Source organism: Taudactylus pleione, unplaced genomic scaffold (assembly GCF_031769625.1).
Source record: "Taudactylus pleione unplaced genomic scaffold, aTauple2 ptg000009l, whole genome shotgun sequence".
Taxonomy (NCBI): domain Eukaryota; kingdom Metazoa; phylum Chordata; class Amphibia; order Anura; family Myobatrachidae; genus Taudactylus; species Taudactylus pleione.
In genome coordinates this window covers 7,429,752-7,573,930 of record NW_028284412.1, presented here as the reverse complement: position 1 = coordinate 7,573,930, position 144,179 = coordinate 7,429,752, and positions in this window count along the sequence as shown.

The following is a 144,179-nucleotide window of genomic DNA, read 5'->3' as shown; positions in this document are numbered from 1 at the left end:
CTACAAAGATGTTCTTGGAACAATTGACCCAAATTCTAAATTTAACATTAACATTTTGAAACTCACATTTACCATTTGCAGTTTGAATCAGATGACGTAGAGTTTCCTAAACTCCTCCATTACAGTCCAGATGTTAAGGATATCTATGTTTGAGTACAAGTGACTTAATTAGTAACTCAGTCGATTTGATTTAACCATCTGGACCCGAGCATGGATATCCTTAAAACCTGGACTGTCACACATGGATATCCTTAAAACATAGACTGTTCCCAGGGCCCGCTCATTCAATGTCTGGCCGGCTCCCCTGCTCTGCAGCTGCCTGGGGCACGCTGTGTGTGGTCCCAGTGGTTTGTTTGTTATTTTTCCGGTGAGTGCCTGTGGTTCCCGTAGGGCTGCAGGGGCCAAAAAGAAATATTCGTAAAGGGCCAGGCGTGCTGGGGATGACTTCACATGGGCACCAAATTCAAGTTCCTGAGGACACTCTGGTGCCAGAGTATAGACTCCCAACCTTACTCTAGCATTACTCTATCCGTGATTATTCCAGCTCATTCCTGACCTTGGCTTGTCCGTAAACTGATTCCGTCTCCTCCCTGGTACTGTGATTAGTATTTCAGCTCTGTTCTTGGCTTTGTTCCTGACCTTGATATTGTCTGATTCCTGGTACCATCTTGTCTGTCTGGTTCTGACCTAGATTGTTGACTACGTTTGCACGTCTCCATTATACACCTCAGTATCCAGAGTATGCCAGCTGCTGTATTAGGAAACCAAGTCTGAGGGCCGTGACCTGCGTGTCGTACACAGCTAAGTCCAAACCTTCGTGAGGGGTCCCTGGTGATTACTACAGGCATGTTAGACTCTATGCCTCAGTACGAGGTCTCGCCAATACCAAAATACAGGCTAGCATCCACTACCTATCCGTGAGTTGTGTCAGACTGTAATTGCGGAGTTTGAGAAACTCTGAGCTGAAGTATTGTGGAACAGCCTCAAACATACTCAAACTGGCAGAAACATGATTGAATCTGATTTATGTTTTTATTTTCTAATGGTCTAAAATGTAATCATTTCTATTACAATTTTGTACCAGTTCGACAATATGTTTTGTGAAATAAACCATGTTTTTAGTCTATTTAACTAATCCACTGAGATGGGTTCTGGCCATAAAAGACACAAGAAAGATTAGTTTGGTTTTCAAGCTTCGTAGATAACAAGTTATTGTGAGGGTGGTAGAAAAGTCAGGTATCCCCAATGGCTAAAGGGCTCCCTTTCCTAACATAGAAATGTGGGTGCTCTAGGTCAGGTGACAGCTAATAACTTTTTTTTATCGATTTGATTGGAGAATTCCCCTGACACATAACTATTGTCATTAATTCATGGGACGGTCTGTTCCACCAGTGTTTGAGCAAGCTTTTTCTCTGTTGAGCTTTCTCTGTTTGAGCTTTTATCTTATAGCTAGTGATACAAGGCCTGATTCATAGATGGACACAAATCCCACCGCCACTGCGTCTTTGTACAAAATGGCTGTGCGAAAATATCCAAATGTCACACCTGCCAGGATTTGTATTGAGATGCCCACCAGCGGCTTCACAAATCCAAGCATTTGCATACAAAGACACAGGTTAGGATGCAGATCAGCCAATTATTGAAGTTCTGAGTCACCCTATGACTGTGCAGAAGCGCTGATTGAACTACGATGCCGGAGCCTTAACAGCTGCGTATGGGATCGCAGTGCGCAGGCTTTGACATGCAGCTGAAGGGGTTGCAACACTCCCACATTTGAGTCACCACCCCTGTTACCTCCCACAAATGATCCCTGTCTGTCAATCACTTTGCAAATAAATTCTCACTGCAACTGCCATTTCAAGATCATCACGGCATATGCACTGTGCGACTTTGATGCATGTGCAGTAGAAAAAACATTGGTCATTTGTGTAAACATCTGCATTCCCTCCATCTTTGAATCAGGCCCATAGTTCCTCAAGGCTTTGTGGATGGATAGGTTGCAGTTATGTTATGCACAGGGGCGCGGAGAGGGTGGGGGGGAGCAGGTACAATTTACCCAGGCCCGGGCTTCCAGAAGGGATCGTGCCCCCCTGGCTTTGCGCCAGGCTGAGGGGCTCACAGTGCCCCCACCCCAGCGTGCTGCACCGTTACACGGCGCTGCAACAGTGTGTTTTTTTCCTCTTCTCAAGGGGGCGTGGCCACACCTCCCATGATTAGGCCACTCCCCCACTTTACCTGGGCCCGGCGGCGCTCTCTACAGCCCTGGTTATGCATTCCAGTTACCAACAATATTTCACTGCAAGTACTCATCTGTTAAAGTGAGAGAACAGGCATGGGACATCCCCTTATCTTTGAAGGGTGGGTGTATCATGTCCAGTCGGTTACTGGTAAAACTCAGGTCATTTCAGGTTACTAGTAGCACATATTTTAGCAACATTCTTCATTAATGTACTATTGTCTCTTTTATTTGAATTTTTGTGTGAAAAGAAATGTGCAGTTGTTGTTTTATGTACAATTTTTCACAAACCTGTTTTATTACTTATCTGTCCAGTTCCTACCGTGAACTACACTTAAATCAGACAGAATAACAATTAGTACCTTACACAATGGGTTGATGCTTAACTGTGCACAGCTCTCCAAGTCAATTATTCCCCAAGCAACGTAAGCAATTATTAAATATCAAAAGAATAATTTGCCATGAACTGTAGAGCTAGTTAATCCATCAAAATAGTCTATTTGCTATATCTACTGTATATTCATTTATTTGCATGACTAGCAATACTCTTATCTATCTATCTATCTATCTATCTATCTATCTATCTATCCATCCATCGATCCATCTATTCATCCATCTACCTGTCTGTCTGTTTTCTAGCTAGCTATCTATAATTCATTGTTTATTTTCCTACTCTTAAATACAGGTTGGGTCTCCCATATCCAAAATGCTTGGGACCAGGGGTATTTTGGATAACGGAATATTCCGTATTTTGGAATATTTGCATACTATAATGAAATACCTTGGGAATAGGACCCAAATATACTCACGGAATGCAATTATGTGTTATATACACCTTATACACACAGCCAGCAGATAATTTTAGACAATATTTTCAATAATTATGTGGCTCAAACAAAGTTTGTGTACAGAAATTAAATTAATTTATGTTCATATACACCTTATAGACACAGTCATTTTATATACGGTAATATTTTTAATAATTTGTGCCTTAGACAAAGTTTGTGTACATTGAACCATCAAAATCAAAGGTTTCATTATCTCAGTCATAGCAAAAAAAATCTGTATTTCGGAATATTCCATATTTCGGAATACTTGGATATGGAAGACTCAACCTGTATAAATACAGCTATATTTCAAGCTTCAGCTGATATGAAACCATAAGTCACAACATTCTCAAAAAAATGTAAACCACTTATATTATATTTTTAGATAAAGCAACATATTAATGCTTAAAACATTATACAGAATGTTGCATGCATCAAAATACAACCACTCATTATACTATACTAATCATATTGCAAGAAAATGTCATTGTTACTTTCTAGTAGTATTCAAAAGGTTAATGTGTTTTTTTATCACATTGTAGTTTTTCAGAATTAAATTATTCTTGGAAATAAACATTTTCCTGTTTCTGATGAATTAAACATAATACTCTTAGTAAAAAAGAGAGGCTAGCACTGTATTAATTAAATTCAATCCTAACAATATAATCAAAGGTAAAGCTGGTAGAATCGTTATAGAAAAAGAAGAAGCTTGCATTTATCAAAGAATGGAAAATATTTTTAAAAAATTGTACTTTTAAACCAACTAAGGAATACAGTAGTCTATAAAAGTAATTTATTTAATTACTTTGAAATTATTATATTTCAATAAACAGTTTGAATATTTATATATAAATATATTTCTGCTTTTAGAGTACCTTCTTCATTTGCCTAACAATAGATTAAGAGCCTGATTCAGAGTTGGGAATAGAGTGAGATATTTAAATGTGGGGTAAATACTGGCTGATTTTGCATGTAGTCCACAAATACTGCACAGCTTTATTATTACTCTACAATTTAGATGTCAGTTTGGACATCTCCCTCCCAAATCTAAATCTCTCAGCACATTTTAAATCGGCCCCACCTGCAGTGCAGCATGGTTTCACCAAGATGATCAGTTGAGAGAGATATCTCACTCTATTCCCAAGTCTGAATCAGGCCCTAAATTCTTATTAAACCATTGGGAAGACCCATAGTTTCAGGGATTATTTTGTACTATTTATCTAAATATTTACGTTTACCATTTTTTGTGAAACTATAATTGGAACCTTAGTAAGTCAGGACATAGAATAATTATACACCATTATTAGCCATAAACACAAATTCTCTGCAGGTTTGTATTTTCTTTATCCAAAACACAAGGTCTATTTGATAAACAAAATTTTGTAGTGGAAGGTATTGCCCATTATTTTATCACACACTTATCTTAAATACTGTATGATACTGGATATACTGGAAAAGGATCAGCATTGCTACAGGAACCATTGTAGGTCTCATTCAGAGTTGGATGTAAACACAAGTTGCATTCTTTTTTGGCTGCAGCTTGCACTTTTTTTAGTATGCATGCACACCTTTTTGCAATGGTGACCTGACCTCCCTACACTCTTGGGGCTGGGACTGGGGTTTGAGGGGTTGTGTAGATGTGGATAATTTAAGGAAATGTATTGAAGAGAAATGTACCCAAGATGGTTAACTCAAAGGAACAAATGTGCCTGTTTGCAGGGACATGACTTGGGTACTCAAACCCTGGTGCAAGTTGTGAGATGTCCAGCCTTTGTTTATGGAGATCAGTACTCCAATCGCCTGCAACAAAAAGGAAAGTTCTTCCATTCAGCTGTCTTATATGGGTATTGAAATTGATACTTTAATAAACTGCTGTCACCTTCCATCCAACAAGGTTAGAAAGCTGCATGTTGCTATTGTGTTTGTTTGGGAGGCCAGCAAGGTCTACTTGCAGCAGGTACAATCTTTGCTGTGCTTCCTCAACTTTGCGTGTCAAATTATTATTATTAATCTGTAGAAAACTACAGCAAGCAGTGTTTGCAAGCTACATCATTTTAATTGCTTGTCTGAGGGACCTCTTGGTTTGGAATGCATTCTTCCAGCAATTTAATGGAGTCCTTGCTTGGATTCCTCCAGCAGTGGTTAATGTCCACCTACACCTCTATACTGACATGATTCCACAGACTTTGTGGCATATTTGAAGGGTAGTTGGTGTGCTGCCATGTGGACTCTGGATTGGCTATGGAATGGTTTCATTCAGACTCTTCTCCTGCTTGGGTTATTCCCTATCAAAGTAGAACTGTGGAAAGAGCATACTTTTCTGCTGGTGAGTCACTTGCTGGTACAAATCTATCTTCAACATTTTTTTTAGTGCCCAACATGCTCCGGGGTTAAACTATTCCATTGCAGACATGCTCTCTTGATTTTATTGTATTAGGTTTAGGGAGTTAGCTCCAGATGTTGCACTAGTTGGTGAGCCTTGACCATCTTATGTTTAGCAGGTCATCACACCAGTATGGAGTTCTCTGGGTTTCAATATTTTAAAATAGGTGAGGCCACATCTGCTGCAGTGGTTTCTCTAATTTAGAGATAAAGATGCTTGGTCTGTGCAAGTCTAATGTTTAAAAATGTTATATTAGATTTCACTAGTTTCATTGACAGTAAAATGCCTGCATATTTTAACTTCAGTCTATGGCCAGTCATGAGCTGTCAGATAGGGGCCTCAAGGGAATTTGCCATTTTCCCTCACCAGGCACCATATTGGGCCAGTGTCTGAGAAGGTTTTCTGTTTTTACCTCAGGCCAACTAACCCCATGAAATTACAATGACAATTTAAACCTACATGAAATGATTAAATTACAATAAGTTAAATAAAATACATAAAACATTTGTAGGCATTTATTCCGTTGTTTTAAGGTTAGTCAGTGGCTGACAACATTTATTATTCCTATTTATGTTGGCAAATTTGATTTAACTTTATTTGATATTCAGCCAATTTTTCTACTAGTTTTTTAATTTTTTTGTTTCACAATAAAGTTATGAGTTTTAATTGTTTTGACTGAAGGTTTCGTTGATGTGGAAGATCATGTTATGTATACCCTTTACCCTAATATAGAGATGTCTATCTTTTAGTGCAGATGGTGTGTATATGATGGAGAAGGGTTATTCTTTTGCAGTAAACAGCCAGTGGTCATTTTGATTTAGTAGATCTTGAAATGCTCTCCCATCCATGATATTGGTTAGGCTGAATTCTTTCTACTGGGGTCAGAAAGAAAAAGCTTCACTATTCATTAGAACTCAGCTTCAAATGAGAAGATCATATTTTAAATTTTTTTATGGGGGAAATTCAATTCTCTAGTGGTGTGCTGCCATGATATTCATCATACTGTACCCCAGCAATGCTAATTTTTCCTGTACACTGGTATGGGCTATGAGGGAAAATGAACACTGTTGCTGGCTATGAAGTGCCTCTTAGCCAAACTTTCCAAATTCACTTTGTAGCCATGGAATCTTTCACTATTTATAGAAATATAAACTTTCTAATTTGGTATAGAACCAGGACTTATAGTGACTTAATTCATGGATAATTTATTTTGGAATATAAATTCAGAAACAACATGATTCTTCTGAAATGGCAATGTCCATTTTGAAAAATAACAGTGGTAGGGATACTTGGGTACAATGGAGGCAGGTGTACAGCAGAACACAGTATACATTACAGAAAAAATAGTAGAGAAGATATAAAGTGTATAATATTCCAAAGAAAAAAGTAAGAGGACTTTAGAAGGAAATCATTACCATGTCTAAATAAAAGCTAGTGTCTTATGTGGGAGTCTAGTGTTTTATGGGAGGTGTGCAGAAACATAATTAAAATATGTTGAGTCAGAAAGGATAAATCATAATTTTTATCAAATTGTTTATACTTTTAATATTTCTCAATGTTTTTCACAGTTTAATAATATTAATAATAATAATAATAATATGGTTATGTATATATTAATTCCTATTCTATTATAAATTGATAATTGTTAAAAAAAAGTCCAAGAATCTTCTTTATGTAATATAGTTCATGACATACTGTATATAATGTAAAATGGACTCCAAACAGAGCAACTTCTACAAAAAGGCAATGTCTATGTCTAGATACACACAGATTTGCAGTGCACTGACAACAATTGTCTCACTGTTTTATATACAGATCTGCCCAGCTATTTTGTTGCTCATGGCGTGGCGTGAGTCGCGCCATGGACTTATGGTGTGGCATGCAGGCCTCTGAGTCGCGCCATGGACTTGTGGAATACCATGGTATTCTTCAACGAAGGATATGCTACGGCATGTAATACTTAACCGCTGAGTGGCGAGTGCTCCACTTTTGTAATTGCATGTAATACAGTGCTTAACCGCTGGGTGGCGAGTGCTCCACTTTTGTAATTTGTACTGAATGCCTTGTATTGAATGCCATACTGTTAAACTTACAGTAAATTGGATGGATATCACATTCACAACATTTGCATGTTCGCACAACCAATACTGTATTTTTAATGTCACATAATGTACATACAGTACAGTACTGTACCGTACAGTAAGATCTTATAACAATACTGCACATACAGTATTGTACATACGGTACGGTGCAGTAACTGAACAGTAGAGAAGTTGCCCGAGTTGTTGTCACGGTATAACCGATACTGTAGATTAATGAGATGCATGCACAGCTTTCACTGAGATGGGATGAATTACAGTATGACAATTTTTTTTTAAATTAAAAACAGCAGCAGGAGGAGGATGAGGCCGCTCTGTGCAGTTCACTGTAGCTGTCGTGTGGGCTAGTGGTTAGAATTATGGTCCCAGGTTCGATCCCTGGAAAAGAATATACCGTACCGTATACTGTATATTTTTTTTTATTGTCACTGTCTGCTCTGGACACTATAGTGAAACTACTTTAGTAGTGTTGTACTGTACTGTAATACTGTAGTGTTGTTGTTTTAAACGACTGCTTAAAAGTAAGACATTACAAACTGATTGTGTGTTTAAATAGTGCAAAACTTTCGTCAATGTCTGCGCTGTGGTGGCTGTCTGCTTCAAGGGGTTGCAATGGGATTTCATGTGCATGCCCAGTGGAGGGGTTACAATGGGATCTGTAGCGCCAAGAGAGGGCTCTGTATTTCAAACAGTGTGCCTAAACCGCAAAACGCAAACATGCGACAACGCAGATGTGGTCTCGGCAATGGTGACGCTCTTCCAACCTTGCACACTAAGTACGGTAGTAGTGGGATCTGTATGAGAGAGAGCTCTCTCTATTACACGGTTGGCGCTATGGTGGCTGTCAGCCATCTGCGATGGATTAGAAATGGAGGGGGTACCTGTACAATGGGATCTGTGGCGCCAAGCCATACGCCATGTAGCGCTATGCCATGGCGTATGGATGATCATCACTGAGCATGCGCAGTTAGTTGGCTATATTATTGCAGTCGGTATGCTGTTGAATTTCCATCTCTGGCGGGCGCATGCCCAGTAGTAGGGTTGCGATGGGATTTCATGCGCATGCCCAATGGAGGTGATTCAATGGGATCTGTAGCGCCAAGAGAGGGCTCTGTATTTCAAACTGTGCTCCTAAACCGCAAAACGCAAACATGCGACAACGCAGATGCGGTCTCGGCCCTACACACTATACCAACGTCTCTTGGACTGTGTCTGAGAGTGGTTTCTGACTGCGAGAGAGCTCTCTGTGTTCAAAGCTGACTGCGTTTGAAACGCAAAATAGCGTTGCATCGCAAACTTCTGACAATGGTGATGCTCTTCCAACCTTGCACACTAAGTACGGTAGTAGTGGGATCTGTATGAGAGAGAGCTCTCTCTATTACATGGTTGGCGCTATGGTGGCTGTCAGCCATCTGTGATGGATTAGAAATGGAGGGGGTACCTGTACAATGGGATCTGTGGCGCCAAGCCATACGCCATGTAGCGCTATGCCATGGCGTATGGATGATCATCACTGAGCATGCGCAGTTAGTTGGCTATATTACTGCAGTTAGTATGCTGTTGAATTTCCATCTCTGGCGGGCGCATGCCCAGTAGGAGGGTTGCGATGGGATTTCTGGAGCATGCCCAGTGGGGCGAGAGCCATACACAGTACATCAGATCCCTTCCCCCAAAGCAAGAAAGAGCCTCTCATTACCATAATAAAGGACGCTTTGTTAATCCATTTACTGTAAGCAGTCAGCTCTGCCCTAGTGTCCTGAAAAATGCTACGAATATTGACCATTGCCAAGGACACCATCCCCCGTCTGCTAGGACAACTAGTGTGCCGCTATGAATGTGCCTGTACTGTATATTAAAAACTGACGGTGCCGTTGAATTTTGAACCACACAATAGTGATTTCATAACTGCAGAAACTGGTAGTGAATGGACTGTATAGAATGAGAGACAGGGCTCTGTAAAACGCAAAACGCAAACATGCGACAATGCAGATGCGGTCTCGGCCTTACACACTATACCGACGTCTCTTGGACTGTGTCTGAGAGTGGTTTCTGTCTGTGACCTTGCCACTACGGTTATGACTACATTACAGTGCACCACAGACGCCTGCCGTAACGAGTGAATTAGTGTCGTCGTGCCCCATGCACCATACGTTATGCGCTGTGCGATGTACGACGTGCATCACTGGCTATTGAAAATGGCTGCTACTGGGGCGCGACGGTTTTCGTCCGGCGAGCTCTTTGTCTTGGTGAAGTGGAGGGACCAAGCCTTCGCAACAAACCAAGACAAAGAGCTCGCATACAGAAGTGCGAGCCGAGAAATTCACAGGCTCTACGGCCTGCGCCGCAACGTCAGGTCACTGCAGCGCAGGTGGTCTGACCTGCTGAGGAGGGACAGGCCTCGCCTAGAGCACATCCAGAGGCGTATAAGGCGAAGTAAGTACAGTATTGCTGTATAATCACATGAATTACAGTATACTGTACAATAACGAATACAGTACAATGCACAACTCTGACATATAGTACTCTACATTACTGTACACTGCACTGCAGGGTGTTGGATACTACAGTATCTGACGATGACTGACAGTTGTTACCACATACTGACATGACTGGCAGACATTTGATTGACAGGCTGATTAAATCTACAGTACTGTAGTGTACATGGACTAAAGGGTGACACACTAATGGTCGACATGGCTTGTTTGATTAATAAACCTACAGTAACAAAAGGCAAGTTGATTGATCCACCATTCTACTGTCTGTCGACCAAATCTATGTTAACCTACAGTACTGTACACACTATTTTTCTGTGCTGGGCCTGCCCCCTTTAAGTCTGACATTATTACTGTACGTCACGGACAGATTCAGGGGTCTCCAATCAGCTCCCAACTGTCATCTCACAGGCTGTGTTTGAAAAATGAAATTTGGGAGCTGATTGGCTGGTATCTTATCACTTCTCACTCTGTGCCCCATTTACAAACGAAGGGAAATACCAGGGGGAATTTTCATTTAGTATCACTGTGTATTCCACTGGTACTGTATTTATTAATACCGTACTTACCCCTCCGCAAAGGTCCCGCAAAGTCCTCAGCGAGGTCCTCCGCTGGAAAGGCACTGCCGGGTCTCCATTGCCGGCAATGGGGCCCACATCACTCTCGCCATCTTTTGTGCCATCTTTTACAGCTCGTGGGGTGGCGACAGTGCCACCCACAGAGCCTCTGTGTGAGGTTGCACCACTTGGTCATACAGTACTTTACTGGACTGTATATTTTTTTATATACAGTACAGTACCATACTCTTTTATGTTGGGCCTAATGCCAGCTTCACAGACTACAGTAGTTTTTGTACTACAGTATACTGTATTGGTTTGTATTTTAATCAATAGCTAATTTCCTAAGGCCATCTACAGTACTGTACCGTAATCCCTCTCCAATTTGGAATAGAGGTCAGAACTCTTGTTTTCAAATGCTCCTTAATGACGACATGTATTTTTCCCCACAGGGCAAGAAGCACCCCCTGCCCCGGCAGCGCCACCACCACCGCCTCCATCACCACCACCACCAGCAGCCGGGCCCAGTGAGCTGAATTGTCGGAGTAAGTACAGTACACATTACTGTACACTGTTCTCTCTCTCTCTCTCATTTGTGTGTTTGTTTTTGGTGTTATGGAGACTCTGGTCAAGATTTGTACAGTTTATTTGTTTCAAAATGGTTTTGTGGGAAACTGACAGTACAGTGTTCTTTTTCCACAGTCCTACCTCCACGACCACCACCACCACCACCACCTTCTGCAGCCTCCTCCTCAAATGACAGTGGTAATATGATTACAACAGTTACAGTATGGACACAATAGTGTAATGCTACTGCCTTTTTGATTTTTTGTATAATAGATTTTTTCTTATACTGTACACACAGACAGACTCGTCATTGATGAGGAGGCTGCAGGTACTATAAGCCCCATGCCATGTAAGTACAGTACACCACATTGTTTTCTACAGCACTGTATATCTCTCCTTTTCTTCCCTTGTCAGTCTCTCTCTACCTACGGTATCTCTTTCTCTCTCTCTCTCTTTATCTCTCTCTCTCTTTCTCAGTGTCTCTCTTTTCTGTACTTGTGTAATAGTAACATTATTTTTTTTCAACAGTATCACCAAGTGAAAGGTATATCCCCGGGCCCAGTGGCCTCATCTGGCCGTGTAAGTACACTACACCACATTTTTTTCTACAGTACTATATCTCTTTCTTTCTCTCTCTCTCTCTCTTTCTCTCTCTCTTTTTCTCTGTTTAGCTCTCTCTCTCTTTCTCTCTCCCTCTGTTTTTCTCTCTCCCTCTGTTTCTCTCTCTCTCTCTCTCTCTTTATCTTTCTCGCTCTTTAATTTTCCTCTCTCTCTCTCTCTTTTTCGCTCAACAGTCAAGGTTACACTTTTTATTTTTAATATTATTATTACACAGTCAGTGTGTAATATGGAGATCCCAATTTCACTGTGTGTGAATCATGACCCGTTACTGTATGATCTTCCATACTGTACACCATGGCATACTGTAGCGCTACAAGGGTATGGCTATGGCGCAGCACCACTGGCAATACATTGCAACCCCACCACTAGGCACGCGCCAGAGATCCTATTTGTACCGTAACCCCTCAGAACTGGCTATAAGTCACCACAGCGCCAACTGTGCTGACATTGACGCAATTTTGCGGTTTAAATGCAGAGTCAGTTTGTAGTGCAGGGACTTCTCTCTCAAACAGAGTCAACTATCAGTTACTGAACACTTTAAATCACTAAAGTTTCCAAGTCTGGGACAGCATTGCCATTGACGCAAGTTTGCGCTCTAGAGCACAGTTAGTTTGTAATACAGAGACTTCCCTCCAAACAAATTCCACTACTGTAGCACTTTATGAAGTCATGAATTTACTATTGTGTATACTGTAAGTCTCGGACAGTGCAGAATGGCACAAGTGTGAAAATTCAGCTGTACTGTAGCAATACAGACAACTGGGCATGCGCCATGGCATAGCACTACTTGGTTTATGGCTTGGCTCCACTGGACATGCGGCACACATTCCATTGTCATTGCAACCCGTCCACTGGGCATGCGCTGACATTGACGCAATTTTGCGGTTTAAACGCACAGTCAGTTTGTTATACAGAGACCACTCTGGTCATAACAAATCACTATAATGTCCAAGTCTGGGTCAGCGCCGGCATTGACGCAAGTTTGCGTTCTAAGGTACAGTACTGTATGTACAATAATAAAAATCCTATTTTTGCTGTTTGACTCCCGAAGCACTGGGCATGCGCTCCACATGTACTGTATTGAATACTGAATATTTTAAGTGAAGATTTTAAAAATAATTAAATTAAAAAAAACATATTTTCAAGGTCTCGAACCCACGGAACAAGAAGAGGGGAGAAGCAGTGAGACTAGGCATTAGACCGCTAGGCCACAAGCTTCACCCATTACTAGAGTTCTGTAGTTTGTAAAGTAATGAAACCTCTACTATGTCTAAGTCTGGGACAGTGCCGACAGTATTTACATTTGCGCAAACACAGTATGATTTCAACCGCACAGTCAGTGGGTAATACAGAGCTTAATGATTTCAAACTGTATTAGACATTCTTTTACCGCTTTATTATACCGTACATTCCTGATTCCATGTGGAAAACACTGTAATACAGAACATACCATACGGTACATTGGAAATCACACGCATGCGCTATGTAGTTTAGGAAAAGTGACACCTGGTGGGAAAAATGTTGTATTACACGTAATGAAATCAGATGCATGTGCTATGTAGTTTAGGAAAAGTGACATCAGGTGGGCAAAATGTTGTATTACACGTAATGAAATCAGACGCATGCGCTATGTAGTTTAGGAAAAGTGACATCTGGTGGGCAAAAAGTTGTATTACACGTAATGACTTTTTTAATTACTAAACTTTCTTTGTGGCGCGACTCATGGCGTGGTGTGTGGCGTGCCATGCGTGGCATGAGAGATAACGCTGTGATGCCATGTTATAGCTGGGCACATCAGTACATATAGGGCATTAATATTGCTACATTGTTGGTACCAAGTACTATATGTGTAAAATTGATAGCTCGCATATTTATTTTTCAGTTTTGTTTCAACATTTTGCCTTGCTTCCAATCAAGGCTTTGTAAGGCCTAGTTGGCTCACAAGCCAGCTCTTACCCTCTGTACCTGAGAAGTCAGTGCATTTAGCTGCAATTTAATGGTGTGTTGGGCATATATGCTTATGATGGAAAGTGTTCTTAAATCCCTTAATTAAGCTTTATATTTTTAAATATATTTTTATTTATTCACCAGCCCTGTACTTTCTGCCATCCATCTCCCCCTCCTGTTCTTTCTACCATCCAGCTCCCTTCCTGTCATCTTTGCATTCCATCTCCTACCTCCTCTCCATTCTGCTATCCATCTCCCCCTCCTGTACTCTTTGTCATCAACTCCCCCTGTCCTCTCTGCCATCCATATTCCACCTCCTATTATCTGTTATCCATCTCCCACCCCCTGTCCTGCCTGCTGTCCACCTTCCCCCTTCTCTCCATTTCGCCATTCATCTCCTCCCTCCTTTCTTTTATGCTATACATCTCCTCCTCCACTTCTCTCTGCCATCTTTCTTTCTTCTCTTCTGTCCTCTATGGCTATCCAACCCAACCTGTGACCTGATATCCTTTTCCCCTGCTATTCTTCTCCCCCTTTCCACCTGCTATCGCTCTCCCTCCCCCCCACCTCCCCCCTCACTTACATTAATCACATAGTGGTGCTCACAAGGGACTTCATTTGTTGGCTGGAACGTTGTCTGGTCCTTTCCCAGGCCTAGCTGCAGTAGAAGAACTGGAGTGCTTTGATGCAGCTGATCTCAGTCACTACTTGGCTGGGAACGAGCCAGTCAGTGCCAGCTACCAGCCTATAAGTGAACTGAGAGTACTGTATAATGGGACTCCATCTATTTTACATGCAGCTAGGAAAGCCTGGAAGGACTGGACAACATGACTGAAACTCAGAAGTATCTTCCCACTGCCCCTGGTCCAATCCACAGTGCGTTTTGATTCTTGTAATACACAGGATTTACTGATTATAATCCCATTTATTTTTGGCACTCAAAAACATCCAGGATCTTGAAATTTAGGATTCTGAGATTGGAATGAAAAACTGGAGTTCTTGGTAATGACTTTTGTACATGGGAGTAAAAAAAATGTTCAACTGTCTAGATACGGGATGATAGAGTTGCTAGTACTGTACCTTGGTCCTCTATCTTGCTGCCACTCCTATTTAAACTACAGTATTTAGTAATAACTTAAAAGAATATAGCACATCTTTGAAAGTGCATCTTCTAACAAGCATACACAAGCACCTGTTTGCACTGGTTTGCAGTTGCTTGTAATACACCTTTCACACTGCATTGCTGGGTCACATCCAGGATTTTGTACATGGGTCAATCCCTGGTGAGAAGCATCTGAGATCCCTTTCAGACTGGTGGCTTGACCCAGCTTATTGCAGGGTCAATGGAGCACCCAGGTTATTTCAACTGGGCACTTTCACACTGAGCAATATCCCGAGTTGCTGCGTGCTCACATGAAATAAGGCGGGTTATTGCTAGCAGTGTAGATGGGGTATTAGTGTCTGCACCAAACTTACACAGTGACAAGGATACTCTATGGTGTGCACACAATAGGAGGCATTGTGGCAAGTCAGGGAGTAACCAGATATTCTGATGCACTCAACCATACAGAGTCCTGTTCCCTTCTGCTTGAATGCTGCACATTACAATGGCAATGGAATTTACTCCCCAACACACTGGCGAATATGGACAATATAGTCCCAGCCAGCGATGTGGGAGAGAGGGCTCAAATTGGAACTGTCCTACCTAAATCAGGACAGCAGTATGTGCTTAGAATCTGGCATGGCATAGAATGAGCATTCATAAAGTAAGGTCTGCCTGCTCTTACACCTTTTAACTATTTTCTATTTAGTGACTATTGTTCTAAACTTTCAGCCACTATAAGAGAAATGTTCCAGATTATTAAAATAGTATTGTTTGATTGATGTCTATGTAGATTCATTAATCCATGATTGTATATTTCCCTACTGTAGTTAGTTGTCTTAACAGGGCAGTATATTTTTATTTTTATGTTTACTGTAAAACTGCATGTTTGCTATTTGCCTTTCTTTAATGACTTGTACTACTTCAGTGAGTAGGCCTTTGTGTTAAAAGTGTTGGAAGGCAGTAAGATAAATTACAATTCAATTACCTGTCAATTACCTGTCCAACGTGCAATGTGTAATGTGATTTAGATATGGATGATGTATGGGGATTTCCTGCATATTGAGGATTACGTTTTCAGGAATTAGAAATAGATGACTCATTTTATTACGTTGTTAAATGTGATTAAGCTTGTCCATGGATGCATTCACTTTAGACTTACAGTGCAGTAATTGTAATTGTCATCACAAATAGTATGTTATTTGGGAAATCTTGTATTGGTCTCATATGATCTAATTATTTACTAATTCAATAATAATGATACTGTCATCTTTCTTAGTCATCTTCTACTGCTATCACATGAAATAAATGATAAACCAGGTGGTAGGAAAAGAGTATAATGTTGACTAAGTCCTAAAAAGTAGGAATCATTCTGCCACATCACTCAAAAACTAGTCGGTAGTAATAGTAACTGTAAAAAAATGACTTGAGCAAACTATTGAATATGTACACTGTATGTGTGTGTGTGTTGCCAGCTGGTGTCCCTAAGGGCAAATAAAAAAAAATAATATACATATATATTTAAGTTTTAAAATGTAGGAATAATTGAAGGCAAAGTAATTAACTTTATCTTTATGTTAATGGTTGTTATGTTGTTACAATTAGTCTATTGATACCTTTTAAATATGTATTACATTTTATACTGCCTTATTGTATATCATTATTAATGTTATATATATATATATATATATATATATATATATACTATATATATATATATATATATATTATCCAGTATACACTGTATATATATATATATATATATATATATATATATATATACATATGTTGGGTACGGGATGCCCATGCTATGGATTCCGGTGGTCAGAATCCCAATGTCAGCATCCCAACAGGGTTAGGATACTAAAACTTGTTGGTTGGTATGCTAGACCTCCCACTCTACCTACACTATCCCTCCCTTCAAGGTGCCTAAACCTAACCTCCCCCTAGTTCCTAAACCCCTAACCTCCCCCTCCCCACAACCTAAGCTTAACCCCTTCCCCTTAGTGCCAAACCCTAACCCTCCACCTAGTGCCTAACCCTCCCCCCCAACCTTTCTACTTACCTTTGGTTTCCTGGCAGTACTGAAGTACTGAAAAAAATGCATAATATTGGCCCTGATAGTGATGTACACAATATATAAAAAAATACTGAAAAAATGCATAATATTGGCCCTGATATAGTAATACCACATTATAAGTGTCAATGATATATCACACCTCTGATATTGATAACAGTAATATATAGTGCCCCCGACTATTGATGTCAGTAGTATATACAGTAGTGTCCGGTTATTCATGTCAGTAATATAAAGTGACCCTTTGTACAAATAATTTTGCTGTCTTCATTAAGATGTATCACTATCAATCCTGCCGCGACCAAACTCCAGATCTTTTCAATGTTACTGTACACATGCAACTTAGCAGATGTGATAAGTAATGAGTTGTTGACTCACGGGAAATATTTCAGAATAATCCATCAAATAAAAGATAGACCTGCCCACAGGCTATTTCCCTTCTGTGTGGCTGTAGACATAGCGGTGATAGTTTTAATGCCCATGAGCTATATATTAGTGGGCTCATCACTATGAGGTAGGAACAGCAGAGGAGGAGGATGCAAGAACAACACCAGAAACAAGATCCACTTAAGGATTTGAACTATAAATGTACATATAGATCATGGCCCTGGACTTTCTCTCAGATCAGCAGGTAGTGCGGATTTTTCAAATGAAACACACAAATCTCCTGAATCTTCTGAATGAGCAGATGAGAGATGATTTAGAACCTTTCTCTGGCAGTAGCTATGTAGTGTCTAGGCTGCATAAATTATTGTGTGTCTTGCACCTATGGCACTCTATGATCACAGGCTATTTCAATCTGTGAGCGCTAGGGTGTTAGGGATTACACAGGCAACTACTTCAAAGCACTTAAACCAAGTGTTAAGTGCCTTCCAGAAAATATATCTCCTTTCCCAGTCATGAGTCAGAGTGGCAGGACCTAATGGCTTTCATTTATAGGCTTTCCTAATATCCTAGAAGCCACTGAGTATACTCATATTGCACTGAGAACACCTCACTTGGGGCCATAAATGTATGCGAATAGCAACACATATCCACTAGGAATGTGATTAAACACACCATGTGGCCTATTGAAGAGCAATCCGGGTGTCTAGACAAATTTGGTAGTGTACTCCTTTATGATTCCTATGCAAATGCATGTTGTATGCTTCATAATATTGCCCTACAGCAAGGTAAGGGGAATCTGAGCAATACAGAGACACACAGTTATGAGCATAGAGTCCCTTAACATCTGAATATGTGGTGAATAAAGACAATATGCATGGCCCTTAGATGTCATGTACATCCAGTGAATGAGATGAAAGTTAGTTAATCACATTCATGTGTTTGAATGGGTGGTTCTCTAGATAGCACTCCATGAATAATAGCATACCCGACAACCAATTAATGTAGGACGTGAAGTCCTCCTCACCAAAACTGCCTGACCCTCTGTTTGGTGTCAGAACCTTATTAGTTTCCTCTGTTAAGTTGAACACATCAAGATACTTCCCTTATCAAATCTTCTCCTGGACACTTGCCCATGAACCCTAAACCACAGCCATTAGTCACAATGTACTATGGAAGCCTCACCTTAAGAACTTTCTAGGCTTCGCCATTGCATTCAACTGCCTCAAAAACAATAATGCATAATCTTATACTGCTTAGTAGGTGAACTATTGGACTCACTGCCAGAAATAGATGAGGTAGAGTTATGTAAATAGACATGATATGTCATACACACCGGAAGAAGCACCAGAAACCATGGGATCTTCCTCGGAAGGAACTGCAGGTGTGGAACTTGGAAACCTGGGATTGCTGGGTGGCATAGGAGGGGGATAGAGGGTAGCAAAAGGATTAGAAATGAGCTGGCAGATCCAGGGGCAAGAAAAGGCAGAAGTAGAAGGAGGCAAGGCAGGCATGAAGGGTGGTGAGGGGAAGGTGAAGGGAGGATAAAGGAGGATGAAAAACAGTGGGAGGTGGGTGTGGAATTAAAAGGTTGTGAAACACTGTAATGAAGAAGGAGGAGGATATAGGGATGGACTTTAGGTTATCTGCTGGGGATGTAGATGGTAGCTGGGAAGGTCATGCAGATGAGGAAGGGGATAAGCACGGATCAGGGAAGTGAACTGTGAAGAGGGGCAAGCATGTAAGATGGGGAATAAAGGGAATTGTTTTGGGGGGGGGCAGAGGAGGCCAAAGTGTAAGAGCATCAAAAGGGCATTGAGTGGGCCTGCAGGAGCTGAGAATCAGCAGGGGTGTTGACCATCAGCCATGACTGGACTTGAACATACTTACACTTAATTGGCCTTGGCTAACTCTTATCACTATTTTGTATGGAAACATCTGATGCACCTCTATTTTTTAAACAGAGATTTGCTACAATCAAACACAAATTTCAAAGTGCATGACAATGGGGATGATTCAGAGGTAAATGTTAGGAAACCATCGGGCGCAAGTGTCTGATAGTTTCCCTTTGCACATGTGACCGGACCGCATGGTGCATGCTGCGTGATGATTATTGCACAGAGATGCAGATCAAAATTGCACAGATATACATTAAATTTTGATGGGTGTAATTGAGGGGTGGGTTCCAGTTGCTGGCCTGTTCTTGTCAGTGTCTGCATCTATAGCAACCACAGTCAGTCGGACATTCTGTGCCTGTCACAGGCAGGTGCAATATCCGATGGTCCAACCGATGGTGCACTGATGGTCTGCCGATAGTGTGTATTTGTATGCACATGAGAGGAATCACACCACAGCTGGTGGGTGTCTCAATAGGATGCCATCAGCCACTCATTAACATGACAATGCAATAATGGCTGTGCCAACTCTGAATCACCCCAAAATAAGACTTTCTAAGTAACTGTTAAGTGACTACATTTATAACCTTCTAAAATCTGTGCATCACCAAAGCTATTATGATATTTGTACGTTCACATCCCTTTTAACTGAAATGTATTGAAAGGATGCTTCTATATATTGTTGTTTCGAAATTCCCTTTTCATAGAATGTTACTTTATATAACACTTTCGGGCAGTGTTTCCCAACTCCAGTCCTCATTGACCCTTAATGGTGCATGTTTTACAGATCTCCTAGTTGGTTCAGGTGTGGATCAAAATATTGACAGTAAAAAGGTCGACAACCAATAGGTTGACACCAACTGGTCCATAGTTAATAGATTGACATGGAAAAAAAGTTGATAGGTACAAAAGGTCAACACACAAAAGGTCAACATGGATGGAGGTCAACAGGTACAAAAGGTTGACGGAGTCAAATGGTCGACAAGGGAAGTGTCAAGACAAAAAATTTTTTTTGTCCTCTAACTCTAATCTTTGCCTGAATCCTAACTGTCCCTCTCAGTGCCAATTCTAATCTTATGGGTAAGTGCCTAACACCAACCCTTCCTCCTGGAGCCTAACCCTAACCATCCGGTAGGTGCCTAACCTTAACCCTAGAAAAAAGAAAAAAAATGTGTTGACCATTCCCTTGTCAACCATTTATATATGTTGAACTTTGAACACATCAACTTACATCCATGTTGACCTTTTGTGTGTTGACATTTTGAAACTGTCTACCTTTTGTCCCTACTAACCTATTGACTGTTGACCGTCTGGTGTCAACCTATTGCTTGTCTACCTTTTTACTGTCAATCTTTCATCTTCCAACCATTGGTGCACAGGTGTATTCATTAATGGCTAACACTTTTTAAAAGCTCAACAGGTGGAGCTAATAATTTCAATTGTGGTACTGAGGAGATATGTAAAACATGCACTGTTAAGGAATGCCCTGAAGACTGTAGTCATAAAACCCTGCTCTAGGTCATTAGTTTGTAACATTGATCAATTACTCATATGTGTCACTTTACATTTTAAAACTACTCAATGGCTGTTTTCCTATGTTCCTGTGTTGGTTGCCGACATCTGGTGTTTGCCTTCTTTCTGGGTAGTCCAGCTGTGGAAAATATCAAGCCATTATTAAAGTACAAGACTGGACCGGAATCAGTATGATTCAAATGTTTCAAATCCCGACAATGGAAGCCCGGCAGGGGTGAAGAGCCTGACATCTAATTTAGGTAAGTAATGCTAACCTAACCCCCCCTTAAACCTAACCCTCCCTTAGGGGTGCCTAACCCTAATCTCGCCCCAAGTGCCTAACCCTAACCCCCCTCTAAGTGCCTAAACCTACCCCCCTTCCCCACAGCCTAAACCTAAGTCTCCTGGAGGGGTGCCTAACCTAACCTTCCCCTGGGGGTGCCTAACCCTAACCCTCCTGGGGGGCAACCTAACCCTAAGTCCCCCATGGGAGCCTCGAACCTAACCCCCCTGCGGCTGTCCACACCCGGTGCTCGGCTTACCTTCGATCGGTATGCCGGGCCTCGGGCTCTCGGCATAGGTAAAATGACAGGCGTCGGGATTTCGACACCTGTCATTAGAACCCTTGCCGGGATGCCGACGGTCGGAATTTAGACCGTCAACATCCCGACTGCATACCGACTGGATCTTATTATAACCTTTAAGAGCAAACATCATGATACTTACCATACTCCAGGCAAATAACACTGGCAAAATTATTATGAGGATTGTCCTACAGTACCACATGGCTAGTGGATTTTTACACCTACCCTCAAATAACCACAATCATGGATGATTGTTGTAGATTATTGCTGAGGTTAATACAATTTATACTGTTACATTATTACAAGGGGCACTGTTGATACTAAAACAATTGTTTATTGATACTGGAAAAAAAAAAATATATATATATATATATATCAGTCAGGTGCATAAATATTGGGACATTGGCCACCACAATGGCTTTGAAATGAAACAAACAAGATGTGCTTTAACTGCAGACTTTCAGATTTAATTTGAGGGTAAGTACATCCAAATCAGGTGAACGGTTTCGGAATTACAACGGTTTCTATATGTGCCTCCCACTTTTTAAGGGGCCAAAAGTAATGGGACAAACTAAACAATCCTAAATCTTACTTTCACTTTTTAATACTTTGCTGCAAATCCTTTGCAGGCAATTACAGCCTGAAGTCTGGAACGCATAGACATCACCAGATGCTGGGTTTCATCCTTGGTGATGCTCTGCCTTCTCTGTTCTTGGGGCATTTTCCCTTCAGTTTTGTCTTCATCAAGTGAAATGCATGCTCAAACGGATTCAGGTCAGGGAATTGACTTGGCCATTGCATAACATTCCACTTTATAGCCTTTAAAAAACTCTTTGGTTGCTTTTGCAGTATGCTTCGGGTCATTGTCCATCTGCACTATGAAGCGCCATCAAATGAGTTCTGAAGCATTTGACAGAATAAGAGCATATAATATTGTCCGAAACACTTCAGAATTCATTCTGCTGATTTGACAGCATCACATCATCAATAAATACAAGGGAACCAATTCCATTGGCAGCCATACATGCCCAAGCCATGACACTACCACCACCATGCTTCACTGATGAGGTGGTATGTTTTGGATCATGAGCAGTTCCTTTCCTTCTCCATACTCTTCTCTTCCCATCACTCTGGTACAAGTTGATCTTTGTCTCATCTGTCCATAGGATGTTGTTCCAGAACTGTAATGGCTTTTTTAGATGTTGTTTGGCAAACTGTAATCTGGTCTTCCTGTTTTTGTGGCTTATCAATGGTTTACCTCTTGTGGTGAACCCTCTATATTCACTCTTGTGAAGTCTTCTCTTGATTGTTGACTTTGACACATATACACCTACCTCCTGGAGAGTGTTCTAGATATGGCCAACTGTTGTGAAGGGGTTTTTCTTCACCAGGGAAATAATTCTTCTGTCATCCACCAGTTGTTTTCCGTGGTCTTCTGGGTCTTTGGGTGTTGCTGAGCTCTCCAGTGCGTTCTTTCTTTTTAAGAATGTTCCAAACAGTTGATTTGGCCACACCTAATGTTTTTGCTATCTCTCTGATGGGTTTGTTTTGATTTTTCAGCCTAATGATGGCTTGCTTCACTGATAGTGACAGCTCTTTGGATCTCATATTGAGAGTCGACAGCAACTGATTCCAAATGTAAAATGTCACACCTAGAATCAACTCCAGACCTTTTACCTGCTTAATTGATAATGAAATAACGAGGGAATAGCCCACACCTGTCCATGAAATAGCTTTTGAGTTGATAGTCCCATTACTTTTGGCCCCTTAAAAAGTGGGAGGCACATATAGAAACCGTTGTAATTCCTACACCGTTCACCTGATTTGGATGTAATTACCTTCAAATTAAATCTGAAAGTCTGCAGTTAAAGCACATCTTGTTTGTTTCATTTCAAAGCCATTGTGTGGTGAATAGAGGCCAAAATAAGAAAATTATGTCAATGTCCCAATATTTATGCACCTGACTGTATATATATATATATATATATATATATATATATTTATATTTCTACAGTAATATTAGAATATACAGTATTATAGTAGTATGCTACTAACCAAGGTGTGGCTAAGAGGGTTGCCTATCTATGTCCACCAATGAATGCCAGGCAAGACTTCAGATGCTATGATTTGCCACAGCTACTCCTCATATGCGGTGAAGTCACTGTGCATTGGTGGTACCCTGTCAGTCACTCTTAAAGCTTGGCACTCCACTGTGATCTTCTCTTTTAGCTGCCTTTGATGTTGGAGAAGCACTTCCATCAATTTTCTGCATCACGCTTCAGCGACCCAACTGCATTTTAAGCATCATAGACTGACTGTCAGATTGCCCAGGACTCTATCATACACTGGCACAATGCACACTTCTTTTCAAAACAAAACAGTACATTATGCCCAATTTTAGTTTTATCATGGGCACTCTTAGCTGCCTCAACTTCCTCCTCGACCTCTCCACCTTGCTTCACTGACTCTGGGGTTCCCCTTCCACCTCCCTGTCACTGACCTGACCCTCCAAACTCCTGCCACTCACCAAGCTCCTCACAAAAGACAGGAAACACTTAACACATATGTGTTTCTGCCATGTTGTTCACAGTGCCCCAAAAGCTGCAGCATGATTGACATACTGCTGCCATTTGGGGGGTGGCAACAGCCAGTGTTGAAAATAGGAAATGGGGGCGTGTCCATGGACACAGTTTTACTGGCCCCGGCAGCATGATTTCACCGGACATCCTGAGTACCCGAGGATTACTCAGATGTCCGATGGTCATGCAGATGATCTGATGCTGCATCAGATGTCATTTGCATAATTGTACAAAGTCGCAGCGGCTGTGCCCCAATGACTTAATATTTAGTATGCTACTGAGGAAACATACAATTATGGAGCGAAACTGATGTACTACACACTGAAACCAAATAACTGTAAAATTTATTTCTATATGCATTTGGGATAGAACCTGTAAAATGGCCAAGCTGCACTTACACAATGATTAAGGGTAGAGATGTGCAGTTCTGTTCTCCAGAAATCCGAATCCACACGAATTTCGTGAATCCGGGTAAATCCGAGTCACAGTTCTAATCTCCTGAGGAGATCCAGGTAAATCCGGGATGCAGTTCTGATCTTTTTGCGGTTCAAAATAAGGATTTTAAATCCTAATTTCGGGTTTGGATTGCATAAATTACATGATTTTAGCTGTTTTTAAAACTTTTTATCAATTTTTTATTTAAAAAATCCAAACCCAAAACACTTGAGGGTGGTTTGCAAAACCAAATCCAGATCTAAAACCTTGAAGGAGACACAGATCCAAAACCAATACACGGGGTCAGTGCACATCCCTAATTAAGAGCCTGATTCAGAGTCAGACAGTAATGCATACTCTCACGGATCGCAGTTGCTAAAATATGCTAATGTCTTCCAAAGCACAGCCAAGCACAGAGACCCCCACTGCTGCCTTCTCATTTCCTTCTGATGACGTGCAGCAGCGCAAACATCGGCACCATCAATGCACATCGAGCAGACATCTTGCGATTGTGGCAGGTCTGACTAGTCGCAAAAACACTGCAGATATCCTGACATGCAGAGGGCTCACGTGCTGTGTAGGAGACAGCAATGACTAATTTATGCATGCCCATGAATCAGCGTTTAAACGGTCCGACACACCTGCGTTTTTCTAACCACCCCCCGAAACCTGACCCAAACGCTGACTACCTGTCACTCACTTTGTGAATGGATACTCTGATCTTGTGTACTTGCAAAGCAATCGCTGCTTGTGCGTAGTGCGGCATTCACACATGCGCATGAGAAAATAATCGCTGGATCTGCGTAAAAATCACCATTGCGTCCATCTCTGAATAAGGCCCTAAGCTCATGATGAGAGAAGAGACAGGCAGCTTGGTGGTACTACTAATCCCTGTATGATGAAAACATCTCTATAGGATTGTGTAAAAAATAGACAGTCTCTTTCGTGTTCACTCTCGTTGTTTCATGCCTTGCATACTAATAAGCTTAACAATTGTGCCACACTTATCACTTACAAAGTTGCATTAATTCCATGCTGAAATTATTGTTTCACTTTAGATACACATAAATTAAATAGACTTTTATTTCAATAAATCATTGCATATGAGAAACTGATTCAAAACCATTCAGTAAAACTAATGCATCATTCATTATTTGAAATCCATCTAATGAATATTGTAGTTTGACTGGACATGCTATTAAAATGGATAAATCACTCTTGCAATAATAAAATAGATCTTCATTTATAGTCATTTGGAGAATGTACGACTTCAAGTAGAGACTGTACTTTAATTCGAAATGCTTTCTTTAAACTCATCCAGTAGAACATTGCTATTTAACTCTTGTGGTCTACTTTTATTATAATGTAATACAGTACATATTAATACTTTTTGGAAATTAAATGGTGAAATATTTTTATATTACATTTACAGGTGAGATAGTAAAGTGGATTTGTATTAAATATAAATATATGGAATAGGTGGTATAAACACAGACGGTCCCTATAATATCCGTAACTAGACTTTTTGGTGCCCTGTGCCAGAGAGAGCATTGGTGCCCCCCCAGAAATTTTTAAAAAGGGCCAGGGAACAGCTAAAGAGATAGGGGAGGCCAGGAGATGCTGGGGATAAAAGAAGAGGAAGCTACAAGGGAGAATGATAATAAAAAAGAAAATTGACAGGCCCAAACAGTGCCTCTTGCCCTGCGGTGCCCCGTGCCATGGCACTGGTCGCACTACCCTAGTTACGGCCCTTGTCCCTATGGTAAAGTAAATTCGAGGAACCTCCTAATTCAGCAAGGATCGCTGATGCGACCAAGGCTGCATTCGCACACACAGTTCTGCTGCGAAAGTATACTAATAATTACAATCGCAAAGCACTTGCACGGACAACATGCAGATGCCCACTTCCCCTCTCGTACATTCGTAATACCTTGCAATCCAGATAAAACATCAGTAACATCAAAGTACATTGGAGCCACATGTACATTTAAGGCAGGTCTGACCCTACCGCTAAAATGCTAACTTTCCTGCACGCAGTAAGAGCTCAAGCTGTGTATGCCATCGCAGTGGCTAATTTATACACGCCCCTGCAATGGCATTCCAACGCACTGGCAAGCCTGAGGTTTCTCCGACCACTCCCCCATCTCCACCCGCAAACGGTACTTCCTGTCAATCACTCTGCAATGGGTCTGCATACTCAATTCAATCGCAGTCCCATTTGCAGTTTGCGCACACGCACTTGCGCACGCACACTGCGATGCATACGCATGTGCAGAACACTGCGATGCATACGCATGTGCAGAACGCAACAATTGACCATCTGCGTATGCTTTAGCAATTGCAATCCTTGCTGAATCAAGCCATAAAATAGATGTATTTTGCTCTCAGCAGAATGTGTGTTTGGTGGGCTCCTGCTTCCTTCCTCGCACTCCATAATGCCATTATGCATGAGTAGTGGGAGGAGCAGAGTTGCATTAATTGTGCTACACTGCAGTGCTCTCAAGCCTGCCCATGCCTCCTTCAAGAAAAGGTGGTGGGTGATTGAGCAGAGCATCTCCTCACCATGTCACCCCCACCAAACTAACCGTGTTCCACCCTGTAACAAATGTATCATTCTGAAGTCACCCCCTACATTTTATGTTATGGGGAGCATTCTCTCAACCTGCTCCCCCTTGGCTATGCCACTGCATACAAGATAAACTACAGAGTTAGATATAAAGGTCAGGGAAGCTTATTTTTGTTAGAAAGTTTACAATTTAGTAATGATGAAGACTATTTGGATTTAGATTCTTGCAAAAATTGGGAGCCAGTATAGGGATTTGAAGAGTGATGGAGTATAGATTAAGCAATAAGAGATGGCGATCATGGTATTCAGGACAGTGGAGAGTGAAGGTATCAGACGTCAAAACTTAAGATGATGAGACAATGGATAAAAGTTTTGTCTACATCTTGTGTTAGAAAAGGGCATCATCTGTGACTATTGTAAAGGTGATAATGATTTGATTGCGAGAGAGCTTGGGTGTGAGGGGCAAAAGCATGATAGAATCAAGTGTGACACCAATGTAGTGGACTTGATAGACTGAGGAAATCGAGTTGTTCTTGAAAGTGATGCACATCTGATTGGAGAACAAATTAAAAGCTCTGCTTTGGGCACGATGATGTTTAGATAGTGTTGGAACATCTACATGAACATAACAAATGGAGAATTTAACACATGACATAAAGTAGTAGAGAAGTAAAGAAATCAATGGAGGAGAGGTAGATTTATCATCAGTGGTGGTTGCACTGGAGATCAAATGAGCAAATGACTTCACTAAGAGAAGAGATGTATAATGAGATCAGCAGATAGCTTATAATGTAGCTTTGTAATGGAGGTACTGTAGTAGGAGATGAAGAGAAGATGCGTCAACGATATAAGACATTGAAGTAGCAGTTTGATAGGCAGTTTGGCCAAGATTAAACACGTTGGGCATCACTAAGAATCATGTTTTGCAGAATCATGTTTTTCGATGGTCTATGGAATTGTGTTTGATCGTGTGCACGTTCAGTTGTATTTGGACTGAAATGAATAGAAGTGCCTGTGAGCTGTGTGTTCTGCAGAAGCACTGCACAGTATATCGCTCATGTGCAGTAGCGAATAATCACTCACCTGCACAAACACTGTACTGTATCTTCTCAAATGGTTTTAATTGTGTATTTGAAGTAGATGGCTGTGAGGGATGATATGGGAGACGATGCAGTGTGGACAGAGAAGTGAGTAGAAGGTGGTAAAGAGGTGTTGGGATTAGAAGACTGTGCAGATATTAAATACATGAAGTAGCTGTATTTAGCAAGTAAAAGGGCAGATATGTAAATTGAAAGCAGAGCCATAACTAGACTTTTGGTGCCCTCCCCATGTTTTTCAAATAGGGACATAAGATGCTCACCTGAAAAAGTGGTATCGTCTCATGGAGAAGGGGCATGACAAATCTGATTTGTCCCATATGATAATGAAGGGGTACTAATCTAGTTTTACCACTGTTATCCAGGTGTCACTGCTAAACAGTGTGAATCCAATGGCCGCAGTGATGATAAAACAATTATGCAGTATAACTAACCAGCTGTAGATGTATGAGAGCGCTGGTGATGCTGCAGCAGGATCTGTCTATCAGAACAACCATGCACAAGCCTGGAGCCAGCAGTGTAGATCACAGACAGAGGGTTTAGAAAAAGCGCTACTTGTAGTGTATATGCAGCAAATATCAGCAGCGGGATATCCATTTATGTACCCTGCACCAGGCAGCTGAACTCATTGGCAAAGGTACTCGAGGTGTGTTGTTAACACTCGACTGCTACTAAGAGGTGATAGGTTTGAGTCCCAGATATGATAGTATTTTGAAATGTGTGTATTAAATAAGAGAGGATATGATTGAAGGTGGTTGGGGAGGTGGCCAGATGGAAGGGGAGTTGGCTAGGGAGGAGATAGGGCAGCCAGGAGATGCAAGGGATGAAAGAAAACAGAGCTACAAGTGAGAATGATTATAAACAGAAAAATTTAAAATTGACAGGCCTGAGCAGCGTCCCCTGCCCTGTGGTGCCCTGTGTGGTGGCACCACCCTAGTTACGTTCCTGATTGAAAGGGTGTATCTATAGCAGGCCTAGGGGCAGTACAAGGCCCGCGGAATCATTTGGTCTGGCCCTCTGAGCGTTTTCTGCTAGCCTCATCCGGCTAACAAGGTGACTAGAATGGCACCCTGCAGCCAGAATTTATGCAGCAGTGCTGCCTGGAGCATTCCTTGGATGCTTCAGACGGTCACACCGCTGCCCTTACAGCTCCCCGGAGCATCCTGTAGTCACCGGCGATTGTGGCCCTACCCCCAAGTGAAGTCACACGGAAGGGGCGTGGCCTCCACCAGGCCTGCAAATAATGTTATATATATCAAAATGGCCCTTGGCAGAAAAAATGTTCCCCATGCCTGATCTAAAGTGAAGGAAGTTGGAATTGGAAAGCTTTTGCAGTTATTGGATGTTTATGGTGTTCAATGATTGAGGTTTGTGTCATCAGAAAATGTATGTGGTGGCTGGAGCTGTTTTGTCTAGGGTTCAAGTGAGTATGTGGTTGTATAAAGAGGCAACCAGATCACGAAGGTGGTTTTAGGAGAGAGGAGTAGCTTTAGTGAAGACAAAAAGTAGATTGGACTAACACCTTGTCACAGTATGCTTGCCGATTTAGGTGCAAGGAGGAGACCAAGTAAAGGTGAGGTTGAAGTAAAGAGATGAGATGTTACAAGTTGGATGGATGGCTACTCTGGCACATTGTCTGTTTCTGCACCTGTAAAGGGGCTGACTAAGAGTCCCTTATTGGAAATTGTATCAGGGTATGTAATGTCAGAAAAGGTATGCCAGGTTAAGGGGTTTTCAAATGAATAGATCATGTATGGATGTTAAATGAGACCTTGTGTTCCAGATTGCACCAGAAGTGGATGAGAACGTAGAGGATAGCTATGGATAAGGTTTAGGTAATGGAAATACTGTACAAAGTATGTGGGAATTTATGAGGTGGAAGAGTAGCATGAGTAGATTGTAATGATTACACAGGGTCTGAGGTCGGCTCGATGTCTCTAGCAGACATGAAAAAATAAGAAATGGGGAAGTGATTTGGCTTTGTTTCCGGCTGTGTAGGTCAGCGTGCGAAGTGAAAGCACGGAGCTGCAGAGCTTATGGGAGGGAGGGAGGGAGGGAGGGAGGGAGGAAGGAAGGAAGGAAGGAAGGAAGGAAGGAAGGAAGGAAGGAAGGAAGGAAGGAAGGAAGGAAGGAAGGAAGGAAGGAAGGAAGGAAGGAAGGAAGGAAGGAAGGAAGGAAGGAAGGAAGGAAGGAAGGAAGGAAGGAAGGAAGGAAGGAAGGAAGGAAGGAAGGAAGGAAGGAAGGAAGGAAGGTTGGTTCTTGTTTGCGATAATAAAATGATGTTGTGGGTAAGTCATAGCGCAATTTACAATGATCTCTGTCGCTGGCAAACTGCCAATAAATCAACAAGTTTCATTGCAACATCCATCTTTCTTCTCTGAATTAGTTTACACTTCCATGTACCTATTGTCACATGCCAGCCTATATAAGAATTATTAATTAAGAGCTATAGCACATGGTCAAAAACCTGTGTCTTGTGTGCATATCTCTAGCACAGGTGGGAAACAAAAAAAATAATTAAATTAAAATTAAATTGTGTTTAAATTGATTTTAGTGACACATGAAAGAAAAAGTGAGGAAGGAAAAATACTGATCAACACTAAGCATAGATAACTGTATACATTTTAAATATTAAATACTTCACTTGGAAAAGAATTACTCTCTATTATGAATTGGAACCATTATGGCGTCTATGTACTAAACCTTGAAGACCAACTAATCAGTTCCTAACTGTCACATTACAGACTTTAAGTGTTTGAAAAATGACATTTCGGAGCTGATTGGCTGGTATTTTATCTCCATCCACTTTATCTCTCTCCAAGGCTTAGTACATAGATACCTATGTGATTAAAACTACTATGTAATTAAAACATGCACTATAATGTTTCTTAAAAAAAAAAAAAAACTATAGTATCTCAACAATGCAGATTAAAGGGAGTCTTTATATCAAAGGGAAATAACATACAGTATGAAAACAGACTCATTGTAAAGAGTCTTAAATAGCACAAACACAATAAAAATCTATGAGCGTCATAAAGTAACTGCAGATAAAAGGCAGTAGCTAATTTCAATACTCTGCAACATATATATAGATATTATGATTTGGGGGGAATGATGACAACTGTGATCTTTAATCACCTGTTGAATGACCAGTAGAAACCAGTACATCAAATTAATGAGTTACAATCAGCTCTACTGTCCCTTGAAAAAGTCCGGTTTTTGGATGAAACGCGTTGGTCCACAACCCCTTACATACTTGCATCATGGAACATTTATGTGCTGGACTTTATTTATAGTAAGATATAGCTCTATATACTCTGAATAGAGACTTTTCGTGGACCACTTTTTTAACCAGTAATTTGGGACTCGGTGGCCTATTCATCATAACTAAAATTTCTCTGGAGGTAATTAGGTTTAGAACTCACATGGAGTTCTACCTAATTACAGGAGTAATTCATCATTCCTCCTCTCCATAACTATCTATTTAGAAGGAATCGGTATGAAATACCGCCATCCCTCTGGGCGGCAGTTCGAATCCCGTCTACGGCAGGCCGACAGAAGCAGAGATCCCAGCAGCAGAAGCCCGACATCGCTGGAAATCCTGATCGTCTGTAGGTAAGTAAAAACTAACCTAACCTAACCCCATAACCCTAACCCTCCTTAGGGGTGCCTAACCCTAACCTCCCCCCCAAGTGCCTAAACCTAATCGCCCCTGTAAGTGCCTAACCCTAACCCCCCCTTCCCCGCTGCCTAAACCTAAGTCCCCCAGGGAGATGCCTAACCTTAACCTCCCCCCGGGGGTGCCTAACCCTAACCCTCCATCCCCCTAGCCTAACCCTCCCGGGGGGGAGCCTAGCCCTAAGTCCCCCCGGGTGCCCTAAACCTAACCCTCCTCCCCGTGGCTGTCCACTTGCGGTGCCCGGCATCCCTTCAATCAGGATGCCGGGCCCCTGTCTCCTGGCGTCGGGAAAATGACAGGTGTCTAGATATAGACGCCTGTCATTTAACCCTCACCGGGATAAAGCAGTCGGGAAGCCGGTTGCGGGATTAAGACAGCCGGTTTCCCGATTGCATCCCATTTCGAAAAGCTGCCATTTTTGCGATGACAGCTTTTCAGGAAATAGATAGTTTTCCCTATCTAATCTACCTTACCGCAGCTGGAATCAGTGCTGTGCAGAACTGCCTACAGCTGCGGTAATTCTGTGTCCCCCGCCAACCCCCCCTTACCCCCATTAACCCCCGTCCCAAACTTACCTGCCCGCTGCAGCCGCCTCCGGCTCCGTCTGCTGTTCTGACTCTGTGTTCTCCAGGAAGAACACAGTAAAGTTTAGAAGAAAAAAAAAGGGTTTTTTTATGCTAAACTTTACTGTGTTCTACCTGGAGAACACGTGTCAGAGCAGCCACCGGAGCTAGAGGAAAGACCAGGGAGCGCCGGAGGGAGTGGAGGAGGAGCTGCCCACGCTGACACAGGTAAGTGTCACCTGCTATACACCACTTCACAGTAGTAGATAGTAACTCCATCAAATTCCAAATATACAAAATTTTGGGAATTTGATGAATAGCATTATTTTCATATCCCCATACTAATGTATGGGGAGTGTGGAAATTAATGCAGGTGGACTTAACCAGGAGATATCAGTGATATCTCCTGTGTTAACTGTGTTCATGAATACTAAAATAACGGTAATTAAGGAAAATGCCCTTAAAATTTTTATTTTAGTATTGATGAATAGGCCCCTCAGTGAGCTATTGAGTAATCCAGAGGTTCCCAAACGTGGTCCTCAAGGCTCCCCAACAGTTCAGGTTTTAGAGATATCCATGGCTGAGCAGAGGTGGTTAAATCAAATTAGTACCTCAGTTAAGTCACCTGTGCTCAGCCATGCATATCTGTAAAACCTGAACTTTTGGGGAGCCTTGAGGACTGCGTTTGGAAACCTCTGGACTAATCTATTGTACCAATACATGTGTTGTACTAAACACTGGTGTACATTCGGTTTATATGTAATATACCACTATACATTGTCTGTGAACCGCACACTTCACTACCTGAAGCACTGGGACTGAAAGCACAAGCAGGAGGAATATCACACTATCCGGGTAAGTACATTTTCACTTACCTAAACTGCATCAATAGTGTCCTTATAAGTTCCTGATACTATGCATAATATTGCATTTGAGGTGGAGAGGAAAGGTGAAGAGGGCTGAGACTTAATAAGAACACCCATCCACCAGACCTCGTGAACCAAAGATAAAAGTTACATCAGTTTGTTCTGGGATTTATATGAACGCCCTACCTACAGAGGATATTTAAGGAGTAATTTTCTACTACAGTCAATTTCTGGACTTTATATGGATAATTTGTAGATATATACTGTAACACCTTTGCACAATGATAAAGTAATCAAAGATACCGCACATAGTTAAATCATCAGATAACTTTAAGTGCCCCAGAGTGCACCACGTTATATTTATTCATATAATTTTGGCAGGGATACCTCTGTGTGTGGAGCTGCTAAGGACACTGACAGATTAACCTAGAGCGCTATACCCCCCTTTTTCTATAATCAGCTCTACTGTGTCTACAACCAATGGTGGACAATGGTGGATCATTGTCAAAACTCATTCAGGGCCTGATTTTATTCTGACATTCACGCAAACGGGCAATGTTTTTTTGTCTGCACATGTGTCTGAGTCTCACCATGCATCCTGATTTTGTATGTACAGAGTCACAGTACAGATTTGGATGCACTCTAGCAGAAATGTAATGGTCATTCTTGGATGGTGACTAGGAGGTAACAGGAAGATGCACAGAGATGTTTAGTCTTATGGTAGTGTTGCAGGCATGTTGCGGGTGTCTCACTGAAAATGATTGTTAACAGAGATGATCAACCACTCATATAGGAGGCCATACTCAGATGTAAGGATGCACCAGACGATAATGACGTGTTTGTAATCTCAGTTCTTGTACATTCAGATGCATGGATGTACAACAGGGATGGGCCTTGTACCGTCATTGACATAAAGCCTCAGACAAGACTGCGGAAAGGATGGTTGTGACTGTGTCCAACTCAGAAGCAGGCCCACAATATTGTTGAAAGGTGAATGCATTGTACACATATTCTCAATCCAATATGAGACTACACTTGATACACTGGGCCTGATCCTGAGTTGGATGTATCTTTGAAAAAGGACGTATCGATCTCCTATTTACTGCAGACTACATATGTGCCGGAATCACAAACATGGTGTGTTCATGGGCCGTACTATGGGCCTGATTCAGACCCACTCGCGAGCGGCTGTCCGCTCGCAAGTGGGTCGATGGTCTGCACTGAGCATGCGCACGACGGAGGGAGCTCCGTCGTGCGCATGCGCCAGACGCGACGAGCGAAGGACTTTCCTTCGCTCGTTGTGTCTGATCAAAGGGGGCGTGCTGTCGATGTTGATTGACAGCACGCCCCCTTTGGTGGGCGTGCAGGGGGCATGCCTCCCTGATGGGGGCGTGCCTCCCTGACGGGGGCGTTCCCAAGGGAACGCCTACCATCAGAAGCCGGCCCACTGACATCACTAGTGATGTCAGTGGGAGTGATTTTGGCTCTGATAGAGCCAAAATCACTCCGGGCCTTGCGGTTGAAAACCTCAACCGCAGGCTCCAGCTCGCAGTGGCGATGGTCGCGATGGTCACGACCATCGCGGCCATCAAACTGCACGCTCGTATAGGCTGTGGGTAGTGACCCACAGCTATACGAGCGTCCAGGAGGATGCTCCATAATTATGGAGGGCGGCCCTCATTCAGAGCGTGCGCTCTGCTCAGAGCGTACGGCTCTGAATGAGGGCCTATGTGTCCAAAGTTGCAAGTAGGTGTGGCAATGCTGCATCTTCAGGGGTGCGGGGGGTCACCCGAAAAATTAGGAGCCTACCGCGAAAACCGGTGCAGTGACTGAGATAGTGATTGTTCCAGGGAGCAGGGACTGAAGCTGGCCACACATCTAAAGATTATCTGTCCAACCAGCAAACTAGTTGATTATTTGGAATGAAAATCTGGTAACATATGGGAGTAAATGATTTTCAGCAATTTGCTCCTAAATGCCAGAAAACAGATGAAAATGGCCATTCAGACAAGTTTGTTAAATGTTTAATCTAAACAATTTGTTCAAACAACAGTTTTTGTCTAATTTCCGGCGTTTGGGATCAAATTGCTGATCATTTGCTTTCATTCCTTACCAGATTTTCATTCCAACCAAGAAACTAGTTGGATGGTTGGTAAGTTGGTCTAGTGTGTGGCCAACTTTAAAGGTAACCCTTCAGGAAAAAGCAGGATAGTTACAACGCTGTGTTCAGCTATTTCCCTATTAATCAAAGGGCAAACAAAGTTGTGAAGACTAATAGCAGGAAAGAACTATTCTGCAGAGCAACACAGGCAACAGCCATCCACACAGTGAGCAAAATAAATAGATTGCTGTATCTGAGATTGTAGTAATACAGCCTTACCTATAGAACATAAAAAGTAACTGTGAAAAGGTCCAGATCACAAGACCCTAAGGAAAGATACAATTAATTCTCATTATTATTTCAGTATCACCTTCGCAAAAGAATTTAGTGAGCGAAACTGATATCAGGACTGCTACACACAGGAAAACCTTTCACAGAGTTCGTAAATAACTACAGCTGAGGCTCTTCCTTTTTTTAAATGATCTACTATGTCGAATGTGCATCAATGACAGTAGTTTGGCCTTTAACTGTCGACTCTAAGAGTGAATCCATTGAGTCCGGACTAAAGTTTAATATATATAAGTGTACTAAGGGCCTGATTCAGACCCGCTCACATGCTCCGGGGCTCACTAAAAAACGGGGAGGCTGTCGATGTTGATCGACAGCTAGCCCCGTTTTGTAGGCGGGGAGGGGGGGTTGCTGGACAAACGGAGGCGTTCCCGAAGGAATGCCTGCCGTTTGTGGGTGGCCCTACTGACATTATTTGTGATGTCAGTAGTGAACTTCCTGCTCTATTGGAGCAGGAAGTTCAAACGGGCTTGCGGGAACCGAGACCCTACCACAAGGGTCTTGTCGCAAGCCCGATGGTCGTGATAATCGTGACCATTGCCAGGCAGCTCGCAAAAGCTGTGGGTGGCCACAGTCACATTTAAAAAAAAAAAATCTGCACTGATTCAGAGCGAGCGCTTGCAAATAGCGAACGCCTCTGAATCAGGCCCTATGTTAGATAAATATCAAATTACACATAGGAACAGATAGTTAACAAATGAATTAGACGTAGTGCAAACTGCTTTTGAAAATTGTAATTGTATGGATACAAATTTAATATTACTGTAAATGTTGCATTCGTAAGGTGTTAACCTTTTTTAACTTACAGCTCCAGTTCCGGAGTTCCTGTATAATAAAACATCATGCTGTAAAGTGATTGCTTGACTGTAGATTCATTACTAGAAGTTCATGTTCAGGAAAAAAATTATTATTCTGTGTTAATAAATAAACTCACCTCTCTGCCCAGTAGTAAAAGCCTAACCAAGCCGAAGGAGTATATATACATCCCCGGGTGTGACGTTAAATTGTGTTGGGATTTAGGGAGTGCTCTGATGGGAAAGTCTATAGCCCAGAAGATAACAGGTACATCTTCTTCAGCACCCACACAAAAACCAGAGTGTTACACATATAGTATGCACAAAATATGGGATTTATCAGTGCATGTTTCTTCTGCATCAACCCAACAGTGTATATCAGTCAAAGTATCTGTGGCAAGGGGATACTATCTGTAGCTTTCACTCCACTCACACAATAATTTAGTAATTACCATCTTCCCACAACTTTGCATTACGTTTTGATGAGACACAGGCACCAAAGGAAGGCAGGACACAGATAACAAAATAATTGCTTCCATAAATCACTAAATTTATCACTGGCTATCCTCCTGATAATTAAATAGATAAATGGAAAATGTGATATCTGTGATATCAACACCATGGCTGCCTTATGGTCACAATAATATTATTTATCCCCTGGTCATGAACTTAATTTAATAATAAGGATTCTTTCACATTTTCTAAGACATGGAGAGATGAGTTACATGTACAAGTAAAGATGTGGATCCTTGTTGCAAATGGAAAAATTACACATTTTTGATCTCCATCCAAAGGAATTCAGTGTTTGAGCATTAAGACTGGTAGAAGCTAATTTTGTCATTACGTTGACTGTGAACAAACAACAAGGTAATATTACAACAAGTCAATATTAAATCATTAGTTCTAAAAGATTTAAAACTCTAACAGCTGTTAATAGTAATAGTTTCAAGATAAACTATTGTAGCTGCAGCCATAGCAAAATATATGCTGTATATTTCCTGTGTAAAACAATAGATTTTTGCAGATTTAAACCCCAGAGCCATCTGGTAGTCTCTCAAGGCACAGCTGGTGTGACTAATGTAAATTATAGCTAGGGTTTGTTATTGTTAGCATTGTTTCTCAGCTTGCTCGTGAAATAGTCAGTCTCATTATTTGAAAACTATAGAGGCTTCAACGCTGTTCTTGTTATTGATATATTTTTGTGCGTGTCTCAGGTGAGATATTGGTTCTGCTTGCCACTGGTTAAGTATTGAAGATTGTGTAGCAAAGAAAGCCAGTAGTAGGAAAGATAGGGATGTAGTCAGCATCCCAACGCGCGGAATGCCAACGGTCTGATTGCTGGCACCGAAATCCATCAGGTCAGGATCACAGGACCAGTATTCTGACCGCCGGCATCCCGAAGGTAATTATCGTGGTGTTAGGGGGAGGTTATGTTTAGTTAGCGGGGTTAGGGTTAGGCAGTAGGGGGAGGGTTAGGGTTAGGCACCAGGTAGGGAGTGTTAGGATTATTGTGCGGGGAGGAGGAGGATGGGTTTAGGCACTAGGGGGGGAGGTTAGGGTTAGCCATCGGGGAGGGTGGGTTAAGGTAAGGGTTAGAAAAATACTTACCATGACTTCCTATGTGTGTCGGGATTCTGGCTGTTGGGATGCCACTGTCGGTATTCTGACTAGCAGCATCCCGACAGCCGGGATTTCATACCCAACTTGGAAAGATACTATAGTGATGATGAGCCTAGGGCCGTAAGAAGGAGTGTGCGAGTGGCACCACAACGCATGGTGGAGAGTCCCGGGTGTGACACCATCGCTACCCCACAGCACCTTAATTTGGCCTGCAGGGTCCCTAAGCAGCATCTTTCACCCTGTAGATCTGTTGCAAAGCTGTCCGGCGCGTCCACAGGATACTCAAAGTAGTCAGCGATCCAGAGAGTAGTCAGAATCCAATGCAAAGTGCAGGGCTGACAGAGATCCAGAGGGTAATCTATGGTCCAAACCATGGGTGTATCTATAATGGGTGCAGGGTGTGCGGTGCACATGGGCTTCTGGGTTCAGGGGAACCCAGACTGCATACCCTATTCACTATGCTTACTTACGGTATCCATTGGCTCCACAGATATCATCAGGAATATGGTGCGGACAATGTTTTTGCAGATATAGATATATGCACAGTAGACTCTCACATTGAGCCAGAGTCTATTGGGGACACATGCCAGCAGGAAAGGGGGCCTGCACAGAGACTGTACATGGCCTCCCTCTCTTCAACCACCCTTGGTCTAAACCTAGTATTATGACAGTTGGCAATCCAAAGAGATGCTCAGGTCCAAAGCAAAGAGTAGGCAGCAATCTACAAAGTAGTAAAAGGTATACAAAAGCATAAGTTACAACCAGAATCAGGACAAAATACAGTGAAAGCAGGCATCTCACTGTTACAGCATGGCATAGCAATACTGAGCTCCCTTCACTACAAAGATTACAGAACCTATTAGAAGAATCCAATGAGTGAGGCCCCCTCAAACACTGATTTGGTGCAGTGCAATCACATGGTCACAATGCACTACATTTCTGGCTGCTCTAAGGTATTCATAGCAATCGGGGAGGATGATTCTGATTGGTGCCTTGGTGCTTTCTGCTCATTATGTGCCCTTTAAGTAAAGCCTTCTTCATCACATCATCTCATTACAACTAACTGCTCCCACAAAGCAAAATTAGTTATTTTTTGCATTTAGGTGGATATGTAAGCTCATTTATGCACCTAGACTACAGCCAGTAAGGAGTTATCACAGATGGACCCACAATCTAACATCAACAGGTCTATTTATTAAAAAATGTAAAATGCTCAAAACCTATCATTCCTTATTGCCACGATTCATAGTGATTGCAGAATAGATTTATAGTCTATCATTGCCCCCTACTCACGATACCTTCTTTGAATAGCAGCTGTGTCAGAAAAGTCCAAGTGGAGGGATCTACATGGAAAATGGTGTTTGTTTTCGGAGCTTAAAGAATAGCACAAATGTAATGTCACCATAAACTGTATGTAGGCAGCAATGTGCTCCAATTCTTAATGTAACTTAATTTAGTGGTAATCATGCAGAGACTGATTACCCCAACATAAGGACTTGATAAATAGGCCCCCAGCTAAATTCAAATAGGGGATCCACACCAACTGCCAGTGAGTCCTGTCCGGCGATGTTTGGCAGCATTTGGAGTGGTAGTTGGTGTGGCTCCCCCATGGTAATTTTGGACTGCACTGCAGCCCCAGCTCTGGAGCCTTCACTGTTACTAATACAAATAGATATATCTATGTAAAACTAGATACATTCAATTTTAAAACAACATTTGCCTTGTGCCTTTGTAAATGTACCTTAATGTGGCCAGCTTAATAAAATGTATTGGAAATGAGCCTTTTTATTATATATACAGCAGAAGTATATATTATCAATATAAATAATATAAAGCTTTTAAACTGAAATTATCTGAAATTAAAACATAGTGAGGACATCTAAACAGGATTAAGAAAGAGAATTTGACCTTTTGTTCATGCATTATATTACATATTGATAACTTTGTTTTTACATTGAAGATTGCAGTGCAGCAAATAAATTGAAATTGTAGTCATTAAAGCAGAGAGGCCATCTCATTGATGAGCTGCGGCTATGACTGCAACAAAATGACCTCATCAGCTGGAGTCAGCTATTAGTCATCTCTACACTTAACTGTAATATCATCCCGAGATTTCAATCAGCAGATTTAGAGAACAACACTGTTACACGTTTTCCTTCATCTTGGCTTAATCTCGGTTCAATCCAGCCTGCAAAATGCACTTAGGGCACAAGATTCTGAACACTTACTGTCATAGTGAGAAACTCATAAGGTAACAGACATTATATTAGATCAGTACATTTTGTAATAGGGAGAGACATGTAAGCTTCCCATCTTGATTACGTTTTAAGCTTATTATATTTTGGGAGAACATATGGTATTGTAGACGTATTGTTTTGTAGCCGTTCCATTTATAGAACCTACCTTATCTGAGACTTAACTATCTTCATTCTGTTACTAAAACAGTCAAAAGGGGAGATGTACTAAGCCTTGAAGAATGATACAGTGGAGAGAGATAAAGTACCAACCAATCAGCTCATAACTGCCATTTTTCAAACACAGCCGGTAAAATGACAGTTAGGAGCTGATTGGTTGGTACTTTATCTCTCTTCGCTTTACCACTCTCCAAAGCTTAGTACATCTCCCCCAAAGTCTCTAAATTATATTTTCCGAGCAAATTTACATTTCCAAATGAGTTCTGTTAGTAAACAACTAAAAAAATCAACTTATTAGATTTCTGCATGGAAATATATGGGTGCATAATAAGTAACACAAAAAAGTTAACAGCTGCTTTGAAACAGACATTCATTTTAATATTTAAAAGTAATATAATAATATAGAAAAAATATTTTGTTGCTATAAAACTCATGCTGCTAGTTAAAAATAGTTTCACATAATAACATTTACCTTTCATTTTTAACAGAAAACCAATTGTAATTAAAACTAGAGTAGGGAACAATATTTTATTCACTATAATCTATCCTTTTATGAAGTTAAAGAAAACAACAGTCTATAAAATTGCTACAGTACATACAGCTGTCCTCTTATTTCATTTTTATATCTCACTGCCCTGCATGAAAGCTACACTCTATAATTGTTTCTACTGCTTACACCATCTCTGCAACCATTTTAGAATAATGACCACTAATAAGCCCCATGGCTAACTGAGAGTGCACCTTTAAATGCTATTTCCACTTTCAAACTAGTCATTTTCATTAGCCACTTAACCCTCTGCATCCCTGATGTGTCTGTCATGCTGCCAATCTCTGCTGTTCGGGCAGCACAGCAGGACCCCCCACCCGTCGGCTGCAGAGAGGAGCAGTCACTTGGGAAATGTAAATGTAGCAGCCCTCAGCCCCCCACTGCATACCTGGCAGCTGCTAAGAGGAGCAGCTGCTGGATAAATGCAAAGTCGTGATGGTCAGTTCATGGTTGGTGCAATATATCGATGACTAATATGTAAAAAGTGATATTAATTTTATGTTTCATTTTTGTATAAAATTGGGTTGGATAAGTTATAAATAGATGTTCTTGACTTAATTCAATCATAAAAAATGACAATTTCTGAGTGGTTTTGGAAAAAATATTAGCCAGTTAAGTGGTTAAATCTATTAGGCCCTAATATACTCAAATTAACATAATACTAAGCAATTAATTCTGTAATATCTGGCCTACTGTGTATTAATATTGTATAGTTATGTTGCTTTTGATTACACACAGTGCTACTGTATAGTACATACCCGAGGGATGGGGAACCTCATGCCCAGGGGCCGTATAAGGCCCCCAGAATCATTTGGCCTGGCCCGCTGAGCTTATTTCTGCTAGCCTCATCTGGATAGCAGGAATGGTACCCTAGGGCCAAAATCTATGCAGTAGTGCTGCCTGGAGCATCCTTAGGATGCTTCAGATGGTCACACCGCTGCCCTTACAGCTCCACGAAGCATCCTTAGGATGCTCCAGGCATTGCTGTAATCACTGGTGATTGTGGCCCCGTCCCCATGTGACATCACACAGAGGGGGCTTGGCCTGCACCGGGCCCGAAAATAATGTTATATATATCAAAATGGCCCTCGGCAGAAAAAAGGTTCCCCACCCCTGACATACCCTAAGAACTTTCTCACCTGCCCATTGCCGCTCTGATATACATTTTGAGCAATCTGTTCAGAAGCTGTTAGCCCAGAGTAGTTGTACAATGATGTCACAGGCGATAGGGTACAGAGTTGAATGCAAATCGGATGTAAATTTTACTGCATTGCTTCCATGGTAATAAATGCATATATTTGCCTATATACACAATTGTATGCAACCTTGTGGATTTGAAACACTTCTTCCCTGCCCACTACCACTGTATAGCAGAGCAGTGGCACATCGGGCAGGGAGAGAGAAGAGACTCCTGCAGCAGCTTCACTGGACTTTCCCCTGTCCAACACACAGCAGTGTGTGCTGGACTGGGGAAAGAGCTGCTGCTGCTGCTGAGCAGCTGCAGTCTCTGCTCTTTCCCTACCTGATGTGCTGCTACCAATGTACTGCTATACAGCGGCAAGCAGTAGTGGGTAGTGGAGAAGTGTTACAGGGGAGTAAATGCCCTGATCCCACACCCCCCTGGATACTCCCCTGCTGGTCTTTCAACACCTATTCATACAGTATGCTTTGCTTGCAACTTATCATCATCATAAGTGAGCACATGCACAAGGCTAATAACGCCAATGTCCAACTTTGCAGATCTATCAAAATGCCCTTGCTGAACTTTGCCTATATGAGAATGAGCTATTACAACTCAGTTACACCTCTTCAGTCACAAGTCGAAATACAATTGACATGTGTACCACTTTGCATGGTCCATACTGTCATACTGCAGATCCAATTCTGGAGCATGTGCAGATGAGTCCCAAAAAAGGGCATACGTTAACTTCAACATAAAGCCTCTACTGTTTAGTGCTGTGGCCAGTAGCATAAATTCATCCTAGACGCCCGGAGGCAAGTTATAATTTGGTGCCCCCCCGTCACAGCCGCTGACACTGTAATGTAGCAATTTGATGCAGACAGGCTATAGATAGATGAAGACAGCAGCTGATGGTCTGACATGGAGCTCTTCACTAGTGTATGGTCTCTTCTCAGGTGCCGGGAAGGAGTGCCATGTATTGGACGGCCGTGACGATACACTTCGGGTACATAGTTACATCCCTAAGTGGGGTGAATATGTTGTGGACAATGGAGGAGGTGCCCCTTCAGAGCTGGAGCTCGGCGGCAGGCGCATCCTTTGTCTCCCATAGTTCTGCCCCTGGCTGTGGCGATGCTTGCAAAGTTGCAATGGATGACGGGATGTGCCAATGACTACCATAATCAGTGCATAAAAGCTATAATGTAACTTAATTTAGAATCTAGATAAAGCCAGAAAACTGATTTTGCGATGCTGAGAAGCTGCTCCAGAGACTATTTCTGATGTCACAATAAAAGAAAAAACAGACACATTTATTGGTCAAACATTATTTAGAGATGGAATTATCCTTTAAAGGTTCCATCTACTATAATTGTATCACATTGCACAGCAGCACAAACTGTTTACATTATTATTGGTGCCTGTTATAAATAAATTGAAAGAAAACTTAATAAAAATACTATTAAAGTTTTATTGTAAGCTTGAAAGAAAAAAACAATTCTATTAAGGTTACATAGCAACCTATGTGACATCAATAAGTACATCAGCAATCACAAACACATTACTCACCACAAGTAATAAATTAAATAAAAAATAAATCCCTCATAAATCGTTAAAACTAATGTATTCTTAAGAGATGTTGACTGAAAGAGCGGAATGTTGACAGTTTATAAAATGTATAACTTATGCAAAATGAAAATTAGTGTATACTGCTTACAAATACAATATATAAAGACACCAAAGGTCAAATATATAGGTTAAATAAATGAGAAGCAATATACATATTGTACTGTTATGTAAGCAGAATATAGTATTGGTTTTTGTATATTTACATACAGATTTGTATTTAGCATTATGGGAAAAAGTCTTCTATTTGGTAAAACACCTGCCAATGACAAAGGACAGCAATATGTCTGGTATGAAAACAAAGCTATCAGTATACTGCAGTTTTAACTCTACTTAAGGGTGTATATTTTGTAGTTTTGAAACCACCACTTATCTGGTACAATTTTTATCTCAAGTCTGCTGGTTTAAGATTAACAACTCAAACTGCAACCTGTGCCCGCCAGTTTGAAAACTCTATATTGCATGTGGCTTAGGAGAAACTGACTGGTAAAACAGAATGGGAACCATCTCATTTCACCTATATTGTCTGTCTATGGGTAATCATGTCTGATGATGTGTAAAACAAGTAAATAGGGGTTTATGTACTAAGCCTTGGAGATAAAGAACCAACCAATCAGTGGATGGATATAAAATACCAACCAATCAGCTCCTGTCATTTTTCAACCACAGGCGCTCATTTATTAACAAGTTTTATCATACGCAACAAGTTTTAAAACTCATTACATGTTATAAATGGTGCTCAAGCCAATCAGCTCCCAACTGTCATTTTTCAAACAGATGACAGTTGGAAGCTGATTGGCTTGAGCACCATTTATCATATGAAATGAGTTGTAAATATTATTGTGCATGATAAAACTAGTTGATAAATGGGGCCCAAAGACCATAAATTGACAGGAGCTGATTGGTTGGTACTTTATCTCCATCCACATTATCTCTCTCCAAGGGGTACATAGACCACATAAGCCCTGATTCCTATGTGTAATAAAATATGTTTAACCTCATTCTTTTTGTATAATCCCTTTATTGGTATTTTTTTTGTTTTACAAACAAAATGATTAACTTACAGGATACCATACTGTCAGCTCTATACAATACTGATCTCAGTCATAAGAAAAGCCAAGAAAGTATGTAAAATTCAAATAAACATTTTACAATACAGTGTAAATATGTAAATAGGATATATAATTTTAAAACCAATGTGCAAATAGAGTAATACTCATACAGTATAGTTCTAGAATGATCATATTTGTGTGTTTAAGTTGAGAGCTTCCAAATGGTAGAAAATTACCCAATATATAGTAATTAACAAGTAAATGATGGGGGGATGGGGTAAACAAAGGAAAATCTGTCATAGAGGATAATGGAGCAGATGAAGGTATGTCATGGAACATTGGAGAAGTGGACATAGAGTCTATCAAAATAGAATATCGTGTATAAACGAATCAAATGCAGTCTCCCTGAAAGGTAATCATTATAAAGGATTGATGCTTTCATTCTCCAGATGCAATCATTTTCTTTTTGTGACTTTGAGTGGGTAGATCTAAACTATTAAAGAAAGGGGTCCATTTTGTGAAGAATCATTAGGGCTTGTAAAGTCTTTGAAGAAGTCCTCCTCAAAAAGATGTAGTCTGGCTGGGTATATCAGGGCAAACTTTATCTTTTCTTTTACCAGCTGCGAGCATATTGAGGAAAAAGCTTTATGAGCCCAATTGAGTTTAACAGAAAAGTCTTGAAATAGAAAATGCTATTTTCCCTCCCCAGGAAATAGACCGTTAGTTCCGTGATGCTTTCCAAAACTCAACTTTATGTAGGTAATTTAGGTACCAAAAGAGAACCACTCTAGGAAAAGCTTCAGAGGATTTGGGAGAGGGGCCCACTCTATATACACATTCAATCACTAGATCTTTACAGGCTTCTTCAATGCTCAAAATAGAAGGTAGCGTATTGCGTACATTCTGGAAGACCCACTAATCTTGTATTATTTCTTTGGGATCTATTTTGTTCCAGAGTTGGTAATTCTCCTTTTCCAATCTTTTAATAGTACCATGAGCATCTGCATGTCATTAGCCATAGCTCCTATTCTGTACTCTGTATCAGAGACACTTTGTGTGAGACACTGTAATTGAGTAGTAATGGCTGCCACAGACTGTGATAGTAATGGCCCCATAGTAGAATTAATTGCGTCTACTACATCTCCTTATCGTCAAGGGAACAGCGTACATGCGGAGTGTCTCCATCTTCAGATATCGCTGCAGCCTTTTTTGGAGTCAGAAAGAAAGCCTCCGGCTCCCTGCCTGGTGCCATGTTTGTGTCCTCTCGGCGTTTCTCCTGTCTCAGCGCCAAAGTATTTATCCATGAAAGATCAGGTAGGCTAGTGGTCTCTAATGTGCCCACTCAGGAGGCTATAGTCAGCCTTGATAAGGTATAATTTTCCGTTGTGTAGACGGAGCTACACTCCATGTAACCGGAACCAGAAGTCTCTTTTAACTTCATTATTATAAATACTAAAATAATCATGCCCCGTTGAAATAAAAACAATACCTGCATCTGGAGCATAAATCTTTTTTTTTTGCAATAGAGCACACAACCTATATAACAGTGCCATCTACTGCCTCTTCAGCTTAGCTTCCCAAACATACTCAGCCTATAGCTGTAGCTGTTGGCATTCTCCAATAGAACTTGCTGCATGGAGATATCCACCTGCAACTGCATTGTTAAATGGCTTATTGCCAGGTGAACATTGTGATTTTTGATTAAAATCCCTTTGTAGAAACATAACAATGTTGTAAAATGAAATTGTACAAAGATCGGTTCTTTAAAGTTTATTAGTTAATTCAAAATTGTTTCATATTTTCCCATAACATAATATATATTATAATATATATACATAATATAATACAAAATAGGACACAATATGCATCCATAGCTCAGAATCTGAGAGCTCCTGGAAAGATTTGTGTTTGTTGTCAATAAGTTACACCCAACATTGAGCATCTGAAATACTGTGTGCTATTTATCCAGCCAGGTTTATTTTGGTAGATGAGAATGCAAGGAAACTGTATGGTATTGATGCATCCAGTAGCAAACACAGAATGTCATCCCTGTCTTTAAAATAATGGCTTTTCCATGGGAAAGTTTTAGAAATAATGGTTTAAGTAAGACTGGCTATTAACCAAAAGATCAAGCTAAAAATGTCATCATACTTTTGAAACCCAATGGAACACCTCAGTGCCTAGTCATGCACTTAGTACATAAATAATACAAATTTGATCAAATTGGATGTGATTCCTCTGACAAAAAAAAGTGTAACATTTCAAGAATTCTGAGGAAAATAGATTTTTAAAGTTGAAATATCTTTTTGGATACTGTTAAGTGCAATTGTTTAAGCCCAAATAATGCAGAATAGAAGAAAGAGAAACAGAAAAACTACTGTACTATTAGAAATGTACACAAAAAGAATACCTATTAATACAGATGTGTATGAGAGACCAGCAAAAAAATGTTTTTTAAAAAAAGCAGTGATAACTATACCAGGTTAGAAATCAGAGGTAAAAGGGATAGGAAGGTGGCTGCACCAATTACCAAAGAGCGATGCATTTCAGTGGAGATCCTTAGAGGTGCGCACTCATGGGGATATTCTTGTTGCTCAGGAAGCCACCTCCTCTGCATGCTTAAAAAAATGTGTTCGATGGTTACAATGCAATGTTCATGCTCTGTTGCATTATGTACTACACCTGGGGGTAAATTTACTAAGATTCAAGTTTGGTCAAGATGACAATCTCGGGTGAGATTAGGCATGTTTTTTATCTCGCAAATTTACTAAAGGCAAAGTAGGGTGAGATCACAACTTGAACCATCTCAGCATCGGGCAAACTCGGAAGTACTTTTCATGAAAAAGATGCAGTTTGCAAATTTACTAAGATTCGAGATGTCAATCTCAGGTGAGATTAGAGCAAACTCGCAGATACATTTTTCAAACACTCATCCTCCTGAGCTGCAAATTTGCCAGAAGCATACACAGATCAGTGTGATTTGTGTATATTTCTGCATGTGTAGTTAATGTATAGTGTTTATATAAAAATAAAATGATGTAGGCTCTCCCCCCTCAAAAAGCCTTAAACCCAGTCCTGGTTCCAAAAATGATGGGGAACAAAATGAGTAGGGTTCCCCCATAATTTAATAACTAGCACCTGGCTGCAGGCCCTGTGCTGGTTTTAAATATAGGGGGAAGAATTGCATAGTGGTCCCCCTATATTTAAAACCAGCACCGGACCCAATGGGTGGGGGTAATGACACAGCCAGGAGACCCTATTACCAGGTCTCCATGGCCAAAGCATTCTCACCCCAAGCCAGTCAGGCCAAGCCGGGGATCTCAGGGGAGGTGGGGACCACCACAAGAAGGGGTCCCCCCTCTCCCAAAACCAAGCTTGGTCTGAAGCCCCGGGCTCTTCCCCGCACCCCTGGGCTGTGAGTACGGGGGTAATAAAGTGTAAATTAGTTAATAACTATTGTATTTTACAGTGGGACTACAGGTGCCAGCATGCCTGCCCTTTGGCACTTGTGGAACTACAAGTGCCAGCAGGCGGCCGGCACCCATATCCCCACAGTAAAATAGTTAAAAAAATAAATAGTTAAAAAACCACAGTAAACATACACCGTATCTAGTAAAACTTTATTACATACACCTAACCCACTCACACATACCTGTGCCAGCTGTTCTGTCCTCTTCTCCAGTAGAATTCCAATGAGTACCTGTGAACAAAGATCACCTCCACTGGTTTCTGTAGCATCCCTAGTAAGTCCCAAGCACAGCAAACTGTAGCGGCCTATGTGTTAGCATATAGATGGCTACCTAGCTTCTGATGAGACATCCCATGTGTGAACAGAAGCTGGACCCGCCTGCCAATCAGCAGCCTCTTTACATGTAGCGGCCGCTCATTGGCTGGGATCCACGTGTAACCAGCCAATGAGTGGTCGCTGATTGGCTAGCGGCCTGTGGGAAATAACAGATGATTATGGTCATTTGTCATTTAGTGAGGTGCAAGTTTATGTGACCACATATACTTGCACCTGTTCGTATAGATCGCGTAAATCATTTTATTATTTTTCCAAGTACGTGGATGCTACGGAGACCAGCGCCAGGTTGTAGGTGAGTATGGAATCTTTTTCCAGGTACATCCGAGGAATCTACAAGGAGAAGTGGACAGAACAGCTGGTATGTGTGAGTGGTTTAGGTGTACAGTATGTATTAAAGTTTTACTTGATATGGTGCATTTGTACTGTAGTTTTTTAACTATTTTATTTTATAATGGGGTATGGGTGCAGGCCACCTGCTGGCATTTGTAGTCCCACTGTAAAATACAATAGTTTTCTACTATTTCCCACTTTATTACCCCCGTTCACACAGCAACAGCGTGGAAGAGCCCTGGGCTTCAGACCAAGCCTGGGGTTTCAGGAAAAGTGGGACCCCTTCTTGTGGGGGTCCCGACCTCCCCTGAGATCCCCGGCCTGGCCTGACCTGCTTGGGGTGAGAATGCTTTGGCCATGGAAACCTGGTAATAGGGTCACCTGGGTTTGGCATTACACCCCGGTTGGTTTGGGTCTGGTGCTGGTTTTAAATATACGGGGACCACTACATAATTTGTTCCCCCCCTATATTTAAAATGAGCACAGGCCCTGCAGCCAGGTGCTGGTTCCTAAATTACGGGGGAACCCATAATTTTTGGAACCAGGACTGGCTGACCAGTCCGGAGCTAGTTATGCTTTTGTGGGCGGACCCTACATCATTTTTTAAAAACATGTAACCCGTTTTTTACAGGTACAACACAAAAGCAACCATTACATATCTCACTGATATGTGCAGGCTGCTAGCTCGGGAGAGTTTTACAGAGAGAAAACACTTCAATCTCGGGTGAGTAATCTCATCTAAACTTGCAACTTTTGGGAGATATCTTGATCTGCTTCACCACCGGAAAGCTCACTTTCAGCTAAACTAACTTCTTAGTAAATTTGCGAGATGGAAAAGAGGAAAATCACCTAAGATTTGGCGATGCAAATCGAGATTAAGAAAAAAAAACTTGATCAAACTCAAATCTTAAAAAAATTTACCCCTTGGTATGTGTTTGTGAAAAAATTGTACACTCAATTATGCATCACAAATTATTAGTCATGTTAATTTTTTCCCATTATATTTTCATATTTCAATAAATAACTGTTCATTATAAAATGTTAAATACTGTTATGTTACTACCAACATTTTTATTGTAATTTCGATAAAAATCTGATATTTACAACCAAAAGTTTCTGCTACAGGTCTATTGTATCCAAAACAATGTTTTGTCTTTATTCCAAAAACATTGTCAAGTTTATCAGAGTACACATACAGTGGAGTGCTAACCAGAGGCGGTTATAATGGTGGGGATGAAACACATTCCAAAACTAGCAGAGTGGTGCAGAATAACTCAACCCCTAACTGTGCAATAAACGGTTCTTCGTATTACCAGGAGTTTGCAGGAACATTGACATCACCGGTGGGGATCAGAGGCTTGTCCCTGGTGTACAGCATATGCCTACCCCCTAGACTCCTGTGTCAAATAGCCAGTGGGAGTCTGAGGGGTCGGGTAGTTACACCAGGGAGGCTACTGCATGTTCTGCCTGCGGCTGTGATACAAGCCTCTGATCCTTACCAGTGATATCACCGTTTCTGCAGACACCTGGTAATATGAAGAACCATTTAAAGACACAGAGCCTGATTCAGAGCCGGACGCTATTTGCGGACGGTCATTCCAAAAAAGGGGCCCGCTATTTAAATTGAGAGCTCGCTCTTTGCGGTTTGTTGATGCCTCTATGTCTGAGTGAGCGAACGAAAAATGCGCTCGCTATTTTGTAAAGACGCCCCTTTGCCATTCGCATCACACGTCATCGCCGGTATTTATTGGATTAATCAGGTACATCGAAAGGCATCTGAACTGCTCGCAGTGCTTGTGGTAGGTTTTTCTTACTGCTATAACTGCGAACAGTTCAGGCTAAAAGACAACCAAGTGACGTGGTCGATGACGCTCCTTTACTAATTATGCACTCCCATTAAACGCCCTTTTGACCATTAGGCACGCCTGCGTTCGGATCTTCACTCCCCTGTTTTCAAGCACCTTCCCCTGTTACCACCAACAAACGGTACATTCTGTCAATCAAATTAGCAGCCCCTCGCTGTTGCGAGCACACGATTTCTGACCGCAGTGACTGGTTTGCGCATGCATATTACGACCCATACGCATGCGCAGTTGTGCGAACATCGCTCATAGCGAACGAGCGGCCGCTCGAGCGGCTCTGAATCAGGCCCACAGTTGGGGGCTAGAGTTATCCTGCTCCCCTGTGCTAGTTTTGGACTGTGTTGCAGCCCCACCATTACAACCGCCACTGGTGCTAACTGTTTCTGTTCATCTCTCCTTGTTATAACAATATATACAGCATAGATGTAAATATATAATATTGTTATATACAGAGAGGTGAACAGAAACAATTACACCTCTGATAGGAACATTAAAAAACATACATAACGCACAGAGGGAATAGACTGTGTAACGGAAGTATCTATCTAAAAAATATGAGTAATCCCTATCATTAGTAACTAGTCAGTACCTCAACAATTTAACACCTTCTATAAATAAATGTGAGACTATCTACCTTAGAGTAAATAAGTACAAATGAAGCAGAAGTGAACTATTGTTTTAAATACCATCTATTGTCTTCATGCGCTCCTTTCTTTTTTTGATTATTATATCTCGATACTATGTTATGAATAGGTTGCAAAAACCTTTTATTTTTTTATATTTAATAAAGGTTAGGTTTTAAATAACAGCGGTTTTGTGAAATGGTATATTTCAACTAGGGCTATGAAGTAACAATAATCATAGCACTACAGTAGGTTTCTTCCAGTGCGCTGGTAAATGGATTAATCTTTTTCTGTCTTTAGGGTATATGTAATAGGCTGCAGACTTCAAGCTTTGGCGAGTCTTGTGCGAAACTGCCCGATGTTTTAAATGAGCAGTCATTTAAAAGGCAAAATCAACCTGGTTTTGCCTTTTAATGACTGCTACTGTTTCCCTTCTTAATTTCTGAATGGGGAATGATCCATGAAGATCATGGTAAGATATGAATCCTGGTAGAATTAAATTGCCTTGAGTCTTCTAGCTTTGCTGAGGTTATCTTCATGGACAGTGTAGAAATGGAGTCTGCAAAAGATATCTCTTGGAATTTCACTCTGAAGACCCTTGTGCACTTGATCAAAGACTACACTGCTTGTTACAGATTCTGTAATCTCATTTTCCTAACAACATCAACTATACCCTGTCCCTGGATGTCCTCAGGGATCCCATTAATACAAAGATTAAAATTTTTGGGCATGGTTAGTGACTGTTTCATGGAGTTTAGCTGGAAGTCCCTGTGGTCTTATAATTTTCTTTCAAAGAGGTTAGTTTGTGGGTGACTTGTCAAATTTCTACCTGTAGTGTGACAATTCCATCATAACAAATTCCATGAGATGTATCTCTAATTCAAGAAAGTCTTGTTTAGAAGGAAGATCCTATTGGTAAGACAGTGGAGGGACTATTATCATTCTATCTTGCCGTGAGCTCCAGAGAAATTCATCATTGTTCCAGTGCGGAGACAGCTGATCCAAAAATCATCTGTCTTCACAAATTCTTTCACTACTACTTCTGTAGTAGTAAAAACTTGTGTGAACTACAGTTCACACAGGTGAATAAAGGACCAGCATCTATCATAAAGAGCCGGGCAGTGGTGGAAAGATCCCAATGGTGCGAGAACAAATGCCTTCTGAAGATGGTGAATGTTCCCACATTCAGTCTCCAAAAATACTGTGTTTTTGGAGCTTGATGAATTTAGGTCCCCATACTAGTGTATGGGGACAGCGGGCAAGACCAGGGCTGAAGGATAAGCAGTGGATATCAGTGATATCTTCTGCATTATCTTTATAATGGTTAGCCCCAATACTTAATTTATGCAAAAGAAGGTGAACATGAATAGACCCCTGGTTGAGAAGTTTGTCCAGATTAGCTTTACTCCCAGTCACAGTATTCCTATTTGATAGGTAGGTGAGGACATTGTTGGTGGCAGGTATTTGGGTGGGAGTACAATGTGGTGGCTTATAACAGGTTGGTTTGCATTCCTTTCTTGCGCTTCCCAATTCCAGATGAAGCAGGTACTGGTTTCGGATCTAATGTTTCAATATTAGGATTTTTCTGAATAACAGCCACCACTCCTCCATACTGGTTGGGCAATATTACTAGAGATTTTTGTAGAACCCTGTTTTGGTTTCAGTTTCAGTTCTAAATCATCATTGTGTTTTGCTTTCGGCCACCCTCAAGAGTTTTGGTTTGGTTTTGGATATCTTTAAAAGTTGATAAAAACAGCTAAAATCGTGTAACTTGGACCTGGTTTTGTTCCTGTAGTATTATTAACATCAACAACAATTATTTCCAGTCAATTTTGGCTACATCACAGCACCTGAAATCACAAGTGAAGGACTTAAATGCAATACAATACAAGAAATCCAGCTTTTAGATTTGAGTTCTGAACTTGGCAAGAAACCAGGAGCCGGAACTCTGTTCTACTTGGAACCCCAAAGTGATCCAAGTCTGGACTCGGTTAGACTCGGAACCCATAGTTCATATGTGTTCGGTTTTCAGCAAATCCGAAACGCTCATCTCTAAATTTTACAATAGCTAGAAACTAAAAAATAGCTAAATCTTAATAATTGATGAGAACTGGGTATGTAGCACCATAGAGTATGTAGATTTTGGCAAGATGAGAAAGAGTTTTGCTGAAGAACTGTATGTTTAATTTTTCAAGTGACCAGCAGGTGGAGACATAAATGTAGAAGCTGGGAGGGCTCAGTAATATTGCATATATTGTAGAATAACAGATGTGGACTACAAAAAGATTCTGAGTCAGCTATGGAGTCTTTGCAGAACTTATGGGGCAACACAATGGCAGCCTCTTGGACTGGGATGATGGGCAGCAGAAATCTCACAATCTGATAAGCAGAGCAGAGTTCACAGAAACACACAGGATGTGTCTACGTTAACAAAGGTCTGTAAGGAGAATAGTTTGCACTACAAACAATCAGGGTTGCTACTTCTGTGGGGCAATGGCTTAAATTAGCAGTGGATCCAGCTCCATTGGGAAGGAATGTTCCCAGAGTACCAAACAACAGCTCCACAAGCTGCCCATAATATCTGGATCAGAAGGAGAGTAGTTCAAGGTTACTACCTTGAACTCAGTTTGCTGCAAAGCTGGGATGATATAAGATTTTGGTAGTGTAGACACATAGCAGCTCAAATGCATGTCACAACTTACATTCAGCATCCAAGCCATGCCTACTATTTTTTCTTTTTAAAAGTACTGGCTAGATAACTTTCTAAATTGCTTCAGCAGTTGTGGAAGTACAAAAACTTGTTTTAAGCAAGAACTGCATAATTAACAAGATAATGACAACCAAGGTTCATAGCTCAAGTATGTATGAAGTAAATTGCCTTAATGTGTTTTAAGATCACACTCCACTGGGTTGCGGTAAAATGGCATTATCATAGTTTTTCTGGCATTACAAATTCCCATGCAGGCTGTAGTTATTATTTCCTGAGGAATAACACTAAAGTTTTTCTTTTTTCTTAAACATAGTTCATGTGCTCAGACCACTGAAAAGTTATACATCTTAAAACGTACAGTCAGTTTATAATCCAGAGACCCCTCGTTCACTCAGACCCCACTACTTGTTTCTGAGACATGAATTCACTACAGTATCTAAGTCAGTGCCAACAGTGCAGCAAGTGGGAATCTTAAGTAGCACTGTGATAATGATGGCAGGACATATGTATAATTTGTTTTTCAAAAGTGTACTCAGGACTTGCACACCAAATGATTTATTCATTTATTACACACTTAATTACAGCTCTTGATCGATGACAACTATAGTGTACTGAATAACAGCTTCAGTCAGCCAATGAGTGGGCGGTAATACAGACATTGCAGTGGTTTTTTTTATACATGCACAGTGCAATTTAGGAAAAGTGACATCTAGTGGACAGAAACTTGTACTACACTCTCCGGCTTTTCTAAAGCTTCAGTACGTTATGCTGCAATTTCAAACGTTACAGCATAGCGTGACTTGCATGGTGCGCTACATAGCATATGGAGCAACAAACTAGCTGGGCACATCTGTATGTACTAGAGAAAATCAGTCATCATTCTCTAAATATTATGGTTACCACTATGTCCTCCAGCTTTCAAATCTACCAAGAGATAAGCTCATATACAACTATATAAATGATGCAGATCTAATTTCTGGATTCTTATATGGTGTATGATACACAGGGCCAGAACTAGAGATGTGAAACTGGTGCCACCGCACATAGCCAAGGGCTCTGAGTAATATGTGAGCGATATGTGTGGGGGCAACCCCGAACCTTGATGGCTTATCATTGGTGACGAATGGAACCTTTCTATGGTTAAAAGACATATTTGAAGTGCCTATCTATCAGCATATCAGATGTGAGTTCTATGTATAGGGGGCAACCCCACAAATTAAATGCCTTTCAATGGGTGAAAGCTTTTAAGTTTTAATGAATATTTTAAAAAGACATCTATGTTAAAAGGATTACACAATTGGTTGTGTCTTGTTTTTGTCTTTCATATATTACTCAAAAATCACCCTTGGGAGGAGGACAATTTCATCTACAAAGGGAGTAAAAGTTTGTATATCACCGTATACTATTGGATTTGTATTTCAATGTGCCAGTTGTATTCTGTTACAATTTTTTGTTTGAGTGCAGTGTGATTGCGCATGAGACGATACCTCTTGATATTTGTGTCATTTTGTCTATCACCATTGTGTATCAGTCTAGTGCAGCAACATGTTTCATTTTAGGGAAAATAGGATGTCCCAATTGGAATCTTTATTTAACCGCTCAACAGATACTGTAGTAGTAGATGAGGATCTGGATAACATTATGAACATATTGGAAAAAGATCTCTTGAAGGAGAGTAAATTATGGTGGGAGGTGGCCATATTAGATAAATATTTGGTCCACGAGGAAACTTGTAAGACCCAGTTGGTCTATATTAAATATATATATATATATATATATATATATATATATATATATATATATATATATAAATATATATATCCTGATGAAAATGAATATATTGTTCATGCTTTTTACTTGCTGTTGTTTAGTTTATTGAGTGACCTGAGTGCCGCATGCTGCTGCGTCTAATCCTCCCCTCCAGCAGCTTAACCCTACCACCCCCCTTGTGCCTGACCTTAGCCCTCCCCCTAGTGCCTAACCTTAACCCGTAACCCTAAACTTAACCCTAATATGCACTGTCGGAATCGCAGCCATTGGGATTCTGACCACAGGCATTGTATGTGCTGGGATGCCAACTACATCCCTACTGGAAGCTGTGAGTTCAGTGACTGTTCTATCTATCTATCTATCTATCTATCTATCTATATATATATATATATATATATATATATAATCAAATGTCCTGACTAACTAACTCATCAATGCCCAGCCTAAACCCCTGTGGCTAGAAATATGAAATTTGGGGAGTATATGCCTTTCATGACATAGGCACCTACTAAGCCGGGATTTTACCATATTCGACTCCAAAGGGGGTGAAAAGGGCTAAAATGTTTCCTCACCCTGTGCAATGTCCTGACTTACTGACTCATCATAGCTGCAGCACGGTTCAATATTTAAATAGGGGAGCCAATTCAACTGTCACCCCAATTGCTGCCAAACATTACTGGCAGTTGGTGTGTCTCCCCAATTTGAGTATTGGACTGTGCTGCAGCCCCACATCTAGAGCCGTCACTAGCCGTATGATCCTGACATAGCTTATGAGGCAGACAGCACTGCAAAGGGGTAAAATGTGTATGCACGGATTCTTCAATAGCTCTTAGGCCACAGGTGTGAGGGAAGGAATGTGTTACTACAGAGGTGAGAGAAGAAAATGTGTTACAACAGCAGTGAGAGGGAAATGTGTTGTTATAAGGGGGTGGGAAGGGAATGTGTTACTATAGAGGCGAGGGAAGAGAATAAGTTACTACACAGGTGAGTGAGGGTAATGTGTTACTACAGGTGTGAACGAGGGATTGCATCTCTACACAGATGAAGAAGGGGAATGTGTTTCTACACAGATGAGGGAGGGGAATGTGTTACTACACAGAAGAGTGAAGGAAATGTCAAATGTGTTACTACTGGGTAAAGGGAAGTGTATGTGTTAAAACATGGGTGAGCGGGATTAATTACTACAGAGGTGAGGGGGGAATGTGTTACTACAGAGGTGATGGAAGGGAATAAATTACTACAGGGATGAGGGGGGATTGTATTTCTACACAGACGAGGGAGAGAAATGTTGAACGTGTTAAAACACGGGCAAGGGAGAGAAATGTGCTTCTACAGAGGTGTGGGAGTGGAATGTGTTAGTACACAAGTGATGGAGAATAATGTCCTACTACTGCAGTAAGGGAGGGGATGCATTACTATAGAGGTGAAGGATTAATGTGTTACTGGAGTGGTGAGATGGAAATGGAAATAGTAGATATCTAATGCCTACCCAAGTAAAACTGGGTAAATCAGCTAATTTATTTATATACTGACATAGACAGAATACCAACAACCACAATACCGATATGGACAAAACACAGACACATGAAAATCCTGACGTTCAAAATCCCGGCACATTAAAATCCTGACAATGTATTTACACTCCATATGGGTGGCAATTGTGCAACAAAAGAAAAAAAAACATATTCACACTAATTGGCGCTATCTGATAAAAAGTTGCACACAGAGGGCCAAATGTAATAGGGTGAGAGTTTAGAAAATGTGAGAGAAAACTCTCACATTTTTAAACAGCCAATGTAATAAAGTCACAGAACATGCAAAAGTGTATGTTTTTCAGACTCAATAAACTCTCAAGATTTAAACTCTCATCCAGGTGTTTCCTATATTGAACATACAACTTGATCAATGTATTTGTGTGAGAGTTTTACTGCTAAACTCTCACATTTTCTAAACTCTCATCCTATTACATTTGGCCCTGAGTGTTTAATAGTAACAGGTACTCCCATGCTGGAACTTGTAGTCCCATATTGGTGGCAATTGTGCAACAAACTAAATAAAATTCCGTAAAGATGTGTTCTCATATACCCATATTCACAGTAATTGATACAACAGTATCTGCTATCAAGTTGCACACCCACAGCAATTGACGCTTTCTGCTAAAATATTTGTTTATGAGGACATATTGCAGCTAGTTTTATTTCTTTTGTTGCACAATTGCCAACCATATTTAGTGGAAATACATTGTCAGGATTTAGATATGTCAGGATTTTGTCCTTGCTGGGATTTTGAACTTGTTGGGATTATGTCCATTTTAGTATAGTGACATGTCGATATTTTGATTTTCTGTATTTTGTCCATTTCTAGCTTACAGCATGTCCCTGTCTGTATTTTGACATTGATATGTTGATTATCAGTATTTAGTCAGTGTATGGATTATAGTTGCCGGGATTTAGACCCAGTCAGGATTTGGTGCCAGTAATTTGACTGCCAGGATTTTGACAGTCGGGATATCATACTCAACCCATGTGGAAGTATCTAAATGCATAAAAGCATGCACACATTATGAGGAAGTTCAGTTCTTTTTCAGCTTAAGGGGTCTATGTACCCTGCCTTGTAAAGAGATAAAGTGGACAGAGATAAAGTGCCAACCAATCAGCTCCTGTCACTTTACAGGCTGTGTTTGAAAATTGACAGTTAGGAGCTGATTGATTTGGTGATCTCCTGGGTTTTTCAACTGTCATTAAGGTTTATAGAGAATGGTGCGCAAAATGAAAAAGCAACCAATGAGCAATAGTTCTATGGGTAAAAATGCAGTTTTAAGAGAGCAATCAGACTGGAATCGGTATGTATGAACGGTGGTTGAAATCCCGATGCCAGCAGCCCGATGGGAGAAGATCCCGACAGCAGAGGTAAGTAGGCCTTTCCCCTAACCCTATCCTCATTTAGGGGTGCCTAACCCTAACCTACCCCTAGTGCCTAACCCTAACCTTCTCCCAGAGGTGCCTAAACCTAACCCCTCCTCCATGCACCCTAAACCTAACCCTCCCGGGGGGGTGCATAACCCTAACCCCCCCTTCCCCTAGCCTAACCCTCCCGGGGTGTGGCTTCGTTCAGTATGCTGGGCATCTGGATTTCGGTGGGTGAATAATGATAGGCGTTGGGATTTCAATGCCTATCATTGGTCCCATGCCGGAATTTGATCAATCGGGAAGCCGGCAGTCGACATTTCGACCGCCGGCTTCCTGACTACATACCGTCAGACTGTTTCAAGCTGAAGCCAACAGTAACACAAATTAGCATGTGTTACAACAGTGGTATAGAGAATAGTATTTCTGTACACTCAGTATGAGAAACCATGAAGTGGATGGTCTATAACAGTAGCATATCACATAGGTTGTTAACAGCCAGTGCCCACAGTAGCCTGTGGAACCGAACTGTTGAAGATTGGAATAATTGATAAATGTAAAATGTTCTGTAATGTAATCTTTGCTACTTTCCTGGGATTTCTATGAATTTATTATGATTTTTTTTTTTACTATTGAAATAGTGAGTGCATACCTTATAGTATGTCAATTATTTACTTGGGTTTCTGCAAATAATTTGTATGCTATAATCAATTTGTATTGTTCCACTGGTACTTGCCACAAGATGGCATTGCAGATCTAAAGAGGAATCTGGCTTTGTCAATGTTTGTATGTGTTTGTAATGCTGAATTTCCTACATTTATCCATGTTTTCACTTGTTGACATCTTGAGGAATTTGAGCATGACCGGGAAAATCATTGCTACTGTAGTGCATTATTATATCTAGCAGCACCTGACAAACATGGTTTCACAATTTACTTATTCCCAGTGTCCTGATTTTTAATATTTTTAATTGATTCGAGAGTAATTAAAAGAATTTAGGGGTCTATGTACTAAGCAGTTATAAGAGACAGAGTGAAAAGTGATGTCTGTGATAAGGTGCCAGCCAGTCAGCTCCCAACTGTCATTTTTCAAACACAGCCTGTGAGATGGCAGTTGGGAGCTGATTGGCTGGCACTGAATTATCACTTTTCACTCTGTCTCTTATCACTGCTTAGTACTGTACATAGACCCCTTAGTTACTTATGGACATCTCAATATATAGTCTTTATTCTGTATTGGACATGGTAAGAATCACAATCATAAATAAGATTTTTAATTATGTTTATAATCTGACCAGAGCTTTTTAAAGTAAGACATTATTAAAAGGACTATTAGGGGTATATTTACTAAAGTGGTTCTAGCTATTATCTTCTAGAAGGTGCTATATAAATGTTAAGTAGAATCTGATTGGTTGCTACGGGCAACATCTCCACTTCTAAAAACCCTCTCTTTAGTAAATATACCACATAGTGTTTATAGATGAACCAACTAGAGATGTGCGCCGACCCCCGTGTTTTGGTTTTAGTTTTGGTTTTGGATCTGGATCTCCCCTGCTTTTGGATCTGGATTGGTTTTGCCAAAACCTCACCTCCGTGTTAGTTTTCAGGTTTTGGATCTGGATTTTTTCAGCTAAAATCACATAAAATGGGCCAGTTTTTGTTCCTACAGTATTATTAACCTCAATAACATTTATTTTCAGTCATTTCCAATCAATTTTGACCACATCACAATATTAGTTTTTTCATCTAATTAAGGCCAAAAGGTTGCATCCAGCTAGCTGGCTGACTAAGCTAAGTGACAGTGGGCAGTACTAACATGTGGCAGTTCAGCTTCCAAATTCCAACACGGATACAGTGTGTTATACAGTGTGGGTTGGATACACCAATAGTGCACTTACTGTGACAGCAGTGTTGGGCAGTGCGGGATGCTGGTGGTGTTCTCAATGTGAGAGAGCCAGTGGTGTCCTCAATGTGGAAGGGCCATCAGTGTTGGCAGTGTGATGGTGTTGGCAGAGTGGGGGCCCTGGCAGTGTCCTGCCAGCAGTGTCGGCAGAGCGTGGGTGCCATCGGTGTCCTCAGTGCAGGAGTGCTGACAGTGTCGGCTGTACAGGGATGCCCTCGGTGTGGCAGTAGCGGCAGTGCGGGGTTGCTGATGGAGTCCTCAATACGTGGGGAAGTAGTGCGTGGGTGCTGGCAGTGTCCTTAGTGCAGGGTGCCGGTGGTGTTGGCAAATCAGGGGTGCCAGCGGTGTCCTCAGTGTGGGAGTGTCGGCAGTGTGGGGTCGCTGATGGTGTCCTCAGTACATGGGACAGCAGTGCAGGGGTGCCGGCAGTGTCCTCAGTGTGGGGGTCCTAATGGTGTCGGCAGTGCATGGCTGCTGGTGGTGTCCTCAATGCAGGATGGCAGCGGGAGTGTCGGCAGCGGGGGTGTCGGCAGTGGGGGATGCTGCCAGTGGGGGTCGGCAGCAGGGGGTGTCGGCAGCGGGAGGTGCTGGCGGTGTCAGGCAGAGAGGGATGGGCGGGCGGCAACTTTTTTTCCTTCCTGTGCCTATATTCAATGGTCTTAACGCTGATTGGCTGAGAGCCGTGACAGACGGCTCTCTCAGCCAATCAGCGTTAAGCCCACTCAATTCAAAACATCACAATCCGACAGAGGGATCGCGAGGTTTTGCCTCGGGACAGGGATCTGAGCTTGGCTCAGATAGCCCCGGATCCCCGAAATTTGGGTGGGTTCAGTTCTCTGAGAACCAAACCCGCTCATCTCTAGAACCAACCTATTAGAAATTGACTTGCCTAAAGATTTGGCCAACCAATTAGAACTAAGTTTTGATAGTTTAAAATTTCTATTAATTTCATTAATTCATTGCAGAAAGATGACCAGTTTTTCAGAATGCAGGAATTAATCAACGGGATGAGATGTCATTAGTCTATCTTCCAATACATGTAATTTAATAGTTTGATAAAAAGTAGAGATAGGTAAACTTTATGCTGATTTTATTGACATTTAGTACAATAATATATACAGATGTGCCCAGTTACATTGTGGCTGAATGCGCCACAAAAGTGCGCACGCATAGCGCCATGCAATTCCCCGCACCTGCGTATGCTACGCTACATGATGGTGCACACTGTGATTACATCATGCATTCCTATAGGAGCGCGGTCGCATACGCAGTGAGATGGCGTGAGTGTCGCACTATGCATGATGCGATTCGCTGCTCCAGCGGCAACAATATAGCTGGGCATTTCTGTATGTCTACCCAAATAATAATAATAATAATAATAATAATAATAATAATAAAATGTGCAGGAACACTAAAATGACAGAGGGAATAGTGAAGTAACCATAGTGCAGAGTTGTAAAGCTATTTTGTCTAATGGGAGGCACCTCTACAGAGACAAGTAATTTAATAACATTACACACCTGCCTTTTTATTACTCTGCCTTCATAATTTTTTTCCATAGTATTAGCTATCCATTAAGGGATTTTTATAAAAGGGTACGAAAATCTCCTTTAGTTCCTTCAGTGCTAGGGATGAATGGCACTTGTCCTCTATATGACTCTAAAGGGCTAAGGACCAGTCCTACTTATCCTCTGTATTTAAGAGGTTAAATAAAAGTCCCAAATCAGTCTCTCCACCATGATCTGTGGGTGTTGGAGCAGGGAAACAATTGCAGAACTATGATCAAGTTTCACACATAAGTCTGGGTCACAGGGTGAGTGTGCATGCGCATGTTCAAATAAAAACATTTAGAAGTGCCAGGGTGAAGAGGAGGTTCATTAAGAGGGATGAAGTTGGCATCCCGGCGTGCAGGATACCGACAGTCTGAATACCGGCGCTGAAATCCGGACAGGTCGGGATCCCGGCACCAGTATCCAGACCACCGGCATCCCGAAGGTAAGTATCAATGTGTTAGGGGGAGGTTAGGGTTAGATAGTGGGGTTAGGGTAAGGCATTAGGGGGAGGGTTAGAGTTAGGCACCGAGAAGGAAGTGTTTGGCACTGGGAGGGAGGTTAGAGTTAGGCACCAGGGAGAGTGGGTTAGGGTTAGGGTAGGGGTTAGAAAAATACTTACCATGACTTCCTATGGATGTCAGGATTCTGGTATTCTGAGGAGCGGCATCCCGACAGCCGGGATTTCATACCCAACCACATTTAGAGCTTCTATCTTTCTACCCATGTACCCATGTCACATACAGTATAGAGGTAATGCTATTCTTATTTGAAAGATGAAAGTCCCCTCTATCTAATGATTGCATCCCTTTGTTTGTTGATTGGTGATCATTCTTGGTTAGCAGACAATAAATAATGCTATTATAGGAGAAGGGGAAATTTTCCAAGAGATTAGATTACCAACACAAGCACTTGTTACCAAAAATTGGGGTCATCCTCAGTGCTTTTTTAAAAATCTGATTTTGTCTCCCCTATGATTCCAAAATAGATAAAGACAGCCACATATGAATAAGTGGAACCTCATCTTTCAAACACGGTTATCTCTTTTTATTTAGTGCCTAGTGACCACCAATAAATAAAATGTAATGTAAATAAAAAGTTCAGAGAAAAGACGGACGAAACGTTAAAAAGACTACATACAGAGGTACCATTGTTTGATAGAGTCAGTATGCTATTTAATGAAAGAATATGCTTTACGTACATTATTTATTACTGTGGCTCTTTGGAGCATTCATATGTACAAGGGTGGTTCCATAAATAAGGTAACAAGACCTCTCAAATGTATTCAACTCATACATATGTGTATAATCAATAGTATGACCTTGGTACACATTATTTTTCCACATATTTGTCTAAGCCTGTGTTCCAAAGGTACACCAAAACATCTATCCAGGCATAGAAAAAATAAGCATCAAGTGGCTGAAGCCAGGACATGATGGCTTACTGAACTTCACCGTCGGTTGTGCTTTGCCTTCCACCAGGTGCTTTTTCAAAGGTCTAAAGATATGAAAATCATTCTGTGCCAGGTCGGGCTGTAAAAAGGCTGGTCCAGTACCTCCCAATGGTAGCACCGTAACAATTCATGTGTGCGGTTGGCTAAGTGTGATCTGGCATTATCATGCAGCAATACAATGTCTGTTCAGAGCAACAAAGGTCATTTTAGATGAATTTCCCTCCGCAACTGGCTCAATGTGACACAATAGCGGACAGCATTCACAGTATCTCCCTCATTGAGAAAATCAACAAAAAGCACACTCTTGTGGTACCAAAACATGGTAGCCCTGACCTACTTTGCTGATGGAGTTGTTTTGAATTTGTTTGAAGGTGAGATTGATGCGTGTTTCCATATCATGCTTTGTCTGTGGTGTCACATGCACCCTCATTTCATCGCCTGTAAACATATGCTGCAGAAACTGCACTTCCTTCTCACGGTACCGCATCAGGTGCAGGAGAGACAATCCCACCCTATTGATTTTGCGGACTTCTGTGAGTCGCTTTGGTACCCAGCGTGAACACTATTTTCTGTACCCCATTTGCTCTTGAACGATGTTGTGCACAGTACCCACTGAGATCTTCAGTTCATCAGCAATATCACTAACTCAAATTCATGTGTCATTCTCAATCAGACCTTCAATGCGACAAAAATTGTCATCTGTGGTGGACGTGCTTGGCCAGCCGAATTGCTGCTCATCTTTAACTTCTGCCTACACTGAAACATGACCCCTTCCACCCAATAAAAATTGCTCTGCTCCTGGATTTCTCTCTTAATTAAAATTTGCAGAGACCTGTGTTGAGCTAGCTAAAAGGTGAAGCAGGTGTTTCACCACAGGTCGCTGCAATCATCAATTAAGAAAGAAATCCAGGAGCAGAGCTTTTTGTACCGGGTGGAAGTGGTCATGTTGGAGGGTCTGTTTATGTCCTGCTGTTATAAAAGGCAGTGCACCATACTCAAACCTATTTCCATGACATGATGTTATCTTGACAAGTTTCAATGAATTTCAACTGGTTGTGTGCCTTTAGACGCAGAAATCTGATCCCACTACTCACCTCAATGTTTGACTATGTTTCCACCAGCCCCGCCAATAAACAACTGATGTTGGGACAGTATGACTGATATGAGGCGCACTCTAATGGCTGTGAGGGGAAGCAGAGGTCTATCTGCTCTAGCCTGGTGGAAAATTGGAATGAAATAGAGAACATTACACATGTCACAGTGAATGTAATTGCATTTTTCGTCATGGTACCCCAGTGTTATGTGAACCCATACATATGGGGTACCATTCCACTTCTGATATAGGAATGAGCGGGTTCGGATTTCTGAAATCTGAACCCCCCCCGAGCCCCCCCAATCCAAGTCAGATCCGATTCAGGCTCGAGTTTTCCCACCTGACTCGGATCTGAAATCGAGGCAAAATGTCATCATCCCGTTGTCGGATCTCGTGGGTTTTGGATTATATAAAAGGTCCTCGCATCGGTGCCATTTTTCACTCCGGCTGTGGACAGTGAAGAGGGAGGGTGGGAGTTAGGGCTGGCTGGGCTCTGTTGTGCTGCTGTTGTCCATAGGGGCTGTGTCCACTCAGTCCATAGGGGCTGGCTGAGCTGTGTTGTGCTGATGTTGTCCATAGGGGCTGGCTGGCTGTGTTGTGCTGCTGTTGTCCATAGGGGCTAGCTGCGCTGTGTTGTGCTGCTGTCATAGGGGCTAGCTGGGCTGTGTTGTGCAGTCAGTTGTCCATAGGGGCTGTGTCCACTCCAAAGTCTATAGGGGCTGGCTGGGCTGTGTTGTGCAGTGTCCCATAAAGGCTGTAGTCCTAAAGGGGTGCTGTAGTGTTGTCCAGGGAGTGATCTGTCCATCAGGGGTGCTCCCCCTAGTGCAAAAAAACAAATATTTTTTTCTGTTTGTGAATTGTGTGCGGAGTAGCCACCAAGCGTGCACCTGTGTCATAAATCAATGGCCAGCTGGCTCGTCTGTTAAAGGGTGGTGTAACCCCCAAAGTGCACTCCAAAAAAAATGAAAAATTATTTTTTTCTGTGTTTGTGAATTGTGTGCGCATTAGCCGCACGTGCATCAACAAAGGAGCAGCGCCAAGCATGCGCCTGTGTCATAAGTAAAGGGCCAGCTAGCTCATCTGTTAAAGGGTGGTGTTACCCCCAAGGTGCATGCCAAAAAAAAAATCTTCTTTTCTGTGTTGTGAATTGTGTGCGCTGTAGCCGCAGGTGCATCAACAAAGGAGCAGTGCCATACGTCTGTTAAAGGGTGGTGTAACCCCCAAAGTGCACTCCAAAAAAATTAAAAATTCTTCTTTTCTGTTTTTGTGAATTGTGTGGACTGTAGCTGCACATGCATCAACAAAGGAGCAGCGCCAAGCATGCGCCTGTGTCATAAGTAAAGAGCCGGCTGGCTTATCTCTTAAAGGGTGGTGTAACCCCCAAAGTGCACTCCAAAAAAAATAAAAAATTCTTCTTTTCTTTGTTTGTGTGCGCCTTAGCCACACGTATATATTAATATAACATAAATGGAGGACCAAACATTGCCTGATAAAAATAAAATAGGGCAAGATCAAGAACCACTTCTTGCTAGTGTTGAAGCTGCTGCCACTAGTCATTACAAAGACGATAAAATGCCATTAACGTCATCTGCCAAGGCTGATGCCCAATGTCATAGCAGAGGGCATATAAAATCCCAAATGTCAAAGTTCAGGAAAATGACCGTAAAAAAAAATTAAAATCGTCTGAAGATAAACGTAAACTTGTCAATATGCCATTTACGACACGGAGTGGCAAGGAATGGCTAAAGTAATCCCCTATGTGTATGACTAGTGGTTCAGCTACACATGACGATGGAAGCCCTCCTCCCACTGCAAAAATCAAATGAGTTAAGCTGGCAAAAGCACAGCAAAGAACTGTGCATTCTAAGAAGATATCACAAATCCCCAAGGAGAGTCCAAGTGTGGCGGCGGTTGCGATGCCTGACCTTCCCAGCACTGGATGGGAAGAGGTGGCTCTTTCCACCATTTGCACGCCCTCTGCAAGTGCTGAAAGGAGCACCCACAGTCCACTTGCTGATATGCAAATTGAAGATGTCACTGTTGAAGTACAACAGGATGAGGATACTGGTGTAGCTGGCGCTGAGGAGGAAGTTGGCGAGGAGGATTCTGATGGAGATGTGGTTTGTTTAAATCAAGCTCTGGGGGAGACAGTTGTTGTCCGTGGGATGAAAAAGCCCATCCTGGTCATGTCTGGACAGGAGACCAAACATTCCACCTCTTTGGTCTGGCAATATTTCTATCCAAATCCGGACAACAACTGTCTTGCCGTATGTACCATATGTAAAGGTGAAATAAGTAGGGGTAGGGACATTACCCACCTAGGAACATCCTCCCTTATACGTCACCTGCAGCTCTTTCATAAAAAGTTACTGTCCAGTTCAGAAACTTTGGCTAAGACAGTAAGCAGTCCAGGGACACCTAAATCCTTTTGTCCTGTTGTATCCAAGGAGTGCCTGCAAACAACACTGTCAACTCCCTCCTCATCAATTTCCTCCTTAGTCAGGATCGGAAGTAGTCCTGCAGGCCATGTCACTGGCATGACTGATTCTCCTATCAGGGATTCCTCTGGAGGATCCTACATTGCTACGCCTACTGCTGCCGCTGCTGCTGTTGCTGCTGGGAGTCGTTCATCATCCCAGAGAGGAAGTAGGAACACCACTACTTTTATTAAACAATTGACCCTCCAGTCCTTAGCGAGGAGGATGAAGTACGACAGCAGTCATCCTGAAGCAAAACGGATAACTGAGGCCTTGACTGCTATGTTGGTGTCAGACGTATGTCTGGTATCTGCCATTAGTGCGTTGGGATTTAGACAATTGATGGGGGTAGTGTGTGCCTGGTACCAAATCCCGTCTAGATTCCACTTCACAAGGCAGGCGATACCGAGACTGTACACAGACGTAAGAAAAAGTGTCCTCAGTGTCCTAAAAAATGCAGTTGTACCCAATGTCCACTTAACCACGGACATGTGGACAAGTGGAACAGGGCAGACTAAGGACTATATGACTGCGACAGCCCACTGGGTAGATGTATCACCTTATGCAGCAACAACAGCAGCGTCACCAGTAGCAGCAGCTCAGAAACGCCAGCTCATTCCAAGGCAGGCTACGCTGTGTATCACCAGTTTCAGTAAGAGGCACACCGCCGACAACCTCTTAGAGAAACTGAGGGAAATCATCGCCCAGTGGCTTACCCCACTTAGACTCTCCTGGGGATTTGTGATATCTGACAACGCCACCAATATTGTGCGGGCATTTCATCTGGGCAAATTCCAGCATGTCCCATGTTTTGCTCACACAATAAATTTGGTAGTGCAGACTTTTCTGAAAAACAACATGGGCGTGCAGGAGACTCTTTGGGTGGCCCGAAAAATTTCTGGCCACTTTCGCCCTTTCAGTGACTGCATGCCGAAAACTGGAGAGCCAGCAAACACTCTTGAACCTGCCCCACCATCACCTGAAGCAAGAGGTTGTGACGTGGTGGAACTCAACCCTCTATATGCTTCAGAGGATGGAGGAGCAGCAAAAGGTCATTTAAGCCTATACATCCACCTATGACATAGGCAAAGGAGGGGGTATTCACCTGACTCAAGTGCAGTGGAGAATGATTTCCGTGTTGTGCAAGGTTCTCCAGCCCTTCAAACTTGCCACACGTGAAGTCAGTTCAGACACTGCCAGCGTGAGTCAGGTCATTCCCCTCATCAGACTTTTGCAGAAGCAGCTGGAGAAAGTGAAGGAGGAGCTAAGATGGAGTGATTCCGCTCAGCATGTGGGACTTGTGGATGAAGCCCTTCATTTGGTTTGCCAGGATTCGAGGGTGGTCAATCTGTTGAAATCAGACCACTACATTTTGGCCACCATGCTCGATCCTAGGTTTAAAGCCTATGTGGTGTCTCTCTTTCCGGCGGACACAAGCCTGCAGAGGTGCAATGACCTGCTGGTGAAAACTTTGTCAGCTGAAGGGTTGCATGACACATCAACAACTCCTTCTTAATTTTCTCCCACAGCTGGGGCTGCCAGGAAACAACTTAGGTATCCTAAGCAACCCGCTGGCGGTGATGCAGGGCAGGCAGGACCAAGTTTGGACATCTGGTCTGGACTGAAGGACCTCGCAACAATTTCTTTCATGTCTACTGTCACTGCATATGATACTGATACATATGATACATTGACAGAATGGTGGAGGACTATATTGGTGACAGCATCCAATTAGGCATGTCAGACAGTCCGTACCTGTACTGGCAGGAAAAAGAGGCAATTTGGTGGCCCCTGTACAAACTGGCTCTATTTTACCTAAGTTGCCCCCCCTCCAGTATGTACTCCGAAAGAGTGTTTAGTGCAGCCGGGAACCTTGTCAGCAAAAGGTGTAGGAGGTTGCTTCCACAAAATGTGGAGAAGATGATGTTCATCAAAATTAATTATCAATTCTTCCAGGGAGACCAGCCTCCAGAACGTACAGAGGGACCTGTGGTGGTGGATTCCAGCGGTGACGAATTTATACTGAGGATGAGGATGTACAAAACACTGAAGAGGGTGAGGAATCGGTGGATGAGGATGACATCTTGCCTCCTTAGAGCCAGTTTGTGCAGGGACAGATTAATTGCCAGCTTGTTTTGTGGGGGTCCAAACGAACCAATCATTTCAGCCACAGTCGTGTGGTAGACCCTGGCACTGAAATGATTGGTTTGTTAAAGTGTGCATGTCCTGTTTATACAACATAAAGGTAGGTTGGAGGGCCCAAGGACAATCTTGCACCTCTTTTTTTCTTTGCATTATGTACTCTTTGGGGCCTAGTTTTTCAAACTGCCATCGTGTCTGCCACTGCAGTGTCACTCCTAGATGGGCCACGTGTTTGTGCCGCCCACTTGTGTCGCTTATCATAATCATCCAGCTACCTCGGTGCAACCTTTGGACTTAAAACAATTGTGTGAGGTGTTCAGAATAGACTGGAAATGAGTAGAAATTAATGTTATTGAGGTTAATAATAGCATAGGAGCAAAAAAAAACACAAATTCTGTGATTTTAGCTGTTTTTATACTTTAAAAAAAAAAAAATACAGATCACACAAAACCCAGAACCCAAAACACGGAAGGGTGGTTTTGGCAAAACCAATCCAGATCCAAAACACGAAAAAAGATCCAGAGCCAAAACTCAAAACACAAAAAGTGGCCGGTGCACACCCCTACTTCTGATGCATGAAGCTATTCCTCTAGGTATTGCATTTTATGTTTTTACAACGTTTTCTCAAACATTATTTAGTAAAAATATATTTAGAATGTCTAAATTTTGCTATTTATCCATTTCTGGGAACTACATTCTGGGTTACAAAAGTAGGTTACCCTTCATTTTATGCAGCAGACTATTTAATTCCTCAAATCATATGCCGTCTCCAAATTATTGGGGATCATTTATGTCTGTATTACAATATTAAGGGGGATGTAGGAAATTAATTGCACAAAAGGTAAATTTCACTCCCTATAGCAAGGATAGCAAAAGTCTGTTGTCAAGGACCCCTAACAGTTCATGTTTTCTAGATCACCTGTGCAAGTTAGGAATAAATACAACTGTGCACCAGCTAGAACATGAATTGTTAGTTGCCCTTGAGGAGTGAGTTTGGCCACCCCTACTCTATAGTAGGTCTACCCATACAAATGGTGTTCCATTCTATTTGATACATAAGTAGTCATTTAAAAACTTACTGCATTTCAAGGTTTTTAATATAAATATAAAATAAATATAAATGTAATATAATATGGAAAATGTTTAGTTTTCCACTATTGTGCCACCTTCTGGAATCTAGCGTGTGATTGATAGATATAGCCGATGCTCGGGATCATGGCAGTCAGAATACCGATGCCGCCATCCCGACCAAGTTACAATGGCGATGACTAAAGGTAAGTACTGCTAACCTAACCCCTAAATCGACCCCTAACCCTCCCTCCCCGGTGCCTAAACCTAACCTTACCCCTAGTGCCTAAACTTAACCCTCCCTTCCCGCACCCTACAGCTAACCTCCCCCACAGCTTGACCATAACCCTCCCCATAGTGCCTAACCCTAACCCCTTACCTTAACCCTCCCCCCACAGCTTAACCCTAACCCTAACCCCTTACCTTAACCCCCCACAGCTTAACCCTATCCCTCCCCATAGTGCCTAACCCCTTATCTTAACCCTCCCCCCACAGCTTAACCCTCCCCATAGTGCCTAACCCTAATCCCTTACCTTAGCCCTCCCCCTAGCTTAACCCTAACCCTCCCCATAGTGCCTAACCCTAACCCCTTACCCTAACCCTCCCCATAGTGCCTAACCCTAACCCCTTATCTTAACCCTCCCCCCACAGCTTAACCCTCCCCATAGTGCCTAACCCTAACCCCTTACCTTAGCCCTCCCCCCACAGCTTAACCCTAACCCTCCCCATAGTGCCTAACCCTAACCCCTTACCTTAACCCTCCCCATATCCCCCTGTACTTACCTTCGGGATTCTGGTGGTCGGCTTGCCGGCGTCAGTATTCTGATAGGTGTCGGGATTCCGGCATCAACATTCTGGCCGCCGGAATCCCAGCGGTTGGGACTCCACATCCCATTACAAACAGGTATTCTTATTTTTTATTTCCCCTAGGGGTGTAACAATCAAAAAGGACATTCTCATTAGACTTTTTATTTATACACTACTGCAAGCACCAATTAATGATGTACAAGGCTTTTTTTTATTTTATATGCCTATTTGCAGTAATTTTTCAGTGACTGTGTGATTTTATTTTATCAACACTTTTAACTATGTATATTATGTAATAAACACTTTTTTTAATTCTAAGTTTCAGTGAACTATTCCTATTTGTTTCCTTCCCCCATTCTTGAGCTGCTATTATTTCTAATTTCTGATTGTTTCTTTTGTGATTGGGATGGACTATCCCATACAGCTCTACTGAAATGGGGATTGTGTTTAACTCTTGAGTGCCTGGTCTTTTCTATAATGTCCTATACTGTAAAGTACCAATGATGTTGGTAGGGTTTTAATTATTTAGGAAGGCACACTCCCTTTTTTTTACCTATTTACCCCACATTTTTATATTGACTAAGTGAATATGCATTATTTTCATCTATTATACCACATTCTGAAAACTAATGAGCATTCCAGTTTTGTAAAAATACTGTGAGTGATCTCATTCTGAAAGTATTCCAGATGAACACTGTCTGGAATACTGTCAGAAGTCACCGTCCTTAGGACCGTATTCAAGTAGAAGCGAAAAGTCAGTTTTGGCGATACTTCTTTGCCAATGACGTAATTTTTGCCAATTGCACTTTTCCCCGTATTCAATTTGGCCGACTTTTTGCCAGTGTGAAAAGTCAATGCAACAGACCTGGCGAAAAAGAACAGGTGGCGAGAAAAAGTGCAGAATTGTAGTTTTGGGGTGCAGACTTCCAAAAACCACCCTGCACCCCTTGGACAGTCCCCTAAAGGTAATCTGTGTAATAAAAAAAAAAATTTCCTTAGGACACCCCAAAAAAGTACTTTCGTTTTGGGGGCGAAAAAAAAACAAATTTGGGGGACAAACTTCTAAACTAGCGAAATAGACTCAGGGAAGGTCCCCAAGTATGCCCCAGCTGTTTTTTTTTTATTGCAGGTAGTTGCAGTATGTGGATTATTCACCTTTTTTAAAACCTCATATTAGCAACTTTAAAATATGCTAGTACCCATTTTCCCAAAAATTGTTTGCTAAATGCTATTCTTCACCACTTTACCAAAGACGCTATAAAGTACCTATTGAGACCGTTTAAAGACCCCACATACCCTTAGCAGGGCTTTTCGGGGGTACCCATAGTGATCCCCATGTCAGTGCATCTTTTGGGGGGTGTCAGGCTGATTTCCCCAAAACTGATAGAACTTTTCACCGATTTCAGTTTTGCCGGGTCCCGTTTTCGCTGCTTTGGAATTGAATACGGGGATAAGTGGCACGAGCACGATACTTTTTCGCACCCAAAACCAGCGATGATGGTGAAAAGTCCGGCAACGGACTTTTCACTTCTAATTGAATAGAGGCCTTAGTGGGAATAAGTTTAGTATGCCCAACCACCATGACCAATTGTGGCTCCAAAATGTAAATAGGGGAGCCACACCAACTGCCAGTGAGTCCTGGCAGCATTTGTTTGGTAGCATTTGAAAAGGCAATTGGTGTGGCTCCCCAATTTGAATTTTGGGGGTCTATGTATTAAGCCTTGGAGAGAGAGAAAGTGAATGGAGATAAAGTACCAACCAATAAGCTCCGAACTGTCACTTCTCAAACACAGCCTGTAAAGTGAGAGTTAGGAGCTGACTTGTTGGTACTTTATCTCCATCCACTTTAAATATCTCTAAGGCTTACTACATAGACCCCTTGGACTGCACTGTAGCCCCACCTCTGGAGCCTTCACTGACCATGACTTCTTTCTGATGAAGCAGGCAGTATGCCTGTGAAATGTGTGTTAAAGCATTCCTAAATTAAAACCATTTATTCTCATAGAGGGAGTTTTATAATTTTAGTATTTGCACTGACTCATTTCCTCCTCCCAAAGACTTTTTTTCTGTGACATTGTAAGTTGTTATTACTAATGAATAGAGATGTGCTGTTCGGTTCTCCAGAAATCCAAATCCACCTGAATTTTGTGAATCCGTGTAAATCCGAGTCGCGGTTCTGATCTCCTTAGGAGATCCGGGTTAATCCGGGTCGCGGTTCTGATCTTTTTGCCGTTCGGAATTCGGATTTTAAATCCGAATTTCAGGTTTTGGATTGCATAAATTACATGATTTTAGTTGTTTTTAAAACTATCTATTTTTTTTTTAATCCAGATCCAAATTTGAGGTTTGCTAAACCAAACCCAGATCCAAAACCTTGAAGGAGATACAGATTAAAAATCCAAACACTGGGGTCGGCGCACATCCCTACTAATGAATTTGCCACTGAATGTCAGCAAATCACTAGTTTTATGGAATTGAATTGAAAAGCTTTTACGGCATCGTTGCTGGATGACATTGTTTCCTGGATTGAGTGTTATGCCAACAAAGTTTATTGACAGAAGGATTCTTAACTTTTGACCTACTTGATCTCACATATTAGGTGAGTATCCAGTTGTGTTAACAACAAATGTAAATACAGAGTTCACAATATATTTAATGTAAAACGGGTACTAGAAATGAGGATTCCAGACAGGCAGGTATATTTGGTAAAGCAGTAGTATTTTAATAGCAGCAAACACTGCACCTTACCATACGGGAGTTTAGGCCTGCACACATGCAGGCACATAACATAAAATAAACAAACAAACATAAAAGTCTCAGCACTCCTTGGGCTAATCAGTCAGCAGTGGCTTGCAGCCACAATTTGGGCATGCTCTCCCAGCAAAGCCCTTGGACCCTGGCACTACAACAATGTGTCCCTACATCCAGGCTGCTGCTCAGCATCAGGGCAACGAGCATTTGGTGTGTGAGAGTTTTAAACCCCTCCTGTGCTCCAGTGATTATTCCAGCTGGGTCTATGTAAATGTGAAACCCTGGAATTCCACACCTGCACTGCTAATGCAGAACGCACAGGTTAATTCCAGCCCCCCTTGGAGGGGGCTGATTCCACCAGAATGTGGTTAATTCAGGTGAGAGATAATCCCTCTCACCACATTATCTATATATTCTCAGTACACCTGTGACAAAAGAGAATCTTCACACCGTATTTCCATTGGACTTCTCTCAATCTCGGAATATTCCCTTCCATTTGTTCCATTGTTTTGTTTTGTTTTTTCCTGGGGCTTTAAGTACTCAATGTTAGTGATAATATCACAACTTCCTTGTTGCTAGTCAAGGCTAAAAATCCAAATGGCATCCAGGGAAAGGTGTGACTCTTTTAGGGCAGGGTATATCATGTATTGCATATTACATGTAATACATCCCGCCACTTATCGATTGAAAAATGCAATGGACAGCTCTTCTGATAACAGCTTTCCTTTGTGTTGCAAGGGATTCTGGGTGTATGACCCAGGAGTACTATTGTACATGCGTGGCAGTCGGTCAGTGCATGTATGAGTCACGGGGGCACTGGGGGTTTATGCAAAAAGAAATTCATAGGCTTCTATAGGCAATGCCATCTATAGCTGGCAGTTTTTGGAGGCTTGACCACATTTCAGTACATCCTGTCCTGTATCTGACACCATGTGATGAATCCATTCATCTGAATGTGATCACCTTGTCAAACTTTTGACTCAACATCCAAAAATATGCAATGGGGGAATGTAATAGCCTTTGATTTTGAAAGACTTGTGCCATTCCAGTGATTTTCTGGTGAGTTGCAAGTAATAGAATGCAAATGGATGAAACATTGCGAAAATCCTCCAGAATAAATACAAGTCAGATGCACAAGCCTACACCTTGTCATCCAGGCAGAAATGCTCCAGGACAAGTCCCCCCAAAAATAGATGTAGCTCTGGACAGCAAGATAGCTGGCATGAAATGTTAAGAGAAGATTTGAAAATATACAATTCTATAAAATGTGTAGGGTCACTTCCCAAATTTAAAACCAGTGTACCAGTTAGGGATGGTGCCACTATAGCAGAAGGGAGGGGAACACGGCATAGTATCCCATGCACAATTTTGGAATGCTGGCAATGTTTGGGCTAATAACATGGCACACATCACTGACAACATGGCAAATCAGCCTCCAAATCATTGGCTTGAACTTTAATTTATAAGTCGCAGCAAATTAGTACATTATTACATTCTGCCCTCTGTGTTTGAAACACGAATATATAGATTTTCCAAAATTTGCTCAACTTATTTTCCTATGTCCATATTTCAATTTATTCACTAAAATAATAAGATAAATTGAGAATTTAACCTGAAGTTTTAATCTCAGAACTTGTTGTGCTACAAAAAACAACCAACATGGGCCCCCATATGACAAGTTCTTACAAATAGAGCACTTACACAAAAAACATTTCTATCAGTGAGTGTTATTGCTCTCTTGTCATTTATGTTTGCAATTATTACATCCGAACTGTACAGCCACTGTAAAATGTTATTGTGTTATATAAACAACGTGACATTCAAACTAATTTACTCAGGTGAATACACGGCTCTTATTATTTCCTAATGGGAATGTTTGTTTTCAAACATCGACTTAGTTAACCGTTCATTGCAAGACATACTAAAGTGTATAACTTCTCCACAATAACAGAGATTGAAGGTAATAAGCTGAACAACCATTGCATATGCAACGTGATTTTTTTTTCTACTGTTTATAAAGAACTGCCTCTTGTTTATATCTGGTGCTTGAGTTTGAGAATACATCTGTTTTCTGTAGAACTCGTTATACTGATTCCTTCTGTATAACAAATCTGTTTTGCATCCTCATTTATTAAGATATGAGTCAGTTATAATTACCAAAATCAAAATATATGTTTTAGTTTTTGTGGTTCATAGTTTTTCTGTTAATTTACACAATGTGCTAAGTTTATGTTTTGTTTGCTGTAGAAATGTGAACATCACTTCAGTCATTACTCGGTTTCAGTTGGCCTAAGCAACCTGAGTAAATTGCTGAAGTGTTTTGATACTAGTAATATAATCGTATAGATAAATATTGCGAGACGATTTTCCTTCATTACCAAAGTCAACAATCAGTGTAAGCATTGTAATGTCGAGCAGTGGGGTCACAAGGGGGTGCGGGCCGCACCCGGGTGTCACCCGCCGAGGGGTTACACCAAGGTGCAGGCTTCCCCTCAGTGACAGGAGCCCGGTGCTGCACTGTAGAATTAAGTGCAGCACTCGGCTCCTGTCACAGTGAGAGAGCGTGCAGTGCCCGCACCTCCGACACACCCCACCACTCCAGAGAGATACATGGGCCGGGGACCAGATTTGGTCCACGAGGCCACTCCACCTTTCTGAAGCCACACCTCCTTTTTCAAAGCCATGCCCCCTTTTCGGCATCCCTCCCGGCACCAGGTGTCACCGCAGGGAGAGACACCACTGATGTCGAGTACAGTATGCTGACATGGTCCAAGCATTGTAACTGTGTCGGCACTATAAGTTTGAACATGATTTAAAGTTAGAGTGCTGACCCAGTTATAATGCTTTAACTAACATTAGTACCGAGTCGGCATACTGTGCTCAACATTGCGCTGGCAGGTTCGGTGTGGCAACCGGTCAGACAGGCGCATGAATCCGCCTGGGCTGACATACAGGGTAAGACAGCCCAGCAGAGGGGGGAATGGTACCTGCTGTTCCAGTGGCCCAATCCGCCTCTGCTAGCGTCTGTGCAACCTAAAAACCTGCAGCCTCGGACTACATATTTTCCCCCTCCACTCAATTCATTTTCTCCTATGGGACTATTGTGATCCCAGTACCCACTCCCTATAACTCACCAGGCAGCTGGTACTTTCTTAACCCCTGCACTGCATGGGACTCTGTCAACAAACTGATCGGACAGAGGCGATAATGTCACCGTACTCATCGTACTCACCAACAGGCTGACCCCAGTCCCAGCGAAGAGTGGCGAGCTCTATGAAAAGATTTCACATTCGAGTGTTAAATCTGTATGAATGTCCCAAGAACAGATAGTTGTGGTGCACCAAAAATGAGAGGATATAGGGGGAAATGTCCCCTGAATATAATGTACTTAAACTGATTTTGTATTTTGCACTTTACATTTTGTATGAAAATTATGACCCACGTTTTATTAATATTGGGTACTGTGAATAAGGTTATAGGGTAATGTGACTTTCATATTTATAAATAATAATGTCAATCTGCATCTCTACACTATGCTTTGGCATAAATATACATATTAATTTATGCATGAGATACATCTGATGTAGAAACACTATTATGTTTATCGTTTGACTACCACAATATACTTGTGACTCAAATACACAAAATGTCATAAAATTCTAATTCACAAAGGGTCAATAGAGATTAGCATAAAGAAACTTGGAACATTGGCCCTGATACGTGGAACATTGGCCCTGATACATGGAATATTGGCCCTGATCCAGTATATGGAAGGTCAACATGGTTTTCTTTGTAAGACCGGACAACACAGATGGCAGTTTGTGCACTGCACTTCTAGCATTGTTGTCCTTGCTGATGGTAATGAGTGTGATGTAGATGATTATCATTATGGGAATTAACTTGCACCTGTTTCCAATTCTGTGTATTAAAATATAATAATATTGTAAACTCTCAGTCATATTTAATGTGTGTAATAATTCTATTGAATATTAGAATAGTAGCAAGTAACTACTGTCACCAACCACCACTGATGGATGTGTAAGACAGAGGGAAACAGCAGTGTATTTTAGGTAGGGATTTGCGCTGGCCCACGTGTTTTGGTTTTAGATCTGTATCTCCTTCAAGGTTTTGGATCTGGATTAGATTTTGCAAAACCACCCTCACATGTTTTGGTTTTGGATCTGGATTTTTAAAATAGAAAATAGATAAAAATATTTAAAAACAGCTAAAATCATGTAATTAATGCAATCCAAAACCGAAGATTTGGATTTAAAATTCGAATTCTGAACTGCAAAAAGATCAGAACCATGACCCGGATTTATCCGGATCTCCTCAGGAGATTAGAACCGCAACTCAGATTTACCCGGATTAACAAAATTTGGGTGGATTCGGATTTCTGGAGAACCGAACAGCACATCTCTAATTTTAGGCTTGTTGAATCTGCACGATTTAAGTTTTCATTTTCTGATTGTATTATTGTGGGACCCGCAGGGTTATTCGAGTTCATTCCCATCATTGAAGTCTATGGGGGAAGCATTTTTTGGCTGACAGAGCCGAGGGGCTCACCTCTCTCAGCCAATGAATGGTCACCCAATACATTTCTATGGGAAATGCCATGGCTGACAGGTCAGTCGGGAAGTACTGTCCTTAGAGGATAGCACTGTGACCCCACCTTTTCATTTTTTTTATTTTACCAAGACCCTAGATGCCTATATAGGTCGAAGCGGACCTGAACTAAGGGAAGGTTGATTATGTTTTTCTTGTTTACAGCCATGATCAGGGATTTTACAGGACAAGGGGACAGACCGGTGCAAGGGACAAGGTAAAGATGTAGTGCGAGTTAGTGTGAGTGAGTGATGAGTGAGTGTATGTGTAATAAAATACATAAACATTCAGCGTGTGTGTCATGTCTTTATTGTAATATTTATGTTACAAGAGGACTAGAGACACTAGCGGGACATTAATATCCCACATGCTGGTCTGATCTGTGTATGTTTCTGCTAAACATACTGCACAGGAGGGGTCTATTTATATTTTGGCCCAAGTTTGCTTAATTTGCACTCGTGTTTGCAATTATGATTCTTTGTAAATGTCCGTTTTGTATTCCTGTCTATGGAAAGTACTTGTGAGTTTGGCCGGTGGTGTATTTATTTTTATTTGTGTTTTTACCTGTGTTTTGCAGAGAGAATCATGATTTTACACCCGTGTTTGCCTTCAGAACATTTCCGTGTTTGAAAAAAATGGGCAGAAACACCCATGGTTGCAATCACAGACCAACACGATTCTTAGTAAATTTACCTTATACAATCATATATTTCCTAATTTACACAAAATAAAAATTATTGTCACCACCTGCTAGAGAACTGGGCACAGACAAATTGCACGACCGCACATACATTAATTGCAGTGACCGTTGCGCACTTCATAGTTTGGATAAAGAACTGACAAGCTAAGCAAGTAGAACTGCTTATATTTTGACTGTAGGTTAAACTATATGCAGTTAGCTATATTTTCAATGTCGACAATTTGATTGTGTCTATATTTTGACACGGTCAAAATGTCGACAGTCAAATTGACTACAAGCCTATATTTTGACCATGTCTACATATTAACGGTCAACAGGGCCGTAACTAGGGTTGTACGACCCGTGCCATGTCACGGGGCACCGCAGGGCAGGGGACGCTGTTTGGGCCTGTCAATTTTCCTGTTTATTATCATTCTCTTATTTTATCTCCAGCATTTCCTGGCCTCCTATCTCTTCCCTGGCCCTTCCACATGAGGCCATGGCCCTTTTTTTAGGCGCTTAAAGGATATCGTAGGACACCGCTCACAGATTAATATTGTTGGCTATATCACTAGCTGCTATATTTTAATGGAGTTCTCCCTTACTTCTAGTTGTTAAGTTATTAAATTTTTTGGGGGGTGGGGGAGGGGGAAGTTGAAGGGATATATTATGGGGATATGGACGGGTAAGATTAGGAAAAAAGGGTTGGGGAAAAGCGTTCTGTGATAACCAATATACGTTGATTTGCTAATGGGGATACTATTTCTATTAATATTTATTAATGATTATGTGAATATTATGTTATTAGCTTCTTGTGTGGTTACTGGTTGACAGTCCAGGTGGACAATAACTGTAGGATGATGCTTCAGATAAATTGTTATAGATAATAAGCTTCTAAGTAGGTGCTTATAAAATATAGTCTATATTTAAATGTCTGGTGGGCAAAAACTTTTGGCTGAATCTTCAGTGATTAGAATAATTTTCTATGTTGTAAAGTCTATATGTTGTTATTGTCTTAGTTTCTGGTGGGCAAAAAATTTAGGCAGGTTGTTCTTATAATTTGAGGATGTCCCAATCTGCTGCTCGAGTCACTTTTTTAGGTGCACCATCTTATGTCCTTATTTTGAAAATGGGGAGGAGGGGCAATGCTCTTTCTGGCCCAGGGCACTAAGAGGTCTAGTTACGGTTCTAACGGTCAAAATGTTGACATATAAAAGAAAAACATCTAGGATTCATTATGTGGACATAGCGGCTAATTCAATTACGTGCAATGCTGAATGCAGATTCACAATTATTGGGAATCGTGCTGCGCAGCGCCTGTTCTGGGAATATGCAGAATGGGTCCTGCATGATTGCATGCAGCACGTGCTATGCCTCTGCCTGATTGGGGGCGGGAACGGCCAGCGTTCCCAGAAACGAGGGCGTTGGCCCTGTTTTCTGGGATAGTTAAGGGCAGGTGCTGCATCCTGGCCTCGCAAGCTGGCCAGCCAGAGTGAGCTGGGGCTCACTCAGCTAGCCATTTTAATGGTATGGTCAGATTGTTATTTGATCTTAATCAAATAAAGTAAATATGTATTTCATGTTCCTGGAACCTTCTAACATTACTTTTAAAGCAAACCAAATGATACTTTCTTTTGTGATAGCATACAGTAATTGTTTTGAATTAATTTATATTATTAATAGTAATCAGTATCACTATCAGTGAATGTCATAAACATGTCCTACATAATGTAAAGATGTATATATTACCCGCAGACACAATATAAAAGTTGTCCAGGTGATGTATTTTTTCACTTGTGATAAAGAGGAGGAAATATGGAAAACATGCACTGTTATGCATCTTTTTTGTATTAAAATAATATAAAATGTTTACCCTTATAGTGTTTTTGTATTTATACTAGGTTATGGGTTATCATTTTCGACATTGAACTGCACAATGCACAAAGGGGGTCATTCAGACCCGCTCGTAAGCGGCAGTACGCTCACAAGCGGATCGATGTCCCCCACTGCGCATGCGCACGACGGAGGGAGCTCCGTCGTGCACATGCGCGAGACCCGGAGAGGGACGGGCTCTCCATCACTCCGGGTCTTGCACCAAAGGGGGCGTGCTGTCGATGTTGATTGACAGCACGCCCTCTTAGGTGGGCGTGCCGGGGGCGTGCCTGCCAGACGGAGGTGTTCCCATGGGAACGCCTACCGTCTCAAGCCGGCCCCACTGACATCACTAGTGATGTCAGTGGGAGTGATTTTGGCTCTGATAGAGCCAAAATCACTCCAGGGCTTGCGGCAGCGAAACCCTACCGCAGGGTCTCCGTCGCAAGCCCGATGGTCGCGATGGTCTTGACCATCGTGACCATCATCATGGACGCTCGCATAAGCTGTGGGTGGTAACCCACAGCTATGCGAGCGTCCATGAGGACGCTCCTAAAACAGGTAGGAGGGCCCTAATTCAGAGCGAGCGCTCTGGTCAGAGCGTTCAGCTCTGAATCAGGCCCAAAGTGCACATACAATAGTTTTACCTGCAGTCAAAATATAGGGAGGTTTACATACTTAGCTTGTCAACTATGAAGGGGACTAGCGCTACTGTGAAGGGGTTTAGCACAATGCTCCGTCCCTGCAATTAATGTATGGTGCAGCACATAACAGGCAGACAGTTAGTTTGTATACAGTTCTCTAGCAGGGGGTAACAATGATTTTTATTATGTGACATTTAGGGAAATATGTGGCTGACATAATAGGATGACTGCGCATACAGAGTGCTCTTCCCTCAGTAGTCAAACTGTGGCAGTCCTGCTGCTGTGGAACTACACATGCCAGCATGCCCTGCCATACTTTCAGCATGCCCTAACAGCAAATCTGACATTAGGTCAATCGACATTCTGGTGTTGACCTTATGATTATATTTTCACTGTCTATATTTTGACTACATTCCAAAGTGTAGAGTAGTTTCATCTCAATTAAAGTATAGTGGTGAGACCAGCTCTGTGCTGACATAGAAGTCCTTATGATGGGGAGGGAGAATGGCTGTGCGTCCCACCACAAATCAGGAAACACTTCTGAAAATGCAAAAATTGTGGCACACTCACATAAAAGAAAGCACTGATGTTACTAAAGGGAAATTTCCAGTGGCTCAATAGTTTTGCTCATTGTAAATGTAGCGAAATTTAAAAGAGAGTTCACTTGATATTATTCTTCTTTGGATGTTTACCCTGACCCTCCTGAATTAACTAAGAAACAAAAAAAAATTAAAATTGGTTAAAAGGTTACAAAGAATAAACAGAGACAACACTTTGGTGTATATTTACTGGACTGGCCCACCTTGTGTGCGTAACTGGGTGCATTGGGAGTGGTGGGTAGTAGCACTCCTACCTGACCCTGCGGGGACTACAACTTGGAAGCCACCCATGCAGCTGTGAAGGACGGGACCCACCATACAAGTGATGTCCCAAAGCTCCCAAACTCGCCCTCGTGCCAAACCAGCCACACGGGTACCTCCCCAGGGCCTAACAATGCTCAAAACCAAATCTATCAAAAACAAGGTAATGGGGAACCAGGCCACAACAAGGAAAAAAAGTCCGCAGCCACTACAATTAACTACCAAATAGCCAAACTACCCATCTAAACTCCTCAACACCCCCACTAAATCTCTTGAATAACTCCAAACCTCCCTTAGACAAATGCACACCATCACTGCAGAACAAATGCCTCTCCGAAAATGAGCCCCCTGGGTGACTCGCCACTGCCGCACCTCTGTACAGTGCAACCCTGCCAACAACTGAATTTACCATTTTTCTGGACTGCTCTACTGTCGCAAGGCTCACTGCCCCCCTACAAATCACTCTGGACACAATGTCGGACCTGAACAGCCGGCAAAAGGGCCACCGGTCCATAAGACCTAGCAGATCCCTATGTATGGTCATGCGGAGATCCAAGCACAATCTAGTGGTGATGTAATTTCCTTCCAAATGCACTATCTAGAACCAGGGATACCCAAAACATGCCCCAGAGTCAGTCAACTCAGCCTCCAAATCCTGCCACCTCATGCCTCCCAATCCATCTGACATTAACCAGCTACGTGGACCTCAAAACTACCTCCGAAGTGTCAAGCCAATATACAATATACGTATGAATGCCCAACCACCCAATTATCATCCAGACGACAACCTGGCAGGAAAATTTGAAGAAAGAGGTTAATAAATGTTTTAAATTCAAACGCAGAAAGGACTAGCAGCCAATCAAAATCCTTATTAATGGGGCACATCTACCTAACCAAACCTATTTAATTCTGAAAAACCTGACATGACAGGGAAATGGGCAGGAGGGGAAATCCCATTTTGACCTGAGGCATAAACACAAGACCTCCACCAGCTGGCAAAAGCCTTAGTTAAAACCAGTAATTAAACAAAAATTCCTCAAGACCCCCACCAGAGTGGCGAGTAGCTTATCCCCAAGTTAGGATGAAAAGCAGCCTGAAACCCGATGCTACAGATACGAACACCAGCCTTCTGACCGCCCTGGCGCCTGAAGCTCGGCCATATGCAAAGCAACGCACCAGCAGACACTGCACCAGTGCAAAGCCCCACGGGCCAGATCAGCAGGTCGCCAACCCAGCAAGCACGTACAACATCGCAAAAGCCCCCCAAATTAGCAGCAAAATACAAACCAGCAACTGAAGGTCAGGAAGGCACCAAAGCCACTGCATAAGCCGCCAAAACATACTTGTGACCCCTGCAGTGCTAAAATGCATTCCAATGCCCTAAACCTATAAAGATGGTCAGCCATGAAATGATGCACACTGCCTATTGAGTCCTCGAACACCGAACCGACAGACAGGAAAAGCAACAGTACAGCCAGACCGGTAGCCCTTCCCCAGAAACACCACACGCAACATCAGCAGCAAAGAAAGGCAAGAATAAAGAAACATCACTCTTACCTCTAGCGCCCTCGCTCATGAGAAACCGACTCCACAGCTCCCAAGATGCCAAAAGGACTTGATACTTCCCTGGGCCCAGGGACCGGTGGGCTAAAGCCTCCAGGCTGGATGAATCACCTGCCAGACATAATTGGGGCATAACTCACCAACAGGGTTAGCAAAATTGGCAAATCTCTTATACCTCACCCAATCAAACTGTGAAAACGCATCAGCAACCTCATTATCCACCACGGGAACGTGACACGCACAAAAGGCATGAACTGCAGACAGTGCAAAACAAGTTGTGCAATAACCCGAATGGCAGCGAAAAATTAGGCCCTCTGCCTGTTAATCGCCTGAACCACCCCCAAATTATCGCACCAAAAAATTAAAGAAAATTTTTTTATCTATCACCCCAAAGCTCCAGGGTCACAATAATCGGGAATAGTTCTAAGAGCAGGAGGTTCCTAGTCAAACCCTCTCTAACCCATTTATAAGGCCAAGCCGCAGCACACCAGCTCCCCCAAAACCGGACGATCCCCACATTGGAGATAGGTGAAGGAGGCCAAATACGCACCCCATTAAAAATGGTCTAGAAAACTATCCCATACCAGCAAATCCCTGCCAATTTCTCCCGACAGTTGCAAAAAATGATGAGCTCTCCATGCTTTAAACGACAGTCGCTCCAATTTTCTACAAAAAGCCCTTCCTACCGGCACAACCATGCATGCAATCTTAAATAAGCTTAAAAGTGACTGGGCTTGTCTCAGTGTCAATTTACCCACCTCCAGTGGCAATACAATTTCATTATGCAAACGCTGAACCAGCCCTTCGGGTATGAAAGGTGCTGAATAAAACAGAACTTACCCACTGTCTTTTTAGGGGCCACCCTCACCGGTGCACTCCCCCAACTACCGGGAGCAGAAAACTAATCCCCCCCTCCCCCGCCAATACCCCCAGCCCCAAAACCTTGCATCTGAGCACAATCCTTAATGGGATGCTCTCCTCCACAGCGGATGCAGGAGTGCCGAAAATGGCATTTAGACCCCAAAGCACACTGCCTGTTGTTAAAGGTGAAACACTTACCATGCCCGACCCTAGATGCTGGTGCACTAGACCCAATGCCAGACGATCCCACAAAACCCCCATAGGCACAGCGCGGAGGTGCTGAGTCCTGCTGTAACTGCTGCGGCTGAGTAACATCTACAAAAACCTAGATGCACTCTTCAGTGGACCAGCTTGTCTCTCCATCATAGACCAGGAACAGGCATCTCCTGTGGGTACACAATCAGAAACCTCCAACACAGTTCCAGTTGCACCTTGCCACCCAGAAACAGACCCCATACCACTACCGGAATTACCTTGCATCGCTGCAGCCACAGCCGGAAGCACCGCAGATACATTACTACCAGTTACCACTGATGTATCACCTGCAGGGCAAGTCACTGCCAACACCTCCGGGACCGGAGGAAAGTAATGGCAACAGCGCCAACACTAAGGAGGCACACATCATCGAAACCACGTCATCATCCAACACACCCCCATTTCCCCCCAAACCTGCTACCATCCCAGCACCATTACTGCCAACCACCCCAGTAGGCATTCTCCGCACCACATCCCCCACACCACCTCTGCATAAGTCCTCCGCAACCCTTGAGCAGCAGTCCCAGCAGCGGATCCTGTGTGTGACAGGAAGATTCCCCTCAATGTATCTCCATCTAAGGAATCAGAAAAACTGTCCCCGTCCACCGACGCCATTATACAATCATCCACAAGATGGTGCCCAGTCTCTCCTCCCCCCCCTACGCATTCCCTGCCGGATCAGGCCGCTATGCCCATGGCAAGATCCAGTAGACGTGGTCCACCTAGCCGCCCTGCCAGACTCAACCACATGCTGCACACGACCCTTACCTCAGGCCACCAACTCCGCCGCTCAGACAACTGCGGGGCCAGTGGAGCCGGAAAGGACCCTGACCACTGCCCGAAATCTGCTGCAGCCCCTGCCCCAGACAGACATCTCGGACCCCACCATCCTGCCAATCACATTAACCAAGTAGCCAGGAATGGCAGCGCTCCTACGAGGACGCTCCATCGCTAAGGAGGACAGCAATGAAAACTAAGTAAAGGTAAGAAAAGGAGGAGTAAAAGAATAAGAATAAAAGAACAGCATTAGAGAAAGAGAGCAGAATGAAGATTACGTGAGACAAGTAGACAAAATATATGCAATATACAGCATACGTTCAAACTTTGAAAAAAGAGAGGGCTGCTCTATACCACATTACCCATAAAACCTCCACAGCACCTCCCATTAAAACCAACCCTAAATTGGATATCCAGCCAGAACCTATGACCCATCCCCCTTAACATAACAACCCTTAATGCTCCTGAGTGTGCAGAGTGACAGACTGGAGGTTTATGTCACTCCTGACTTATCAAATGTCCTCTGTGTTCTAGCTCCACAATATTATACTCCCACACAATCAGGAAGATATATTTAAAAAGAAAAAAAAACTTAACCCATACTGCTGAATTGAAGTTGATGATTTGCTTTCAATCTTAAAGGGATAGTAAAATAAATGCTAATGTTTGCAAATAATCCACTAGCGCACACAGGGGGGTTCTGAGTACCCATAAACCTCCCCTGATAGACTGGAGAGCAGACACCATCATCTTAAGCCCCACCCCACAGCATTTATTATTCAACTTTTCTTTAGAATCGCATCAATTGGCTCCACCCCATACCAATTGATCCGCGAATCAAGGCATTTTGTCGGTAGGGGGAGGGGCCTAATGACATGGTGACAGCCTGCCAGGTCCCATCCTTATCAGCACAAATACAAAATATTCCTGGACAGGACCACATGAATTTGATATACGGATTTGATCAAAGAATCATTACAAAAAAACTACTTATAGCAGTACAGTATAGAACTACAGAAAAAGTTAATCTATATGTGTAGGTTGGTGGGGTTAACAGCAGTACAGATATAGACTAAAAATGTTTTTGGTTACAAACAAGAGATTTCCAAACAATAAAAACCCTTGGTGGGGGCACAACTTTAGATGTATGTTCATACATGTAAAGCTGTGCCCCCACCAAGGGTTCTTCCTTTATTGTTTGCAGATCTCTTGTTTGTAAACAAAAACTTTTTAGAACCCATTCTTATCAAGTCTATAACCCGCAGCTGCTGCAAGGTAAATGTGTGTGTGTGAAATGTATGTGTGACATGCAGTAGGTGTGTCTGTGTGTAGGTATGTGTGACATGTATGTGTGTGTAGATATATGTGTGCGTATGTATTATATATATATATATATATATATTATTTTTGGAATACTGCTCCTGTCTTATCTTGTTGTGGATAGTACATTGATGGGGATGCAATCGGGAAACCGGCTGCTTTGTCCCGGCGTGGGTTAAATGACAGGCGTCTATATCTAGACGCCTGTCATTTTCCTGGCGACGGGAGACAGACGCCCAGCATCCCGGTCGAAGGGATGACGGACGCCACGAGCGGACAGCCGCGGGGTGGGGAGGGCTATGTTTAGGGCACCCGGGGGGGACTTAGGGTTAGGCATCCCCCCGGGAGGGTTAGGGTTAGGCTGGGGGGGAGGGAGGGTTAGGGTTAGGCACCCCCCGGGGGACTTAGGTTTAAACAGCGGGGAAGGGGGGGTTAGGGTTAGGCACTTACAGGGGGGATTAGGTTTAGGCACTTGGGGGGGAGGTTAGGGTTAGTCACCCCTAAGGAGGGTTAGGTTTAGTTGGTTAGGTTAGTTTTTACTTACCTACGGACGATCGGGATTTCCAGCGCTGTCGCTCTTCTGCTGCCGGGATCTCTGCTTCTGTCGGCCTGCCGCAGATGGGATTCGAACTGCCGGCAAGAGGGACGGCGGTATTTCATACCGATTCCCATTGATGTGCTTGTGTTTTATCCCTTTTGTTATGGAGAACATTTCTTTCCTGGAGCAGCAGAAGAGAATCTACATTAGTTATATTAACTTGCTGTTTTCTATAGTAATCATTAAGAGGCCATGGTAATTGACTAAAACTTCAAGTTTACTATTATCTACCAGCAATCTATTATCTAAATAATTTGATTTATTATTTTAATAAAGGAATTCAACAGACTTTTGATATTGCAACAATGTCTCTTGAGTGACATTAATCGGCACTATAAGATCCAGAATATTCTCTTAATGTTTAATTATATCAGTCTAAGAGATTGTAAAGTCGAGATTTGTTTTCACTCCAAGTAAAGTTCCTAATTATAGGCAATTTTCTTTTAATAATGTGTGAATCATATATTGAGTGACATATTTTTTAGTTAAACTCAATTCAGTCTCTTCAGGAAGCAAGATTTCAAATTCCTAAGGAGAGATGGATATTACTGGTGCAGCTTTATTATTCCACTATGATATCCTCAGGAGAGGTGAAGATTACTTGTGCATCTTTGTTATTTCATGGTTATATACTCAGAAGAGGTGGAGATAACTAGTGCCGCTTTATTATTCCACTATGGTATCCTCAGAAGAGCTTTATTATTCCACTGTGATTTCCTCAGGAGAGGTGGAGATTACTGGTGCAGCTTTATTATTCCATAGTGATATCCTCAGGAGAGGTAGAGATTACTGGTGCATCTTTATTATTCCACTATGATATCCCCAGGAGAGGTGGAGATTACTTGCGTATCTTTGTTATTCCATGATTATATACTCAGGAGAGGTGGAGATAACTAGTGCCGCTTTATGATGCCACTGTGATATCCTCAGAAGAGGTAGAGATTACTTGGGCATCTTTATTATTCCACTATGATATCCTCAGGTGGGGTGGAAAATACTGGTATAGATTTATTATTCCATAGTGAAATCCTCAGGAGAGGTAGAGATTACTAGTGCATCTTTATTATTCCACAATTATATCCTTAGGAAAGATAGAGATAACTAGTGCCGCTTTATTATCCCACTGTGATATCCTCAGAAGAGGTAGAGATTACTGGTGCATCTTTATGATCCCACTGTGATATCCTCAGAAGAGGTAGAGATTACTGGTGCATCTTTATGATCCCACTGTGATATCCTCAGAAGAGGTAGAGATTACTGGTGCATCTTTATGATCCCACTGTGATATCCTCAGAAGAGGTAGAGATTACTTGGGCATCTTTATTATTCCACTATGATATCCTCAGGTGGGGTGGAAAATACTGGTATAGATTTATTATTCCATAGTGAAATCCTCAGGAGAGGTAGAGATTACTAGTGCAGCTTTATTATTCCACAATTATATCCTTAGGAGAGATCGAGATTACTAGTGCATCTTTATTATTCCACTATGATATCCTCAGAAGAGGTAGAGGTTACTGGTGCATCTTTATTATTCCACTATGGACAGGAGAACCCGGGGGAGATAATGTGCAGAGAGCTGGATATGAAGATCCGTATTTAAATCCTTGATGCATTTCTCTGGGTCAGTCACGCTCCCAGTTTCATCAGAAGGCAAAAAAACTCCTTAAAGGGCTGTCTGTTGCCAATATAAATATTCATATTCTCCTAACAATATATAGATGCACTAAATATTTATCAAAATTCAATACAATTGCTGCTATTTGGTGGTATTCTATACACATAAATATAGATTAAATAGAATTCCATATATTGTGTCTTAAAAAAAAAACATCTAGTCCTTCTACATTTGATAACTTATTTGAAAATAGGACCTCCCTCTTTCTCACCACACCACTATCACTGACATCTGCTCCAAAACACATGCAAGCAATCTGTATCTGATATATTATTTTCTCTAGGTAGCATTATCTTCCTCAATACTGCAAAGCATGAATTTCTTTTCCTCATAGACTGCAATATATATGGACTTTACTCTTAAAACAGACAGGTCTAAAACCAATTCAGATCAACTAATTTACCAACCGAACAGGACCCACCTAATTTTATCCAATTCACTCCTAGAATAAAACCATCCTTCCCTAGCTGAATCCATAGTTTTGATACTTTGCCAAATATAACTAGCAACCAGTGGAGGCTCCAGAGGTGGGGCTGCAGCGCAGTTCAAAATTCAAATAGGGGAGCCACACCAACTGTCATTTCAAACGCTGCCAAACATCGCTGGCCAGAAATCACTGGCAGTTGATGTGGCTCCCCTATTTGAATTTTGGACTGCGCTGCAGCCCCACCCCTGGAGCGGCCACTGCTAGTAACCTAACAATAGAGTATTGTGTTAGTACAGAAGACTGTTATAAAAACAAAAACTTGAGCCTCTAACAGCTCAACTGTCCCTGGTATAGAATCAGCTTGTTAACTTAATCTGATTCAGATTTTTTATTTATTCAGGCTGGATTTTTAAATCACCTTCCCCGACATAACCCATAGCTAATTAAATCCTACTGATTCATGATACCTGACAGAAGAAAACTAAACTAAGTAACCATAGAAACACATGGAATACCTGCTCGAGTTTAGTCAAAATTGACTAATTAGAGACAAAAAACTGCAACTCCTGAAAAACTCTGAAAGGTCATTTATAACTTAATTGACTTTTAGTAATGTGTTGCAATCTGCTTTCTCTTAAGATGAACAATGGATAACTCAAAACAAATTGTTTTTGAACACTGATAAAACAGTATCCAAAGGGTTCACTTGGCCTGTCAAACCTTTAAACACATTTTAGGCAAGTTTCCCATTTATGCATCCAAACTTCTTACCAGTACAGGACACAACACAATCAATAACTTTAGATTAATTTCCAGAAGCTTGGAATTTAATGAACAATCTGATAACTTTACGTTTGCCTACAGTACCAGGCAACTCAAGTCTGAAATAAACTACAAGAGCTTGGCATATCTGAACCCGCCTAAGAGGTTTTAAAATCTTTGTAATTTAATATAATAAATATGTGTGTGTTTCCAATATATAATTGTCTTTTTTGAATCCAGAAAACTAAATACAGTATGAAATATGTAGAACATATGGGAAAATTAAAGGTAGCTTTCAAAGTATTACTCCCTGGTAAAACACTCAAAAAATAAAAATAAACAATCTGATCACTTTACATTTGCCTACCAGGCAGGACAAGTCTTGAATAAACTGCCAGAGTTTGGTGAATGTGAATCAGCCAAAATATTTAAAAACATTTGTAATTTCATATTATAATTATGTGTGTAATTGTAATACATAATTACCTATTCCTGTAACAAGAAAAACTATAAGCTTGAAGTACTCAGAATATACTGGAAAATAGAAGGCTCTCAAAATATTCATCCCAGAAAAAAACATTTATAAATAAAAATAATAATCATTGAATATAGGAGCTTAGAAACGACCTCTGTTTAGTACATGGTTTTTTGTCTAAAGCAGAGGTTCTCAAATGCAGTCCTCAAGGCACCCCAACAGTTCAGGTTTTAGAGATATCCAATGTTGAGCACAGGTGGTTAACTGACTGAGGTACTAATTAAGTCACCTGTGCTCAACCATGGATCTAGAAAACCTGAACTGTTGGGGAGCCTTGAGGACCAGGTTTGGGAACCTCTGGTCAAAAGACACACATAGGTTATTCCTGCCATCATTGCTGAATGGTGTAAGTTTTATTTAGAAAAACACAGTATAATAATAATAATTAAAACAAAAAAATTAAAGTACATGTGTCCACAATCCATATGTAACAGCACTAGGAGGTGTTAAACTCTGGTGAGGGTCCCTAGGGCTTGTAGTGGTAACTGGAGTGATGTGGAAGCTGGCAGGCCTTATTATATTGCTTTTTATGTGGATTTGGAGAAATGGATGAAGTAGTTTATCCACAATGAAAGTTGTACTGGCAATGACTTCTAGCACTAGCCGGTTTACATAGGGCACCTGTTCTGATGATTTAAGGGTCTGTCCATGTGACCAAGATCTGGAAGAACCTTGTTGGCCGGACATCTATATGAAGTCAATCTGACATGGTGCCATCCATGGGACAGAACTGTGGGAACCACTAGAGAGGACGCAAACATACAGGTAAGTTTTGAGGAGACCTGAGAGGTAGTATAAGACACCACCAGACCCAGTAATGGTGTCCTGGGATCCGGTGCATGACACCATATTTTCACACGTACCAAGCTGAAAAATTAATTTCTCTGTACTTTATTGTTAATATGAATCACTAAGATAGTGCAAAGTTAGTGCCTAACTCTAACTTTCCATGCTGCGCCTAAAACTAACCATTGACTTTTTTCACATGGTGACATTTCACATAGCAGCATGGTGCCAGTCATTATGTTGAACCATCTCAACATTATAGCATTGACATTGTGGTTTTACCATTATGAATGTCGACCATGTGACTGGATACTATCATGTCAACATTGACCATGTCGACATTCCGTCTGTCAACATTAATTCTATGATAATGTCGACATTTCATATGTAAACATTTTGTCAATGTTGACATTTATATATTATATTATGTAGACATCTTAACCAGGGGCGTATTTATAACAGGGGGACCCCGCACCACACACCTTGCACCCGTATTATACTTACCTCTCTGGAGTCCCACGTTGGGGCCGGTGTCATTGCTGTAAAAATGCCTGGAAAATGGCCGTCGCAGACATCTTCCCATTATTTTGCACATGCGCAGTACAGGGAAAATTTGCAACCGTGACCATTTTCCCGGTGACCTGGACATGCGCTATAAACTCTGGGTACACTCTAGTGCCCAGAGTCTATCAGTGCGGTGCTGGCCACGCTGCGCTCAGTGAGCTGCCGTCCGCCAGACTGAGAGGAGGGGGCCCATGACGGAGACTGCACACGGGCCCAATCCTCTCTTGAAATGCCCCTGATCTTAACTATGTAAACATCATAAATATTAACATTCTGGTGTCAACATTCTGAATATCGACATTGTCACCTTCAACAATCTGACTGCATACCCTTTGCCTAGTGCATAGGTTTTGTATTTTCAGCTACAGTTGTTTGAATTCATTGATTGATGCTTTAATTCAAGTTCACACACACTGCTGCTTTTGATATTTTTTTTTATAACCTTGACTTATGGTTCCACATGTCTCTGGGATGGCGTCCATCCAGACACTGCACCATGATTTGGGTTGTTATTAGAGATATGCGCCAGCCCCTGTGTTTTGGTTTTGGTTTTGGATCTGGATTCATCTTTGTGCTTTGGTTTTGCAAAACCACCCTCAAGTGATTTGGTTTTGGATACAGATAAAAATCGATTAAAAAATGATAAAAACAGCAGAAATGTCCAAATCCAAAACCTGAGTTCGGTTTTAAAATCCGAGTTCCAAACCGGCAACAGATCTGAATCAGTACTCTGTTCAAACTGGGACACAAAAAAGGGAATCCGAACCGTGACCCGGTTCTACTCTGAACCCATAAATTTGGGTGTGTTCAGATTTCAGAAATTCAGACCCACACATCTCTAGTTGCTATAGAGAAATTTAGTAAGATAATACAGTACATTTTATGCCCAGTTGTATTTTGGGCTAGATACTAAGATTCCAAAGCCAATTAAGGGTTAGCAATGGCAGCATCAAGGTGCGGGACATGATGTATACCCCAGTCTTCATCAAGAACTGCTGCAAATTGGTTAAGTGGGCTTAGCTGCTCGAAGCCTACAGGTCATGGCCCTCTAACTGCCCCCTTTTTGTTACTAGCTGGCACATGGAAGCAAGCTGCTAATTGTAGTTATAACAATTAGAAGGTAAGTTATTCTTACATAGGGCACGCACAGATTTAAATGTATCTATTAAATGGTTACTGCGAGTGTTTTTAATAAAACTTAATTTTTATTGATCTACACTAATGCATAAACAGGTGAAATATAAATAAAATTACTAATAAAGTGAGAAAAAAACTGTGATCAATTAGTCAACTGACACAATGTGAATTCAAATCTTGTACACTGAGGGGGTCATTCAGACCCGCTCGCGAGCAAAGGACGCTCGCAAGCGGGTCGATGTTTGCCGAATGCGCACGACGGAGGGAGCTCCGTCGTGCGCATGCGCGAGACCCGGCGAGCAACGAGGAATACGTCGCTCGGGATCTCGCACCAAAGGGGGCGTGCTGTCGATGGTGACTGACAGCACACCCCCTTTGGTGGGCGTGCCGGGGGCGTGGCTGCCAGATGGAGGCGTTCCCATGGGAACGCCTACCGTCTGAGCCCGGCCCCACTGACATCAGTAATGATGTCAGTGGGTGTGATTTTGGCTCTGATAGAGCCAAAATCACTCATGAGCTTGCGGCAGCGAGACCCTACTGCAGGGTCTCGTCGCAAGCCCGATGGTTGCGATGGTCAAAGACCATCGCGACCATCATCTTGGCCGCTCGCTATAGCTGTGGGTGGTCACCCACAGCTATACAAGAGGCCAGGAGGCCGCTCCATTTTTAGGGAGGAGGGCCCTGATTCAGAGCGAGCGCTCTGGTCAGAGCGTTCGGCTCTGAATCAGGCCCTGAGACCTCTTTCTTTAGGAGGTCTCAGTGACTAGTTGATCACATTTTTGTTTTATTCTAACTTTATTAGTAATTTTATAATGTTTCACCTGTTTAAGTATTAGTGCAGTTAAAAACACTAGTAGGAACCCGTTTAATACAGTAGATAAATCCGTGAATGCTCTACATAAGAATATTTACCATCTATTTGTTGTTTGTCTATCTTATTCTTTAGTGCACCTTCACTTATCAAGCCATGAAATGAATCAACAACCAAGGGGAATAAATTAACATTATTATAAATCCTGTTCAGACATTCTCTTTGTACAGTAGGTTTAAATGTATTACAGAATGTAGAGTTTATAGAAATTTCATCCTAGCCAAATGTCAGCATCATAGGTGTGGTTCTTCAATGGTAAATAGGTACCAGATATGGGGCACAGGTTCTGGTTCCAATAAACCAAGGTCCAGCACACAGAAAGAGCAATGATATTAGAAACACAAGGGACATTAAAGAAACTATTTCATTCTCTGGCACTAGATCAGTCTCAGAGTGAGCTTAAATATGATGGAGATAATTGGAATTTGGTGCCAGGGTGACATCACCCCCCGATGCTTGCCCTTTTAAACTTGTACCAGAGCTATGCTTGTCCTTAGAGTGGTGATGGTACACAGGAGAAAATGAAGGACCAGTGAAGACTGTGCCTGCTAGATTAGACATTGGATGCCAGCCAGACATAATACCCTGCCACAGGACTGTTACGGTTCACGCACGTTTGTGAAAGACCTCTACAGTTAGGGAGAGGATCTTCCACCAATAACAGCCACCCGCTGTTCCCTTAGTGAATTATTTACACACCGGTACTTAGGTGGTCGCCTGGATTTACGCCTCCAGCAGTGGAGGCTTACACAACCGGTGAGAGACTGGAGGACTGCAGACTAGGACAAGACAGGACGGTGATGTGGCAGTCCTTTCACAACTCGCTAACTGGAGTGAGGCTGCAGGTAATGGTATTAAGACAGGCGTAATGGACAGGATACACCAGCAGCGACAGATAATGGGTCTCAGGAATGTCCAGGGACAGTGATGCAGCTGGGAAGTCAGGCAATGAGTGGCACGACAATACTAATTGCTGCAGGGCAGGAGCGACCTGGACTGATATGTAGCAGGATTACAGACAAGTCTGGATTGGATAAGACAAGAATAGACTATGACAAGACTGACAAAAAACAGACAAGAACAAGATGGACACAACAAAATAGACACAAGGTACTAGATGACCTTGAGGCCGTGGGGCAGTTTAGACAGCCGGGATGTGGCTTTGAGACCTGGGTGACACTTAACTGAGTTGTAGCCTTTGGGCTGAGATGCGGCTTTGAGAGCCAGGTAATACTTTGCTAGGAAGCAGCCTGCGGGCTGAGGTGTGGTTATGACAGCTGAGATGAGATGCAGGCTGTGATGTGGCCTTGCGGGCCGTGGTGTGGCTATGACAGCCGAGATGAGATGCAGGCTATGATGCGGCCTAGCGGGCCATGGTGCGGCTATGTCAGCCGAGATGAGATGCAGGCTGAGGTGTGTCTGGAGCAATATGGCAGACAGGTGAACTCTGGCATGACAGGAACACAGGCAGGAAGCAGACTGACACGGCTTGGCTGGACTCTGGAATGAAAGTGCCACAGGCAGCAGCAGGGTATATTCCACAGGTTAATACCAAACAGACAGGTACAGGACACTGGAACTGTGAAACTGGGGGAAACTGGCAAAAGTTCAGACTTCAGAGAGACATGCATACACTGGTTGTTAGACAGTATAGCTGGCATGGAGTGCAAGGCTGGCTGAAACTTAAAGGAAGCAGGGTCCAATCAGAACCAATTCCTGGAGAGAGCACTTCCTAATCAAAGGCATGTGTGCACCTGAGCTCTACACCCAGACAGCTAGTAATTAGTGGAGCACATGATACAAACACACAGACAGCCATGAATGACAGGCTATGATCTAAACACAGACAAGACAGGATTTCCAGCTACCTGCAAAAAGCCAGAACAAGGACAGGACATGAAGCAGTATCCCAGTAACAACTATGACTGGGAACTGCCACCAAGATGATTTGCTAACCGCAAATTCTAACAAAGATCATGAAAGACAGCATTAGCTGCCAATCCGTGACTGTACATCCCACTTAGGGGTGAATTTCCAGAGAAGTTGGAGAGCATGCACATCAAAGACTTTACATAGGAGCACTGTTCTTCACCAACACCCTTCTTATCAATGAGAAAGTAGTAGTTCCTTTGGATATTTTGGATATTTGGTCAAGGACCTTCTTGACTTCATATTCCTTCATATTTCTTTTGCTGTTAGACACTAAATTGAGCAGGAATGGAAAGAGGGGTATTAAAACAATTACTGTACAAACGAATGGTCTAAATAGAAAGATCTGTAAAGAGCTTGAAATTTAAAAGTGGATGGTAATTTTAAGTGGAAAGCCAACATATTGATCTTTTTTTGGTACTTTGAGTCAACAAATAAAGAGCCAAACTTTGGGGGTCATTCAGACCCGCTCGCGAGCAAAGGACGCTCGCAAGCGGGTCGATGTTGCCCCACTGCGCATGCGCACGACGGAGGGAGCTCTGTCGTGCGCATGCGCGAGACCAGGATAGCGACGGTCTCTCCGTCGCTCCGGGTCTCGCACCAATGGGGGCGTACTGTCGATGGGAACGCCTACCGTCTGAAGCCGGCCCCACTGACATCACTAGTGATGTCAGTGGGAGTGATTTTGGCTCTGATAGAGGCAAAATCACTCTGGGGCTTGTGGCAGGGAGATCCTACCGCAGGGTCTCCGTCGCAAGTCCGATGGTCGCGATGGTCAAGACCATCGCGACCATCTTTTTGGACGCTCGTATATGCTGTGGGTGGTGACCCACAGCTATACGAGCGTCCAGGAGGACGCTTCATTTTAATGGAGGAGGGCCCTGATTCAGAGCGAGCGCTCTGGTTAGAGCGTCCGGCTCTGAATCAGGCCCTCTGTCCCATATTGTTAGGATGCAGAGACAGAAAATTAATGCAATGCTTGGCAGGCACACTCCTTTGCACCACTTCTGCACAGTTGCAGAAGATAGAGGCCCTGATTCAGAGCCATACGCTCTGACAGAGCGCTCGCTCTGAATCAGGGCCGTCCCTGCTACTTTTTGGAGTGGCCTCCTGGCCGCTCGCATAGCTGTGGGTGACCACCCACAGCTATAGTGAGCGGCCAAAATGATGGTCGCGATGGTCAAGACCATCGCGACCATCGGGCTTGCGATGAGACCCTTGCGGTAGGGTTTCGCTGCCGCAAGCCCTGGAGTGCTTTTGGCTCTATCACAGCCAAAAGCACTCCCACTGACATCACTAGTGATGTCATTGGGGCCGGCCCCAGACGGTAGGTGTTCCCATGGGAACACCTCCTTCTGGGTAGCCACACCCCCAGCATGCCCACCAAAGGGGGCGTGCTGTCAATCACCATCGACAGCACGCCCCCTTTGGTGCGAGACCCATAACGACGGCTTGGCCGTCGTATGCATGCGCACTTGGGCAACATCGACCTGCTTGCGAGCGCTCAGCGCTCGCGACTGGGTCTGAATTAGGCCCAGAGTGTGTGGGAGAACTCAGGAACATCTGGGCAGGAGTAGCTTGGAGCATCATCTTAAGAGGAGGAGCTGGGAGCAGACTTCTGACAGGAGCAGTCAGAAACGAGAAGAAGTACAGAGAGGGAGATGGGTATTAATTATCAAAGCCATGGCTTGTAGGAGGGGTCTGCTGTGGCTGCCAAAAGTAAATGAAACTTTCTGGCTCATCCTGGGAAAGGTGGGCAAAACATTATTAAATAGATTTCCAGTGTATCTGCTCTCCTTCCAGTGCTTCTATTGCTGTCGCATGGAGGGTCCCATAGATTCTGCACTAAGTCATAAATCTTCTGTACTTCAGCTATGGCTCAGATCTTCCTGCCAAGTTCGGATCTCAGAATGAGGCAAAATGTAATCTTTCATGGACATCTGTGCTGAGATGTCTGTGAAAGATGACATTTTGCCTTTTTCTGTGATCCAAACTTGGCAGGAAGATCCAAGCTAATACCAAACCACTCATCTCTAGTGGAAAGTACTAAAACTGTCAGTGAACCCAATTGTATCCCATCTCATTGTATGCCATCCATAAGATCACACCCCAAAGATATTGGGGCTCATTCAGACCTGGTCGCAAGCGCCGAGCACTCGCAATCGGATCGATGTTTATCCCCTGAGCATGCGCAGTGGCCACACTGCGTGTGCGCAAGCCCCCGGAGTGTGAGAGAAACTATCTTGCTCCGGAGCTCACTACAAAAGGGATGGCTGTCGATGTTGATTGACATCTCACCCTGTTTTGTAGGTGGGGCGGGGGGGTGGTTACACAAACGGTGGCATTCCTGATGGAACGCCTGCCGTTTTGTGGGCAGCCACACTGACATCAGCAGTGATGTCAGTGGGGAGCTTCCTGCTCGATCAGAGCAGGAAGCTCCCTGGGGCTTGCGGCTGCCAAGACCCAACCTTAGGGTCTCGTCGCAAGCCTCGATGGTTGCGATGGTCTTGACCATCGCGACCATCAACCTGGTCGGTCGCTAAAGCTGTGGGTGTTAACCCACAGATTAGCTAGCGACCAGGTGGCCACACTAAAACATACAAATCTGATTGAGGGCCATTGTGTGCTATGAGCATTGGCTTTTCCCAAAGCTGTTCATGCAACCTATGGGGCAGGTGTTTTGTGAGGTCAGCCCAATGGGGGCCCCAGAAATCAGACATATAAGAGCCAGGAATTACTCTTGGCAGCCCTACACATTCCTCTAAATTATATTTCTGTCTTTCAATACTTTATAAAAAAATATCTAACATTTGACTAAATTGATCAGAAATTTTACCAATGGTGAAGCAGGGCTCACATCTGCACTGAACCAACAAAACCCCCTGAACCCATGATGTCACATGAGGAGCTGGGCTGATGGCAATAGAAAGTTGTGAGCTGCCTGGACATTCTACACACTGCAGGGTTCTTGTCTTGAACATTCTTTGGATGTTCCCGGCAGCACTGCAGCAGCACTTCTGGTGGAAGGCTCCCCCTGCTAGCCAGATGCAGGGGCCATGGAGCAGTGATGGTGAATCCATGGCTTAAGGTGGGAGTGAAAAGAAAGTATGGTAAGCAGGCATTGGAAAACATGTTGCTTCAAGAGTTTGGATGCAAATAGGATAAAGGAAATGGGGCAGTAGGTTAAGATGGAGTCATGATCAGTGAGAGCCCTTTTAGAATGGGAGAAATGAGGGCATGTTTAAAGTAGAGATGTGCGGATCGTTTCTACTCAGTTCTTTTCATCAAATTAGTGCAAGTTCGCATTAATCTTATTGGCTATCCAAAAGATGTGAGAACCAGATAGCCTATAAGATGACGTTATTCAAATCTGAATGGAACCGTGTAGAACCGAACCACTCAAAAGGTGGGAAGGAATAGGGTTGAGGAAGCATGTGGAAGGGTAGGAGGAGAATTTTGCCACAGTAGTGGGGAAGATGAAGGAGGGTGTGTGTGGCCAGTATTAAGGAGTGGTGGAGGAGCAGGAGAAGAATTTTGTGAGGAAATGTTCTGAGGGATAGTGGCAATTTTGGAATAAAATGAAGTAGCAAAATCACGATCATGAGGGAGAAGGGGAGCAAAGGAGGGAGAAGAGAGAAAAGAAATGAAAGTTGAAGAAGGGGTGACAACTTGGAGGATTGGGTACAGATAAGAGATTTCAAACAGTACATTTTGGTGAAACAGCAGAGCAGAAAGGGGAGAGCATATACATTTATTATATTCAATTAACTGACTCTGGTGTGGAGAATACATCTGCTCTTTTAAGAGTGCATTTAGCAATAAATAATATCAAGTCTATTGTCTATTAGCAAAAGCTGCAGTATTTTAAAATGATAGATCGTTGAGGAACGAAGAATAACAAACACACTCCCTAAAAATATGGCACTGATATGAGTTTACAGTGAGAAAGTCATTTCTCTTACAGGTGTAATTCCTCTTAGCTGACAAAAAATACTACAATTATGTAAGAGATCCTACAATGTAATTAGTTTCCTTAAAGCACAGATTTGGCTGCCTTAGTTTGTCTGGAATTTACACATGTTTTTCTTTCCAGAAAGGTCTAAAGGGGATGGGGTGGGAGGAAAGTCTGTCACTCAGCTCTCTATCCTTAACCCACCCTATCTGCTAGTGTGAATACAGTGGACAAATGGAAAAAAAAGAAGGAAACCAATTCAATGATTGTGGTAGAAACAACCAGACAGGACTATTTACGGAAACTATTTTCATTTATTTTCTGATTAAGTTACACACTTAGGCTTGACCGGTGATAAAAGTCCTGTTTAAAAAGATTCTAATGTACAGTATTTGCAAGGAGAAACTCCTGCCACCTGAATAGTGCACTGACCAGGTACAATGAGTTATAGACTACAGATTCCAAGATTATATTGCAATATCCATGGACACTTCTATGTGGGGTAAGTGCAACTGTAAGGAGCTGCAATAAGTGTAATGCAGATGTACAACTTTAATATTATAGGTTATCTTCATATTGTTCTGTAATATTTTAAATAGTGCTCTTCAATAAATATGAACGTATATGGTGTACAGGTTCACCTTAATAAATGCTCAGATATTGATAATCACTGTGCATAAAACAATAATGGTAGCTATGCTGGTGCCAGTGAATGCTGAATAGGGACAGACACCCTAGACAGCACACATGGCAGGAGGTATGGTAATGTTCAATTGACTATATAAGTAGAATAATCATGGGCGTAACTACCATAGGTGCAAAGGGTGCAGCTGCTATGGGGCCCAGAGCTAAAGAGGGCCCATCTTCCTCAGGGCCGGATTTGCCACTAGGCAACCAAGGCGCCCGCCTAAGGCCCGATGGGTGCCAAAGGCCCTGTGGATCAGCCGTAGTCCAGCTAGGTTCGGATGATGAGCTGGAAGACATCGTCGGCATCTTCTCCTACTTCTCCCAGAGAAGCACTTGCCTCCAGGTGCCAGCAGGGGGTGCTGAGAGGATTTTTTTCAGATACCTATCCTATACTTAGTGTAGTCCGGACTCCTGGGCAGCTCTCCTATAATAATGCAGAACAGGCAGCATGGGGGGCTTTAACATACTGTGTTACTGCTCTCTGAAGTTGCAAATGACGTTCTACTGCTCTCTGCCACAGTGAACTGAGACAGGTGAGTCACTTGAGTTTTGTATAGGGGGAGAAGGAGGAGGGTTTCTGTGCAAGCTGCCAAGTGGAGTTTGAAAGGCTCTGCTGAGTGATGGGTGTGTGCTGTGAGTGAGTGATGAGGAGTTTGCTCTGAGTGATGCAGTGTGTGCTGTGAGCGAGTGATGCGGTGTCTGCTGAGTGAGTGATAGTGATGCAGTGTGTGCTGAGTGAGTGATAGATGCGGTGTGTGCTGAGTGAGTGATAGATGCGGTGTGTGCTGAGTGAGTAATAGATGCGGTGAGTGCTGAGTGAGTGGTGTGGTGTGTGCTGAGTGAGTGATAGATGCGGTGTGTGCTGAGTGAGTGATGTGGTGTGTGCTGAGCGAGTGATAGATGCGGTGTGTGCTGAGTGAGTAATAGATGCGGTGAGTGCTGAGTGAGTGATGCGGTGTGTGCTGAGTGAGTGATAGATGTGGTGTGTGCTGAGTGATGTGGTGTGTGCTGAGTGATGTGTGTGCTGAGTGAGTGATGCAGTGTGTGCTGAGTGAGTTATAGTGATGCAGTGTGTGCTGAGTGAGCTATAGTAATGCAGTGTGTGCTGAGTGAGTGATAGATGCGGTGTGTGCTGAGTGAGTGATAGATGCGGTGTGTGCTGAGTGAGTGATGCGGTGTGTGCTGAGTGAGTGATGCGGTGTGTGCTGAGTGAGTGATAGATGCGGTGTGTGCTGAGTGAGTAAGTGATGCAGTGCATGCTGAGTGAGAAGTGTGGTGTGTGCTGAGTGAGTGATAGATGTGGTGTGTGCTGAGTGAGTGATGCGGTGTGTACTGTGTGACGCAGTGTATGCTGAGTGAGTGGTGTGGTGTGTGCTGAGTGAGTGATAGTCATACTTGCCTACCCTCCCGATTTGGTCGGGAGCCTCCCGAAAATCGGGTGCCGCTCCCGACCTCCCGGGAAGGCAGGCAATCCTCCCGGCCCCGGCGATGTGTCCGGACCCCCCCACGCTTTTAAATAGAAACCCCGGCAGCAGGGGGGCCGGTGACGCGATTCGCGCTGAATCGCGTCACCGTGGCTCCGCCCCCTGCTGCACAATGCCATTAATCACGCCATTGTAAAGAGGGGGCGGAGCCACGATGACGCGTTCACGCGGTCACGCCCCCATGCTCCGCCCCCAATGCCGCGTCATGGGCCGGGCCCCGCCCCCTTTGGCCGCGTCACGCCCCCAGCCCTGTAAGTCCGACAGCTCCCTCCCGGAAGGAGGGGGCTAAATGTCGGCATGCATGGTGATAGTGGTGCAGTGTGTGCTGAGTGAGTGATAGATGCAGTGTGTGCTGAGTGAGTGATGCGTGTGTGCTGAGTGAGTGATGCGGTGTGTGCTGAGTGAGTGAGTGATGCGGTGTGTGCTGGGTGAGTGATGCGGTGTGTGCTGGGTGAGTGATAGATGCGGTGTGTGCTGAGTGAGTGATGCATTGTGTGTGCTGAGTGAGTGATAGATGCGGTGTGTGCTGAGTGAGTGATGCATTGTGTGTGCTGAGTGAGTGATGTGGTGTGTGCTGAGTGAGTGATAGATGCGGTGTGTGCTGAGTGAGTGATGCTGTGTGTGCTGAGAGAGTGATAGATGAGGTGTGTGCTGCGAAAGTGAGTGATGCGGTGTGTGATGAGAGAGTGAGTAATGCGCTGTGTGCTGAGAGAGTGAGTAATGTGGTGTGTGCTGAGAGAGTGAGTAATGTGGTGTGTGCTGAGAGAGTGAGTGATGCGGTGTGTGCTGAGTGAGTGATGCGGTGTGTGTTGAGTGAGTGATGCAGTGTGTGCTGAGTGAGTTAGAGATGCGGTGTGTGTTGAGTGAGTGATGCGGTGTGTGCTGAGTGAGTAAGAGATGCGGTGTGTGCTGAGAGAGTGATAGATGCGGTGTGTGCTGAGTGAGTGATGCGGTGTGTGCTGAGAGAGTGATAGATGCGGTGTGTGCTGAGTGAGTGATAGATGCGGTGTGTGCTGAGAGAGTGAGTGATGCGGTGTGTGTTGAGTGAGTGATGCGGTGTGTGCTGAGTGAGTGATAGATGCGGTGTGTGCTGAGAGAGTGATAGATGCGGTGTGTGCTGAGTGAGTGGTGCGGTGTGTGCAGAGTGAGTGATGCGGTGTGTGCTGAGTGAGTGATAGATGCGGTGTGTGCTGAGAGAGTGATAGATGCGGTGTGTGCTGAGTGAGTGGTGCGGTGTATGCTGAGTGAGTGATGCGCTGTGTGCTGAGTGAGTGATGCGGTGTGTGCTGAGTGAGTGATGCGGTGTGTGCTGAGTGAGTGAGTGAGTGGTGCGGTGTGTGCTGAGTGAGTGAGTGGTGCGGTGTGTGCTGAGTGAGTGATGGTGGTGCGATGTGTGCTGAGTAAGTGATAGTGGTGCGGTGTGTGCTGAGTGGGTTTTATAGTGATGCAGTGTGTGCTGGTAGTGTAATGTCAGTGATAGTGCTTGTAGTCGTGATGTTTGATCTTTTACCTTATTATCAGGGACATTGTGGGCAACATGAACATCCTTCTTGTCGCCTGGTTCCCTAGCAGAAGCTTTTGCACCTGAGTCTTTGTGCCCCCAGCTCATCATGTGCTTCAACCGCTTAAGGTGCATACACACTAGACGATATGCTCCCTGAGCGATATCGTCTAGTGTGTCCCCGGCAGGCTGTGCTCAATGTCGTTCATGACATTGAGCACAGCCGCTGAACGATATCATTAGCGATATCGTTCAGCGCCGGGCTCTCTCACCCATTCCCTGACATGCAGCAACCTGACGAGGTCGTCAGGTTGGCCTGCATGTCAGCCCGATGAACGAGGATGACGAACGACCCGCGGGAACGCGCGTCGTCGTCATCGTTCATCTTTTTTGTGTTAAACATGGACGATAAAGTGGACGACTGAACGATAACGATATCGTTATCGTTCAATCGTCCACTTTAATCGCCCAGTGTGTACGCACCATTAGACTATGGGTTTAACATGGCAGGATTCAGATCCGTGTGGTAAAATATTAAGAATGTATTTTACATTGATCACTAAAGCTGTTCCTGTATTGTATATACAGTAAGTCCCTAGAATGTTTTCTGTGTTATGGTCCTTTGTGTTTGTCTCTAATATGTGAATGAGTGAGTGATGCGGTGTGTGCTGAGAGAGTGAGTGATGCAGTGTATGCTGAGTGAGTGATAGTGGTGTGTGCTGAATGAGTGATAGATGCGGTGTGTGCTGAGAGAGTGATAGATGCGGTGTGTGCTGAGTGAGTGATGCGGTGTGTGCTGAGAGAGTGAGTGATGCGGTGTGTGCTGAGAGAGTGATGTGGTGTGTGCTGAGAGAGTGAGTGATGCGGTGTGTGCTGAGTCAGTGATGCGGTGTGTGCTGAGTCAGTGATGCGGTGTGTGCTGAGTGAGTGGTGCGGTGTGTGCTGAGTGAGTGATGCGGTGTGTGCAGAGTGAGTGGTGCGGTGTGTCCTGAGTGAGTAATGGTGGTGCGATGTGTGCTGAGTAAGTGATAGTGGTGCGGTGTGTGCTGAGTGAGTGAGTGATGCGGTGTGCGCTGAGTGAGTGAGTGATGCGGTGTGCGCTGAGTGAGTGAGTGATGCGGTGTGTGCTGAGTGAGTGGTGCGGTGTGTGCTGAGTGGGTTTTATAGTGATGCAGTGTGTGCTGGTAGTGTAATGTCAGTGATAGTGTTTGTAGTGGTGATGTTTGATCTTTTACCTTATAAACAGGGACATTGTGGGCAACATGAACATCCTTCTTGTCGCCTGGTTCCCTAGCTGAAGCTTATGCACCTGAGTCTTTGTGCCCCCAGCTCATCATGTGCTTCAACCGCTTAGACCATGGGATTAACATGGCAGGATTCAGATCCATGTGGTAAAATATTAAGAATGTATTGTACATTGATCACTAAAGCTGTTCCTGTATTGTATATACAGTAAGTCCCTAGAATGTTTTCTGTGTTATGGTCCTTTTGTGTTTGTCTCTAATATGTGAATGAGTGAGTGATGCATTGTGTGCTGAGTGAGTGATGCAGTGTATGCTGAGTGAGTGATACAGTGTGTGCTGAGAGAGTGAGTGATGCAGTGTATGCTGAGTGAGTGATAGTGGTGCAGTGTGTGCTGAGTGAGTGATAGATGCGGTGTGTGCTGAGTGAGTGAGTGATGTGGTGTGTGCTGAGTGAGTGACAGATGCGGTGTGTGCTGAGTGAGTGATGCATTGTGTGTGCTGAGTGAGTGATAGATGCGGTGTGTGATGAGTGAGTGATGCGGTGTGAGCTGAGTGAGTGATGCGGTGTGTGCTGAGTGAGTGATGCATTGTGTGTGCTGAGTGAGTGATAGATGCGGTGTGTGATGAGTGAGTGATGCGGTGTGTGATGAGTGAGTGATGCGGTGTGAGCTGAGTGAGTGATGCATTGTGTGTGCTGAGTGAGTGATAGATGCAGTGTGTGCTGAGAGAGTGATGCGGTGTGTGCTGAGTGAGTGATGCGGTGTGTGCTGAGTGAGTGAGTGATGCGGTGTGTGCAGAGTCAATGATGCGGTGTGTGCTGTGAGTGATGCGGTGTGTGCTGAGTGAGTGATGCGGTGTGTGCTGAGAGAGTGAGTGATGCAGTGTATGCTGAGTGAGTGATAGTGGTGCAGTGTGTGCTGAGTGAGTGATAGATGCGGTGTGTGCTGAGTGAGTGAGTGATGCGGTGTGTGCTGAGTGAGTGATAGATGCGGTGTGTGCTGAGTGAGTGATGCATTGTGTGTGCTGAGTGAGTGATAGATGCGGTGTGTGATGAGTGAGTGATGCGGTGTGTGCTGAGTGAGTGATGCATTGTGTGTGCTGAGTTTAGTGATAGATGAGGTGTGTGATGAGTGAGTGATGCGGTGTGAGCTGAGTGAGTGATGCATTGTGTGTGCTGAGTGAGTGATAGATGCGTTGTGTGCTGAGAGAGTGATGCGGTGTGAGCTGAGTGAGTGATGCGGTGTGTGCTGAGTGAGTGATAGATGCGGTGTGTGCTGAGTGAGTGATGCATTGTGTGTGCTGAGTGAGTGATAGATGCGGTGTGTGCTGAGTGAGTGATGTGGTGTGTGCAGAGAGAGTGATGCGGTGTGTGCTGAGTGAGTGATGCGGTGTGTGCTGAGAGAGTGATAGATGTGGTGTGTGCTGAGAGAGTGATAGATGTGGTGTGTGCTGAGAGAGTGAGTGATGCGGTGTGAGCTGAGTGAGTGATGCGGTGTGTGCTGAGTGAGTGATAGATGCGGTGTGTGCTGAGTGAGTGATAGATGCGGTGTGTGCTGAGTGAGTGATGTGGTGTGTGCTGAGAGAGTGATGCGGTGTGTGCTGAGTGAGTGATGCGGTGTGTGCTGAGAGAGTGATAGATGTGGTGTGTGCTGAGAGAGTGATAGATGTGGTGTGTGCTGAGAGAGTGAGTGATGCGGTGTGTGCTGAGAGAGTGATAGATGCGGTGTGTGCTGAGAGAGTGATAGATGTGGTGTGTGCTGAGAGAGTGAGTGATGCAGTGTGTGCTGAGTGAGTGATGCGGTGTGTGCTGAGTGAGTGATGCGGTGTGTGCTGAGTGAGTGATGCGGTGTGTGCTGAGTGAGTGAGTGATACAGTGTGTGCTGAGTGAGTGATGCGGTGTGTGCTGAGTGAGTGATGCGGTATGTGCTGAGAGAGTGAGTGATGCGGTGTGTGCTGAGAGAGTGAGTGATGCGGTGTGTGCTGAGAGAGTGATAGATGCGGTGTGTGCTGAGAGAGTGATAGATGCGGTGTGTGCTGAGAGAGTGATAGATGTGGTGTGTGCTGAGTGAGTGATGCGGTGTGTGCTGAGTGAGTGATGCGGTGTGTGCTGAGTGAGTGAGTGATGCGGTGTGCGCTGAGTGAGTGAGTGATGCGGTGTGTGCTGAGTGAGTGATGCGGTGTGCGCTGAGTGAGTGATGCAGTGTGTGCTGAGTGAGTGAGTGATGCGGTGTGTGCTGAGTGAGTGATGCGGTGTGTGCTGAGTGAGTGATGCGGTGTGTGCTGAGTGTGTGAGTGATGCGGTGTGTGCTGAGTGAGTGAGTGATGCGGTATGTGCTGAGAGAGTGAGTGATGCGGTGTGTGCTGAGAGAGTGAGTGATGTGGTGTGTGCTGAGAGAGTGATAGATGCGGTGTGTGCTGAGAGAGTGATAGATGCGGTGTGTGCTGAGAGAGTGATAGATGTGGTGTGTGCTGAGTGAGTGATGCGGTGTGTGCTGAGTGAGTGATGCGGTGTGTGCTGAGTGAGTGATGCGGTGTGTGCTGAGTGAGTGAGTGATGCGGTGTGCGCTGAGTGAGTGATGCGGTGTGTGCTGAGTGAGTGATGCGGTGTGCGCTGAGTGAGTGATGCGGTGTGTGCTGAGTGAGTGATAGATGCGGTGTGTGCTGAGAGAGTGAGTGATGCGGTGTGTGCTAAGTGAGTGATGCAGTGTGTGCTGAGTGAGTGATGCGGTGTGTGCTGAGTGAGTGAGTGGTGCGATGTGTGCTGAGTGAGTAATGCGGTGTGTGCTGAGTGAGTGATGTGGTGTGTGCTGAGTGAGTGATGCGGTGTGTGCTGAGTGGGTGATGCGGTGTGTGCTGAGTGAGTGAGTGGTGCGGTGTGTGCTGAGTAAGTGATGGTGGTGCGATGTGTGCTGAAGGGTTTTATAGTGATGCAGTGTGTGCTAGTAGTGTAATGTCAGTGATAGTGTTTGTAGTGGTGATGTTTGATCTTTTACCTCATAAACAGGGACATTGTTGGCAACATGAACATCCTTCTTGTCGCCTGGTTCCCTAGCAGAAGCTTATGCACCTGAGTCTTTGTGCGCCCAGCTCATCATGTGCTTCAACCGCTTAGACCATGGGTTTAACATGGCAGGATGATCCGTGTGGTAAAATATTAAGAATGTATTGTACATTGATCACTAAAGCTGTTCCTGTATTGTATATACAGTAAGTCCCTAGAATGTTTTCTGTGTTAAGGTCCTTTTGTGTTTGTCTCTAATATTTAAACATAGATTTTGACGGCAGTTAAAAGCCACTTGGCCCATCTAGTCTACCCTAAACACATGTTCATGTATTTGTTGGGAGCCAGTAAACCTACCAGTATATTTTTTATAGTGTGGGAGGAAAGCTATGCAAGTACTGGGAGAATATACAAACTCCACACAGGACTGTGGTGGAAATCAAACCCATGACCTCAGTGCTGTGAGGCAGTAATGCTAACCAGTCCATTACACCATGTTTGTAACGTTTAAAGTTTTGAAAGTAAGGCGGAAAAATAAATAATCTAAGATACCTGAATCAGGAATGAAAGTATAGTGTTGCTTAAGGGAAAGGGGCCCCAAACTGGTATCTTGCCTAGGGCCCCATGAGGTCGAAATCCGGCTCTGATCTTCCTTGCCAAAGTTACATGTGTTATATGCATTTTTCATTGCTCGGTCGGGCATGCTGGATTGTCCAGCATGCCCGTCCGATGCGATATTTACCCGGGAAACTGTCGGCCGCATCGGGCAGTGTATGCCCAGCGCGGCCGACAGACTGACATTTCCTGTGTTCCTTCCTACGGAAGGAACAGGGAAATGTCTCCTCCCCCGGGGGCGGAGCGCGGATGTCGGGCTATACACTGAGATTTCTCTCACAGTGTATGCCGGCGACTTCTGCGGCTGGCAGGCTGCCAGATAAAATGTCTGTCGGTCTGACAGTCATTTTATCTGGCAGTGTATGCCCAGCATTAGTATTTGTGTAGTCTCTTATTAAGACACAATACAATTATGTAATGTCCATGTGATAGGGAATATGTCACTGGGGCAGGGACTGGTGTGAATATCTATATGTTGTCTCTAAAGTGCTGCGTAATAGGTGCTCTACTGTATTTATATAACTGTTAATAAATTATTATATTAATAATAATAATAATAATACAATTTTATAATATATTGCTCTAGCTTGGGGCCATCAAATATAGCCTGATTATCAGTGTATAGGGAAAGTGCATAGCTGTTCCCCTGGTGTCCTTTTTTTTTTCCATATCTTAGTAGAAAAAAATGTAAATATTTATATACACCATGGGCATCATAAAGGGTTGTACATAAATGCAAGTTGCTCTTTTTTCCTGGTAATTTGCTCTTTTCTTAAGTGTGCATGCAGTTCAATATGCGATGCACATCTTCTGCCCTGGCAGCTCAGCCCCATTTACTGCCGCTTGCCCCTGCGTCAAAGCAGCCGGCCTGGTGGTGGAAGGGGTTTTAGATGGGGCCAAAGCACAGTGTAGTAAAGTCATGTTGATACAAAATGTATGCCATAATGGTCCCCAATCACACACAAATGTGCCTATGTGGATTTTGGAGTGGGATAACTCAACCTGTGTTGCTAATGGTGAGCTCATGACAATGACGGCAATAGGCCACATCTGATTCTCAGAACGCATCTACGACACATCCAATTGTACAAATATAATTTAACTGTTAATCTAATAGCAGCATCACAGTGTACTGAGCACTAGACTTTTAAAAAGGCAAAGTATGTTTCCTACTACAGTAGGTTTTGGAAGGGGAGGACTGTTGATATGTTTATCAGTGTGGATTCTAAATAAATTACATTTTTATATTTGATACTTCTTCTAATTACTACTTTTAACAGGTTACATGTGTCTTGGATACTTTTTAGCTATACTTTCCGGGAACATACTGTAATGTATATGAATTGTGTACTGTCTTTTTCTCCATCTTTTGTGCTTACATTAGGGATGACCGTTGACCATCGATAGTTAGCAATCATCGATGGTTAACTGTCGAAAGCTGATGGTTCTGCCATCGATGGATCCAATGGTTCTCTACCATCAATGGATGAGTGGGAGCCGATAGTTTTTTTTTTCTTGACAGCACGGAGCTTAGCCCCACCACCCAGTGACTGCTAAGTCCGGCCCACATTTTTGATTGGCCTGCAGCCAGCCATGCCCCCAGCAAGGTGGCCATTGAGGGGTGCAAACCATCGATGGTTCACCATAAATGTTTTTTTGTGCCACAAATGGTAATCAGTTTAATCACTACTGGACACACCAATGATAACCATGGCCATCCCTAGCTCACAGTAAAGCTCCACCTCCGGTTATCTAGACATGTTTTCTACCTACTGTATGCACAATATACACTAGGTAGAAAATGCATTTAGATACCAATTTCAGGCAACTCTTTATCAGGCCGTATTTGGATATTAGTTTTTATTTTTCGATCTTTTTAAAATCAGTGGATCCATTGATGCTCCCCACAAAATAAATATAATTTTCTGGGGAGAAAAAAGTAGATCTAATATAACTTAAAATAAATTCATGTTAAATCATGGAAATAAGTAATTTTTATTGCTGCTATAAGTCCCAAAACCCTTTAATATTTTTGATATTACCTATTTTCCTTCTCTCCAGTAAAACACATAGGTTGGACCCTTTTATTCTTTTCTAGTAGTTTTTTTTATGGCCCAAATCTATTTTCTGAATTTATTGTAATTTATTGGTGTCTGTGAGAAAAGGTCTTTTCAGTGACCTCTACAGTGGTAAAATATCCTTCCTTTAACTGCATTAATATACTATTTATCTAATTATTTACTTCACTACTTGCTACAGCATGTCATTAGAAATTAAAACGTATGTTGCTTTTGGCAAAATATTACCATCCATTATGTATTCAGCATCTGGATTATTGCATCCTTTATTCATCATTTTATATGTGAATTCATCTATTTTGCAATCCCTTTCTCCACATCTTTATTTTCTTCAAACCATTACACATCTACAAAAACATGACTCTTACTTAAAGTTAATGCAGAAATGTTGCATTCAGCTTTCTATTTAGGTTTTTTTTCTAATTCATGAGTCACCATCATTTGACAAAAACATGTTTACAAGCTTACATTCTGCATCAAGATAACTAATAGTAAGTGCTTTTACATATTTAGGAACAAAAATAACTCTGAAATTTAGTTAAATCGTGCTTCATCAATGAAAGAAATTGTCTGACTCCTTAACTTATAGATAACAACATGATTTTTGTTATTCTGCTGTCATATAGCGAATCATCATTGTATCCGTACAAAAAATACCCATATGTCCCTCTTACATGCCATCTTAAAATATATGACATTGCGTTTTATTACTGAATAGCTTTATAGATCTTCATGCCCCCCAACAGGATGTAGTTATGAGACCATCTCAATCCCTACACAGGAATCCCGGCAAGGGATTTAACATAGGCATCAAAATACCAATGCCTATGTTAATCCCGAAGCCGGGACACCGAGAGGACGCCGGACCGATCGTCCTCAGCTCGGGATAAGTATACACTTAGCCGGGGATGGGGGGTTAAGTTTAGGGACCTCCGGGGGGACTTAGGGTTAGGAACCCCCCCGGAGAAGGTTAGGGTTAGGCTAGAGGAAGGGTGGGTTAGGTTTAGGCACTAGTGGGGGTTAGGGTTAGGCAACCCCCCAGGAGGGTTAGGTTTATGGTACGGGGAGGGGGGGTCAGGTTTAGGCACTAATGGGGGATGGTTAGGGTTAGGAACTAGGGGGGAGGTTATGGTTAGGCACCCCTAAGAGAGGGTTAGGGGGGGAGGGGTAGGGATAGTATACTTACCTGCACTGTCAGGATTTTGAACCATCGGCCTGCCGGCATCGGGAGTTGAACCGCCGGGCTGTAGTCTGGCGGTCATTCATACTGATTCCCTCCCAACTACTTATGTTTACTACACCCACCTTGTGTCCAGCAAAAAACTATGGGCCAGTTGCAATAGGGAGCAGGATTATGAAAGCACATAAATTAAAATGAACCAGTCCTTACATTAAAGGAAATTCAATTCAAGTCCAGTATCTCTAGTGGATAAAAGCTCTTCTCCATATGCACGGGATTTCTCCAGATAATTCCTTTATCTCAATATGGAAGAGAGACACAGAACATAGTGCAATATAGCCAAAATATAGAACAAGTTTTATTTTGACATCACATTCACATTTCAATAGATAAAAAAGGCATATAACCCCAATGGGTACTGTAGACAAATGCTCCTTTCATCAACAAGTTACCCTCCCACGATGGAATAGGTTATGAGGCTCAGAGTCCCAGAAACCCTTCTCCTCCTGAAGATGATGGCAGCAAATCCACATATACAAGTACCAAAACTTAAAGCTTTTCGGACATCCTTGTCCGTCCTCTGAGGGTTGCACAGGGGAAAAACATGGGTCTGAGCAGGGAAAAGTCTGGATTGTTTATCTGAAAGTGGTATAAGTGGTACTAGAAAAAGAAGCCCAAGGCAGGGTCTGGAAAGTCCACCATGTGCAGGTTAAAAGAAACCCATTGTAAAAGCAGGAAAAGAATTTGTGCAATATGCGGCCTCACATAGTTGCAGGTGGGTCTGGGAAATTCCAGCAAAGACAATGTGTTTCCTTTATAAGACCATTATAATCCACCTAGGTAGGATTCTAGAACTAGGATTTAGGTAATGTAATTGTTATTATTATTATCGTTTATTTATATGGCACCACAAATGGGTTCCGAAACGCCTCACAAAGCACATAAACAAATGAGCAAACAAGAAAACTGCAACTTACAGTATAAAACAATGCAGGACAAGGACATAGGAGCTTATTCAGAGGCGGCAGTGCGGTCGTAGTCGATGTTTTGCCAGTGCGCATGCGCACGAGGGAGCCAGCTCCCTCGTGTGCATGCGTGAGACCCGCTACGACCGACAGCGCTGATCATAGCGGGTCTCTTTCCAAAGGGGGCGAGCTGTCGATGTTGATTGACAGCTCGCCCCGTTTGGAAGGCGGGCCGGGGGGGTGGCAGCCCAAACGGAGGCGTTCCTATGGGAACGCCTGCCGTTTGGGGGAGGCCCCACTGACATCACTAGTGATGTCAGTGGAGAGCTTCCAGCTAAGACAGAGCCAGAAGCTCTCCGGGGCTTACGACAAGTGAGACCCTATCCTAGGGTCTTGTAGTAAGCCACGATGGTCGCGATGGTCTCTGACCATCGCGACCATCACCCGAGCGGTCGTTAGAGCTGTGGGTGTTAACCCACAGCCTAACGACCGCAACAGAGGCGGGCGGTCAGGATGCAAGTGGCCGCCCAGTTTCTGAGCGACCGCTTGCATCCTCCGACCGCCTCTGAATGAGGCCCATAGTTTCTAAACATTGCTGCAATAGCGATCATAACACTAAAAAAAGCAGTAGGGCATCAGCAATCAAGTGTTACATGCCCTAGTGGAGAGTTTGGAGTAGACGATCGCACATGTGGTAAGAGGACCCTGCTTGTGAGAGCTTACATTCTAAAGGGGAGGGGCAGACAGACAGGGGTGACACAGATGGGATAGACATTAAGGAAGAAGCATGGAGCAGCAGGTTAGGATGAGAGCTGTCATAGCTGTATTTTACAATACACCAGTATGTATAACCCCTTAACAGTTTCCACTAGTGTGCCTATAAATAGGGACCTCAGCACCAAACTGGGGGCTAAAAGTTACTAGACTATTTTCTTATCTTGTTTAGCTAAAACTATCCTGCTTATCACAGTACACCATTGTGCTTAAACTTGTCAATAATTATTTTTCCCCAGACCTTTTCAAAGGTCCCTTTTTAAAATATTGATCATAATTTGTTTTTCAGAATATAAGATAAAATGTTTTGCCCATAGTCTTCTTCCGTTCTTCTTTTATACTGTACCTTAGTTTATCACTGGTAACAATATATACAGTACAGTATGTATTCATGTGTAGGGTTGGGTAATATATCCCGGAACTAATAATGCCGGCAGTCAGAATCCCGGCAGCGCAATCCCGACAGTGGAAATCCAGACGGATACCGGTAAGTATTCTGACCCTTCCCTAACCCTACCCCTACTCCTCCCTCTAACCTCAACCCACCTTTCCTACAGCCTGACCCAAAACCTCCCTTCCCGCAGCCTAACACTACTCGTCCTCAGCCCCACAGCCTATCCCTAACCACCCTCTCCTGCAGCCTTACCCTAACCCTCCCCCTAGTGCCTAACTCTAGACCTACCCCTAATACTCACCGTTGGGATTCTGGCACCGTGATTCTGTCCTCCGGCATTGTCTGCACCGGGATGGTGACCTATGTGCATATATGTCACAATACCAGAGTGGAATTGTTTATATCTCTCTGTCTTTCCAAATATTGCACAATAGGCATGCCTATGGAAAGTCATTTATGACTCATCTGCAGCAACTCTAACAATGTATCACGGTTAACATGTCAATTGACTGAAGAGCCATTAGTAAATTTAACACTACTCTTCATAACAAGGCAATTCCAGAAATCATCACAGTAGAACACTTAATAAATTAAAATAATAAAGATGTATCTCCTCCTTATATAAAACAGTAGCTGCAGCCTTTCCCAGATTATTGTGGTGCATAGGCATGTAATACTCTCTCTCCCTTGCTTGACATAGACTCAGTTGACTAGCCCCTATGGTTTTTACACATGGCTAATAAATCACTTTATGTTTTTTTATACCCTTTGTGTACCTCTACATTTTATAAATGTATATAAAAGTTTTCCATAACTCCACCAGTCTAACTTAATAAAACATAGGTGGCAATTTAGTTTTAGATATTAATGAATTGGAGCAAAAAAGCCAAAATACAGATTTCTGCAGCTGCCAAGATGGCACTGTGGCTGCAAGTTACATCCAAGATAAATGCTGTTACCAATGATGTAGCAGGGTGCTCAGAAATGTGATGTCATGACTTCACACAGCAAGGGGGAGTAGCGGGGGAGCAGGAAGGCGCTACCGGGTGCGTCGTAAGGATGCGCCTGTGGCTTTTCTTGTAGTTTGGTACCTCTCCAGGCCCCCTGTAGGTAGAACAGTGTGGCTATGTGTAGTAACCATGCTGCCCCCTAGGCCTTGCGCCCTGGGTAGTGGCAATGGTGAACATCCTTTGTTATAGCCCTGGCTGTTGATCAAAATACTGAAAGCATTGAAGAAAGTAAAAATAATGCCTCGAGAAATATCTACAATGTTTTGCATAAATGTTGTCTAAATTACAGAAAATGGGTGAAACTGCCTGAGACAGCACCCACAACTTCTGCACCCACAGCTGAGCTACCAACCAGTGATGCAGGTCATTAAGTGTTTTCGTTTCATTAAGCTCTCACTAGTACGGCCATATCTCTCCACCTGCCTTTTTAGCCTCTCCTCCTCGCCATTCTGTGTCTTTATATTACACTTTTTCCATGTTCTTTATTGTGCTTTGTGTTTGACCATTGCTTTGCCTATTTATTTGTATTATTTTATATTGTGTATGTGTATTATTTGCTGTTCAGGATTTTCCAATATTGTTATCAGTGAAGCATTTTCATAATGTGAAACTATTAACTACATATTTTACTTCTGTGTGTTAGTGTTACTGGTGTGGTGTTTTTTTGGTGTTTTTGGTAACTTCACCTCCACTCCCAATAAAGCACCCTGTCTAGCATAGCATTGGGGCCCCTGAGGATTCAGAGGCTTTCCTCCAGACCCAGATTAAGGAGGGGCCCCTGACGCTGGGTGATCAGATCACCAGACTCTCCGAGGCACATCTCTCACTGAGCTATGCCGGCTCAGTTTCGGGAAATGGGGGCGTGTCACCTCCATTTTCTGGGAGTGTAGAGATCAGGGTCTGCTTCTTCCAATGCAGACTTCCTGTCACTGGCTACAGAGCGGCGAGGGCCAAACTGAGTAACCTCAGGGTTACTCAAATGGTCGTCGATAGTCTCGTAGATAATCCGATGCTGCATTTAGGATGCAGCGCTCAGATCTGCAATGTTGTTAGGAGGCTTCTTTTTTTCTAAAACGCTTACTGCTGCATTAGCACATGTTTGTCTCGCAAAGCAATGCTAACCTCATCCATCTCTGAATCAGGCCTTTAATGTATTTACATTGGTTGCACAAGTTGCAGGGAATGGGGTGGATGGGCATTGCATTTGGGCCAAGGACCAGACACTGCAGTGGCACAGCTGAGTGAATAAGTAAGTAAAATAGTCACTGTAGCAGTGTTTTTTTTCTCACTTGAGGAGAGGTAACAATGGATGGGTGTCACCACTCTCTAGCACCTGGGTCTGCCACTCGCTAGTTCTGCTCCAACATTATTATAAGGCAAAAACTCATATGCAGAGTTATTACATTATTACAGTTAAATGACCTAGGCAAATAAAAATATAACACTGCTAAAAATTTAACCCTATCAGTAGTATTACTGTCCAGCCATTTGTCATAGGCTCAAGATCACTGAGCACAATCTTTTGAGGTTTCTGGATGATGGGCAATGCTAGCCAGACCCAGACCTGGCATACCACCCAAAGAAGTATAGACGTGGCCTGTATTTATACTCATTGCTCTCCCAGCTGTATCTCCTCCTCTGCTACCACTTACAGCTAAACCACCTGTATAACACATGGACACAAAGATTAAAGCCACTCTGTTATGGGTGAGGATTATGCAGAACAATTTAGATAACAAAACTTGACATTTAATACATTTAAATTGTATACATAAATTAAGTGTAATCCCTTCATGTTTGACATGCTTCATACTTATCACATTATTATTCAACATGTGCAATATAGTTTTAAGCAGTTGCATCCAAACATATATTAAATACGCGTAGAACATCCCTGCAACATATAAGATACATATGTTTGGAAAATCACCTTATATTGCCTTTAGAAATTAAGTTATGAGAATGAATTTTAAAATAAAATAGCCTTGGAGAGAGATAAAGTTGAGAGAGACAAAGGGCCTGATTCAGAGCCGCTCGTAAGCGGGCGCTCGTTCGCTCCAAGCGACGTTTGCCCAACTGCGCATGCGTACGGATCGTAATACGCATGCGCGAACCAGTCAGTGCGGCCGAAAATCGTTTGTTCGCTAAATAGCGAATGCCTGCTAATATGAGTGACAGGAGGAGGCGTATGTGGATGGTAACAGGGGAAGGTGCTTGAAAACGGGGAGTGGAGATCAGAACGCAGGCATGCTTAAAGGTCAAAACGGGCGTTTTATGGGTGTGCATAATTAATACAGCAGCGTCACTGACCACGTCACTGGGTTATTTTATAGCCAGAACTGCTCGCAAATTTGTGGTAGCAAAAACCAACCACAAGAATAGCGAGCAGTTCATACGTTGGTCGATGTACTCGATTAATCTAATAAATAGCAGACATGGCGTAGGATGCGAGCGGCCAGGGGGTGTATTTTTCCAAAAAACGACCGCAAGTTTGGTTCGCTCGTTCAGGCATAGAGGCGTGAACAGACCGCAAAGAGCAAACGGTTCATTTGAATAGCCATCCCTATTTTCTGAACGAGCGAGCGCTAATTGCGTCCGGCTCTGAATCAGGCCCAAAGTACCAACCAATCAGCTCTTAACTGTAAGTTTTCAAACACAGCATGTAAAGTGATAGTTAGGAGCTGAATGGTTGGTACTTTGTTCACTTTATCTCTCTCCAAGGCTTACCCTCACATGAACAGCTTTACCAACACATCAGATAACATACCTATTGCAATGCAGCAACGGTACTGGACATTTTGTGTCAATCTTGAATGTCTCCAAATTTAAGGTGCCATGCTTAGCTCTAGCCATTTATAAACTGTAATATGTGGTAGTCGTATTAGTGTGCAGCATATACTACTTTATTAAATAAAAAAAGGTAAGAGATGTGTGGTTCGGTTTTGGCTTGGACCTTCCCACCAAGTTTGGATCTCTGAACGAGACAACACATCATCTTTCATGGACATTTCAGCACAGATATCCAAGAAACATGACATTTTGTCTATATAAGATGATGTTCTGCCTTCTTCAGAGATCCGAACTTGGCGGGAAGATCTGAACCAAAACTGGACTGCACATCTCTGGAATTAATATGAAAATCAGCATGCCCCACTCCTAAATAAAAAACCAGAATCAGCCTAAGCTGAATACCTCTAAAGCAGGAGTTTGCTGAAAAAAAGCAGCAACTGCAGCCAGGATTTGACAGGCTGGCATTGATGTATTTATAACTGGGAGACCTCCTCCTGTTATAATTTAAAACCAGCCCTAGTTCATTCAGCACTGGACAAATTTCTTTGGGGAAATTGTGTTAAAAATCCATTGTACGGAATCTTTTGGCAAACTAGATTGGTTCTAAATAGCACCTAGAGCGGGATGCAGTCAGGAAGCCGATGGTCAAAATGCCGACTGCCAGCTTCCTGACTGTCAAATCCCAGCAAGGTAAAGGTACTAATGACAGATGTCAAAATCCCGATGCCTGTCATTAGACCTACGCCAGGAGCCCATCGACCTACCAATCAAAGGTAAGCCCGGCACGGACAGCTGCGGGGGGGGGGTTAGGTTTTAGGGCTCCGGGGAGGACTAAGGGTTAGGTTCCCCCCCAGGAGGGTTAGGTTTAGGCTAGGGTAAGGAGGGTTAGGGGTAGGCACCCCCAGGGGGAGGTTAGGGTTAGGCACTACCACGAGAGACTTCGGTTTAGGCTGCGGGGCAGGGGGGGTTAGGTTTAGGCACTTAGAGGGGGTTTAGGGTTAGGCACCCCTAAAGGAGGGTTAGGGTAGAGGGTAGGGTTAGGGGTACTTACCTAAATTAGCAATCAGGATCTTCACCCCTGCCGGGCTTCCTCTGTCGGGATTAGAACCATGCGGGCAGCGGTATTACATACTGATTCCCATAGAGCAGCCATTAAGTACTTCAGCATCCTAGTGTTTTTAGAACCTCAGAACAGCCTGAGCCCTCTCTACAGTAGTTACTGTAGGATAACATTTCTGATTGGCTAAGGGCAGCAGTGGCTCCTATCCTCTTAGATGAGAGAGGCTGCCGTCGCTGAAGACGATAGGGAGGGAGGGTGCAATTACTCACCCACTGCACACGTCCTGGCCGGGTCCCGGTGCCTGCGCAATTGATCTGTCAGAAGATGGGACCGGCGCATGCGTACTAGCGGCGGGGAGCCTCGCATGCGCATGCCTCTGGCATCCAAAGGGCTGCATCATCTGCAGCCCCAAAGAGCCAGTTAGGGCTTGCAGAAAGGCAGAGTAGCGGCTCCATCCTGGAAGCTGCTCTCTGCTAATAGCAGCCCGGACTGACAGTCCCAGGGGGAGGAGAAACCTCCCCCTGAGACTGCTTGTACTGTATATGTGACTGGCAGGTAGCACTTCCAATAGGAAGCCACTGCCAGTCACACAGTGTAGCCAGTGCAGTCACGGACTGTACTGACTACACAGAGGTGGTGGTTTTTACTGGGGGGGCTGCAGCCTCGCAGCCCCTAGGTGAAATCTGCCACTGGCTAAGGGACTGTTGTCTCCTCTGGATCCTTTGAGTGGTTTGAAATGATTGTTTAACAGTTATTCTGTTGACAATCAAAATGTCAACAGCGTAATGTTGATTGCAGCATGCCAACATAGTAGTAATTTTATTTAAAGCATTTTAACTGTGTCAGCATTATAACTTTAAACATGATGCTGTAAATAACATTATTACCCAGTCCATATTCTGCGGTCAACATTTCGCTATTGACAACAGCGTAGTTGTCAACTATCTAATAGAGGTGTGCGGGTTTGGTTTCTTGGAAACTTTGGAGTTCTCAGTGATTCTGAGTCCCGGCTGGGATCTTCCCGCCAAGTTCGGATCCCAAAACAAGTTAAAATGTAATCTTCTGGCATCAGATCTCGTGTGTTTGAGATTGCATATAACAGTCCCTCCTTCGTGATCAGGCACTATTTCACACAGGAGAATGGAAGAAGAGGGTGTGGGATATGGGATTATAGTCTGGAGCACTGTGAGGCACTGTAATTATAAAAATGCCATTAGCAAGCAATCAGGGCACCATTTGGGTGCCATTAGCATTAGGTTAGGAGGAGTTAGGTTTTGGAGTTTAATATATGTAGAGCTGGAGTCAGGAGTAGGTGTCTGAGAACTTTAGTGTGACAGCCAGCATCATTGTCACTTGTCAGTGTATGTGTGTTTGTCACACACACTGCACACTCACAAACTGCAGTGCACACAAACATATTAGCTACTGTCTGTGTTGTTGTTAATTCGTTTTTGTTTCTTAAAGTGAACCTGCACCTTTTTACTGCAGTATACTTATTGTTTATCTGTCCAAAAAATACTTTACTGTGTTGAGGCTGCTGCTCCAAGAACACCCCAATAATACCTCTTAGTTTTGAGATTTATTTTTCTCAGTTATATATATAAAAAAAATTCCAACAAAAAACATATTTTTTTCCTTGCGTAAATTTAAAACAAAAAAACTTGCCATATATTTTAATTGAATTTAAAAATTACATTTTGTATTTCAAGACATATATGTTCATTTCAGATGAGTGACACAGCATATATTACAGTTCTGTGTGCAGTGGCATCACACCCTTAATCTGCACCCCAAAACAATTCTCACAAAGACCTATTCCTCCAAGTGCATACAAACAATTGCCAGTGGGTTTTTTGCTATTAGCGCAAAAACATTTCATAGTGTGATAGCCATCAGTGTAAGTGACGATGTGTGCAGTGGTTTCACCCCATCATCTGTACCCCAAAATAATACTTACAAAGACGACATACGTCTAATGCTTCAGTTTCTCTGTCAAATGCTGCTGCCAGGAAAATAACTGACCTTTCCCAAGAGACCCGCTGGTGAGGAGACTGAATCAACTCAGTGCACTAGAGTGAAACACTACTATGACATCTGTCTTAAAAGAATTTTCCAAATTATTGACACCTCTACCATGACTCAATATGATACAGTAAGCATTAATGGTACGGTGGAGGATTATTTTTAAGGTAATGTACAACACAGTCCCTTTGAATACTGTGAGAAAAAAAGGCAATTTGGAGCCCCTTGTACAAACTACTGTAGTTTTGCTTTACTTAAGCTTTCTTGTTCCAGTGTGTACTTGTTCCATTGTGTTAAACACAGCCGAGAACCTTGCGAGAATGCAGCATACATGGCTACTTCCTAAAAATGTGGAAAAACTGATGTTTTAAAAATAAAATACAAATTCTATACAGAAGACCCTTACTGCCAATTCCAACAAAGTACAGAGACTTCTGTAACAATGGATATCAGTGGGGATGAGCTAATATTTTGTGATGATTATACTAAAAACACTGATGAGGGTAAGGATTAGGATGTTAATGACATATTTAAACTGTAGAGATGATTATAAACATTGTAAGCCACCTTAACCCCATTGCTAGCTTGTTTTGTGAGGGCCCAAACAAACCAAGCACTTCAGCCACAGAAGTGGTAGTCCCTGTTGCTGAAGTGCTTGGTTTGTTAAATTGTTTATGTTCTTTTTAATATACAACATAAGAGTGGATGGGAGGGCTCAAGGACAATTCCATCATGCACCATTTTTCATTATGGGTTATGGGCTTTGCCAAGATTGTGTGTGTTTAACAGGCAGTGTATTTTGCTGAGGGATTCATGTTGTTTGTAGTTTAGCCAGTCAGCTCGCTGCAGCCTTTGGCTAATATGGGTCAAAACAAAATTGTGAGCTCTGAGGTGGTCAAGATTGACTGTTAAATACTGGAAATGAATGTTATTGAGGTTAATAATGGTTTAGGAACAAAACCATGCCCTAATGATATGATTTTATCTGTTTTTATCAATTTGTTAAAAAAAATTTGAGATCAAAACCAGAACAATTGAGCATGGGTTTGGCAAAACACGATGGTGAATTACAGTAGAACCAAGATCAAAACCAAATAATGGGGGTGTGGGCACATCTCTACTATCTAACTACCTTCTTCTTTGAATACATTCATTCTTATTGTAGTTTATTAAGGTTTTTAAATGTGTATGAGTTTATAGATATATTTACTATTTTTTAAATCCCAGCAATTTTTCTGTTGCTTATAAATATTGCCTCATCATAAAAACATTTTTAAGCACAACATAACAATTATTTAATATTGCCCCTTTAATTTAATTAATAAATAATATTACTTTCTTAATAAAATTCAAATCTCCAAATATATTACTATAATGTACTTTGCCAATACCAGTGCAACAATTTTTGAAGATTGTTCATGCATTTTTTCAGAATTTGCTAGGTATAATGTGTGAATTCTCATACTTTATGAATGTACCTATGCAGATTGTGCATCTTATGGTGCATACACACAGTCAGATTTTCCTTCAGAGCTGTACAATAACAATCGTTTATATCTGAAGGAAAATCTGACATATCTGACATGTTTGTCAGATGAAAGATGAATGATGTGCTTTCCCATTTGTCAGATAACGATATCAGACATCTGATGTGTTTGCAGTCAGATTTGGACGATTCCATTAATTTTAATGGAGACAAAAATCGTTCAATCGTTCAAATTGTTCAAATCGTTGTTCAAATTGTTCAAATCATTGGTAAATCATTCAAATCGTTCAATCATTCATCTGACATATCTGACCGTGTGTATGCACTTTATCAGTTTAGTTATTATAGCAAATAATCTTAATAAAATGATTAAGGAGAAAGTACATACAAATACTGTATCTTGAAATGGTTGGGAAACAATCTTATAAATTGAAAAAAAACGCACTGGAAATCTTTTAATCCGGTCAAATCTATTTTTACAAATTAAGCACAAATAAATATGGGATATACTTTATTATTTACGCTGCCTACATCACTTTTGTGTAACAAATGTTTTACAGTACAGTACATCCATCCTATCTTAGGGTATATTTACTAAAAGTCGATTTTGATCAATTTAAAACCAATCAAAATTGATCAACATTGATGTTGAGTTTCACACATTTACAAATACTTAATAACCAAATAAAAAATTGTCTGTTTGTAAATGTGTGATTTAGCCCCATAAACACAACATCGATTCTGACAGATTTTGATTGATTTTTAAATTGATTAAAATCCACCTTAAGTAAATATGTCTCTCACATTCTATAAAACGGTACTTTGAATAATTGCAACACAATTTATAGGTGTCCTTTGCTGCTAAGGAAATTTATGAGTTATGGCCTCTAGGTTGATATAGAACTTCACACTCCCAATATATGCCTGGACCAGTGGACTTATTTTTACATACACAGCATTTAGTTTAAGAACAAAAACTTAATGTTACAAGCAACAGGAAGTACACAAAATAAATACTATGTATCTGGTCAATATTTTTCTCCACTAAACTTCCTGGGACTATACTGTAAATTGGCAATGTCACTGGAAACAAAGAAGAGTTAGAAACTATATAGGTTAAAAAACCAAGGAAGGGATTTAATCACCCGCGGTAATAATGGGAGGTATATTCAGGCTTTAATGCCCATGACTATTCAGTGGCAGTTATCACCCGAAAACTGAACAATTAATGGGGATTTCTTTTTGGAACTCATGAGACCCAAAAAGAAATCCCTGATGAGCCGGGCTAAATTAATATGGACCGTCGATCAATTAGAACCCATTCAGTTAACGGGAAAAATTAAATTCTGCCCTTAGTGAAGTAGAAAGAGCTATACTAGGAAAAGGACCCTTTCACCACTGATAATTTTGTATAGCCAATCTCTGCTGAGTATCTGAGCTAACTGGCAGTCAGGAAGCCGACGGTCAAAATGCCAACCGCCGGCTTCCCAACTGTCTAATACTGGCAGGGTTCTAATGACAGGCATCAAAATCCCAACACCTGTCATTTTACCTACGCTGGGAGCCCAATGCCTGGCATACAGATCGAAGGTAAGCCGGGCGGCGGGCACAGACAGACACGGGGGGAGAGTTAGTTTAGGGGCTCTCATGGGGGACTTAGGGTCAGGCATCCCCCAAGGAGAGTTAGGGTTAGGCTCGGGGAAGGGGGTTTAGCGTTAGGCACCCCTGGGGGAAGGTTAGGGTTAGGCACCCCCCTGGAAGACTTAGGTTTAGGCGGCGGGGAAGGGGGGGTAGGTTTAGACACTTACAAGGGGGGTTAGGGTTAGGCAATTGGGGGGGAGGTTAGGGTTAAGCACCCCTAAGGGAGGGTTAGGGTTGGTAAGGTTAGTGAATTAGTGAATACTTAAAATACTTACCTATCGGGATCTTCACTGCCGGTCTTCCATGCGTCCGGCGGTATTTCATACTGATCCCGAGCAAACTGCCCTCTAGCCTAGTGAGACAAACTCTGCAATTGTAAATTTTCCAGACAGGGCCATTTCCCACCAAACCCAACCATCTAGGAATTGGAAAATGTGGTTAATAAAAATAATCACAGGTGGCCTTTCTTTTAAAGTGTTCACATTGAATACGTAATGTAAAAACGTGAGGAAAATAATTTTTTTTACATGTTAATCAATATATTGTCAATACTTTAATAATCTTTAGTAATGTTAAGCGACAAGGTATTCAGTGGAAGACATTTTTCATATACTGTGGCATGCAGAGTAGCACTGGGTTAAGTAAATTAATCTCAGTGTTGCTTAATAATTCATGTGATAATGGTAACTTCAGCTGTTTAAGGGTTAACATGTGCAACAGAATTAACCCTATGCTTTATTCTATATGTGCATAAAATACAAAGCATTTTTTTCTCAATGACATATATGACCTATATTTCCACATTATTCATTTGCAACCTATTTATATATTTTTTTTTTCTGTTTAATGATATTGAAATTTTCCATCGTGTTTCCCCTCCCTTGTATTTCTAAATTTACATTTTAATCCAGGATAATGTGGTTTTAAAAACTTGCTTGGGGTAGTAGAGAATATAAATCTGATTCTGTCTATTGGTTATTTAGAAGTTTGAACAAGGCAGATGTTCCATAAGCCCAAAGACTTTAGTGTTGGCTGAGAAACTGTAATTAGTTGCACTGCTAGCTATATCATTGACGTATGCTGTATTTGTTATTCCTTTTCTGAACCTCTATGGGCTCATACTAGAATATCAGGTCACATGTTTATGTAAAACCACACACGGCCTGACACGGGGAAAAAAACGTCCTCTTCCTGGAATGCAGCAATGACGTCATCCATGGCTAATTTAAAACCCCCAAATCTTCCTTTTTCCTAGAAGGCTAAGATAACATGTCTGCTGTGACTGCTGCAACGGCTGTGCTGATGTGTAAAAAAATTGTAACTGTATACATAGTCTCTTACAGTATATATTGAACATTTTTTCATCATGCATATTACATGCACATATCTGATACTTTTGTATCTTACAGAGATAAGATGAGGATAACTAAAAACTGGAAAATGCTTTAAAATTTCAGTGATAACTAGATTAGTTCATATACACTTTCTATAAGGTATTATATATAAAAAAATGTATCCCTCTCACTCCTGTGTCTTACAACTACATTTACCATTGTTCATACAGTACTGTATAATTCAGTGGGGAAAAAAACACTTAATAGATACAGGATGTCATTTCCGATAATGCAGTAACACTATATGAGCATTACAACTGGGTGAATTAGAACATGTCTCATGTTTTGAGCACAAAATAAACTTGATGGTTTGGAATTTCTTAAAAAACTATAGGTGTGTGCAGGTGATGCAGCCTGTGGTCCAAAAAAATTCTGGACATTTGCGGCATTCAGCAACAACATGTAAAAGAGTAAAGCAAAGTGACTTTACATTTGATCTCTTATTTACAATTACATTATGGCTAATTTGGATTGTTAAGCATTACTGAAGTTTAGTTTCTGCAGTTTCTAAGCATTTCTGTTGTTTTATTAGGCGATTCCCTTAATTAATCTACTTTAAAAGCAGCTAGAGAAGCTGAAGGAGGAGATAACACAAAGCGATTTTGCTAAGTATATTGGACTTGTAGATCAAGATCTTTATTTGGTTCACCAGGACCAAAGGGTTTGCAAAATCTTGAAACTGGATTTTTGCAACCAAGCTTGATCCTAGCTGTATATAATGTTTTTCTTTCCAACTGACACAGATAAGAGATGCAAAGAGCTCCTTGCAAGCAAGTTGACTAATCAAGTGGTAAGTCTTCTGCTTCAGTTTCTCCTGCAAATGCTGCTGCCGGGAAAAAAAACTGACCTTTTCCAAGAGACCAACTAGTGATGATGATGTGTCAACTCAGCACACCTGAGTGAAGCAACACTATAACATCTTGACAGGCTTAAAGGAATTAATCACAACTATATAATGCATATGCTGAAATCCCCATTAAAATTAAATAGGCAATTCAAATAAAAAGGAAATCTCTTATATTTATGGAAGATAGTAAATAATTTTATTTTATTTTTTTTAAATCACCCAATTTTATCAAACTCTTCTTAGTGTCTGTTAACTTGCAATATATAATAATGTTTGCACAATTAATTCACATTATTTTGGAGAAAGTATGGTCAATTTAAACTTGTGAAATAAAACAATCTTTAGTAACACTTGACAATACTGATTAAATTACACTAACCAGCAGCCATTTTGCATCTGACATAATATATCAATTTCCATGTAATTTTGTGTGTAGAATCCAAATATACCATCAGAAATTTTATATCATATAAGGCATTTGAGATATTTTGTAATATTTAAATTCAAAAATTAAAGTATTTAATCACAGTAAGTGCTTGGTGTCACGGCTACAGACACTTGGGACTCCTGAGGAGAGGCAGGCTTAACAGGCGGTACGAACTGAGGTGGTTTAAGGTATGACCTTCTCATGAAATAGCACCGGCACGCAATGTTAAAAGTAAACAGGATTATTCAAAGACAAAACTGTGTAGAAAAGTTCTAGATATTCAAACATAAAGTCCACATAAAGCAATGTTCGTAATATCACAACAGACAGGGGTTAGCCCCAAGAAGAACTAAAGTTCAAATAACACAAAGTTCATAGCATACACACAAGTAGCAACGGGGTTGAGCCCCGAGATGTGGCTGAAATCCGGTAAGCGGAGATGCAGGGTTGAGCCCCAAGACGTGACTGAAATCCGGTAAGCAGATGTGCGGGGTTGAGCCCCGAAACATGAGTGGAACCCAGTGAGAGGAGGTGCGGGGTTGAGCCCCGGGATGTGACTGAGATCTGGTATGAGGAGGTGCGGGGTTGAGCCCTGGAACATGACTGAGATCCAGTATGAGGAGGTGCGGGATTGAGCCCCGGAACGTGACTGAGGTCTGGTATGAGGAGGTGTGGGGTTGAGCCCTTGAGCATGACTGAGATCCGGTATGAGGAGGTGCGGGGTTGAGCCCCGAGATGTGAGGGAAATCCGGTATGGAGTAACAGCGAGGATCTGGCAGGAGTCCAAGGGAAACCTGAAGGTAACGTTGCACAGACAATAATGCTCAGTTAGTAATAGACTTTTGTACCAAGTGCATGTAATCCATTGGAAGTTCAAAACATGTGACTCAGAAAGAACCAGGTTTGGGATACCAAGTAATCACAGACCCCAGCAAGCTGACGATGCCCAAGGAACAGAAGATCATTTTAACTCTCTGCATACTCCATGCAACAAATGCCAGCAGCCCGGAAGGATACTCCAGCGACCACAATGGAACCTCGACAAGTGTAGTTTATCCTTATACAGAGATAGAGTTTGGGTTCTGACAGTACCCCCCCCCTTTTTGGGTGGTCTCCGAACACCCACCAGGCTTAAGAGGAAATTTAGAATGAAAATTAGATATCAGTCTAGGAGCATGGACGTCAGAAGCTTTTATCCATGACCTCTCCTCTGGGCCATAATCCTTCCAGTCTACAAGATATTGCAATTGATTTTGATGCTTACATGAATCCAGAATCTTATCAATTTCAAATTCCACTCCTCGAGAAGTCGATATAGGAGGTGTTTTAGGCAAGCTGTCATGAAATCGATTAAGGATCAACGGTCTAGGCAGAGACACATGACAGGAATTAGGTACATGCATGGTTGGTGGTAACTGTAACTTACATGCCACTGAATGGCCCAATGTAAAGAGGTGCAAATTTCATGGTAGGCACTTTAAGTCGCAAATTTCTAGTGGACAACCAGACACGATCACCAAAAGAAAATTTAGGAACAGCTGAACATCTTCTGTCAGCAAAAATTTTGTATCTGTGAGACACTCTTTTAAGTGACTTATGTACCTGTTTCCAGATTCCAGAAAAGTGCTGGAGAGTAACCTTAGCTGCTGGAACATCCACTGTAGGAACAGATTGAAGCTTTGGAATCCAAGGGTGCAGGCCGTAATTGGCATAGAATGGGCTTATACCTGCAGCAGAAGAATAATGAAAATTATGAGCAAACTCAGCCCAGGGTAATAGAGATCTATCCAGTCATCTTGAGATGAAGAAAGATACATCCTTATGAAAGTCTCCAAATCCTGGTTCACCCTTTCGGTTTGTCTGTTTGACTGAGGATGATATGCAGAAGAAAATTGAAGTTTAATTTGTAACGATGAACACAGAGCCCTCCAAAAACGAGCGACAAACTGAACACCCCGGTCAGAAACTATTTCAGAGGGAAGTCCACGAAGATGGAATATTTCTTTGACAAAGATTTGTGCCAGCTTAGTGGCTGATGGAATTCGTGCCAAAGGACAAAAATGGGCCATTTTGGTAAACCGATCCACCACTACCCAGATAACCATACATCCCTTGGATTCAGGAAGGTCTGTAATAAAATCCATTGAGAGATGGGTCCATGGCTGAGTAAGATTGGGTAATGGATGGAGAGGACCCACTGGAGAATGACTGGGAGACTTATGTTGCACACACTTGAAGCAAGAACGTATAAACTTTTGAACGTCTTTTTTAATAGAAGGCCACCAATATGACCATTGAAGGAAAATGTACATTTTATGGACCCCCTGGAGGTCCTGAGAAATGAGAATTATGAGCCCAAGAAAGAACTTTACCTCGTAACTCAGGTGCCACCAATGTCCTCCCGGGAGGTGGATCCGGAGAAATGGAAGTTGAAGAAAAGGCCATAGGATTTATTATAGGAATCCTTTGATCTTCAATTTATTCCTTTTCCTCCAACATGGAGCGAGAAAGAGCATCGGCCTTCTTATTCAGCGAATCAGGACCGTACCTAAGAACAAAATCAAAACGAGAGAAAAAAAGTGCCCAACGAGCTTGTTGTGGGTTTAAACAATGAGCTGTTTTTAAATATAACAAGTTTTTATGATCCGTAAAAATGGTCAGTGAATGTTTTGCACCTTCCAGCAAATATCTCCATTCTACTAAAACCAATTTAATGGCTAGTAGCTCCTGATCCCAATGGAATAATTGCTCTCTGCACTAGAAAACTTTCATGAAGAAAACCCACAGGCTACTGTTTTCCCATCAGCAGCCACTTGGGACAATATAGCTCCTACTCCATAAGCAGGCGCATCCACTTCCAAAATAAATGGTTTCTCAACATCTGGTTGAACCAAAATAGGAGTTGCCGTAAATGTATTTTTAAGAGTCTTAAAGGCAGCAAGAGCCTCTGGGGACCACACTGTAGGATTAACACCTTTCTTTGTCATGGCGGTAATTGGGACCACAATAATTGAAAATGCCTTAATAAACTTCCTATAATAATTAGCAAAACCTAAAAATCTCTGAATATACCTTAAGGAAGTAGGCAAGACCGAATCTTGTATGGTTTTAAGCTTCTCAGGGTCCATTTGAAGTTCGATGCCAGAGATAATATACCCTAAAAAGGGTATGACCGGAACCTCAAAAACACATTTGGAGATCATACCATACAGTTTATTGTCCCGGAGATGACTTAGCACTTCCTTAACATGAATACGATGATCAGAAAGACTCCTGGAAAAAATTTAAATGTCATCAAGATACACAATAACAAATTGGTAAAGTATATCCCAAATAATCTCGTTCACAAACACCTGGAACACTGCGGGGGCCTTACTTAAGCTGAAAGGCATAACAAGGTTCTCATAATGACCATCTTGCATATTAAACGCATTTTTCCATTCATCACCATCTTTAATCCTGATCAAGTTATAAGCTCCCCTTAAGTCAAGCTTAGTAAAGAGTCGTGACCCCTTGACCTTATCAAAAAGCTCAGTGATAAGGGGTAAAGGATAATTGTTTTTTACCGTGATCTCATTTAAACCTCAGAAGTCGACACAGGGACAGAGTCCTCCATCTTTTTTTTTACATAGAAGAATCCTGCTCCAGCAGGAGAAGAAGAGTGTCTGATAAACCCCTTAAACAGATTTTCTTATACATACTCCAACATGAGTCTCAGGGACGGAGAGAGGATATACTCGGCCTCTGGGTGGTGTTTTACCCGGAAACAATTCAACGGGACAATCCCAGGGACGATGTGGTGGGAGAACATCCATGGCCTGTTCAGAAAAGACATCAGCAAATTCATGATAGGGCTGTGGAAAAGAAGGTGGAACATCAATTTTAACTTCAGCAAGTCAGACACAGGAGTCAAACTATTTAATTTACATTTAGGACCCCAGGAAAGAATTTGAGAACAAGTCCAGTCGATATGATGGTTATGGAGTGTTAACCACGGAAAACCAAGAACTACATCATACGTAGAAGCAGGAAGCACCAACAACTATAAAGTCTCTTCATGAAGAACTCCAATCCTCAACTTTAACAACTTAGTTTGATGCGTAATGTTTCCATTAGTAATTTTAGTCCCATTCACTGCAGAGAGAGATAGAGGACAAGGCAATTTGATGACAGGAATCTGCAATTGTTGAACTAAGGAAGATTAAATAAAATTGCCAGCCGCTCCTGAATCTATTAAAGCAGAAAACACTTGACACGGAGAACCAAAATCACAAATAAGAACAGAAATTAAACAATCCTTTTTGGAAGAAATTTTACAGAGAGCTCCTAGTTTGCCCACCCTTCCGTCAACTAAGGGTGACCATTTCACGGCCTTACTGGACACTTGACCAAGAAGTGTTCAGGAGACGCACAGTACAAACATAAATTAGAACATCTCCTATGTTGTTTCTCCACCTCGGATAACCTGGACTTATTAATTTGCATAGGTTCATCAGTTATGCCATGAGAGGGGCGGGTCTGTGGAAGAAAAATTTTAGGGTGATCAATACGACTTCTCTGAACCCCTCGTTCACCCAACTGCAAGTCAATTTTAATAGTTAAATAAATTAACTCATCAAGTTTCTCAGGAAGGTCCCGAGTCACCAACTCATCTTTTAGTCTCTCAGAAAGACCATTCCAATATGCTGCGCTTAACACCTCATTGTTTCATTTAAGTTCTGCAGCTATAGTCTTAAAAAACGAACCACATACTGACCAACCGTAAATGTTCCTTGTTTATGTCCACAAATGCGGCCACCGATCTTCTGGGTTCATCAAATATCCTTTTAAAAGTACAAACAAAGGCTTGATAATCAGACATTAAAGCATCATTCTCTCCCACAATGGGGAGACCCATTCAAGAGCAGTACCAGACAATAATGAAATAATATAAGCCACTTTAGTACGAGGCATAGAGAAGTTTTGCGGCAGTAACTCGAAATGGATCTAGCATTGATTGAGAAATCCTCTGCAGGTTTTAGGACTACCATTGAAATGAGTTGTAGTTGGAAGTTGCATATGGGAGATGGAAGTCAAAGGAGTAATTACAGATGCATTCATAGAAGGAATTTGGAGCTTATCCAAATGAGTAGACAGATCCTGTAAACATTGAAAAACTTGGCTTTGAATATTTTTCTGTACCTCAAGACGAGCAGTCAAACCCTGAAGTACCTGTACCACAGAAGCCTGCTCCAGATCCAAGTTCATTTTATGGTCTGTGCAGACTGTCATGGCTACAGACACTTGGGACTCTGAGGTGGTTTAAGGTGTGACATTCTCATGAAATAGCACCAACACGCAATGTTAAAAGTAAACAGGATTATTCAAAGACAAAACTGTGTAGAAAAGTTCTAAATATTCAAATATAAAGTCCACATAAAGCAATGTTCGTAATATCATGACAGACAGGTGCAGGGGTTAGCCCCATGAAGAACTAAAGTTCAAATAACACAAAGTTCATAACATACACACAAGTAGCAATGAGGTTGAGCCCCGAGACGTGGCTGAAATCCAATAAGCGGAGATGCAGGGTTGAGCTCCAAGACATGACTGAAATCTGGTAAGCAGAGGTGTGGGGTTAAGCCCCGAGACATGAGTGGAATCCGGTAAGAGGAGGTGCGGGGCTGAGCCCCAGGATGTGACTGACATCCGGTATGAGGAGGTGCTGGGTTGAGCCCCGGAATGTGACTGAGATCCGGTATGAGGAGGTGCGGGGTTGAGCCCTGAGACGTGAGGGAAATCCGGTATGGAGTTGAGCTTTATGATGCAGTTGACAACTGTTGTTTTAAGATGAAGACGGTGAAGCCATGAATCACTAGTAGAGCTGGGCTACTAGTACAGCGGAGAACTAATAGCAGAGTCAGGCTTGGTAAAACAGCAGAGAGCCAATAGAAGCGCTGGGCTCTGTAGTGCAGGTGAGAAACTGTAGCAGAACTGAACCAGGAAAAAGCCCAAACATTTGGAAAGTCCACAGCATATACCAGGCACAGCGAGGATGTGGCAGGAGTCCAAGAAAAACCTGAAGGTAACATTGCACAGACAATAATGCTCAGTTAGTAACAGACTTTTATACCAAGTGCATGTAATCCATTGGAAGATCAAAACATGTGACTCAGAAAGAACCAAGTTTGGGAGACCAAGTAATCACAGACCCCAGCAAGCTGACGACGCCCAAGGAACAGAAGATCATTTTAACTCTCTGCATACTCCATGCGACAAACGCCAGCAGCCCGGAAGGATACTCCAGCGACCACAATGGAGCCTCAGCAAGTGTAGTTTATCTTTATACAGAGATACAGTTCAGGTTCTGACACTTGGCAAGACTCCCTTCTGTCTGCACTATGGGCTACACATTCTGCTCAGATTCCTCATTCTTCATGTCATCAGAATCCCCCTCCTCATCCTCCTTATTCTCCTTCATGTGCTGGTCCTGAGTCAGAACCCTCCTCTTAGCGCTCAATGCTATGTTGCTTGCTGGCTCCTGTCCCAGCTCCTGGACGGCTGGCAGAGGGAGAAGTAAGCAGGAACAATCTCCCTTCAGTGCCTCTAGCCTATGCAGTGTACATGAAAGGAACTTATGAAAGTATGACTTTGTTGTTGGAGGCAATGACATATAAGCAGGGCTATATTTCTGCAGGAAGTTCATGTGAAAAATTATGTAATATGAAATGGAATTTTGGAACCACAAAATATGTTTTATTTTTACTGTATGCAGCATAGTAAAGTGCAGCTTGAGCTGGGGGAACTAATAGGGTTTGGCTGGCTGCTGCATGTCCCAGATTATAGTGTGACTGACTCAGGTGGTGCCATATTGAGGCATCTGACTGGTTGCTCAGGGTCCTGACAGGAGGTGGTATCTGTCAGGGTACTGAGCAACCATCCAGATGTTGCAAGATGGCCACTACCTGAACAAGTCAACAGCAGCAGTACTGTGGGTTAGATCTCAAGAGGTGTTCCCCCCAGCAGTTCCTGAACCTATTTTTCTAGAATAATAGCACCGAGTATAAGGGGTATATTTGCTAAGGTGAGAGTTTGTAGACGTGGAGATGTTGCCCATAGCAACCAGTCAGATGCTAGTTATTATCTTCTAGAAGGTGCTAGTTAAATGTCAAGAATAATCTGATTGGTTGCTATGGGCAACATCTCCACTTCTAAAAACTCTCACTTTAGTAAATATACCCCTAATATCACAGATGGAATCTTTGTTGTTACTTAAATGTAGTTGCACAGCTGTTAGGTTTGCAAGGTGGATTCACAAAGTACTGCTATTTTCTGTGATTATGGGACAGCAGATACACAAAAAATCACTATATCACAAAAAATTGACCAGAGAGAGAAACCTATGTTGCTGGAGAGAACAGGTCAAGTAAACTCCATTGGTCGAGCCACATAAAATCATTTTACCCTTGATTGACTTGGGCCAAATGAAGAATTTGAAAGTTTCCGAAGTTATACGAAGATAAGCTAAAAGAAGGCATATTAATGCTAAATTGATGGAAAATGAGCCTGTTGCTTGGTCCTCTTTCAAAACTGCTGTATATGGATTCTTAGGGAACAGAAAAGAGGCCAACTATGTGTCCATCATGAATGAACTATTAGACAAGAATATTGGTTGTCCCTTAAAATTCACTTTTTACATTCCCATGTAGACTTTTTCCCTGACAATCTTGTTAGTGTAAGTGATGAACAGGGGGAACGTTTTCACCAAGACATTCTGACAATGGAACATCGCTACCACGGACGCTGAGACCCTGCAATGATGGGGGACTACTGCTAGTTTTTTTTTTTTAGAGAGACCAATGAGACACTGTACAAACGCAAAGCGTTAACATTTTCCTTAAAGCAAAGTGACTTTACATTTGATCTCTTCTACTAAAGCCTTGGATTGTGCACTACTAATTGACTGCTGTGTGACAGTGTACCCATCTGTCCCAGGGGACGGCATCCTTATCCTGATCTTGCCACACTAGTTATTAAATGACATTTAAATTCTAGTTATAAAATGTTTCACATGCTGATCTTCTAATACTATAAGTGCTGGGAAAGAGCTGCTTGTAAAATATGCAAAGTTCCGTACTGAGCTAGGGAAACCATGGGGATGACATCAACAGGGTTCCAGACAAACCTTGATGTGGTTTCTGTACAGTGCAGACCAATCTAGAAATCATTTTGTTTGTGTGTTTAGAAAATGATTGGGTGTCCAGTAGGAAAGTAATATTTATATCTGCATCTACATCAACAAAGTAAAAATCTGTTTCATTTAGGAAAACCGCTCTGTGTCATACAGAATATTTTGGCCTGTTAACATAATTTTCCTTTATAAATCATTATAGTCTGCCCTCAATATGGAAATTCCTATTTGATATCCCATCATTCTAATAGGTAAATTGGTTTAGAAAGTTGCACATAATTGCAGTTTACTCAACAGATTTGTTTGGCCAAACAGCAATACTTGCTGTTTCTACAAATACATCTATAGTAATAGCAAAATCTGTCAATCAGCAGTATTTTCTAAAATGAGAACCAAAGCTGTTTACTTTACCTTAGTAGTACTCAGAGGCATAGCATGGTGCCATGGCACCTGAAGTGTGCCTAGGGAACTGGGCATGACCATGTGGGGGGCAAGGGGAAGGGGAAAGCACAGCTGTGTCAAAGTCAGTCTTAAGCATGAAGGATTTGTGTCTGGAAGCAGAGAGGAGGGCGGGTGGCAGATGAGCTGCTGGGGAACAGGAATCGGCAATGTAGCAGATAGGGTGACAAAGCCATTGGAGAAGCTAGAACAAGTATGGGACACAAGGAGGGCAAAATATATAGTTAAAAAAAAATATAGGGGTCCCTCTCCTTGGTAGATGGACTCCCTCTTTACACACACAGCAGCCGGAGAAACAGGATACAATTCCAGGGTTCTCGTGCAAGTTGGTCGGAGCCAGTCTTTATTGTACTGGACACATAAATGAAACAAAACACAAACAAAAATCCTAACCTGTCTGGGCTCTAACTAGACAGTAAGTTCCCTCACTAACAGAATACTAATATAAGTTCACGTCCACAGTACCTTCTAGTTTGTAGCACACAAGTGTCTCAGTGCAAGCTAACCTGCGGGCCTGCTCTCCCAGGTATGAGACACTCAGCCATATCAAAACCCAGCTTATCTGAGCCACTTTCAGGTGCAAGCCCTAATGGGCCTGCTACCAGGCTGAAAGGCCCAACACCTGGAGTGGCCTGTGCATGGAGCCCTCCCTCTCCTCATCCACACCCCCAGGACCCATTCCGGATTTTCACTAAAGCCAACATTTCTAGTCTGTTCTTCCAAACAGACTTCTCCTTGGGGTTTTAAAACACAGGAATCTGGGACAGACATAGAAGCCATTAAAAACTGTTCCAGTGCTTCTATCACATATCCCTCCCTTTGTTTCGACCTGTGAGGCGGAACAACTGCAGCCCCCAAGCAATGAACGCGTGACAAAGCATCTGCATTGGCCAGCTGGCTTCCTAGCCTGTGTTCTACTGCGAACTTAAAGGTTCATAATGCCAAGAACCACCTAGTTATTCTCACATTGCTGTCTTTGTTCTCCGACATCCACTTCAAAGGGGTATGGTCAGTGATCAATTTGAACTTCCTTCCCACTAAGTAGTACCTGAGAGTTTCTAATGCCCACTTTATGGCCAATGCTTCTTTCTCAGCCATAGCATAGTTTCTCTCATGTACATAAAATTTTTGGCTTAAGAAAAAAATCGGGTGTACCTCACCCTCTTTGCTTTGGGACAGGATCGCTCCTATGCCTACATCTGACGCATCAGTTTGCACAACAAACTCTCTGTCAAAATCAGGGGTCATCAGAGCTGGTTGGGTACATAACACTATTTTTAACGTCTGAAAAGCCTTCTCTGCTTCAGGACTCCATTCAACCATGATTCTCTGTTTGCCTTTGGTAAGGTCAGTCAGTGGGACTGCAATGGTGGCAAAATTGGGTATAAACCTCCTATAATACCCAGTAATCCCTAAGAAGGCTCTCACCTGCTTCTTATTCAGGGGTCGTGGCCAGTTTTGTATTGCCTCAATCTTATTAAGCTGTGGCTTTATCAAACCTCTGCCAATGGTGTATCCAAGATACTTTACTTCTTCCATCCCTAGACAACCCTTTTTTGGGTTGGCTGTCAAACCGGTCTTATAGATGGAGTCCAACAGTGTTTGTACTCTGGGCAAGTGAGACTGCCAATCAGGTCTATGAATTACCACATCATCCAGATAAGCAGCAGCATATTGTCTATGGTGCCTTAGAATCCTATCCATCATCCTTTGAAAGGTAGCAGGTGCCCCATGTAGCCCAAAGGGCAACATCTTGTATTGAAACAATCCCTCCGGTGCCGAAAAAGCTGTCTTTTCTTTGGCATTCTCAGTTAACGGCACTTGCCAATACCCTTTGGTTAACTCAAGAGTGGTTAAATATATGGATGTCCCTAGCTTTTCAATTAGTTCATCCACCCTAGGTATTGGGTAGGAATCTAACTTTGACACACTGTTCAATTTCCGGAAGTCATTGCAGAAACCCACACTCCCGTCGGGCTTTGGAATAAGCACAATGGGACTTCACCACTCACTATGCGATTCTTCAATTACATCCAACTCTAACATTTTTTTAATTTCTTTCGATACTGATTCTCTTTTGGCTTCTGGTAACCTATAGGGCTTTAGGTTAACCTTAACCCCTGGGTCAGTGATTATGTCATGTTTAATGACCATGGCTTTTCCTGGTATGTCAGAAAACAGCACCCTATTTCTGATCAGAAATTCCTTAACTTCCTGCTGTTGAATTGCTGACAGGGTTTTTGCCACTGTCACTTCAGGAACCAAGGGCCCTGGGTTCACTGGATGGGCTCGGACGGCTGACAGGGCTGCTCTATCCTTCCTGGGTTTTATAAGATTTACATGGTATATCTGTTCTGGCTTTCTTTTCCCCGGCTGGTAAACTTTATAATTGACCTGCCCCACTTTTTCTAAAATTTCAAAGGGTCCTTGCTATTTGGCCAAAAGTTTACTTTCTACTGTGGGAACCAACACCTTCTGCTGGCAGTACTGTATGCTACAAATGCTCCCAGTGCATATTGCACCTGCCACACTACAACACCCAGAATACCCCATACTCTCCAGGCTGCAACTGGGAATATCTCTGCAGCCTGTACCTACTAATTAACCCTGTGGCATACGCTACCTGTTTCTACTTGGATAATAAACCAACTCCCTGGTAAAACCATCTGCAGTATGGACTTACCTCCATATGCACGCTTTTTGCGTACTTACTGCACTCTGCATGTTAGTCAAACTCTGCCAATAATAAAGCTGGAGATAACACTTTACTTTTACTCATCACCGGGGCAAGCTTTTATCAGATGGTCCTTAGTAAATTGCCCTGAAAACACATTCAAATCAAAGTTGATTTTGGTAAAATAGGCCCTTAAGAGACTTCATCTGTATGCAGCCTTTATGGGATGCGGTCAATATCCCGACTGCGGGGATTCCAGCGCTCAGAATTTCGGCTCCGGAATCTCAACACTTGTCAAAATCCTGGCGCTGGCATCCTAACCGAAGGTAAAAAGCAGGGTCTGATAGAGCCAAAATCACTCCAGGGCTTGTGACAGCGAGACCCTACTGCAGGGTCTCGTCGCAAGCCCGATGGTCGCGATGGTCTTGACCATCGCGACCATCATCATGTACGCTTGCATAAGCTGTGGGTGGTAACCCACAGCTATGCGAGCATCCAAAAGGCCGCTCCAAATTTAAATAGAACAGCCCTGATTCAGAGCGAGCGCTCTGGTCAGAGCGTCCGGCTCTGAATCAGGGCCTCAGTTCAGGTAACCCCTAAATTCAGTTGTTGTTGGTTCTCTGAGAACTGGACCCGCACATCTCTAATAAATACCCATTGAATTTTTCCTTAAAAGAGGGAAATAAGGAATTCACACAATAAAAATAAAATAAATACAAAATCTAAATAATTAAATACCACAAGTTTCCAGTATAAATGTGCACTTACTAATATATATAACAATTGCTTTAAACCTCAGTCATTGGGAATTCAAACCATAACTCTTCTGATCGTATCTAGATATATTACCATTGTACAGTGAGCCTGATACAGTAAGGATCGCTATTGCGAGCGCAGTTGCGATTACGCACGCAGTATGACTGCGCAAATATGCTAATTATTGCAATCGCAATGCCGTCACAGCCATACATAATGACGCCCACTTTACCTTACACACATCCTTAATACCTTGCAAATCTTCAAAACTATCAGAAACTTCGAGTGCAATTGGAGCCTCACACACACTTGCACAAGGCCTGCCCTTACTCAGGAATTGCTAACCTCATCGCACGCAATGAAAGCCCAAGCTGTGTAAGGCATTGCAATGGCTGTTTTATGCATGCTGCTGTAAGGGCATTCAAAAGCACTGGCACACCTGTGTTTCACCGACCACCCCCCTTGTCACCACCCCCAAACGGTCACTTCCTGTCAATCATGCGATGGGTCTGCGTAGTCACCGCGATCACAGTGGAATCTGGGCCTGATTCAGACCTGCTCGCGAGCACTGATCGCTCGCAGGCGGGTTGATGGTGCCCTAGTGCGCATGCGCATGACGGAGGGAGCTCCGCCGTGCGCATGCGCGAGACCCAGATAGCAACAGCCAAGCTGTCGCTCCGGGTCTCGCACCAAAGGGGGCGTGCTGTCGAGTGACAGCACGCCCCCTTTGGTGGGCGTGCCGGGGGCGTGGCTGCCAGATGGAGGCGTTCCCATGGAAACGCCTACCGTCTGGGTCCGGCCCCACTGACATCACTAGTGATGTCAGTGGGAGTGATTTTGGCCCTGATAGAGCCAAAATCACTCCAGGGCTTGCAGTGACCGAGACCCTACCGCAGGGTCTCGTCGCAAGCCCGATGGTCGCGATGGTCTTAACCATCGCCATCATCATCATGGACGCTCGCATAAGCTGTGGGTGGCAACCCACAGCTATGAGAGCGTCCAGGAGGATGCTCCAAAAAAAAAAAACGCCCTGCTTCAGAGCGGGCGCTCGTTCAGAGCGTCCGGCTCTGAATCAGGCCCTCTGTGCGGACACGCAACGTGATGCATGCACAGAATGCAACAATCGGCCGATTGCGTGTGTAATCACAGTAGCAATTTGGTAATGAATCAGGCCCAATGTTTCCAATGTTACGAATATATGTTCCTGAATCCTCATTTTTTAAGTGATCTTTTTGTGTGTACAATATCCTTCTTACCACAGCCACATTCCAGCAGATATATACCAAATGAAGTTGGATAGGTTATATAACCAAAGAGTTTTCATGTCATAGTGTTATCAGAGTTTGAACACATCTTACTATTCCTATGCCAGTTTATAAACCCATTGCTTTGATTATAAGGTAAACTTACACAAACTTTGTTAAACCAGCTATGGTGTTCTCATTCTTTAAATGACTGAGGGCCTGATTCAGAGCCGGACGCTCTGACCAGAGCGCTCGCTCTGAATCAGTGCCCTCCTACCTAATGCATAGCTGTGGGTGACCACCCACAGCATATGTGAGCGGCCAAAAAGATGGTCACGATGGTCAAGACCATCGCGACCATCGGGCTTGCAACGAGACCCTGCGGTAGGGTCTCGGTGGCCGCAAGCCCTGGAGTGATTTTGGCTCTATCAGAGCCAAAATCACTCCCACTGACATCACTAGTGATGTCAGTGGGGCCGGACCCAGACGGTAGGCGTTCCCATGGGAACGCCTCCGTCTGGCAGCCACGCCCCCGGCACGCCCACCAAAGGGGGCGTGCTGTCAGTCACCATCGACAGCACGCCCCCTTTTGTGCGAGACCCGGAGCGACAGCTTGGCTGTCGCTGTCTGGGCCTCGCGCATGCGCACGATGGAGCTCCCTCCGTCATGCGCATGCGCATTTTGGTAACATCGACCCGCTTGCGAGCGTCCTGCGCTCACGAGCAGGTCTGAATAGCCCCTGAGTGCCAGATAATTTCTAAAAACATTTACCCTATTAAAAACTGTGGTCTGTCCAGTAAATAATCTTTTAAAACCAAATAAATTAAATGTTTACATTCTAAAGCATTAAAATCACTAATAAAAGCCCAGATCTCTGCTTAAACTCAGGTTAAAGAACTTCTTATCTTTATTTGTCAACAGAGTATTCCATTTTATTTTTGCAGTCCTCTAAAAGGTGTTTTGAGAATCACTAAAAAAGCTAAAAAGATTGAATGCAAATATAAAAGAGTGATACAAAGCAGGTTTATTTAACATCAGGAATATAATAGTTTTGACAGATGTGATATATCAGTGGCACATCTATAATGGGTGCAGGGTGGTCACACAGGCCCCTGGGCCCACACTGCACACCCTGTACCAATTTCTTATTTCTTTAATATTAACCTCTCCGGAGTCCACAGCACTGTACAAATCAGCGGCAAAATGGCATTATTTTTTATTTTTCGTTTTATTTATTTATTTTTATTATTTTTTATTTAATATATATATGGTTATATGTTTTTTAATTAGGGGTGAGCGGGTTCGGATTTCTGAAATCCGAACCCCCCCGAACCCCCCCGATCCGAGTCTGATCCGAGTCAGGCTCGACTTTTCCCGCCTGACTCAGATCTGAAATCGAGGCAAAACATCATCATCCCGCCTTCCGAGTCTCGCGGGTTTTGGATCCTATATAAGGTACCCGCGTCGGCGCCATTTTCTCACTCGGCTGTGGACAGTGAAGAGGGAGGGTGGGAGTTAGGGCTGTGTAGTGTAGTGTAGTGTAGTGCTGCTGTTGTCCACTACTTCAAAGTCCATAGGGGCTGGCTGTGTTGTGCTGTGCTGCTGTTGTTAATAGGGGCTGTGTCCACTACTTCAAAGTCCATAGGGGCTGGCTGGACTGTGTTGTGCAGTCAGTTCTCCATAGGGGCTGTGTCCACTCCAAAGTCCTGTGCAGTGTCCCAGTCCTAAAGGAGTGCTGTAGTGTTGTCCAGGGGGTGCTCTGTCCATCAGGGGTGCTCCCCCCAAGTGCTAAAAAAATAATATATTTTCTGTGTTTGTGAATTGTGTGCGCAGTAGCCGCACGTGCATCAACAAAGTAGTGCCAAGCGTGCGCCTGTGTCATAAGTAAAGGGCCGGCTGGCTTGACCGTTAAGGGTGCTGTAACCCCCGAAAGTACACTCCAGTCCAAACCAAAAAAAAAATTATTTTCTGTGTTTGGGAATTGTGTGCGCAGTAGCCGCACGTGCATCAACAAAGTAGTGCCAAGCGTGCGCCTGTGTCATAAGTAAAGGGCCGGCTGGCTTGACCGTTAAGGGTGCTGTAACCCCCGAAAGTACACTCCAGTCCAAACCAAAAAAAAAATTATTTTCTGTGTTTGTGAATTGTGTGCGCAGTAGCCGCACGTGCATCAACAAAGTAGTGCCAAGCGTGCGCCTGTGTCATAAGTAAAGGGCCGGCTGGCTTGACCGTTAAAGGGTGCTGTAACCCCCAAAGTACACTCCAGTCCAAACCAAAAAAAAAATTATTTTCTGTGTTTGTGAATTGTGTGCGCAGTAGCCGCACGTGCATCAACAAAGTAGTGCCAAGCGTGCGCCTGTGTCATAAGTAAAGGGCCGGCTGGCTTGACCGTTAAAGGGTGCTGTAACCCCCGAAAGTACACTCCAGTCCAAACCAAAAAAAAATTATTTTCTGTGTTTGTGAATTGTGTGCGCAGTAGCCGCACGTGCATCAACAAAGTAGTGCCAAGAGTGCGCCTGTGTCATAAGTAAAGGGCCGGCTGGCTTGACCATTAAAGGGTGCTGTAACCCCCAAAGTACACTCCAGTCCAAACCAAAAAAAAAATTATTTTCTGTGTTTGTGAATTGTGTGCGCAGTAGCCGCACGTGCATCAACAAAGTAGTGCCAAGCGTGCGCCTGTGTCATAAGTAAAGGGTCGGCTGGCTTGACCGTTAAGGGTGCTGTAACCCCCGAAAGTACACTCCAGTCCAAACCAAAAAAAAAATTATTTTCTGTGTTTGTGAATTGTGTGCGCAGTAGCCGCACGTGCATCAACAAAGTAGTGCCAAGCGTGCGCCTGTGTCATAAGTAAAGGGCCGGCTGGCTTGACCGTTAAGGGTGCTGTAACCCCCGAAAGTACACTCCAGTCCAAACCAAAAAAAAAATTATTTTCTGTGTTTGTGAATTGTGTGCGCAGTAGCCGCACGTGCATCAACAAAGTAGTGCCAAGCGTGCGCCTGTGTCATAAGTAAAGGGCCGGCTGGCTTGACCGTTAAAGGGTGCTGTAACCCCCAAAGTACACTCCAGTCCAAACCAAAAAAAAAAATATTTTCTGTGTTTGTGAATTGTGTGCGCAGTAGCCGCACGTGCATCAACAAAGTAGTGCCAAGCGTGCGCCTGTGTCATAAGTAAAGGGCCGGCTGGCTTGACCGTTAAAGGGTGCTGTAACCCCCGAAAGTACACTCCAGTCCAAACCAAAAAAAAAATTATTTTCTGTGTTTGTGAATTGTGTGCGCAGTAGCCGCACGTGCATCAACAAAGTAGTGCCAAGAGTGCGCCTGTGTCATAAGTAAAGGGCCGGCTGGCTTGACCATTAAAGGGTGCTGTAACCCCCAAAGTACACTCCAGTCCAAACCAAAAAAAAAATTATTTTCTGTGTTTGTGAATTGTGTGCGCAGTAGCCGCACGTGCATCAACAAAGTAGTGCCAAGCGTGCGCCTGTGTCATAAGTAAAGGGCCGGCTGGCTTGACCGTTAAAGGGTGCTGTAACCCCTGAAAGTACACTCCAGTCCAAACCAAAAAAAAAATTATTTTCTGTGTTTAGCCGCACGTATATATCAAATCGATAT